Source organism: Mobula hypostoma, chromosome 8, assembly GCF_963921235.1.
Source record: "Mobula hypostoma chromosome 8, sMobHyp1.1, whole genome shotgun sequence".
Classification (NCBI taxonomy): domain Eukaryota; kingdom Metazoa; phylum Chordata; class Chondrichthyes; order Myliobatiformes; family Myliobatidae; genus Mobula; species Mobula hypostoma.
The window spans coordinates 37183700-37327878 of NC_086104.1; the positions used below are offsets into that span (position 1 = coordinate 37183700).

Genomic DNA, 144179 nt, shown 5'->3' on the forward strand with positions numbered 1-144179 from the left:
TCCTCTGCACCCTTTCTATAGTTTTCACATCCTTCCTGTAGTGAGGTGACTAGAACTGAGCACAGTACTCCAAGTGGGGTCTGACGAGGGTTCTATATAGCTGTAACATTACCTCTCGGCTCTTAAACTCAATCCCATGGATAATGAAGTCCAATGCACCGTATGCCTTCTTAACCATAGAGTCAACCTGCGCAACAGCATTGAGTGTCCTATGGACTTGGACCCTAAGATCCCTCTGATCTTCCACACGGAAGATCAGAGGGATCATTAATACTATATTCATTAATCATGAATACTATATTTATCATTAATACTATATTCTGCCATCATATTTGACCTACCAAAATGAACCACCGCACACTTATCTGGGTTGAACTCAATCTGTCACTTCTCAGCCCAGTTTTGTCCCGCTGTAACCTCTGACAGCTCTCCACACTATCCACAAACACTCCCAACTTCATCAGCAAATTTACTAACCCATCCCTCCACTTCTTCATCCAGGTCCTTTATAAAAATCACAAACAGAAGGGGTCCCAGAACAGATCCCTGAGGCACACCACTGGTCATCGACCTCCATGCAAAATATGACCCGTCTACAAACACTCTTTGTCTTCTGTGAGCAAGCCAATTCCGGATCCACAAAGCAAGGACCCTTTGAATCCCATGCCTCCTTACATTCTAAATAAGCCTTACATGGGGTACCTTATCAAATACCTTGCTGAAATCCATATGCATTACATCTACTGCTATACCTTCAATGTGTTTAGCCACATTCTCAAAAAATTCAATCAGGCTCGTAAGGCATGACCTGCCTTTGACAAAGCCATGCTGACTATTCCTAATCATATTATGCCTCTCCAAATGTTCATAAATCCTGACTTTCAGGATCTTTTCCATCAACTTACCAACCACTGAAGTAAGATTCACTTGTCTATAATTTCCTGGGCTATCTCTACTCCCTTTCTTGAATAAGGGAACAACATCTGCAACCCTCCAATCCTCCGGAACCTCTCCCGTCCCCATTGATGATGTAAAGATCATTGCCGGAGGCTCAGCATTCTCCTCCCTCGCCTCCCACTGTAGCCTGGGGTACACCTTGTCCGGTCTCGTAGACTTATCCAACTTGATGCTTTCCAGAAGTTCCAGCACAACCTCTTTCTTAATGTTTATGTGCTCAAGCTTTTCAATCCACTGTAAGTCATCCCTACAATCACCAAGATCCTTTTCCATAGTGAGTACTGAAGCAAAATATCCATTAAGTATCTCTGCTATCTCCTCTGGTTCCATACACACTTTTCCACTGTCACAGTTGATTGGTCCTATTCTCTCACGTCTTATCCTATTGCTCTTCACATACTTGTAGAATGCCTTAGGGTTCCAAATTCCTGGCTAATAGCTTCATATTTCCCCTTACTCCAATTAAACACTTTCCTAACTTGTCTGTTTCTATCCCTCTCCAATGTTATGGTAAAGGAGATAGAATTATGATCACTATCTCCAAAATGCTCCCCACTGAGAGACGTGACTTCTGACCAGGTTCATTTCCCAATACCAGATCAAATATAGCCTCTCTTCTTGTAGGGTTATTTACATATTGTGTCAGGTAACCTTCCTGAACACACCTGACAAACTCTACCCCATCTAAACCCCTTGCTCTAGGGAGATGTCAATCAGTATTTGTTAAATTAAATCTCCCACCATGGCAACCCTGCTATTATTATACCTTTCCAGAATCTGTCTCCCTATCTGCTTCTCGATGTCCCTGTTACTGTAGTGTGTTTCTAACTTCCACCCACAGAGACTCAGTAGACAATCCCTCCATGACTTCTTCCTTCTCTGCAGCCATGACACTATCTCTGATCAGCAGTGCCACGCCCCCACCTCTTATACTTCCCTCCCTGTCTTTTCTGAAACATCTATAGCCTGGCACTCTAAGTAACCATTCCTGGCCCTGAGCCATCCAAGTCTCTGTAATGGCCACAACATCATAGCTCTAAGTACTGATCCACGCTCGAAGCTCATCCGCTTTGTTAATGACGCTTCTTGCATTGAAATGGACACATCTCAAACCATCGGTCTGAGTGCATCCCTTCTCTATCACCTGCCTATCCTCCCTCTCACACTGTCTCCAAGCTTTCTATATTTGTGAGCCAACAGCTCCTTCCACCGTCTCTTCAGCAATCAATCACGTCGCTCTGTTCAACAGCTTGTTGCAGGAACAGGAAGTGGCGAGCTTGACTTTTGTTTGCCTGTTGGTAAAGAGAAGCCAGTCTTTCTTGTGGGCGAATCTAGAACAAGAGTCATTACAAAATTGGAGCTCTGCCTCTCCGAGGGATGTTGGAAGAGAGTTTACACACAAAGGGCGATGGAAATTGTTAACTGAGGCTAGGTCAGTGAAGCAAGATTGATAAACTTTTATTAAGAAAGATTAATCATGATTATGGAACAAAGGCGTGGTGTCTGCAGGTTCTTTGTACCAGTACTTCATAGAGCAAATAACAGAGACAGGGCTACCATCAAGCATCATCTACTGAGGGCAATCGACTCCCATTAATGTGGGCATGTACAACAAAGTATCAGAAGTAATGCTAAACAGTGCTCATAGTTGATACTTCTAATGATACACTAGTTTTAAACTACAGTGAAATTTTACCATCTGTGCAATTATATCATCAACCAATCATTTATAGGTATATAATATGTGTGATATAAACACAGTTATTAATTTAAACAAACATACATTCATTGAGTCTTTTTAAATGCAATACTCTTCACTATGAGCTGTACTTCAAATGACTGAAGTATTCAGTCCAAGCACTAGGATTTCAATGGACCACTTCTCCAGGTAGGTTTGTTAATCACCCAAACTCACGTTGTTACCTGAACCCAATTGCCCCCATATCTATGTGTATTATACATGCAATTTATTATATGTTCTAAGCATCAACTGTAAAATTTAAATTTAATACAGGTTGATAGCACCTATCAACAATTATGGGAATTAATTATACTGTGTGTAATTTGGTACTAGATGTTGTAAACTCAATCACAGTCATTTCTAACTTGTTTCACCAAGTCTCCAGTGTTGTGGCTCTGCTTTTAATTTGTTTCACACCTGAGTGTTGGTCTCAGTCCTTGTATTTTCTTCTGTCTTTTATAGTATCAGAAATATATCTTAATTTCCCTCTCAGAATTTTCTATAACGTTCGCAATTCTGCTACTGCTATACCTGCTGCTCTTGTGATAGCATGCCGAACAGTTTTGAGTTAAATGCATGCCTACTTATCAGATCTTTCTGATTTCTAAGCAGCCTCCACATTGCAAAGCTGTCCCTTATCGGTGCATCCTAGGCAGCCTATGCTTGATTTGGGGTATTCAATAAAACCCCAGAAGACCCAGAGCTCTTTTCCAAAGCCCGTGGAGTCTCCCATTCGCAGCAACAGGTTCATTGTCAGATGTACTCTATTGTCTCACTGCAGCTCTCATGCCGAGCTTTGTCTCCAGCCACATCTGTGAATTCTTCCTCACTGATCACCACTTTCCATATCACAGGGCAGTTCCATCAAACTGCAAAAGAAAACAATAGGTTCCATTGCCACCTGAAGGCCAAGGTGCAACAGAAAAAAATGGCCTGTACAACAGCTTCTGAATGAAAAAACCATAAGACCATAAGACATAGGAGCAGAATTAGACCACTTGGCCCATTGAATCTGCTCTGCTATTCAATCATGGTTGATCCTTTTCTCCCCTCCTCAGCCCCACTCCGGGGCCTTGTCTCCATAACCTTTGATGCTGTGTCCAGTCAAGAAACTATCAAGTTCTGCCTTAAATACACCCAATAACCTGGCCTCCACAGCTGCCTGTGGTAACAAATTCCACAAATTCACCACTCTATGGCTAAAGAAATTTCTCTGCATCTCTGTTTTAAATGGATGGATGCCCCTCCATCCTGAGGCTGGACCTTCTTGTCCTAGACTTCTCCACCATTGGAAACATTCTTTCCACGTCTACTCTGTTTAGGCTTTTCATCATTTGAAAGGTTTCAATAAAATCCCCCCTCATCCTTCTAAATTCCAGTGAGTACAGATCCAGAGCCATAAAATGTTCCTCTTATGATAACCTTTCATTCCCAGAATCATTCTCACGAACCTCCTCTTTTCTTAGATGAGGAGCCCGAAGCTATTCACAATACTCAAGGTGAGGCCTCACCAGTGCCTTATAAAGCCCCAGCATCACATCCCTGCTCTTATATTCTAGACCTCTTGAAATGAATTCTAACATTGCATTTGTCTTCCTCATCACCGACTCTTACCAGCAAGTTAACCTTTAGGGTGTTCTGCTCAAGGACTCCCAAGTCCTTTTGCATTTCAGAGTTTTGGATTTCCCCCATTTAGAAAACAGTCTGCAGATGTATTTCTTCTGCCAAAGTGCATTTTCCAACATTATATTTCATCTGCCACTTTCTTACCTATTCTGCAAATCTGTCTAAGTCCTGCAGCCTATCTGTTTCCTCAACACTACCTGCCCCTCCATCGATCTTCATATCATCTGCAAATTTGGCAACAAAGCCATCTAATTCATCATCTAAATCATTGATACGCTGCATAAAAAGAAGTGATCCCAACACTGTCTCCTATGGAACACCACTAGTCACTGGCAGTCAACCAGAAAACCTTTTATTCCCACTTGCTGCCTCCTACCAATCAGGCAATACTCTAAACTTGTCACTAACTTTCCTATAATACCATGGGCTTTTAACTTGGTGAGCAGCCTCATGTGTGGCACTTTGTCAAAGGCCTTCTGAAAGTCCGAATGTACAACATCCACTGTATCCCCTTTATCTATCCAGAATCAGAATCTGGTTTATTATTACCGGCATGTGACGTGAAATCTGTTATCTTAGTAGCGGCAGTTCAATGCAATACAAAATATAGAAGAAAAAGGTAAAATAATGATAGTAATAATAATAAATACATAAATCTTATTTAGTATACTTTATACAGCATACATATATTGAATAGATTAAAAATCGTGCAAAAACAGAAATACTATATATTTTTAAAGAAGTGAGGTAGAGTCCAAGGGTTCAATGTCCATTTAGAAATAAGATGGCCGAGGGGAAGAAACTGTTCCTGAATCGCTGAGTGTACTTGTAGTCTAATCAAAGAATTCCAACAGGTTTGTCTGGCCGAAGCCTGACACGAGTACTCTCACTTCTGGCCTACTCCCAACAATGGCCGCCCTAACAATGGCCACCTGCTTGTCCCTTCTGTACTTTTAAACAAGTGTCACTGACCTGTGAGAAACCTCGTCTCTGTTATCTGTTCTTGCCGCTGATTAGGCCCTTGGAATGAGCCCGAATGCCCACAAAGGTTTTAAACAAGCGTCATGGGTTTGTGGTCAGTATCTCGCTAATAACTAAAAGGTCAGTATCTTGGTAATAACTATGAAATGCGCAGATTCTTCAGTGTTGTCTGAGGCATCAACACCACAGCCTTAGGACCCACACCCCCATGTATTTATTATTATTACTATCATTATTTTCCAGGTTTATGTATTTATTACTATTACTATCATTATTTTCCAGGTTCCGGAACAGTTACTACCCCTCAACCATTAGACTTTTGAACCAGAGGAGCTAACTTCATTCAACTTCATTTGCCCCATCACTGCACTGTTCCCACAAACTACAGACTCACTTTCAAGGACTCTCATCTCCTGTTCACAATATTTATTGCTTATTTATTTATTTGCACGGTTTATTGTCTTTTGTACACTTGTTGTTTGTTGGTCCTGTTGGGTGTGGCCTTTCATTGATTCTATTGCGTTTCTTAGATTTATCGTGCCTGCCCACAAGAAAACAAATGCTAGTGTTGTAGATTATGACTTTGATAAAAAATATTTACTTTGTACTTGGAACTTTGAACAAACCACCAGGCTCATGGTCAGCTTCTAATCTGCTGTTATAAAACTATTGAATTGTTCCCAGGTACGAGATGGGCTTTTGACCTCACAATCTACCTTGCCATAATCTGGCAAGTACACTCTTGAACTAGCATGAATAGTTTCACTCATCAAAACTCTGAACTGATTCTACAACCTACAGATCCATTTTCAAGGACTCTTTACAACTCAACTTCTTTGTATTTTTTATTTGCACTATTTGTCTTCTTTTGTCAGTCTTTGTTTATGTATAGCTTCCCATAAATTATATTATATTTCTTTATTTTCCTGTAATCTGCCTGCAAGGAAATAAATCGCAAGATAGTATATGGTAATATACATGTACTTTTGACAAGAAATTTTACTTTGACTTTGCACTGAACTTTCTCTGTAGCTGTTACACTTTATAGATACTGTTTTGATATACCTCAGTGCACTGTGTAATGAACTGATCTGTATGAATAGCATCAAATTCCCTGTATCTCGGTCCATGTTACAACAATAAACAATTCCATTTCCAAGTAGACAAAGCCCTACAATGTCCTGTTGAGGAGAAGAGTTTGATAAAGCATAAATCTTCTCTGTGCAGAGGTTTGAGACACTCATATCTCCTTTACAAACTACAACTGCATTTTCATCCAGTTTTATGCTGTGCTATCTCTCCAAAGACCTTCATCCCTTGCCGATCTAGTGTTTCAATTATTTCCTTTTTACAGCTCACTTCATTTGATGCTGAAACCTCTACATTCTGTTATGTCAATGTTATGTCAGTGTTAGAGTCAATACTAAAAAGCAGACTACAATTATGGATGAATCACATGAGGTCAGAACTACTTTCATAACACGGGGAAATCTGCAGATTCTGGAATTTCAAGCAACACACATAAAAAATGCTGGTGAATGAAGCAGGCCAGGCAGCATCTATAGGAAGAGGTACAGTCGACGTTTTGGGCTGAGACCCTTCGTCAGGACTAACTGAAAGAAGAGATAGTAAGAGATTTGATATCCCTCTCATAACCCTTTTGCCAATCTCCTCTCGTATCCCTTTTGCCAATCACCTGTCCAGCTCTTGGCTCCATCACTCCCCCTCCTGTCTTCTCCTATCATTTCCGATCTCCCCCTCCCCCTCCCACTTTCAAATCTCTTACTATCTCTTCTTTCAGTTGGTCCTGACGAAGGGTCTCAGCCCAAAACGTCGACTATACCTCTTCCTAGAGATGCTGCCTGGCCTGCTGTGTTCACCAGCATTTTTTATGTGTGTTGCTTTCACAACACACCTTCTGTGGCAAAGACTGCCTCAGTGGGAAATATAGTTTCCTGCTATTGAACAGATCTTGTACTCATCCTTGCTATTATTACTCGACATACATTATTATACAGTTCAAAGAAATAAATATTTTCATGCATTTGAAAAGGACAGAAGTGAAACTATCCCAGCTTACTTTCATGCTTGGCCATTTAGTTTCCATACACAATCATTTTGTAAATCTATTGCAGCTTTGGTGTAAAGGAAGATGGTGTACAACTTGGGACATTGTTCCTTGAATGTCGTCATAACAAAACAAAATACGCTGCCAATATCTGGAGACATTTGACCTTTCTAATTATGTTTCTCTGACAAGGTCGAAACTAAACTTTTTTCGGCAATGGGTAATCACCACTGCTGTTTAGAACATCTGACAATGGGAGGGGACATTTGAGATGTTCAGAAACTGCTGCAGGCTGACAATCCAATGCTCACACCATTTATTGCTGCAGGCATCTCCATTCTTCATTCTTTCAAGGCCTTTTTTTGAGCAGGTTGGAATTCCTGTAAGTTTATATTTACTCAATGGTGAAATGCAAAGCGCAGCACAAGATCCTTATCCTGCTTAGCATTCTGATCTTATCTCATCTTCAGACACTTCTTGACCTTTCTTCCCCATCAATAGCAGTTAAATGAATAGCAGTTTACAATATTCAAACAGAACACTATATTTCATTTATGAAATATTGGGTACCTGATGGAAAGCGTGCCCCAAAGCCATATTTTCATAATTGCATAGAAATAAATAATCAGGCAGCACAAATGAAATTAATTGTATTGCTTCTTCCATTAAAAATATTATTAATGTAATCTTGTGCAGCTTTGTTCCAAATAGATTTATTACTGAAGTAAAAATTAATAGTGATTTAATTAAGTTCTCCTGCTGTAGGTAACTTGATCAAAAGTCAGCAAAACAGCCGTTGAGACAAAAAGATATCGAAGAAGTACTTTGGTATTAGCTGTTCAGCATTTCAGTAAATTCAGCAGGTTTTAGGTACGAAATTACTACCAACAGGTCTCCACAAGTGCTCTGTTGCCCAAGGAAATGAACACAATTTGAAGAATCAATGGAATCTTGAAGTTTGTTCTGAGGGTGCGGTAGGTGGGATCTGAACTAAATCATTTAAAGAGAAAATGAGTTTGAAAGATAATCACAAACAATAATACAACTGATTTTGGATAGAATTCACTTCTGCCTGAAGTTCAGCAGACTCTGTCTGTATTATGTGATATTACTGGCATAAATCCTGGGAGCTCTGCCTCTATATTTCTATCTTGTGGATTGCCCAGCAATGACAACATTTTAAGAGGATTACTTGGTATTTGCAAAGCAGCATTAAATTAAAAAATAAATTTCTGATTAAAGTCTGAACTGAATTAGCAGCACAATTTTGTTAAATTGGATCCATCCTCACTATTATATTTTACCTTTCTCTCACTTTCCCTGCTCACCACACTATCTTCAGATATACTGTATACCACCCTGAAGTGAAAGAAGAGAAATGGGCTCTGTTTGCATTCCACTGGTATCTAACACAGATCACATTTTTTTGCGTATGGTAACTTAATGGTCATAGTAATAGAGTATATTTTGTTAAAACAAGTTGTGAATTTTGTAGGTTGCTAACCGGGAGCTGACCACAAAAAAATTGCATGTGCATTCATGAAATACGGCTTATTTTTCTTTCGCCCTTCAGGGCTGGCAACTTTCCACATCTACATGGTCTGTCTTATGCATATGACTCCAGTCTATATCTGATTTTTGTTATCCACATTCCAAGGGGAAATACTGAACAGAGGTGAGCATATACTGTGAACATCAGCTGTCTTGAGAGCACTTGATCCCTTGAGAGGAGCTGACTTGACAGAATGACTTGGATAGCGTCTTTAACAACTTGAGGACCTGCCAGTATTTTACGGCCAATAAAATATATTTGAAGTGTGATCACCTTCATTATTTAGGAAATATGGCAACCAGTTTGCAACAGGATGCTCCCACAAACAACATGTTGAAAAGGACTAAAGATGAAAGGGTTGGCCTTGATACTAGCGATAATGCTTAACTCTTCAAATTAGTGCATCAAAATTTTTTTGAAGGTGCCTCATGAGAAACATGGCACAGCCAAAAGTGTAGTATAGCCTTTGTGCTGCCCTGGATTACTAGTTTAGATTTTCTTAATGCACAGCCCTGGAGTGCTAACGAAGCCCCAGATCTTTTGCCCTGAGGGCGACAGGGTTTCTAGTGAACTATATGCAACAATTTTGGCAACACTGCAATTACAATTAATCCCTGTAGTTAACGTATTTCTGGTGAATCTATCCATTCTGGATTCTAACAGGCCAGTGCTAATCTCAGTCTAGACCATGATTCTGATTTAGGGTGAAAGCCCATGCTTACTCATGGCAAGTACATTCTCATTCTCCATACCTTCAAACACCTGATAATATTAAGAGCCACTCCTTTTAAGAGTTGGGACTGACCCAGAACTTTCCAGGGTAAGCAATCAGAATCAAGTTTAATATCACCCACATAGGTCATCAAGTTTGTTGTTAAGTATATGGCATTAGTATGTTAGGGTGTACTCTGGAGTTAGGTTATATATGAAAATATTGCCTTCAACATCCAATCTTTAGATCTGAACATGGATTGTAGATTAAATTTAAAATGCAGCCCTGGACAATAGTTTCCCTGAGCTGTGGAAACCAGTTAATTGCAAGTTAGACAATGGTGATTAAAATTCATTTTTGGTATCAGGTGTGTGGGTGTGAAGAAGCAGCTGTGAAAATTATACATAATTCAAAGGAAGTATTGTAGATACATCGTAACTAGAGAATTGTCCTTTGATCTTTAGCATATAAAATGTCATGTAGTATTGGGTTGAGCAGGCCTTTTCCTCAGAGAGTGTCTCATTTTGCTGAGTAAAACACTTCTGTATCCAGTAGCTTCAGTGTCTCTCTGGTGACTTTGATTATGTTACAATCAGAATCAGAATCAGAGTCAGATTTAATATTACTGACATACGTCATGAAATTTGTTAACTTTACAGTAGCAGTTCAATGAACTACATGATAAATAAATATAGAGAAAAGAACAGAGTTTCATTAAGTGTATATATGTCTATTAATTAGTTATTAAAATAAGTATTGCAAAATAACAGAAATAAAAAAAGTAATGAGGTAGTGTTCATGGGTTCAATGTCCATTTAGAAAGTGGATGGCAGAGGGGAATAAGCTGTTCCTGAATTACTGATTTCCCTTAGGCTTCTGTTCATCCTTCCCAATGGTAACAGTGTTGAAGAGGGAATGTCCTGGGTTGTGGGGATCCTTAAGGATGGACACCATTTTCCTAAGGCACTGCTCCCTGAAGATGTCTTGGATACTATGGAGGCTAATACCCATCATAGAGCTGACTAATCTTATAAGTTTCTGCAACTTTCTTCAATCTTGTGCAGTAGCCCCCCACCTGCACCCCAATACCAGATGGTGATGTAGCCCATCAGAATACTGCCTACGGTACATTTGTAGAAGTTTTCGAGTGTGTTTGTTGACAAACCAAATCACCTCAAACTCCTAATGAAGTACAGTCGCTGTCTTGCCTTCTTTATAGCTGCATCAATATGTTATATCTAGATTAGGTCCTCAGAGATATTGCCATCCAGGAACTTGAAATTGTTCATTCTCTCCACTTCTGATCCCTCTGTGAGGATTGGTTTGTGATCCCTCACCTTACCGTTCCTGAAGTCCACAATCAGCTCTTTGGTCTTCCTGACGTTGAGTGCAAGGATGTTGCTGTGACACCACTCAATTAACTGGTATATCTTACTCCCGTCCACCCTTACGTCACCATCTGAAATTCTGCAAACAATGGTTGTATCATCAGCAAATTTATAATTCTCATTTGAGCTGTGCCTAGCCAAACAGTCATGGGTATAGAGAGAGTAGAGCAGTGGGCTAAGCACACATTCATGTGAAGCACCAACGTTAATTGTCAGTGAGGTGGAGATGTTATTTCTAATCCACAGAGATTGTGGTCTTCTGATTAGGAAGTCGTGGATCTAATTGCAGAAAGGGGTATGGAGGCCTAGGTTCTGTAGCTTTTCAATCAGGACTGTAGATGTGACGGTGTTAAATGCTGAGCTACAGTCAATGAACAACATCCTGACATAGGTATTTTCGTTGCCCAGCTGATCCAGGCTGCATGGAGAGCCAATGAGATTGCGTCTGCTGTGGACCATAGTAGCATGCCTGAACAATTGGCGCCCTGTCGCACTCACCTCAATAATAATCAAATGCTTTGTGAGGCCAGTCAAGGAGCTTGCTACCATCCAAACCGGAGCCCCAAGGATTCACCTACCGACACAACTGATCGACAGACAACGATACAGCCACTGCTCTACATACCGTCCTTACACATCTGGAGAAGAAGGATGCTTATGTGAGAATGCTGTTCTTGGACCACAGTTCAGCATTCAACACGATAATTCCATCCAGGCTCAACAGGAAGTTCAGAGAATTTGGCCTTGATCCTGCCTTGTGCAGCTGGATCCCGGACTTACTGTCAGATTGCCAACTGGTGGTAAGAGTGGGCTCCCTCACCTCCACCCCTCTGACTCTCAACACAGAAGCCCCTCAGGACTGTGTACTAAGTCCCCTCCTTTACTCCCTGTATACCCATGACTGTGTCACCACCCACAGCTCTAATCTGCTAATTAAATTTGCCGACGACACCACATTGATTGGCCTAATCTCAAACAATAACGAGGTGGCCTACAGGGAAGAAGTATCTCTCTAACACAGTGGTGTCAAGAAAACAACCTCTCCCTCAGTGTCGCAAAAACAAAGGAGCTGGTTGTGGACTACAGGAGGAATGGAGACGGTCTAACCCCTATTGACATTAATGGATCTGGGGTTGCGAAGGTAAACAGCTTTAAATTCCTTGGCATCCACATCACCGAGGACCTCATGTACTCATGTACACAACAGTGCCTCTTTCACCTCAGATGGTTGAGGAAGTTTGTTATGGGCCCCCAAATCCTAATAACTTTCTACAGGGGCACAATTGAGAGCATGCTGATTGGCTGCATCACCGCCTGGATTCTGCAAAGAGTGGTGCCAACAGCCCAGCGCATCGGTAGTCGTGAACTTCCCGTGATTCAGGACATTTACAAAGACAGGTATGTAAAAAGGGCCCGAAGGATCATTGTGGACCAGAATACCCCAACCACAAACTGTTCCAGCTGCTACCACTGGAAAACAGTACTGCAGCATAAAAGCCAGGACCAACAGGTTTCAGGACAGCTTCTTCCACCAGGCCATCAGACTGATTAACTCATGCTGATTTGAGTGTATTTCTATGTTACATTGACTGTTCTATTTAATTGGTATAATTCTTGCCCTTTTGAAGCAGGTGGAAACTTTCCACTGTAACTTTGAGAGATTGAAAATGATTGATAACACAGTACATTGCAATATATATTAATAACAACTGAATTGCAGTAAGAAATATATATTTCCATAAATATTAAAAAAGTTAAATTTAATAAGTAGTGCAAAAAGGTAGCCAGGCAGTGTTCAAAGGTAGAATATCCATTAAGAAATTTGATGGCAGAGAAGAAGATGCTGTTCCTGAATCACTGAGTGTGTGCCTTCAAGTTCCTGTACCTCCTTCCTGATGGTAGCAATGAGAAGAGGGCATGCCCTGAGAAATGGGGTACTTAATGACAGGCGCTGCCTTTTTGAGGCTTTTCTTCTCGAAGATGTCCTGGATCTAGGGAGGCTAGTGCCTATGATGGAGCTGACTAAGTTTACAAATCTCTGCAGCTTACTTTTATCCTGTGCAGTAGTCCCCTCCCCATACCAGACAGTGAATCAGCCAGTTAGAATGCTCTCCACGATACTTCTGTAGAAATTTGTGAGTCTCTTCGGTGACATACCAAATCTCCTCAAACTTCTAATGTAATACCGCTACTATCGTGCCTTTTTTGTAGCTGCATCGATATGTTTGATCCAGGATAGATCCTCAGACATGATGGCATCCAGGAACCTGAAACTGCTCATTCTTTCTACTTCTAATCCCTCTATAAGGATTGGTGCTTTTCCTTCATCCCACCCTTCCTGAAGTCCACAATCAATCCTTTGGTCTTACTGCTGTAATGTGCAAGGTTGTTGTTGCGAAGCAACTCAGCTAACTAATCACCTCGCTCCTGTATGCCTTTCCATCACCATCTGAAACTCTGCCAACAATAGTTGTATCTGCCTCAGGTTTATATACAGACGTGTGTATAGAGAGAGTAGAGCAGTGTGCTAAGCACGCATCCTCAAGATGGGCTAGTGTTGATTATCAGCAAGGTGGAGATGTTACTTTGGACCAGCACAGACTGTGGTCTTCCAATGAGGAAGTCAAAGATCCAGTTGTAGAGAGAGATACAGAGGCCCAGGTTTTGGAGCTTTTTGATCAGACCTCCAGGAATGATAGTATTATACGCTGAGCTGTGTGATAGCAGCCTGACATAAATATTAATCAACCATAATACTGGGGTAGTTAGCATACCTGAACTCCAATTTGATTTTACTTTTTTGAGAAACCACTACTAAGGGTATTTCAGCACCTAATTTGTGAATCATTGGGGTAACTGATGTATTGGCATTCTGGTGTGGAGCATCCAACCACGGCCTTTTAATTCTCAGATATTAATCCTAGAACTGAACCATGATGATAAGAGAAGTTCTTTGAGATGTATTTTCCTGTGAATTCTCCCACTCCTCAACAGTCATTGCCGGGAGTGTGCTGTCTTAACAATGGAATCCTTGCAAGAAAGATGAGATTGAGAACTTGCAAAGATTCTCTATCAAAAACATGAATCTCTTCGCAGCCTTTTAGCAGGTTTCCCTATGAGGAGGACAACTGACCGCTATCTACAGTGTCAATCAGTTCATTGTTTAAAACACTTCAGTCAGATCAACATTAGCCTCAAGCAACACACATAAAAGTTGCTGCTGAACGCAGCAGGCCAGGCAGCATCTCTTGGAAGAACATTAACCTCCTCCTCTCTCTAGCATGTATGACAACAATAACCTGAACTAACAGATATCAATAAGCTTTTGGATATGAAGAAAGTCGGTTGGCGCAGGGAAGTATCTCCAAAGTTAAAGATCAGCTATGATCTTATTGAATAGTAGGACAGGCATGAGGGACTGAATAACTTACTCTTGTTTTCTTCTTTTAGGTTGCAACATTATATTTTATTGCAATAAAAAAATCTAAAGATGCTTAACCAGAAGTTATTGAGGAACTTTACAGTAGAGCTTGCTGGAGCTAGAATCTTTGGTGATTTTTCTTTGTTAATCAGTACAGCAAAAATTGGGAAGTGTAACTAGTCAGAATTAGAATCAGGTTTAATATCACTGGCATATGTCATAAAATTTGTTAACTTTATGGCAGCAGTACAATGCAATACATGATAAATATAGAAAAAACTGAATTACAGTAAGTATATAAATGTATATTAAGTAGTTAAATTAAATAAGTAGTGCAAAAATGGAAATTTAAAAAATGTAGTGAGGTGGTGTTCATGGGTTCAATGTCCATTTAGAAATTGGATGGTAGAGGGGAAAGTGCTGTTCCTGAATCATTGAGTGTGTGCCTTCAGGCTTCAGTACCTCCTTGCTGATGGTGACAATGAGAAGAGGGCATGTCCTGGGTGGCGCGTGTCCTTTTTGTTGGATGCCACCTTTCTGAGGCACTGCTCTTGGATACTATGGAGGCTAGTACCCATGAAGGAGTTGACTAATTTTACAACTTTCCACAGCTTACTTCGATCCTGAGCCAGTTTGCTGCATCTAACCAACTCCACAGTTTTACTCGGTGCTTGCTCTATGCATAAGAAAAATTTCCACAACAACGCATCACATCATTCACCAAAAAGACAAATTGACTGAATACCAAGCACAAAGGCCACTCAAGACTGATGAAGTAGAAGTAACAGGAGCAGGCACTAAGTGTAGATAGACATGTTAAGTGCCAAGTAATTTTTAGTTCTAGTTTGACCTTACCATGGCCCAAGATAACCAATGAAGTATTGGAGTTGCACCGAAGTTATTAATAAACAGGGGCTTTATCAAGCAATCTACTTCAGATTCTAAAGTCAGTTATTTAAGTGCAAAATTTAGAAACCAAGGCAAAGATATGAAATTAATATACTTTCACATGCTTTGTAATTTGGAGTGTTTAGTAATTTGAGCTATGGTTGACTTCCGTGTGTTTTAAGACTAATGTTTGTGCAGCCTCAATATCATACGGGCAATCAAAGGCATGCCTGTTACAAGGTCTTATCAACATTTTGTACAAAGGTCAAAATGCTCATAAATCTTCATAAGATTCACTAGGAAAGAAAAATAGCTGTAGTGGGGGAAATAACTTTCATTAACCAGTTTGATGCCATCCTGAGTGTTTTAAATAGAAATGCCACACTGGAATTGAATAAGGAATTGAAGAAGAACAAAATGTGGACAAAAGTGTGGAACAGTCTTCATCTTCATTGACTTTTATTGCTAATGGAATGTGTCAGGGACATTTTCCCAGAAGGAAAAACTTTTTAATACTGTTGGTCTTTGTACAAGTCAACTGATAGGGAAATGTCTCCAGGGAATTGAATGTGGATGAATTATATATTTTTCTGTTGTCCTAATTCAGTGGCTTCATACTGTAGATAGTACAGCAATTCATGTTGTCTTCGTGCAACCTCTAGATCCAGATGTACCATTTTCCTCCCACAGTCCAAAGATGTACTGGTTGGTGGGTTAGTTGGTCATTGTAAATTGTCCCGTGAGTGGGCTAGAGTTAAATCTGGGTTTGCAGGGTGATGCAGCTCGAAGGGCCGGAAGGGCATATTCCACACTGTAGCTCAATAAATAAATAAATAAACAAACAAACAATTACAGATGAGAAAAGCGTTCTTCGTTAGCTGAATGAAACAAATCTAACTAAGCTAGAACCAAATTTAACGTACTCTACCCATAAAGTGTCTGTCCTCAGCAATCTCCACTGCCTCCTGAATAATAATATATCAAGTAATAATTTTTATCTTCATATCTCTCTATAGCCACATTGTATGAATAACTTTCTCCAGTCATATATTCCTCCAGCTCCAAATTTTTACATGTTATTCTGAATTGCAATTAAAAAAACAGCAAGTACCTGTCATTCAGACAAAGATTTTCACAGCCTCAGGATATCCCAAATCACTTCATATCTAATTAAGTAATTTCCAATTATAAAAACAGCTGTAATGTAGAGTAATATAATAATCAGCTCATGCACATCAAAGCTGCACAAATAGCAATGAAATGGATAATAATCAGATAAGAAAAATACACAAAATGGCTGGAAATTCAGTGATAAAGGCCATTAACTGGTAAAGATCAGGTAATTTGTTGCTGTAATGAATGCTATTGGATGATCTCTGGTGAAGGCCATTGGCAAAGGCACATGCTGTTTGTAGTATAATGACATTTCATCACAATCCTTCAAAAATTAGTAGAGTCATGAAAAATGGCAGATGAAATTTAATGGGCCTTTTCCTGTGCTGTACTTTTCGATGACTATTCGATAACTTTTCATTTGACAAGATAGCACTCCTTCGGGGATACACTGATGTTTCAGGCAAGTATGATTGCTTATCTCTGAATGAAGGAATGTGGGAGCTGGACTTGCAATTTTCCAATAAAGGTGAAGGGGTATTAACTGTGAGCCAAGCATGAAATGAAATTTGCTGTTTGTTTCAATTCTTTCCATTTCTTCTGGATTTCTCTTTCAAAAAATTACTCCAGTCTATTTTTCCCTTTCAAATCTAATTTCTTCCATTCAGCCTTTCTACTCCTCCTAAAGACCCTTATTTTTCCTGTCACAGTCTTACCTTCCCAGAGCCCAGAGTGCCTGGTGAAATATGGTAGGAGGCTTTTCATTGGGATGTCAGATTATAGAAACATAGAAAACCTACAGCACAATACAGGCCCTTCAGCTCCACAATGCTGTGCCAAACATGTCCTTACCTTAGAAATACCCTAGGATTACCCATAGCCCTCTATTTTTCTAAGCTTCATGTACCTATCCAGGAGTCTCTTAAAAGACCCTATCGTATCTGCCTCCACCACTGTTGCTGGCAACCCATTCCATGCACTCATCACTTTCTACATAAAGAAACTTACCCCTGACATCTCCTCTGTACCTACTCCCATGCACCTTAAAACTGTGCTCTCTCATGTTAGCCAATTCAGCCTTGGGGAAAAAGCCTCTGACTATCCATTTGATCAATGTCTCTTATACACCTCTATCAAATCACCTCTCATCTTCCATCGATCCAAGGAGAAAAGGCTGAGTTCACTCAACCTATTCTCATAAGGCATGCTCCCAAACCAGGCAACATCCTTGTAAATCTCCTCTGCACCTTTTCTATGGTTTCCACATCCTTCCTGTAGTAAAGCAACCAGAAATGAGCACAGTACTCCAAGTGTTACAAGGAGGCGGTTGGAGCGACTGGAGGTGGACTCAAGTGCACGACACAGGCACCGAGACAGACTTGGACTTGACTTGGGACCCAGAACCAGGACCTGGACTTGACTTGGAACTTGGAGCCTGGTCTTGGACTTGACTTGGAACTCAGAGCCTGGACTTGGACTTGACTTGGAACTCGGAACCAGGACCTGGACTTGACTTGGAACTTAGAGCCTGGACTTGGACTTGACTTGGAACTCAGAACCAGGACTTGACTCGGATTCAGAACTTGGAACTTGACTCGGGACTCGGAGCCTTGACTTGGACTGGACCGGATTGGAACACAGAGCCTAGACGTAGACTTGGACTTGGACTAAGGAACTGGGACTCCGACTTGGACTCGGACAAGGAGCCGGGACTTGGATTTGGACTCGGACACGGAACGACAAAACAACGACAGTCCATTCGAGTAACGGCAAACGGCCTGCCTACTCAGTTGGATACGAGACCATGAAATCCAAACCACGACAGTCCATTCGAATCTCAGCCCGGAGTAACGGCAATGGCCAGCAAATCTCAGCTGGCCATGGATACGGCAGAATTCGTACCTTTGGCTCGGAGTGGCGGCAAATGGCCGGCAACTCAGCTGGACATGAAAACGACCGAATCCACAAAGCACCCTGGGCATCGAAGCCACTTAGAGTCCACAATGAACAGGGACCCGACTCGGGCACAACTGCACTTGCTCAGCTCGCGGTCCAGCATTGAGTAGCTGCAAGCTGGAGCTTTTTGCTGCTGGCTCAGATGGGAAACATGTGTCTTAATCAAGGCACCCGATGGACCGGGCGAGAAGGAAATAACCGGAATGAGGAGTCAACGGACCGGACCATGACACCAAGTTGGGTGTGACCAGGGTCCTATATAGCTGCAACATTACCTCTCAGCTCCTAAACTCAGTCTCATGGTTGATGAAGGCCAATGCACTGTATGCCTTCTTAACCACAGAGTCAACCTGCGTAGCAGCTTTGAGTATCCTATGGACTCGGAACCAAGATCCCTCTGATCCTCCACACTGTCAAGAGTCTTACTATTAATGCTATATTTTGCCATCGTATTTGACCTACCAAAATGAACCTCTTCACACTTACCGGGTTGAACTTCATCTGCCACTTCTTAGCCCAGTTTTGCATCCTATCAATGTCCCACTGTAACCTTTGACAACCCTCCACACTATCCACAACACCCCCAAGCTTTGTGTCATCAGCAAATTTACCAACCCATCCCTCCATTTCCAGATCCAGGTCATTTATAAAATTTACAAAGAGAAGGGGTTCAAGGACAGATCCCTGAGGCACACCACTGGTCACCGACCTCCATGTAGAATATGACCAGTCTGCAACCACTGTTTACCTTCTGTGGGCAAGCTAATTCTTAATTCACGAAGCAATGTACCCTTGGATCCCATGCTTTTGTACTTTCTCAATAAGCCTTGCATGGGGTACCTTCTCAAATGCCTTGCTGAAATCCATATACACTACATCTACTGCTCTACCTTCAGTCACACCCTCAAAGAATTCAATCAGGCTCGTAGGGCATGACCTGCCTTTGACAAAGCTATGCTAACTATTCCTAACTATATTATGTCTCTCCAAATGTTCATAAATCCTGCCTCTCAGGATCTTTTCCACAAACTTACTAACCACTGAAGTAAGACTCATTGGTCTATAATTTCCTGGGCTATCTCTATTTCTATTCCCTTTCTTGAATAAGGGAACAACATCTGCAACCCTCCAATCCTCTGGAACCTCTCCCGTCCCCATTAAAGATGCAAAGATCAGCTCCAGAGGCTTAGCAATCTCCTCCCTCACCTCACACAGTAGCCTGGGGTACATCTCATTTAGTCCTGGTGACTTATCCAATTTGATACTTTCCAAAAGCTCCAGCACATCCTCTTTCTTAATATCTATATGCTTAAGTTTTTCAGTCTGTTGGAAGTCATCCCTACAATTGGCAAGATCCTTTTCTGCAGTGAATACTGAAGCAAAGTACTCATTAAGTACCTTTGCTATCTCCTCTGGTTCCATACATGCTTTTCCACTATCACACTTGATTGGTCCTATTCTCTCATCTCTTACCCTCTTGCTCTTCACATACTAGTAGAATGTCCTTAATCATGTCTGCCAAGGCCTTCTCGTGGCTCCTTCTGGCTCTCCTAATTTCATTCTTAAGCTCCTTCCTGCTGGCCTTATAACCTTCTAGATCGCTATCATCACCTAGTTTTTTGAACCTTTCGTAAGCTTGAAATTATGCATGAAATTTCCCTGAAGAAAACAGAATAGGAAAATAGAATTCATCTAAGACAGAGCAGAATCGAGCCTCAGCTAGGTTAGCTCAGGAAAAATTCCTGATGTGATTTTAGGCAAAGTTGGTTCTAGATAAGTTTGCAGAATTCACAGATTTCCCAGTTACGCAATCTTCCATCTCACCGATGACATTTACAAAATGTAGCTGAGACATTACAGGGTTGCAGTTGAAGCATAGCTTAGGACAATTTCTAATTTTAAATTTGTGCGCCTTTTGGTTAAAAGAAGAGTATAGTGCTTAATTCATCTCTCTATCAGCCCTTGTGAATTCCTGGAGCTGCTTAATACTGACATTTGAAGACATTTTCAATTTTCACTTTGGAATGCAGATTCAAGTGAACACTCATTGCAATTACATTTGACGTCTGGGAGAATTCACATGAAAATTCATCCCATTTTGACTTATCTTAATTTTGAATATTGAACCATCAATACAATTTTACCCCTCCGCAGTCTTATCTTGGCTCAAGGAAATGGATAAGACCAGCAGGTTAAAATGCCTCCCTTGTGACTATGCAAACCAAGTAAACATTCCACCTCCATCATCACACTACTCTGGGCTGTGACTTAAAATTACTGCTCACATGTTGGTATTGGGTCCCTGCAACATAGATGCAAGTCTATGGGAAATGATTTTGCATGCACACTATGCAAGCAGTAGCTGACCCCACTAAGGAGCACCAGGCCATTGTCTCCCACACCATCACCGACTTTATCTGCTCAGGGGATCTCCCATCCACTGCTACCAACCTTATAGTTCCCACACCTCGCACTTCCCGTTTCTACCTCCTACCCAAGATCCACAAACCTGCCTGTCCTGGCCGACCTATTGTCTCAGCTTGCTCCTGCCCCACCGAACTCGTTTCTGCATACCTCGACACTGTTTTATCACCCCTTGTTCAATCCCTTCCGACCTATGTTCGTGACACTTCTCACGCTCTTAAACTTTTCGATGATTTTAAGTTCCCTGGCCCCCACCGCTTTATTTTCACCTTGGATGTCCAGTCCCTATATACTTCCATCCCCCATCAGGAAGGTCTCAAAGCTCTACGCTTCTTTTTGGATTCCAGACCTAATCAGTTCCCCTCTACCACCACTCTGCTCCGTCTAGCGGAATTAGTCCTTACTCTTAATAATTTCTCCTTTTGCTCCTCCCATTTCCTCCAAACTAAAGGTGTAGCTATGGGCACCCGTATGGGTCCTAGCTATGCCTGCCTTTTTGTTGGCTTTGTGGAACAATCTATGTTCCGTGCCTGTTCTGGTATCTGTCCCCCACTTTTCCTTCGCTACATCGACGACTGCATTGGCGCTGCTTCCTGCACGCATGCAGAACTCGTTGACTTTATTAACTTTGCCTCCAACTTTCACCCTGCCCTCAAGTTTACCTGGTCCATTTCCAACACCTCCCTCCCCTTTCTAAATCTTTCTGTCTCTGTCTCTGGAGACAGCTTATCCACTGTTGTCTACTATAAGCCTACTGACTCTCACAGCTATCTGGACTATTCCTCTTCTTACCCTGTCTCTTGCAAAAATGCCATCCCCTTTTCGCAATTCCTCCATCTCCGCCGCATCTGCTCTCAGGATGAAGCTTTTCATTCCAGGACGAGGGAGATATCCTCGCTTTTTAAAGAAAGGGGCTTCCCTTCCTCCACTATCAACTCTGCTCTAAAACGCATCACCCCCATTTCACGTACTCTATCCTCCCGCCACCCCACTAGGAATAGGGTTCGCCTGGTCCTCACCTACCACCCCACCAGCCTCCGGGTCCAACATATTATTCTCCGTAACTTCCGCCACCTCCAACAGGATCCCATCACTAAGCACATCTTTCCCTACCCCCCGCTCTTTGCTTTCCACAGGGATCGCTCCCTACGCGACTCCTTTGTCCATTCGTCCCCACCATCCCTCCCCACTGATCTCCCTCCTGGCACTTATCCTTGTAAGCAGAACAAGTGCTACACATGCCCTTACACTTCCTCCCTTACCACCATTCAGGGCCCCAAACAGTCCTTCCAGGTGAGGCGACACTTCACCTGTGAGTCTGCTGGGGTGATATACTGCGTCCAGTGCTCCCGATGTGGCGTTCTATATATTGGCGAGACCCGACGCAGATTGGGAGACCGCTTTGCTGAACACCTACGCTCTGTCCGCCAGAGAAAGCAGGATCTCCCAGTGGCCACACATTTTAATTCCACATCCCATTCCCATTCTGACATGTCTATCCACGGCCTCCTGAACTGTAAGGATGAAACCACACTCAGGTTGGAGGAACAACACCTTATATTCCGTCTGGGTAGCCTCCAACCTGATGGCATGAACATCGACTTCTCTAACTTCCGCTAATGCCCCACCTCCCCCTCGTACCCCATCCGTTATTTATTTTTATACACACATTCTTTCTTTCACTCTCCTTTTTCTCCCTCTGTCCCTCTGACTATACCCCTTGCCCATCCTCTGGGTTCCCCCCCTCCTTGTCTTTCTCCCCGGACTTCCTGTCCCATGATCCTCTCATATCCCTTTTGCCAATCACCTGTTCAGCTCTTGGCTCCATCCCTCCCCCTCCTGTCTTCTCCTATCATTTTGGATCTCCCCCTCCCTCTCCCACTTTCAAATCTCTTACTAGCTCTTCCTTCAGTTAGTCCTGACGAAGGGTCTCGGCCTGAAATGTCGACTGCACCTCTTCCTAGAGATGCTGCCTGGCCTGCTGCGTTCACCAGCAACTTTGGTGTGTGTTGCTTGAATTTCCAGCATCTGCAGAATTCCTCTTGTTTGCTTATTACATTTGACAGGCTGTCCCCATTAATCATTATGCAAAGCATTTGCATGTTATACATTAACACGTCCATTCATATGTCGTTTAGTAATAATTGCCATGCAAGTGTTAAGACATTCAATGCAGCTCGAGATGAAAATCAAGAATGATGAGCTTTCTCATTCTTATAATTATTATTTGACTCTTTACACCACATCAAAAAAATACTTTGAAGACGTTGGATTCCTCACTTTAACAGGCTTTCACCTGAACATTTTCACAGATTTACTCTTACATATAAAATATCATCAATAATTTATTTTATAATTAAATACTGTAGTTTGGCCAATAGCAATTAAGTTGAATGTAGATGGAGTGCAGATTTAGGAAGGATTTAAGGTTCATTGTCCCTCAGGAGACATTTAATTAATATTTTCAGACGTTATATTTTAGCCTCTTTGGATGCATATGTAAAGTCAAGAGTCATTTTTTTTGTACAAAGCTGTTAAAACTAGAGTGGAAACTTTCAAAGGGAAGTTGAAGAAACACATGAAGGGCAGAGTTTTGAAAGACTCTAAAGGGAAAGTAAGGGCTAGATGGATAGTTCTTTCTAAAAGTGAACAGAGGCACAATGGACCAGACAGCTTCCACCTGAGCCACATGATGCCATCAGAAGGGGCATTCCATTTCAACATAATACCCTAGGGGCAACTTTTTCACCCAGAGTTGATCCAAATGTTGAATAGGCTCCCGGAGGAAGTAGTTGAGGCAAGTGCATTGACATTTAAAAGCACTTCGACAGGTACATGAATAAGAAAGGTTTACAGGGATGGAAATTTAACATGTCTCTTTGGACCTCACTAGTTTTTATAGATGCACCATAGGAGGCATCCTATCCAGATGCAAAGTAATAGCACCTGCACTGTACTGCTGCCACAAAACAACAGATTTCATGCCTCACGGTATATCAATGACAAGAAACATAATTCTGAATGTGATTCTTAACTGTTCTGACCACAACCAGCCTGTCCTCCATGGACTGTCTACATTTCTTGTTGTATTGGGATATCATTCAGCATAATCATAAACCACTCCAATGCTGGAACATCTCCCTTCTACCCCATACTTCCATCGGGCAGAAGTTTTATATATCACAAGGTTCAAGCACAGCTCCTGTCCCATTGTTACAAGACTTTTGAATCGACCTTTTGTACAATAAGCTTGTACTCTTGATTTCTCAATCAACCTCATTATAGGCCTTGCATCCTATTTGTTTACCCACTCTGCATTTGCTCGGTTATGGTAACTAACACTGTATTCTGCTTCCTATCATTGCCTTTCCCTGTCTATTACTTTAACATTCTGTGCCAAAAATTTGGTCCATAACGACAGACAAGAAAAGCTTGTTTAACTCAGCAGCCGTTTTTAATCTTTTTATTATCAAAATAAACTTTATTTACAATAAACCATTCAATAACTCTAAATTCTTTACAGACATTATCATTACATTCCATACAGCTTAAAATATTTCAGCCGGTCACATGGCATTCTGATAGAGTAGAGCTGTAGTTGAGGGGTATATTCCTTGTCACCTAACTTCTCCCACTCCCGCGGGAGAAGAACCCTAAACCGTGGAGCTTTCCCACCAGGCCCTTGCGGTGGCTGAACCAGCTTTCAGTGCGTCCCTTAACAGGTAGTCCTGCAGCCAAGAATGTGCTAATAGGTAATATTCTGCCACGGACATCTGGATGTGCTGGTAAAACATCAAGTTTCAGGCCAACCAAAGAGCGTCTTTAACCGAATTGATGATCTACCAGCAGCACTTGATGTTCGTCTCCTTGTGCGTCCTCACGAACAACCCGCAGATGAGATTACACAGCTGCTGGGGATGAAATGTAACACCAGTCCTTTCATCCTCCTCCACAACTTATCCGCGAACCCACAGTGTGAAAAGAGATGGGTTACTGATTTGTCCTCACTGCGGTCCTCCCGTGGGCTGCAGGCAGTTTTTATTGCAACGATCACAAAAATAGACCAGGTGTTATGACCTGGAGAGAGAACCCACTCAGTCAAGTACAGACAGGGGGGGTGATTATTACACACCCTGGTTATAGTGAGGGTGATCCACAAACACACATGCGAATACTGTAACTGCATAACCTGAGCTAAAATGTAACAATAAGTGAATTTGAACCAGCCCCCCCCCCACTCCCAGAGTGTCAGACTGCCCCCACCTGAGGGGGCAGCCATCTCTGGCAACCCCATAGTCAATACAAAGTCCAAAATCCTGGTGGTGGTTGATGCTGCTGCCTGTCACACTGGGGGTTTCTGGAGCCCCCCCGCCCCCGGGGAAAACACTGTTTGGTGAGGTAAGAGGCAGAACACCCAGAGTGTCACATCCATTCTTCAGCCTTGCTGGGTTGATGGCGGCTGAGGGCCGATACGGTGCCAGCTGGTCCCGATGCAGCATGACTGCCTTCCACCACTCAGACAATCACACCCGGTATGTGTTCTGTTCGTCCATCGTCGATGTCGATGAGGATCTCGACACCATTGATGGTGTTGAGACTAGCGTGTGATTTGGAGTTAAGTGAGGGAGAGTTGCACAGTGCCAGCCTCACTCTCTCTTCCCAATTCCCATCTGGATCCAGTGGCAAGGCAGAGTCAAGATGGCTGGAGATGGGACTAGTGGATGATCAGGAAGTCTTCTGTGTCTTGTCCTGCCCTATGCATTCCATGACGCTTGCGGAGACCGCCTTCTTGACCGTTGGACCTTCCACTGGTCTCGTTCACTCAATTCGCCGGAGTTTGTCTTCACATGCTGGGATAGACATCTCCCTATCTCACCGAGGGTTTGAGACCCGTCGGCTACCCTCACCTGGTTTAGCCGGCTTGTTGAAGCTGCTGCCCGAGGTGTAGCCGCTGTCACATGCAAACAGCTACTGGGAGCCACAGGTGAGAGCCGAGTGCCAGGTGGGGATCAAAGGTGGACTAACCGCCTTGGAAAGGACGCGACATGTTCCCCCGCCAGAGGTGCTACCCTTCCCTGACACCCCGTACACCCAGTATACCACATCGGAGATGAGGCCAAGCACCTCCCCTGGCCCCTTCCTTAGGCTTTCCAGCTTGGGAGATAGTCCCAGAAAGAGCAGTAGACTCTTACTGGCTCCCTCACCCCGCCATAATTTACTGCTACAATGGCACCTCAGACTGGCGGCCCGGCCCCTTCCAGGATGTGCAAGCGTTGCAGAGCCCCTGGGGGAACAACCAGAACAACCAGCTGCAGGAATTGGCAGAAGATGGCGGCGCGACAGCAGCGTGCGCGGCCTCTCCGGTGATGAATATCTGTTATCTGTCAAGTAGGGGACTGTGCACAATTCTGATTTGATGGAGACAGACGTGAGTGCACAGCGGAACATCTGGAAAACTTCTGAAATGACTGCTTTGCTACTGCTGCTACTGTGTGGAAACCAGAATCTCTGGAGCTGTAGGTCTCGAAATCCTCAGCTTTGTGTGTTTCAGCGGCCGGGGAGAGGTCGAAGGCGCTCGGCAGAGGATGGCGCTCGGGAGGCTGCATTGGAGAGGCTGCTCGGAAGCTTGGAGTTTTTGGACGGATGGACTCAGGGTCGGCTGGGGTCGGCTGCTTCCAAGGCATCAGCAAGTTGACAGTGCCTGGAGGTTTATGGCAGGGAGTTTCTCCCTTTTGCTGCCTACTATCAGGGACTCGGGAGTTAATCGACTCGGGGACTATGAGACTTCTTTTTACTGTGCCCATGGTCTGTTCTTCATCAAATTATGGTATTGCTTGCACTGCTGTAACTATATGTTATAATTATGTGGTTCTGTCAGTGTTAGTCTTTGGTCTGTCTTGTTTTCTGTGATATCACACCGGAGAAACATTGTATCATTTCTTAATGCATGTATGCATTTCTAAATGACAATAAAAGAGGATTGAGTGTTCTCATAATCTAAAGAAAAGATGTCTGTTGCCATGGAAAACTGCCACTGCTGGAACAGCAACCCGTCACGCACCTCCAGCATGCCCCTCTGAGAGTATGGGGCTTTGGTCTCGGGATCCAGGGCGGAGATGTCTGCCCACTCCAGCCTTCGTCCCACGCTCAGCCACCCTCTCACCTGGGCCAGCATGGGATTGCTCACCTGCTGGTCAATAGTGGGGAGTTCTACCTTGCTGCTGGCTGCTTCCTGATCACTGCCACCGCTTGCCCCTGGTTACGCTGTGTTGCGTTGGGCCACTGCAACGGGCTGCTGTGGGACTGGTGGTGATTGTTGCTGTGCCCGCCATATCCGTTGCCTGGAACTGCCCTGCCGGAGAGCCACGGCTTCAGTGCCGAGGTAGAGTGCTGTCCCCAGCAGATCCACATGGTCCCCCATGAGACAGCAAGTCCAGCCCAGTGACGCAGGACTCCCAGATGTCGGCCAGCCACACCTCGTGCTCCGCTGTTTTTCCCCACCGCAGTGTGCAGTCACCTCTCTGCTCTCATCAGTGCTCATTTGCCGGTGACTATAGTCAGCTGGACTGATGTCGTTGTCCACCCAGATGGGGATGGCTGGTCCGTGTTGGGGAGAACACCGGGATGGATGGTAGTGATGGTTGGCCCCGTGCCCACCAATGCACGGCATCTGATGCCCTTCACCACACGTTCCACATATCAGCCTTGCTAATCACTCAAATGGTCCATCCAGAGGGGCGACAATGGAGGGATCCTGCCGGAGGACTCGGGCGACACTGCCCACTGGGTGTTTCTTGATGGCTGCGCTGGGCTGTGGCGTAGCACTGGTGCGGGGCAGACCCATGTCAACCGGCCTGTTTCGCCATACTGGTCGCAGAGATGCGGCGGGGCTGGTGCAGTGCTGGTCGGACCTCTCTCACGAGCTCCTCCTCGTCAGTTTCCTGCTCCGCCTCGGTGACACAAGCCTGGGATCGCGGCGTGCGGTTCAACGCTGAAATGCCTCGGGAGGCTAAAATTGCTTCCGCCACCTCCAACGGGATCCCACCACTAAGCATATCTTTCCCTCCCCCCCTCTCTCTGCATTCCGCAGGGATCGCTCCCTACACAACTCCCTTGTCCATTCGTACCCCCCATCCCTCCCCACTGATCTCCCTCCTGGCACTTATCCGTGTAAGCGGAACAAGTGCTACACATGCCCTTACACTTCCTCCCTTACCACCATTCAGGGCCCCAAACAGTCCTTCCAGGTGAGGCATCACTTCACCTGTGAGTCGACTGGGGTGATATACTGCGTCCGGTGCTCCCGATGTGGCCTTTTATATATTGGTGAGACCCGACGCAGACTGGGAGACCGCTTTGCTGAACATCTACGCTCTGTCCGCCAGAGAAAGCAGGATCTCCCAGTGGCCACACATTTTAATTCCACATCCCATTCCCATTCTGACATGTCTATCCACGGCCTCCTCTACTGTAAAGATGAAGCCACACTCAGGTTGGAGGAACAACACCTTATATTCCGTATGGGTAGCCTCCAACCTGATGGCATGAACATTGACTTCTCTAACTTCCGCTAGGCCCCACCTCCCCCTCGTACCCCATCTGTTACTCTTTTTTTGCACACATTCTTTCTCTCACTCTCCTTTTTCTCCCTCTGTCCCTCTGAATATACCTCTTGCCCATCCTCTGGGTCACCCCGCCCCCCCGTCTTTCTTCCCTGACCTCCTGTCCCATGATCCTCTCGTATCCCCTTCTGCCTATCACCTGTCCAGCTCTCGGCTCCATCCCTCCCCCTCCTGTCTTCTCCTATCATTTTGGATCTCCACCTCCCCCTCCAGCTTTCAAATCCCTTACTCACTCTTCCTTCAGTTAGTCCTGACGAAGGGTCTCGGCCTGAAACGTCGACTGCGCCTCTTCCTATAGATGCTGCCTGGCCTGCTGCGTTCACCAGCAACTTTGATGTGTGTTGCTTGAATTTCCAGCATCTGCAGAATTCCTGTTGTTTGCTTCTGCTCTGACTTGTTATCATGATGGAAAGCTCCTGAGGACCAACTACCTGGCAACTATCTCTCAAGGAAAGAAGCCAAGTTAGCCACTTTCTTCCCAGACAGCCCAAGAATAGTTTCAAGTTCTCATTCTCATTCACAACAGTTTTTACCTAGTCTTCACTCTACCACAGATAACTATAAATTGTACAACACAAAGCAAGCCAAACTTACAAATTAATCATTCCATACACTATATAATAGTTAACAAGCATTCTACATCCTGTGCAATGATATGCCAGTGATAATTTACAAGGATATTTTCAGGCCTGGAGGATCTGAATGATAGGGAAAGGTTGAATCGGTTAGGACTTTATTCCGTGGAGAATGAGGGGAGATCTTAGGTATACAAAATTATGAAGGTTATAGATACGTTAAATACATGCTTTTTCACCTGACATAGGTTTCAGGTGAAAGGTGAAATGTTTGAGAAGAACTTGTGGGGAAGTTCTTCACTCAGAGGATGGTGCGAGTGTGAACGAGCTGCCATCAGAAGTGGTTAATCCGGATTCCGTCGTAACATTTGTTTGGATACGTACATAGATGAGAGCAATATGGAGGGCATTGTTCTGGGTGTGGGTAGATGGGCCTACACAAAAAATCAAGTTGGCACACTATCTCTAAACTGCTCAAGAATACAGGGTTGAACTAGCTTCTTGAATTGCTGAGGTCCTTCTGCCAAAGGTACCCCATAGTAAGGTAAGGCGTTCTTGGATTTAGACCTGGTAGTTAAGCTGGTGTGTAACTTGGAGGCGAAATGCAAGTGGCAGCTTCACCACATGCCTGATGTACAATAAGTACAATAGTCCAAAAAGATGGATTCTTAGTCTCTGAATCTACCTTGCTATGATCTTCTACCTTATTGTCTATCTGCACTGCACTTTCTCTGTAGCCATTATACTTTATTCTGCATTGTTATTTCTTTACTTTGTAGAACCTTGATGTGTTATGTAATGAATTCATCTGTATGAATCCAGTGCAAGGCAGTGCCCATCTCTGCTTTGTATCACCTAGAACCCAGGATCCTGGAACACCAGAGAGTCATGGACACAGCTCAGCATATCACAAAAACCAGCCTCCCCTCCATAGCCTCTAGCTACACTACTTGGAGCCGACATAATTAAAGATCCCTCCCACTCTGAACATTTTCTCTTTCTCTTCCCATTAGGCAGCCTGAAAGCATGCCTATCACTTCCCAGCTTCTCACATTTCCACTTCTTCCAGATCCACCATCTTATGCTCCTCTCACCCTGCCCTCTTTCCTTCCAATCCCGATGAAAGGTCTCGGCCCGAAGTGTCAGCTCTAGATATCCCCTCAAAGATGCTGTCTGATCTGCTGAGTTCCTCCAGCATATTTATGTTTTCTCACCAATGTCTTTTCTGCTGTTATAAGACTCTTGAACTTTTGCATGATAAGATCTGTAGACTCCTGACCTCACAGTCATCTTTGTCATGATCTTGCATTTTACTGTCTACCTGCACTTCACTGTAACTGCAACACTATATTCAGTATGCTATTACTGCTTTTCCTTTGTACTACCTTGATGTATTGATGTTGTGAAACAATCTGCCGTGATGGCGTGTGACAATAATAAACCAATTATCAAATGCCAATTACATTGGCCAGGAGAAAAAAGAAACAATATATACAGTAGAACAGTATTTATTCTAATCCCACACAAATGCCCTCCCTTTTATTGCATCACCATTCAGAGACAATTTGAAAGGTTTGATAGAGGATTATCTTTCATTGAAATGGCAGCATCTCCAGCCTGACCACCCCTCAATACTAACTGAAACCGTCCACAGAGATTTTGTGCTTAAGCTTCTGGAGACAACTCGCTTCTGATTCAAGGTGACAGTTTTGGTAGAGTTTTGGTCTTGTTACTTGAGATAATAGAGAAAGAACAGTAAAGATTCACTGAACCATTTGCAAGGATGGTGGATTTGCGATATGAGATGAGTTTAACTGGACTGCCAGGTTCTACTTAAAGGATTTGACAGGATAGACAATAGTGAAGAGAATCACCCTGACTGGAGAGCCTAAACCTTGCGGCACCATTTTAGAACAAGCATAGGCCATTTAGGACCGAAACAAGAAACAATATTTCTTGATACAGAAGCTGGTGGATCTTTGGAGTTCTCTGCTCTAGAGCATTGTGAAGGCTCAGTCAGGTCTACTCAAAACAGTAGTTGATAGATTTCTAGACATTAGGAGAATCATGGCATTTTTCGATAGTGCTAAGGTAAAAGATTAGTCATGATCAGGATAAGTGATAAAGCAGGTTCAAAAGGCTGATGGCAACTCTTATTTATTTCTATCCTTACCATATACTTACCTTGCCCACACCTCTCTAATGCCATTCTGAATTACCACAACATGCTTAGTGTGGCTTGGCAAACTTTGATACATTGCACTTGATCTCCCATCACCAAATTATTACACTGGTTGTGAAAAACTGAGTCATCCAGCTCGGAAACATTCAATTCCCCACTGCTCACAAATCAATAAAGACTCATTTGTTCCTACTCTCTGTCACTGTCTGTTGATGGAGGTAAAATTTTTTATCTGGTAACACATAATTTCATAAGAAGAATTCTGCAGATGTTGGAAATATGTTTAAGAATGGATTCAGTCAGAGAAAAGTCTTTCTTATAATTCCCATTGATTTCAATTTTATTTGATTCCCTACTGGGTCAGAAGCTGCCAAGATGTCAAGGACATTTACCCCTGCCCTGCCTCTTCAATTCAGTTCTTTTATCCATGCTTTGGACAAAGATTACAATGAGTTGAATAGTCCTGCTGGAACTCAAACTGAGCATCGCTTATCAAGTCATGAATTCATCATCCCCCTTTAATTTTTAGCCAATGAACATTTATGATCTGGTCCAAAAATTCAAAAATAACTGCCGAGTTGCAGCTGTGGTAAAATATTAAATCTCATTGCCAGAATAAAAGATGCCTTGTGTCGTGTGTTTTAACGGAATTTTCCTTTATTCGTTCGCAGGATGTTTGTGTAGCTGACAAATCTGCATACGTTATACAGTATACCCTAAATGCTCTTGATCTGAGTGACTAGTTAGTCGAGAGTCTACCACATTCTTCCTACGCTGATGTCAATATTAACCTCATCAGGTAAGGACAGCAGGTTTCTTTCTCTAAATGACATTAGTGAACCAGATGTGTTTGTAGCACAATTGAGCATTGTTAATTTGTTACCATGACCTTCTAATTGGAAGCAGCTGTTTGGAAGGTTTCGTTGACAATGATCTACTTGTTATTGGAGAAGAGGGTGGAGGGAGAATGTGGCTGACTGTGCGATGCAACCATCAAAACTGGAAGTGAAAGTTCCATGGCAACTTTTGACTTTGTTGTCATAGTGTTAGCCGATTTCCGCATGGAGTCTCAAGCGGCTACAGATGCTGGAGGAAAGGCAATGTTGACATTTTGGCTCTAAACTCTGTATCAGGACTCTGGGTGAAGATGTGATTCAGAGTTACAACTGGGAAAGGATTTGATTGCCTGAAGCAGCAAATCATTTCTTTGAGTCCATGGACATCTTAGCAAAATGACCTGGTTGGTACCAGTCTCAACCTGAACCACAAGAGAACGATTTCTGGGTCTTACTTCCGAAACTTGAGCACAAAATCAAGGCTGACAGTATTGAGGGAGTGTTACTGTCCTGGAAATGTGGACTTTTAATGAGACTTAAAATGAATCCCTCATCTGGGTCCTTCAAGTGAACACTGAACTGTTTGAAGTAGTGGGGTGAAACCTTACATGCCTTGACCCATGTCATGAATAAAATGATTATTTTTCCATAATCAGATAATTGTTTGTTGGATATTTTACATATTCACAGATGACTTATGTTTTATTACAGTCACTACACTTCAAAAAAGTTTCTGCACAGTTTTCAAGGTCTCCTGAATTTTGTGAACCTTTCTTTCTTTCCTTAGGTGAAGACAGTTTTTGCTTGACTGTGATGCCATCTGTGAACAAATGTGTAGCACTTGGAGGGGACTGCTGCAAGCATTTCCGGGATTTAGCTAGTAGGGTGAAACAAAGGGAAGAAATTGGATAAATGGAAGAAAAATTGCTGCTTGTCAAAATTCATGAGGCTGGAATTCAATTCAACAATTGTGCTGGGGCACTGGTACAACCCTATGATTGTATTACATTCTTTGACTCGCCCTCAGCTAGTTATTACTCTGAAATAGAAACCATGGAGTCTATTTTAAATAATTGGTAGTATGTTTTGCTTTTCATACAATGTGTGATTACACAGTGGAGACAGCATAAGTGAATGAGCATGAGGTGATATTAAAATAAGAGAAGTTCGCTATTCAGCACGTTCTATATATATATATATATCAACCCCAATTGTCACTCAGTTTCTCCAGTATGGGGAAAAAATACTTTAGTTTGAAGTAGGCTACTAAACTAACTGTGAAAGAGAGAGAGAGAGAGAGAGAGAGAGAGAGAGAGAGGGAGAGATTATGGGTGAAAGGTTTAAGGGGAACACGAGGGGAAACTTCTTCACTCAAAGGGCTGTGAGAGTGTTGAATGAGCTGCCAGTACAAGTTGTGCATGCGAGCCTGATTTCCACATTTAAGAGAAGTTTGGATATGTGCATAGATAGTAGTGGAATGGTGGGCTATGGTCCTGGTGGAGGTCGGTGGGAGTAGGCAGTTTAGAAGGTTTCAGAATGGACTAGATGTGCTGTACTTCTCTATGACTCTGTAGCACAGAATAAACCCTTCTGGCCCAAGGAGCGGCGCTCGCTAGCAACCCACCAGTTTAACATTAGTCTAATCACAGGATAATTTACAATGCTGAAATATCCTATTAACTGGGACATCTTTAGACTGTGGGAGGAAACCAAAGCACCCGGAGGAAATCCATGTGGTCACGAGGGTGGGAGGGGGGTGGTGGTGGGAAATGTACAAACTCCTTAGAGACTGCGTGGGAATTGAACTCCAAACTCCGAAGTCTTTCACTATGAAAGTGTAGCACTGTTGTGATCTCACAGTGACTGCATGGGTTTTTCTGGGTGCTCTGGTTTCCTCCCCATGCCAAAGACATACAAGTTAGGGTTAGTGAGTTGTGGGCATGATACGTAGGTGCTGGAAGCTTGGTAACTCTTATGGGCTGCCCTTAACACCTATTTGGACTGTGTTCGTCATTGACCCAAATGACACGTTTCACTATATGTTTCAATGTAGATGTCACAAATAAAGTTAGTCTTTAATCTTTAAATTTGCAAGGTTATTGGGAAAAACCTGTATGTTAAATTAAACAGTTCCTCCAAGGAGCTAGCACAGATATGATGGGCTGATGGCCTCCTCTGATTTGCAAGGTTACAGAATTCGCTGAGGCTCCTACTGAAGTCATGTTTGGCATGGAAGGTGATACTCTGGTACCCGTTAAGCAGATTCCAAATTTGGGTGTGAGACTGATCAGACTAACCATTCTCCAACCAGAGCAATTATTAGCTTCCAATAAAATTTACAGAGGAAAACCAATATGCAGAAAAACAAAAACTAAATTAACATTACCCTGATAGCAATTGTCCAAAAATATAATCTCCCATAATGGAATTTCAGCAAAAAAAACAGAATTTTAACCAAGTGTAGGCGGTATATTTATATCAAATGCATCACACAGGGAGTTAAAGAAGGCCTGCTTTGTTCACAATGATTCAACAGTGGTCTTGACTATTTCTGGCAAACTTTCAAAATATTTTGTGACTATCAGGAAATCCTTTTACTAATCCATCAGAGAAAGTTGAATAAAATTTTTGCTTTCCGAAGAAAAGTTAAAGTGATCAGCCTATCAGCTTTCTTACCCTAATAATACCTTTAGAATGGCACAATTCAGAGTTCAGTCAAGTAATATTACGTGGCAAGAAGCAATTGAAAAATCTTTGCAGTCACATGTTTCGATAGCTGTGGAACCAGTAATTGAATAGACTCCACTTCTAGCTGTAAATTTGTTTAACTAGAAGATGAGATTATGTTGTCTGTTCATGCTGTAAATCCCATGATTTCAGTTAAGCTTTTAAGAAATGAAACCTCTCTTGGGTATTTTTGGAATAAGTTTGGTTGTCAGTCAATAAAATTCATGGCAAACAACATCTGTTCTTTTACCCACTCCGACTTTATTTCTTTCCCACCATTTTGTTTCAGTTGTCTCCTTCATCCCTTTCCCTTCATTTCCTCAAAGATAGTGTACACTCCAGTTTGGGCATTTAATTTATCCAGCCATTTTGAATGTCTTTAAATATTTAATTGCTGCCCACCCAACAAATTAAGTTCACTAAATTCTGCATGTACTGCATGCATATACTAACACCAGATGGAAACAGAAATAAGAACATGGTTAATCTTTTGCTTATTGTTCCAAGCTTTCATGTCTTTGAAACTATCTTGCTGTAGGTGGCAGAGCAACCAACCATCACTTGCATCGTCTCGAAAACACAAGGGGCAAATTTTTCCGGAGGTTCTCCTGAACAGCTGACACAGCCTTGGAAAAGTGGCATAAATGCTTCTGATCCAGGATTGGTAGTCATCTTCAGCTGGGGTGACAGCTTCTCTGGAGGCAAATGTTCAAAGAAGGAAATATGGAGGAAACTGAAAACAAGAGGCACAATCAATTTAGAGAATCAATTTCTGGGTAATTGTAATGATCATTAAAATATTTTTAACCTTAATATTTTATTCAATCACAGGTGTAGGTGTTGCTGCCAGAAATTATTGTCTCTACAATAGCCTCTAGCCTCTCTCATTGGCTTGCTAAAGCATTCAGAGGATAGTCAAGGGTCAACAACATTAGGCCTAGAGTCGCATATAAACCAGATAATGGTAGGATGGAAAATTTCTTTCTCTAATGACTGGTAACAAATGTGTTGGGTTGTTAATGACAGCACAATCATTTAATTGATATTAGTTATTTACCTTCCTATTGTCTTCGTTGCTTCAAAGATTTGGCCTTCAGATTACGTGTCCAGTAATTAACCATAAAGATCCTCTATCTCCAACCAGTTGTCCAGACTGATGCAATTCCAGACAATATCTGGTGATAACACCCAAGTAAATCTTTCCTCCCACTAGTTGATGTATACTGAGGTTAGTTGTTGCAAATATTGCCTTGGTGACCTAGCACAAAAGAGATATTGAATTACGTATGACTTTGGCTCTGCTGTTTTGATATGCTATCAATGAGCTACCGAGTAGACTTTAAGGGTTGGTTATCTCCATGTAACGGTGAGATAAGTTGTGTCCCTTGGGAAGTGAATGTAGCACCCTGATAACTAAAGAAATAATTCTGTCACTGGATTTGGGGTCTAAATGATACTGTTAACCAAGATGCACACATATAGGCTGAGACTTGTTAGGGAAATGGAAGGAGGGTTGCCAGCATAGAAGGTTATCTTCTTACAGAAAAGAAGTCAAAGTCTGTCCCAAGCCTTACGGCCCATCAGGCTGGTGTTTATGCTGGTTTCTGTGGCGTGAAGCGACTGAGAGTACGAGACTCCCCGCCGGATAGGACGCCAGTCTATCGCGAGGTTAACCCCCAGCATTTGCCGGTACCCACTTTCAGCTGGGTAGACTGGAGCAGTGTGTGGTTAAGTGCCTTGCTCAAAGGAGCAACACGCTGCTTGGCCGAGGCTCGAACCCATGACCTTCAGATCATGAGCCCAACGCCCTAACCACTTGGCCAAGTGCCACTTCTCACAGAAAAGGAAGGATGTAATGCTGAGGCTTTATAAGACGCTGGTCAAACTGCACATGGAGTATTGTAAGCAGTTTTGGGCCCCTTATCTAAGAAAATATGTGCTGGTATTGGAGAGGGTCCAGAGGACATTCATGAGAATGATTCCTGGAATGAAATGGTTGAAGTATGAAGAGCGTTTGTTAGCTCTGGGCTGTGCTCGCTGGGGTTTAGAAGATTGAGGGAGGATCTCATTAAATCCTAGCGAATAGTGAATGGCCTAGATAGCGTGGATATAAAGCGAATGTTTCCTGTAGTGGGGAAGTCTAGGAACAGAGGGCACAGCCTCAGAATAGAGGAACATTCAGTTAGAACAGAGACGAGGAGGTATTTCTTTAGCCAGTGGGTAGTGAATCTGTGGAATTCATTATCACAGACAGCTCTGAAGGCCAAGTAATTGGCAATACTTAAAGCGGAGTTTGATAGGTTCTTGCTTAGTCAGGGTGTCAAAGATTATGAGGAGAAAGCAGGAGAAAGGGGTAATAAATCAGTCATATTGGAATGGTGGAGCAAACTCAATGGGCCAAATGCCCTAATTCTGCTCCTATGCCTAATGGACTGATGGTCAATATTTCGATAATATGCCTTTACATACTAGAAGATCTCTAAGCTGTTGCATTTGCCAATCTGGAACTAGACTTTCTAGGATTAAGTAAATGAAGCATGTCCCTGTGGAGGCCCAAGCTGTGTGCTCCTTATTGTACAAACAGAAATCTGTGTGAATTTCTCACCAGTTTGGTTTGAATCCCTTGAATGTAGTGATGGGAGCTTTTCACATGTGTCCAGCTGACCAGAAGAAATATTGGCTGGAATTGACTGCATTCCATTTCTATTTAGTTTGGGTTTTAATTACACCCCGGTGTTGCATCCAGTTTGCAGTACAAAGTAGTTCTATCATTAATTTGGAACGTTCAGCTTTCACACAGATTAGAGTACTCTCACCATCATGTGGGATCCTTATCCCAATAACAGGAAAAATAAGGCCGCAGCCAAGAAACATGCTTAGTTGATATTTTCTCATCTTCTCCAGTTGCAATAATATGGTAGCTTCACAAGTGCATTCAATGAAATGCCTGTTTGAGGAAACTTGGTGGGCAAAGGCACTTTCCACCTGTGCACACACACATTTTACATGTTGCAACAATCTTGAACTTATATTCCTCCAGTATCTTTCATACAGTTGGAGAAAAAAACGTCACTTTGCAAACTCCAATTGCATCTGCTGCACTGGGAATGCAAAGACAATGGAAGGACTTTACCCGGTTCAACCAGCCCCGTTTTCTCAGTTGTGATTTCCTTTGTTCTAGTACTACTGAGGAGTAAATGAAGTCATAGAGTCTCAGAATACTACAGTACATAAACAGGCCTTTCAGCCCATCAAGTCAATGCAAAATTATTGTTTTGCCTAGTCCCATCGACATGCACCTGGACCGTAGTCCTCAATACTCCTCCCATCCATATACCTATCTTAAATGTTGAAATAGAACCCACATCCGCCACTCAGGTGCCAGTTCTTTCCACACTCTCACTACTCTCTGAGCTCACCCTTAACCCATGACCTCTAGTTCTAGTTGCACCCATCCTCTGCGAAAAAAGGCCTGCTTGCATTTACCCTATCTATACCTCTCATAATTTTGTATATCTCTTTAAATCTCCCCTCATTCTCCTGTATTCCAGGGAATAAAGTCCTCACCTATCCAATCTTTTCCTACAGCTCAGGTCCTCAAGTCCCACAACACCCTTGTAAATTTTCTCTGCACCCTTTCAATCTTATTGACATCTTTCCTGCAGATAAGTGAACAGAACTGCACACGTTAGGCCTCACCAGCATCTTCTACAATTTCAACATAGCATCCCAATTCCAGTACTAAATACTTTGATTTATGAAAGTCAATGTGCTAATCTTGCAAGTTAAATTGGCTCCTTGACATTTGGATGCTGACTAAAGAGACGTAGGCCTGAATTTTATCTCTGGATCAACTTAGTTGATGTGGGTGAAATACCAAGCGACAATCTGGTTCAGATTTTATTTTTACCAATGTAAATATATCAAGTGACCTTGCACTCTCGTCTAGACAACAGATTATTTATAAATATTTTACAGGTCACTTAAATAACATTTGCAGATTGTGAAGGTACTTTAAAACAATAGAAACCAAAATAGCATGTGTCTACAACTACTGTGAGATAGCAGTCAGAGGGTTTTTCAATGTGTTATTATTAATTATCTTTGAGAACTACTACTAATGCTCTAACATTTTGATCCAAGACAGAGAGAAGACAACATCAAGAGATGACATGACATTATTATTCTTAAGTCCTGAGTTCAATTAGATAACCACCTGCAGTAATCACCAATGCATTTTACCTGAATTTTAACCTTAGTTTTAGCTTCACAGTTCCCTTTTCTTATTTTCAAATTTTCAGGTAATAACGTTGAATCTGAATGATCCCATTAATAGTTAGAAAATAGTGACTTTTCATTAGAATGTAATACATACAAAATGCTGGAGGGACTCAGCAGGCCAGGCCAAGCAGCATCTATGGAAAGGAGTGAACAGTCAATGTTTCAGGCTGAGACACTTCATCAGGACTGGAAAGTACTTCATCAGGAATCTCGGCCCAAAATGTTGACTGTTTACTCTTTTCCATGGATGCTGTCTGGCCTGCTGAGTTCCTCCAGCATTTTGTATGTATTACTGACGATTTTCTCTTTTTTGTGTTACAATGGAATGTTACTTTATTTAACTTCTTCAAGCCAAAAATGTTGATTCACCATAACCGTCACAAAGTCACGTTCAAGCTGAATTAACAGATTTCAATTGTAACAACTGGGAGGGAATCACAAAGATGCCTTTCCATCACACCCAGCTCTTACGAGATCAATATAACTTGGCCATCTGCTCAATGTTTAGTTTTGCAACAGGCAGCCAGTCCTCCTGGAGACCAGCTGTAGTGTAAGGCTTAACACTGCATACAATTGTAGACAGACATTGATTAGATTATGGCAGTTCACGGATACATTTATGTCTTGACATAGATGCGTCAAACATTAAATATTGAGCAAAAAATATGATCATTAAATACTGACCAAAATAAGATCAGTTTTATTTTGTGGGCACAGTATATCCCCTAGGAATCATTTTGTTATGAGTATGTGTGCAATATTAACTCGACATGGGAAATGAGAAATCATGACCAAGGCTGCTTTAGCTGAGAAAAACCCAGTGGAAAATGACTACCTCATGTTCCCAATCGAACAATTCCTGGCAGGAACATGATAGACCTTACCACCAGCTGCAGAAAGCGTCCAGAGTGAGGAAGTCTGCAGTCAAATAATTAGAAACAGCTTCAACTGGACTCAGCCAGCCAGGGTTAGAGAGGAGGAATGGAGCAGCCAGAATTCCTGCTCTTGATTGCTATCAATGACCTTGTTATATGGCAAGCTATGAAAGGATTGAGTTGAGCTGCAATGTTCTCTGTTAGCCGGCCGGTGGTGTAGTGGCATCCACACCAGACTTTAAGGCCAGTGGTCCCAGTTTCACATCTGGCCTGCCTCTTGCACACTTCCCAACTGTGCTGGGTTGAGCTTGGAGCTAGCAACTCGGCCGCGTAAAAAACAGACAAACGCTAAAGAAACGGCAAGGTCACAGCCCGATGTGCCACAAGGTGCAGAGAGGAACCACTAAAACAACAATTCTCTGTGGTTGAATAGCCTTCTGTCACCTTTGGCCAACCTCAGATCTGAAGTCTTACCACCTGGTCAAATCATGAATTTAGTAATAATAGTGATACCAGGAAAGGAAAAAAAAGCAAATAAGGTACACATATTCACTCTAGATATATCGGATAGAAGTTGGCCACTTTTAATGTCTCAAAGATAAAGGAACAAGTCTTTCTCTTACCAGCCTTGAAAATAAACCATCATAAAACCATAAGAAATAGGAGCAGAATTGAGCCATTCAGCCCATCAAGTCTGCTCCACCATTACCTTACTTTACTTTATTGTTGCCAAACAATTGATACTAGAGCGTAAAATCATCACAGCAATATTTGATTCTGCGCTTCACGCTCCCTGGAGTACAAATCGATAGTAAATATTAAAAATTTAAATTATAAATTATAAATAGAAAATAGAAAAGGGAAAGTAAGGTAGTGCAAAAAAAGTCGAGAGGCAGGTCCGGATATTTGGAGGGTACGGCCCAGATCGGGGTCAGGATCCGTTCAGCAGTCTTATCACAGATGGAAAGAAGCTGTTCCCAAATCTGGCTGTACAAATCTTCAAGCTCCTGAGCCTTCTCCCGGAGGGAGGAGGGACGAAAAGTGTGTTGGCTGGGTGGGTCGTGCCCTTGATTATCCTGGCAGCACTGCTCCAACAGCATGCAGTGTAAAGTGAGTCCAAGGACGGAAGATTGGTTTGTGTGGTGTGCTGCGCTGTGTTCACAATCTTCTGCAACTTCTTCCGGTCTTGGACAGGACAACTTCCATACCAGGTTGTGATGCACCCTAGAAGAATGCTTTCTATGGTGCATCTATAAAAATTAGTGAGGGTTTTAGGGAACAGGCCAAATTTCTTTAGCTTTCTCAGGAAGTAAAGTTGCTGGAGGGCCTTCTTGGCAGTGGACTCTGCTTGGTTGGACCAAGTCAGGTCATTTGTGATATTGACCCCGAGAAACTTAAAGCTTTTGACCTGTTCCACTTGCGCACCACCAATGTAAATGGGGTCGTGCATTATGGCTGATTTACTATCCCATTCAACTCTATTCTCCTGCCTTCTCCCTGTAACTTCTCAAGACACATCAAGAGCGATGGGATAAAAGGACGATATGATTATAACAGTTTTTATACACATTCCATCTATTTAAGGACATAAACTAGGGGCAGTCCAAATAGGTGTGTGAAGCTCCCTATGAGATTTACTTTATGGCAATACTAATTATCATTGCGCAAGATGAGGAAGATCTGTCTCATAGGCCACTTGCTAGGAGTTCATGGACACCAGTAGACTGCAATATGTTTCTCAAAACAAAAAAAAAACCTCAATCAAACAGAAAATACTGGAAATGCTCAGCAAGTTAGACAGCATCTACATAAAGATGAACAGTTAATGTTCCAGATCTGGGAATATGTTTTCAGGTAGGCAACACTGTGAAACTTATCAATCAGGTGATTTTACAAATTATGTACCATCACCAATATAATGATATCCCCTGCCTTCTTTCCAGTTGGTATCAATGGGCGACAATCATGAAATGAAACCTTAGCAATATTCGTGTATATAATATCTCCACCAAACGGAAAAATGAAGCACATGAGAATTGTGGGCTTACTTCTCAATCATCAACACAAGCCTTATCTGACAAAAGAAGGCTCACTTGGTAATTCCATTGCCTCAATTTCCACTGCAGAAACTTAAGCACAAACATCTAATACTGAAGAAGTATTGCAATCTGTCATCTTTCTGATATGGCATTAAATGTTGACTCTATCTGATTTCTTGGGTACAGATAAAAGATTTTGAAGAAGAGCCATCCCCAGTAACTGGGCCATATTTATTCCATAGTCAACATTAATAAAAACAACCCAATTATTCGGTCCACATCACATTGTTGTTCCTGCTGTGTATAAATTAGTTCTATTGAATCATAGAGTAATGTAGTATAGAAACAGGCTCTTTGACCCAACTGGTCCATGCTGACCACAGCATCCTCCCTGCCAGTACCAATTACCCACATTCGGCCCATAACAGTCGAAGACTCGCCCCTCCAAATGCCTCTCAACTGTTGCAATTTTACCATCACAATCACAACAGTCCTACCACTTCCATTGGTAGGACTCGCTGCCCTCTGTGTAAAGAAGTTAATTCCCAGGTCTCTTTTAAATCTCTCCCCTCTTATCTTGTAGCTGTGCAATCTAGTTTTCGACACACCCCCCCGCCACAAAACCTGAGGAAAAGAAAATGACCTTCTACCTTACCCATACCCTTCATGATATTATAAACTTCTGTAATGTCACCCCTCATTCTCCTACACTCCAAGGAATAAAAATTTAGAGTGGTCAACCTCTTCCTATAATTCAGGCCCTCTAGTCTAGGCAGCATCCTTGAAAACATCTCCAGCTTGACAATTTCTTTCAATAAAGGTGTGACCAAAGCTGTACCCAATACTCTAAATACAGCCTCACCAATGATATGTATAACTGTATCAAACTTCTGAACTGGGTGCCCTGAATGAGGTCAGCAGCCTAAACTGCCCTGTCTACTTGTGCGGCTCTGTGTGTGTACTCTCAGGCCCTATGGTTCCATGACACTCAACAGAACCCTGCCATTTACTGTGTAAGTCCTCCTCTGGTTTGACTGCTCAAAATGCATCACCTTATACTTAATCTAAGCTGTAAACCATTTGCCATTTCGGAATCAGAATCAGGTTTAATATCACTAGCAGATGTTGTGAAATTTGTTAACTTTGCGGCAGCAGTACAAGGCAATACATGATAAATATAGGGAAAAAACAAAATTACAGTAAGTATATAAATGCATATTTAACAGTTAAGTTACAATAAATAGTGCAAAAACAAATTTAAAAATGTAGTGAGGTAGTGTTCATGGGTTCAATGTCCATTTAGAAATAAGATGGCAGAGGGGAAGAAGCTGTTTCTGAATCACTGAGTGTGTAGCTTCAGGCTTCTGTACCTCCTTCCTGACTGTAACAATCAGAAGAGGGCATGTCCTGGGTGGTGGCAATCAACCATTTTGCTAATTGATCAAGATCCCTTTGCAATTCACTATAATCTACTTCACTATCAATAAGTCCTTTGAATTGAGGATCATCAGCAAACTTTCTAGTCATGCCATATACATTCATATCCAAGTCAGTGCATGCAGAATAAATAACAGAGGGCCCAGCACTGACCCCTAGTAGCAAGACTTCTGTCCAAGAGTTAAACTTCAACTATTACATATCACTGAGCCAAATCTGAATTCACTTTTCTAGCTTCCTCCAAATTCCAAAGAACCTAACCTTCCAGATCAGCCTGCCAAGCAGGACTCAGTCAAAGGCCTTACTAAAAATCCATAAAGTCAACATCCACTGCCTGTATTAACTTATTCCCTTAGTTACTCCTTCAAAGGGGTCCAAAAACTTGTGAGATATGAACTCCCACACAGAACCTGATTATGTCAATTTCTCCTCAGTACACATTGAGGAGATATTGACATTAAAAGTGTTAGGCATCTCCTACAGCTCCACACACAAGTGGTCCTGATAGTCTTCAAGAGATCCCAGTCTCTCCCTTGCCTCCCTTTTACTGTTAGTTTAGCTGAAGTAACTCTTGGGATTATTTTTAACCCAGCCTGCCAAATCTATTTCATGCCCTCTTTTTGCCTTTCTGATTTCCCTCTTAAGTCTGATCCCAAACACTTTATATTCATTGAAGGATCTAGCTTCCTAAATGTAATCTACAATACCTTCTTTTTCCTTACCAGAGCCTTAATATCTCTCATTAGCCATGGTTCCCTGAACTTTGTATAGTATGTCTACCCTCCACCCTGTCAAGAATATACTGGCCCTGGACACTAGATATGACACATTTAAAAGCCTTCCACTTGCCAATTGCTCCTTTGCATTTAAATATTCTCCATATCAACCCCAGCTAGATCCTGCCTAATGCCTTCAAAGCTGATCCTGCTCCAGTTCAGGACTTTAAACTTACACACAAGACATCCTGCAGATTCTGTAATTCTTGAGCATTACACATAAAATGCTGGAGGATCTCCAGAAACTCAGAGAGCTTAGAATGGTTTCAGCCTGAGACATTGACTGTTTATTTCCTCTATAGATGCTGCCTGACTTGCAGAGTTCCTCCTCTGTTTTATGTGTGTTGCTCAGGACATTAACCATTGGACCTATTCTATCTTTTTTGGTAAGTATTTTTAAATTAATAGAACGCTTTCACTGTGTCTTCACCATCAAAAATGTGACTACACATCAAAAGTATTTCACTTGCTGTAATGATCCACAGATCATCATGAAAGAGCTATGATTGTAAACACAGAAATATCCTTTCTTCTAGCATGGTTAAAGAATGATGATGCTTTACATGATTTACTGTATGATTCTTTAAAGATGTGTACTGCTAATCATGACAAGCACTATGAAATAAAAATTCATACAAAAAGAAGTTACATTCAAAAATCACATTCCCATTGAAACCAATTGTAATCTGCCACCTTTGCCAACCCAGCAAAGATAAAGGAACTGGTTCCATACCAAAATCATCCTTTAAAGTCTGTGCAACACAGTGAAGGCTGCACTACAATTCTATTCAGAAAAGACATGGAATGCTTTGAGACTCCCAAAAGCAATGACACAGCCTTTCCTTGAAATAAAATCTTCAGCATGCAACTCAAGATGGGATTTGCTTGTTCATTCAGTTGAGGACTAAATATTTCATGTTGGGCTTATTTCAAGTTTTGTCTATTACTCTCTGGATCACAGTCCTGGAGCAAGCACAGATGGTAGGAATTACTATTTCCTGTCTAAAGACTGTTAAATATCATATGCGAAATGGACTCAAGCTGACTCCCTCCACAAAGCAAAATTCCCAACACATTTGGAAAATTGAACAATTGCAGTGACTAAAGGAGGGTAGGTTTCAGGCCATTAGAATATTTTTCTTTCTCTGTGTGAAGGATTAAAGTAGCTTTGATAAATCTTGAGCTTTGAAAGTACAGATACTCTTTAGTGTCCCCAACAGCTTTTGGTTCAATTTCATGGACAGCAGCATTGTTTTCAGCTTTTGTAATATGATAATTACCTATGTGAAAATATTAGACAAAATATTCAATCTGCTTAAATATTTATGCTTTGATCCTGTCTTAAATAGGGTCTGGATGGACCCAACTGACACCTTGGGTTCAGAAAAGGAAATGATTCACATTACTAAATTGTGGTATTTGTCTGCATGCAGAGCTTGTACAATGATATTACTGGGTCATTTAACCTGCCAAGATTTACACCTCAGTAATAGGTTCTTGGAGAAGTAACCAGAGGATGACCAGTTTCTGAGGAACTGTACCTCAGCATGGAGCTAAAGGAAGTAACTAACAAGGTCTTTGGAAAGAGGTAATCAAAAATTAAAGCTAAAAATAAGATGATTTTTTTCTTTTATTTAATAATTACTATTACTAGTGAATAACCCAGGTGCACTAATACTGGAAGGATGAGAACAAACATTCTTATTGAATTTGCTGCTTCCCTCCTTCTCACAAAACAATGCCCATCTTCCCATCCTAACCTTGAATCCTGTGTCTCTCTAGTTTCTTCTTGTCTGTTCCCTCAACTTGAAGGATCTGTAAGCTCCTCATCTTAAATTCCCTTTCCTCCTGAATGTCTTGAACATATGTTATCCCTGGATTAATTCCCATTTTTATGCAACATTGTGTAAATTCTTCCTTTCCTTTGGCCCTCTAACCAATGATACAAACGTTTTGTCATTTCTTCCTGCACCATTTGAAATGGATCCCCATCAATAGACCTCTGTCTGCTGTCTAGATTAGTAACATTTGCTGTCTTTATTTCTTCCTTTCCTATCCAACTAAAACTAGAGCACCTTGAGCATTGGCTTCCGGCAGATGCTACACCTGGTTCCAAGTGGCTGCACTTGAAGGACTATAGAGATTTCATCACTGTTACCATAAAACACCTTGTCACTATATATCTCCCCTGTAAATCACCTGCAGTCAGTGCATAGAATTACAAGAAACAACAAAGTGGGAAGTTAAGAGGGGAATGCTTCACTATTCACCTGAAGTTAACTCTTAACATATTTTAACAAAACATGAAAATATTTTACACAAACTTTTGTTAAAATGAAGGAAAGTATCATACAATGCAAAGATGTATTTATAAGTATCCTATAATGCATCTTTAGGAACTTTGTACTTGCTCCATATAAAGCTTTTTTTTGGAGTTTCTTCAACTCAGCCCTTGCTAGTCCTGCTTAACTTTTCCTTTCCTTTTCACTCCCAGAGGCTGCTCTCTGAGACTAGACTATAATTGTAAGACTACTGACAGCCCACCATAAGCAGTCCCACTATCAATGCTTCATGTGAGAATTTGGGCAGCAGGTGCAGACAGAAATCAATTGAAACATTCAGCATGCATGAACTCAGTCTCATCTTCACTTAACGCCTGTCTGCACAGGAAGAAACTGAGCTGTTTTTAAAAAATTCTATCCAGTTAAGTGGCATTGAGATTAATTGTACTGTTTTGGTGAAGACAGGCCAAAGGAATATGGGTTTATTTTGTTTATTTTTCTTCACAATTTTCTCTTTTTTCTCTTCTGGCAGAGACTGATTCTTTGCTGGAGTTCTGTAGGAACCAGCCACCATCTGCTACCTCCCTCAAATAGCAGCGTTCTCCGTGCAAGACATAACATTCAGTGTTAGCAAGCGTTTTTAGCTGCAGGACAATTATAGGAAGTCCACACCACTTGTTACCAAACATTCATGTTCACAGACTGTGAGATTGAGACCTTGTTCTGAGAAACAGGGACCAATTTTAGCAGCTTCTCTGGTGCTCCATCGGAGAGTAGCTAATTGATTAAAGATTAGAACCAGAATCGGGACTTTGCCGGATGGTTTACTGGCGCCATAGTAGCATAGCGGTCGGCGCAATGCTATTACGAAGTTTGGAGTTTAGTTCTGACATTCTCTGTAGGAAGGTTGCACGTTCCTCCCATGTGTGTGTCGGTTTCCTCTGGGTGCTCCGGGTTCCCACCACAGTCCAAAGATGTACTGGTTAGTAGGTTAATTGGTCATGGTAAATAATCGTGTGACTAGGCTAGGGGTTAAATTGGTGGGTTGCTGGGCAGTGTTGCTTGGTGGGCCTGAGGGGCCTCTTCCACACTACATCTCTAAATAAAATATAATAGATAAATCTCCAAAATATCCTGAGGTAGTTTGAAAACCAACAACTGAAAACATTAATGCAGGCAGTTAATTAGAGTTCTTTTAATTTAAGTTCTCATCACAACATCCTCATACCGTATTTGTCTTCAAAAAGTAAGGATCTGCAGACTGATGGGAAAATTATCTTGTGTATACATTACCACACATACCATCTCCTGACGTTGACATTGATTCTTAAAAAGTGACTCTTTTGCACTTGATTTAGAGAGATTCCATTACCAATAAACTTCCATTTATAGCTGGAGTGGAACTGGAGAAACATTTCCAAAATAGGCAGACAGGTTGGAAAGTCAATCAAGTTTGCCACTCAGACTCTTAAACCAACAGAGAACTTAACCATCTCCTCCATTTATTGAAAATAAAAGGAAAATGAATCAGAATCAGGCTTATCGTCTCCGGCATGTACCATGAAATTTGTTAACAGCAACAGTACAATGCAATACATGATAAGACAGAAAGAAAAGTATAAATAAGTAAATCAATTACACTAAGTACGCATATGTATATCAAATAGTTAGATTAAAAATAGTGCAAAACAGAAATAATGCATATTAAAAAAAAAGTGAGGTAGTGTTCATGGGTTCAATGCCCATTTAGGAATCCTCTGGCAGAGGAGAAGAAGCTGTTCCTGAATCACTGAGTGTGTGTCTTCAGGCTTCTGTACCTCCTTCCTGATGGTAAAAATAGAAGAGGGCATGTCCTGGGTGATGGAGGTCCTTATTATTCGTCTCTGCTTTTCTGAGGCACTGCTCCTTGAAGATGCCTTGGATACTGCAGAGGCTTGTACCCAAGATGGAGCTGGCTAATTGTACAATTATCTGTAGCTTTTTTTGGTCCTATGAAGTAGCCCCTCCCCAAATGAGACAGTGATGCAGCGTGTCAGAATGCTCTCCATGGGTATATCTACAGATGTTTTCAAGTGTTTTTGGTGACAAACCAAAGCTCTTCAAACTTCTAATGAAATAAAGTTGCTGTCTTGCCTTCTTTATAGCTGCATCGAAATGTTGGGACCAGGTTAGATCTTTAGAGATCTTGACACTCAGGATCTTGAAATTGCTCACTCTCTCCAGTTCTGATCCCTCTGTGAGGATAGGTTCATCTTCCTTTGTCTTACCCTTCCTTAAGTCCACAATCAGCTCTTTCATTTTATTGACATTGAGTGCAAGGTTGCTGCTGCGACACCACTTAAGTAGCTGGTATATCTAGCTCCTGTACACCCTCTCATCTCTATTTGAGATTCTACTAACAGTGGTTATGTCAACAGTAAATTTATAAATGGCATTTGAGCTATACCTAGCCACACAGTCATGGGTATAGAGGGAGTAGAACAGTGAGCTAAACACACGCCACTGAGGTCCTCCAGTGTTGATCATCAGTGAGGAGGAGTTATTATCACCAATCTGCACAGATAGTGGTCTTCCGGTTACTAAGTTGAGGACCCAATTGCAGATGGAGGTACAGAGGCTCAAGTTCTGGAGCTTATCGATCAGGACTGTGCGAATGAGCCATAGTCAACAAACAGCTTCCTGACATACTCTTACTCTTAAAGCATGACAATTAGCATGTAGGTTTGTGAACAATGATGTTGTATAAGACATTGGTGAGGCCTAATTTGGAGTATTTTGTGCAGTTTTGGTCACCTACCTTCAGGAAAGATGTACAACGAGGTAGAAATAGTACAGAGTAAATTTACAAGGATGTTGCCAGGTCTGAAGGACCAGAATTATGTGGAAGGACTGAACAGGTACGGACTTTATTCCTTGGAATGTAGAAAATAGAGAGGAGTTTTGATAGAGATATACAAAAATGTGAGGATTTAAATAGGGTAAATGCAAGCAGGCATTTTCCGCTAAGGTTGGGTGGGACTATAACTAGAGGTCATGGGTTAAGGGTGAAAGGTGAAAAGTTTAAGGGGAACATGAGAGGTGACCTGACTGAGGTGTATAAGATGATGAGAAGCATTAATCGTGGATAGTCAGCGGCTTTTTCCCAGGGCTGAAATGGCTAGCACGAGAGGGCACAGATTTAAGGTGCTTGGAAGTAGGTACAGAGGAGATGTCAGGGGTAAGTTTTTTACACAGAGAGTGGTGAGTGCATGGAATGGGTTGCTGGCGACGGTGGTGAAGGCAGATACGATAGGGCCTTTTAAGAGACTCCTGGATAGGTACATGGAGCTTAGAAAAATAGAGGGCTATGTGTAACCCTAGGTAATTTCTAAAGTAAATACATGTTTGGCACAGCTTTGTGGGCCAAAGGGCCTGTACTGTGCTGTAAGTTTTCTATATTTCTATGTTTCTATGAGGGAAAACTTCTTCACTCAGAGAGTCATGACTGAGTGGAACAAGCTGCCAGCGTAAGTGGTGTATGCAAGCTCAATTTCAATGTTTAAGAGAAGTTTAGATAGGTACATAGATGGTAGGGGTATGGTGGGCTATGGTCCTGGTGCTGGTTTAAATGGCTCGGAATAGACTGTTTGGGTCGAACAGCCTGATTCTGTGCTGTTCTTCTCTATGACTCTATAACTTTGTGACTCTAATGTTAACACGTGAACTTATCCGATGAGAATAAAATGTTGGATGACAAGACTGTACTTCTTTCACAGTTTGAGTTTTATTGTGGTGTGGTTGAAGTAACCTAAAGCAGACTGGTCCGAGTTCTCATGTCCTTACTGAAAGAAGTACAATTCTTTTGTTTTGTCATAATATGGCTTGGAACATATCTGTACCACTCCATGAAATATCTGCTTCGTTATTTGAAAGTCCTTGCAAGTTTTGAGCACAAGATGTGACAAGTGCTGCTAAGAGCCAAAGAGGTGGGGAGAAGGATTGGTGGTGCTATGGAGGGGCTTGTGGGAAAGATGGTAATGGAACTTATATGCCTCCCTGTGTATGCAACCAGAATCATATTGTTTTAGAGGAAGATCTCAATATTACTGTTCTAATAACTCAATGTATTGTTATCAGAAGAACCTGTGTGCAATTGCAATTCAGTGTTCAATAATTATAGACCATGGTGGTCCATCTGGTATCTACATTAACCCTTTTAATATAACAGGAAATGTCCCAGGCTAGCAAGAAAACAAAACACTGTTTGAAAACTCTTGGACATATATCAGACTGTGGCAGACTGTGGCAGATGGTGGACATTCTTGGCAACATTAAACTTGGCTCAAAATTATGTTGTTCTTGAACGAAATTCTAACATAAAGTGGAGAAAGTGCAATAAGGCTTTTTTCCTCTGCCGGTTATGTCCAAAAAATGTCAGTCCTGTTGAAGCAAATTATATATAATCATGTGTACCTTTCAGAATGCCAGCTGGCTGAAGTATATCCTCCATTTTAGAAAGACCTTGTAAGAAGCTCATGAGAAGCGCAAGGCCAATTTTATTTTAGAGTAAACATCCTTTGATTTAAATAGGTGATAAATTTAAAAAAAAACGAAGCACTAGATAAAGGTGAGATTGCTGTTGTGGTATATATAAATATTGTACATGGAAAGACACTACAAGACAAATTTGACCATGTGACCACGTGGTATCACTGTGCACATGTATACAGACTTGGGGAATACCTTGTTTAACCAGACACAACTACATTTCTTATTTTTTTCCATGTAATTCTATGCACGTTACAACACAACAAGGATAAGGAACACTAGAGCAAAGGGGTTGAAACATCGGCACAACTTCAAGGGCTGAAGTGCCTGTCCCTGTACTGTACTGCTCTATATTCTGAAAATATTTTGATAGAGCCTGTAGTATCAAGTCTTTGAAAACTGAGTAATTACATATTCAGATTGGCAAGATGAATCTGAAAACTTGCATCTCATTGCAGTAACTTCAAAGTGCAGACTTGAAAATCAAAAAGAAACTGCAGATACTGGAAACCTAAAATTAAAAATTAAAAGAAGGAAATCTACGAATACAGGTAATCCTTATATTACAGACCGGTTCCTAGAAATGGTTTATATCATTATTTTACATAACCCAAAGCCACACCGGCTGTCCACGTGTCAAGATATACAAGTTGAAAAAATACATTTTGTGTTTAATTATTTACCTCTTTCACCTAAATTCTGTGAAACCAAATGTTATTCCATATCTCAAATTTTTGGGCAGTAATTTGTGAATTCCATTGGGAAGGATTTCCAATAGCCGCAAAGCTGTAACGCAGGGGTTGACTGTAATCAGCAAGTCATGCCTTATCTTCGATCAGAAATATGGACTCTGTTTTCTTTACCCACAGGTGCAGCTGGACAGGCTGATTTTTTTCCAGTATTTCCTGTTTTAAAAAAAAAATTTATGTTTACTTGAAGACACAGGACTGGAGTTCAGCTAGTGATGGAACAAAATGGCTGTGCATAGTAACTGTTGGGTATTGGCCTTGTAACTGCTGAAGCAGGAACAGTACATGATCACAGCTCATATGATCACGGGCTAAATTACCAATTTTGGTTTTAATAACAGAGCCCGCAAGCCTCAGTGTTCTTACTTGGAACAGATGACGATGTTTATCAGCTTAATCAACACTAAGGATGAGGCAAAAGAGTATCTGGTCAAAGTGAAACCACACAAGACACAGGTAGCAATTTTACAACCAGAAAGCTCAGGATATATTGGCCATGTTATCAGAACCCCTGAAGCCGCACGAGGGAAAATATATTTAATTCAATGATATGATAGAGAAATTCAAGGATTTTTTTAACCAGGCACCAGCGAGCTGCAAATTCAGTATCAGTAACCAAAGGTCAAGCAAGATTATAGATTGTTGATGAAGACTCTACCTCAATGCTACCATTTTGCCATCTCCCAGAACTGAGATACATGGGATGGGTTCATGTACAGTGTCACAGATGAGCAAATATAATAGAAATAATTAACTGCACAGACTTAATGCAAGAAGATAGACGCGAAATTGCCACCTCGTTGGAGATATTTCTGAAAATGCAAAAGAATTTTGCTTATGTCATTATGTCAATGTTAATATCGTTTACAAGCAAACTGCAGCAACAAAAGCCAAAGCTCAAATACTAAGTCAGAGTTACATGAGTGAGTTTGGAATGAAAGGCAAGACTAGTGGGAAAAGCTGCTATTGATGTAATGAGGCTCACCCATCAAAGGTATGCCATTAGAGAGCTGCGAAATGGTACACTGGAATGCAAGCCTGTATAATGAGAGCTAAGTCAGTTCTCAATGCAAGGACAACACTTAAAACAGAAAACCATAAAGAGAGGCTTGAACAGTGCTGAAGGAGATGAAGTACAATCCTTAAATAGCACAGCTGAAGCTAGATACTATAATGAAAAAATCCTGAGCAGTTTAAAATTAAGTGAAAATTAATGGTCAGTACATCAATGTAGCTGCTGGATGCTCAGCTATGGGCACTGATAAGAGTATCAAGGAATTCAACAGAGAACAAAATCACACTATTTTATAATGTGTTGTTATGATGTACAGTTTCTCACAATACTCAAAATATGAAGCCACCCATCATTTCAGTCTATTGCACAAACTGATAAATTCTGCCGGAATGTTTGGTTCAAAGAATTAGATGTCAGTCAGAATTTTTTTTTAGTATTAATGCTTCCCACGACATCTGGATTAGCTTCCAGAACAATATATGAACTGTTCAAGTTCACACGGAGTATGCTTTTGATAAACAAGGTGACACTCGTTGTGATGTCCAAAGCAAACAAATTTTTCTTAATGAGGACTATTAAGTGACACTCAGCGCTCAGCAGATGGTACCCTTTTTATTCTGTGAGGTCATGTCTCTCATTTTTCCGGAGCCAGCACCTGTACCAGATTTGCTATGTGATGATAAGCCCAACCTTGACTTTTTCCTTCAGATATGCACAATTGGGCGCCACAGTAGCGTAGTGGTTAGCGGGACAGACTTCTAGAAAACTTGAGATTACAGCTCTGGGTGTCAGAGTTCAAAGTTCAATTCTGATGTCACCTGTAAGAAGTCTGTACATCCTCCCCACAGAATATCTGGGTTTTCTACGGATGCTCAAGTTTCCTCCCACAGTCTAAAGATTTACCAGTTGGCGAGTCAGTTAGTCATTGTAAATTGTCCTGTGGGATTAGATTAGAGGTTGCTGGGCAGTACGTCTCAAAGGGCCAGAAGGGCCTGTTCTGTGCTGTATCCCAGTAAATAAATAAATTGATTAACTCTAGACACAGAAGGCCAACATTACTCAACAATCCACACCAATGTTAGCTTTTATTCATGTAGTAAGCTGCCAAAGACATTTCAACATTGACATGATATTAATGCAAGTCTAACAATTTCTATGAAGTCATTGTGAAGTTTTGATCAGAAGTGTAACAGAGGAGAGAAATGTCCAAATGTCTGAAAGGTTTTCAGGATACTTTGTAAGAAAACGTTAAACTCCAGCTTTGAGTAGGAGGAAGTGCTTTCTTTAGCTCGTAGGGTAGAAACAAACAATATATAGCTAATCAAGCAAAGAGCTAAAGACACCGCTACAGCTAGAAATCTTGAGATTGCCACAAAACTTTGAACTTTCTCTGGTACACTCCTACCTAATGTCACATTTGAGCCAGATCAGAAGCATATCCATGGCTGAAGGGGGATGAACTGTGGCCTACCACATCAGCCTTAGTCGACTACCAAACCATTCACCCAAATGGTCTTCTATGATGTCTCCAGTTATAAGATATAGTATGGGTAATCATGTGGAAAGGCTGATTTTCTTTGTGGATCATACTAACAAAGGATGAGAGTAACATCATGTCTCAATCATATCTGGGTCATGTGATTCCACCAAGGTTTGTGTGATAGGCCAGTCATATTGGCCACTGAATACAAAGCATTTATTTGCTTTCCAAACTTTGGCTTTGCAATTTCCAAAATGGCATCTGATGATTGCAGTGGTGTGTCCTCCTGCCTAATGATTATGATTTAGAACAGTAGTTCCAAAAGTGGGCAATATCTCTCCTCTCCCCCCGGAGTGGTGGGATAAAGGTAAGAGCAATGTGGATTGGTAGCAAGGAGGGCAGCTGAGGGATTAATGGCTTAATTTAAGAAATAAATTACTTATTATAATCATTTGATCCTCAGCGAGTCATAATTGATTACAATGATCACATAGTCACATCTTCTCTTGCTAACCCACCATTCCCTTAGACTTTCCACAAAATGGATTATAGTAGTTGAAGAGCAATGTGACACTTCTGTTTTTGAGATATCAGGAGCAATTTGAACTGAAGAAATCATGTTTTTCTGGGCTCGACCTTGCATTATTGCCACTAACTACTGTAGTACAGTGTTAGCTAGTACAATTCCCAGACTCTAATCACTGAGTGATGCAATTCTTGTGAATTAGGGTATATCATTCATTTGGGGTAAAGTTCAGAATCTGCCCATTCAAATGGTCTTGACCACATTTCTGTAGCCCATGGCCCAACCAAGATATTGCTGCCCCTTTTTATGTACCTTCAGGTAGAGAGTCAGGTTTTGCCTGAGCTATGACAATATCATAACTTTCCTATTTATTGATTGCAGTGCTAGAGGTTGAACTTAAACAACAGGCATTTACCATGGTCATTAATGAATAGTGAAAACGGCAGAGGCAGACCAAATGAAAAAGAAGTGTAGACAGTATAGTGTGGAGTATCTGAAATAATGGATTTATACCAGCACCAAGCTATCAACAGCAGCCAATGTGTCTGTTGTATAAAAAAGTTTTTCATATGAGGTAATGAATCTGTTTGGTCTCCTTGAACATTTGAAGAGAATACCTCTGATAAAGCAAACAGGAACTTGGCTTATTTTTGTACACTTTGTGAAAATTTTCAGAAATAGAAAACACTTCAAAACATGTTTGCCAGCACTTCACAGGAAAACAGTGATGGTTTGCACGCTTCATACATTTCATTGCTCCTTACTAAGTCTGGTAAGTCCCATACCGTTGGAGAAGAACTGATTTTGCCAACATTAAGGGAAATTCTGAGTACAGTTTTGACCATATATTAAAGTGATTCCACTCAGCAACATCTCTGTTCAAAGATGAATAGATGAAATACAGAGAATGTGAAAGACACATTGTGCAACATTCTTAGGACAACAGAATTTGCTGTACTGTTGGATGAGTCAAATTTGCCAGGCAATGACTCTTTGCTGTTTGGTCATGCTCACTTCAGAAAAGATGAAAACATGGTTCAAGAGTTGTTATTTGCAAGCGGCCTAGAAACAAATACAAAGGACAAATCAATATTTTGAGTTGTTAAGCAATTTTTCAAAGAGAAGGTCATTCTGCTCACCAACATTCTTGGTTGTGAAACAGAAGGGGCACCATCAATGATAGAATGCCTGGGGTATCCTGTCAGGGGTTATTACTCTTTTGAAAAAACAACTGTACTTAAAGTATTTACCATTCACTGTGTAAGACAGAATTTTGTGGCAAAAAATCTAAGTGATTGGCTGTACAAATCATTTAATGTTGTTGTTATTCGTCCATCGTTGACATCGATGAGGACATCGACACCATAATGATGGTGTCGAGACTAGCGTGTGATTTGGATTTAAGTGAGGGAGAGTTGCGCAGCGTCAGCCTCACTCTCTCTTCCCAATTCCCATCTGGGTCCAGTGGCAAGACAGAGTCTAGACGGCTGGAGATGGGACTAGGCGCAGTGGATGACCAGGACATCTTCTGTGTCTTGTCCTGCTCTACACGTTCCACGACGCTTGCAGAGACCGCCTTCTTGACCGATGGACCTTCCATTGGTCTCGTCCGCTCAATGCACCAGAGTCTGTCTTCACATGCTGGGATAGACAACTCCCTATCTCACCGAGGGTTTGAGACCCATCGGCTACCCTCACCTGGTTTAGCCGGCTTGTCGAAGCCGTTGCCCGGGGTGTGGCTGCTGTCGCATTCAAACAGCTACGGGAAGCCACAGGTGAGAGCTGAGTGCCAGGTGGGGACCAAAGGTGGACTAACCGCCCTGAAAAGGACGCGACATGTTCCCCCACCAGAGGTGCTACCCCTCCCTGACACCCCATATACCCCAAATCATTTAATACTGTTATCACAGTGGTAAATAAAATCTAGTCCCATGCTTTCAATTCTCGACTATTTCTAGAGCTTTGTATAAAGAATGATGAACAGTTTTGAACACTTGTTGTTGCACATAGAAGTCAGATGGCTCTCAAAAGGAACAGCCTGATACTTTAATGTGCCTTTTGAAATTTTGATAGAATTCTTTAAAGATGCGAATGCTTCATTTAGTAATCAATTCAAGAATATTAGGCATGACATTACTTAATTGTCATAATTGTTCACAAAGTTTAATAAAGTCAATCTTCAATTGCAAGGAAATCATGTTAATCATACCAAAGTCAATATCTTTCCGCAACCAAAAGACTTCACATTATTTTTTGAACCTCGGCTTCAGCTCAATAATTTTGTAATGCGAACAGTTCTTCCTCCATCTCATAAGCCTGCTCTGCCATTCAATAAGATCATGAATAATCTGACCATGGACTCATCTCCACCTACCTGCCTTTTCTCCATAACCCTTAATTCCCCTACTGTAGAAAAATCTATCCAATCTTGTCTTAAATATATTTACTGAGGTAGCTTCCACTGCTTCATTGGGCAGAGAATTCCACAGATTCACCACCCACTGGGAAAAGCAGTTCCTCCTCATCTCCATCCTAAATCTACTCCCCTGAATCTTGAGGCTATGTCCCCTAGTAGGTAGGTTTCACTTACCAGTGGAGACAACATTCCACATCTATCTTATCTATCCCTTTCATAATTTTATGTATTTCTATAAGATCACCTCTCATCCTTCTGAATTCTAGTGAGTACAGTCCCAGGTGACTCAATCTTTCTCATAGTCTAATCCCCTCATCTCTGGAATCAACCTAGTGAACCTCCTCTGCACTGCCTCCAAAGCCAGAATATCCTTTCTCATACAACAGGAATTCTGCAGATGCTGGAAATTCAAGCAACACACATCAAAGTTGCTGGTGAACGCAGCAGGCCAGGCAGCATCTGTAGGAAGAGGTGCAGTCGATGTTTCAGGCCGAGGCCCTTCGTCAGGACTAACTTAAGGAAGAGTGAGTAAGGGATTTGAAAGTTGGAGGGGGAGGGGGAGATCCAAAATGATAGGAGAAGACAGGAGGGGGAGGGATAGAGCCAGAGAAAGCAGGATCTCCCAGTGGCCACACATTTTAATTCCACATCCCATTCCCATTCTGACATGTCTATCCACGGCCTCCTCTACTGTAAAGATGAAGCCACACTCAGGTTGAAAGAACAACACCTTATATTCCGTCTGGGTAGCCTCCAACCTGATGGCATGAACATCGACTTCTCTAACTTCCGCTAAGGCCCCACCTCCCCCTCGTACCCCATCCATTACTTATTTTTATGCACACATTCTTTCTCTCACTCTCCTTTTTCTCCCTCTGTCCCTCTGAATATACCTCTTGCCCATCCTCTGGGTCCCCCCTCCTTGTCTTTCTTCCCGGACCTCCTGTCCCATGATCCTCTCGTATCCCCTTATGCCTATCACCTGTCCAGCTCTTGGCTCTATCCCTCCCCCTCCTGTCTTCTCCTATCATTTTGCATCTCCCCCTCCCCCTCCAGCTTTCAAATCCCTTACTCACTCTTCCTTCAGTTAGTCCTGACGAAGGGTCTCGGCCTGAAATGTCGACTGCACCTCTTCCTACAGATGCTGCCTGGCCTGCTGCGTTCACCAGCAACTTTGATATCCTTTCTCATGTAAGAAGACCAGAATTGCATGCAGTCTTCCAAGTGTGGCTTCAACAGTACCCTGTACAGTTGCAGCATAACCTCTCTGTTCTTAAATTCAATCCCTCGAACAATGAAGGCCAACATTCCATTTGCCTTCTTGATAACCTGCTGCACCTGCAAACCAACCTTTTTGTATTTCATGCACAAGCACTCCCAAGTCCCTCTGCACAGCAGCATGCTGTAATTTTTTACCATTTAAATAATAATCTGGTCTTCCATTTTTCCTTCCAAAGTGGATGCCCTCGCATTTACCAATATTGTATTCCATCTGTCAAACCCTTGCCCACTCACTTCACCTATCTATATCCCTCTGCAGACGCTCCGTATCTTCTGCACAATTTGATTTTCCACTCAATTTAGTATCATCAGCAAACTTAGATACACTACTCTCGGTCCCCTCTTCTAGATCATTAATGTATATTGTGAACAGTTGCGGGCCCAGCACCGACCCCTGTGGCACATCGCTCACCACTAATTGCCAACCAGAGGAACACCCACGTATTCCAAATCTCTGCTTTCTATTAGTTAACCAATCCTCAATCCATACTAATACATCACCCCCAACTCTATGTATCCTTACCTTATGGCATCTTATCGAACGCCTTCTGGAAGTCCAAGTAAATAACGTCAATCTGTTCCCTTCTTGCCACTATGCTCATTATATCCTCAAAAAACTGCATTAAGTTTGTCAAATAAGACCTGCTGTTGCTGAACCCATATAGCGTCTGCCTGATAGATCCATTTCTTTCCAGATGCCTCGTTATTTCTTCTTTAATGATAGCTTCAAGCATTTTCCCAACGACAGATGTTAAACTAACTGACCTATCGCGCTTTTTGCCTGCATCCTTTTTTGAAAGGTGGCATGACATTCACCGTTTTCCAATCCGCTGGGATCTTTCCTGTTCATTCCTCATTCCCAGTGTTCAGGAATATAACTTATTACCTAATCTGGAATTTGGATCAAGAGAAGATCCTGAAATCTCCTTGGCATCTCTTTATGCAGTTCACCCAGAGGGGGGCACAGTATATTTGAAGATCAATATCAGGTATTCTTTCTTTCTCTTCCAACTCAGAGAGGCTCGGAAATTTGAAAAGCTTGCTTTGGCCGATGCAAAGCTTAAATTGGTTTAACTTGAACAACAATGCAGAGGCGACTCATTTGACTTTGATAAGATTCATATCATGTCCTGGCAATTGGAGGGCTTAAAATAATTCGGCATGGGGATGCGAACCAGAGTTCTCGGGCTGAGGATGGGGAGGTTGGTATACAACTAGATGAGTGTGTGGTGAGTCTGTAAGGAAGGACATGCAGATAACAGGACAAAATTGTCAGAGGGATGAGCTAAAGTTTAATGAGGGTCCAAAATCAAAAAAGGTGATGAAAACAGGAGTGAAGATGTTGTATTTGGTTGCATGCAGTATACAAAATAACATAGATGATCTCATTGTTTAGTTAAAGATTGGCAGATATAATTTTATGGGCATCACTGTGTCGTTGGGAGCTTAATATCCAAGGATACATGTTATATGGTAAGGATAGGCAGGTGAGTAGAGGCAGTGGGGTGGCTCTGTTGGTAAAAAATGAAATCAAATCCTTAGAAAGAGGTGACATAGGATTGGAAGATGAATCAGTGTGGATAGAGTTAAGAAACTGCAAGGGTAAAAAGACACCAATGGGAGTTATATACAGGCCTATGTACAGTAGACAGGCTGTGGGCTACAAATTACAATGGGACATAGAAAAGGCTTATAAGAAGGGGTATGTTGCAATAATTATGGGGGATTCCAATATGCAGGAGAGGCACGTAGTGTTGAGGAAGTTGAGAGTGTGCAGAAAGATTTGGGCAAATTGGGAGAAAGGGCAAAGAAGTGGCAGATGGAATATAGAACAGGGAAGTGTATGGTCATGCACTTTAATTGAAGGAATAAAGACATAGACTATTTTACAAATGGGGAGAAAATTCAAAAATCTGAGGTACAAAGGTTATTTGGGATTCCCTGAAGATTAACTTGCAGGTTGAGTTGGTGGTAAGGAGGGCAAATGCAGTGTTAGCATTCATTTCGAGAGGACTGGAATACAAGAGCAAGAACGTGAGGCTGAGGCTTTATATGGCATTGGTCACATCACACTTGGAGTCGAGTGAGCTGTTTTGGGCCCCTTATCTAAGAAAAGATGTGCTGGCATTGGAGAGAGTCCAGAGGAAGTTCTCGAGAATGATTCTGTGAATTAATGAGTTAATGTATGAGGAGCGATTGATGGCTCTGGGCCATTCTCACTGGAGTTTAAAAGAATGAAGGATAATCTCACTGAACCCGATCAATTATTGAAAAGTCTAGATAGAGTGGATGTGGTGAGGATGTTTTCTATAGTGGATGAGTCTAAAACCAGAGGGCACAGCCTCAGAATAGAGGGATGACCATTTAAAACAGAGATGAGAAGGAATTTCTTTAGCCAGAGATTGATTAATCTGTGGAATTCTTTGCCACGGATGGCTGTCGAGATCAAGTCATTAAGTATATTTTAGTGGAGGTTGATAGGTTTTTGGTTAGTCAGGGCATCAAAGGTTACAGGGAGAAGGCAGGAAAATGGGGTTGAGAAGGGAAGGAAATCAGCCATGATGGAATGGCAAAGCGGACATGATAGGCCACGTGGCTTAATTCTGCTCCGATATCTTATGTTATCTTGCACTGAGCATATGTTGTCTCCACCACACACCTCTCAGAATCCTTTATATACTCTGATGTGATCAATCTTCAAACTGTAAATCTGATGTCATATGTTCTCATCCCCTACCCCACTAACGATGTCTGCACCCAAACATTATCATGTTATCGGAAGATCTTCCCTTTAGAGTAGATGTGTGATATTTGTTTTGCTTCAAATTGCTTTCTTCCACTTTAGCTCCAGATTCAATTGTATCAGACACAGAGGTGTCCTGACACTTCTGTGCATCAGCATTTCTGCAAAAGTGTATCCTTTCAAGGAGTATGGCCTTGATCTCTAAGTACAAAATCTGTGAGTCAGTACATCAGCGTAAGTCTGACCTCCCTCGTATGACTTGTTCTTCTAATCACTGTTTATCTGGATCAATCAGCTTTTCATTTGAGGCTGAATGATGAGATGTAGACAGAAGTTTAATTTCTGGTCAAACTATAATACTGATACTGCAGAATGTCATCTGAAGGAATGTCCTTGTGAAAACAGATCTAAGTTCTTCCATAGCGCATGGTGGTGCCTGACCGTACGTGGATTAAATCAAACGATTTTAAGACAGTAAGGTATAGGAGAAGAATTAAGCAATTCAGCCTATTGAATCTACTCTACCATTTTGTCATGGCTGACTTATTTTCCCTCTCAACTGCATTCTCCTGCCTTCTCTCAGTGACCTTAGATGACCCCACAAATCAAGAACCTATCAATCTCCACTTTAAAGATATACAATCATTTTGCATCCACAGACATCTGTGGCAATAAATTCCATAAGACATAGCAGCAGAATTAGGCCATTTGGCCCATTGAGTCTGCTCCTCCATTCTATTATGGCTAATTTACTATCCCTCTCAACACCATCCTCTTGCCTTCTCCCCATAACATTTGATGCCCATTTTAATCAAGAACCTATCAATCTCCACATTAAATATACCCAGTGACTGGCCTGCACAGCAGTCTGTGGCAATGAACTCCACAGGTACAGCACCCCCTGGTTAAAGCAATTCCTTCTTGTCTCTGTTTTAAATGGATGTTCCTTTATTCTGAGGCCATGCCCTTGGGTCCGATGCTCACCATTACTGGAAATGCCCTCTGCACATAGAGATAGTAAGGTTCGACATTGTGGGCTGAAAGACGATCATAGTTGGGAGCCACCTTCATTACATATTGTCTGAGACCTGAGAATCACTCAATTGTAATGTAAGACAATACTGGTGATCAGCAATAATTATTATTAAAACTTGAATACACCAATGTTTCCCACTTCTTTGTTGTTATGACTGTTTCTGCTAGTAGTAGAGAGTGATTAATATTCATTTTAATCTTTCATCGACTATAGCTCAGCATTTAATGTCATCATTCCCATAATCCTGATTGAGAAGTTCCAGAACCTTGGCCTCTCCACCTCCCTCTGCGATCGGATCCTTGACTTCCTAACCGGAAGACCACAATCTTTGCAGATTGGTGATAACATATCCAACTAGTAGAGTGGTGCTACAGCAACAACCTGGCACTCAACATCAGTCAGACGAAAGAGCTGATTGTAGACTTCTGGAAGGGTAAGACGAAGGAACACATACCAATCCTCTAGAGGGATCAGAAGTGGAGAGAGTGAGCAGTTTCTGGGTGTCAAGATCTCTGAGGATTTAGCCTGGTCCCAAAATATCGATGTAGTTTTAAAGAAGGCAAGACAGCGGTTATTCTTCATTAAGAGTTTGAAGGGATTTGGCATGTCAACAAGTACACTCAAAAACTTATATAGATGTACTGTGGAGAGTATTCTGACAGGCTGCATCACTGTCTGGTACGGGGGCGGGTGGGGTGGCTACTGCAGAGGATGGACAGAAGCTGCAGAAGGTTGTAAATCTAGTCAGCTCCATCTTGGGCACTAGCTTACAAAGTACCCAGGACATCTTTAGGGATTGGTGTCTCAGAAAGGCAGCATCCATTATTAAAGTCCTCCAGCACCCAGGGCATGCCCTTTTCTCACTGTTACCATCAGGTAGGAGATACAGAAGCCTGAAGGCACACACTCAGCAATTCAGGAACAGCTTCTTCTCCTCTGCCATCCGATTCCTGAATGGACTTTGAAGCTTTGGACACTACCTCACTTTTTTAATATACCTTTCCAGCTGAAGCCAGTGAAGAAACAGGGAAGAAACAGAATTTTATATTCTACTCCTTCCTAACCTGGTGAAGCTAAATTAGTATAACTTGGTGTAGAATGAAAAATAAATTTGACATCAGTAGCTTCTGCTAGTGCCTTTATTTGTTATATTATTGGGAATTCACCCTGATGGAGGAATTCCATGAAATAAGATTAAAGTCACATGCCAGATCATTACCAAGCGAAGAATGGATGCAAATCTCAAGATATTGTTATTGTCATGGGAGATCTAAATGCTAAAGTAGGACAAGGTGCTGATGGAAATATCATAGGAACATTTGGACTAGGGGAAAGAAATGAAAGAGGTGAGAAATGGGTAGAATGGTGCAAGATGAATAATCAGGTCATTATGAATACCTACTTTAAAAACCATCCAGGACACTTGTGGGCCTGGAAAATTCCAGGTGATAACACCAAAAATCAAATTGACTTTGTTACTATAAACCAAAGATTTAGAAACTCAGTGACTCAATGCAAAACATATCCAGGTGCAGACTGTAATAGTGACCATAACCCAGTAATATGTCACGTAAAAGTAAAACTTAAAAAACTAAAGAAGCAAAAACCTGAACAATCCCTTGACTACTCGCAATTAATTAAAGAAGAAAATTTAAGACAAAAATTTACAATTGAATTAAGGAATAGATTTCAAAGTCTAGAAATAGAATCTGTTGAAGGTGTAGAAATGAAGTTTAACTCTCTGAAGGATGCCTTGGTAGAATCAGCAAAGTCAGTGATCCCTAAAAAAGAAAAAAGCACAAAGAATAAATGGATGACAGATGAAATCAAAAGTCTAATGGAAGAAAGGAGACTGAAGAAAGCAAATCCTACGAAAATATGTTCTTAGAAGCTTATGTCAAAAAGCCAAAGAAGAATGGTTAAACCAGGAATATGAACAACTAGAAAGAATCTCTATTATTGATCCAAAAAGAGTACATCAACAAAGCAAGAATATCATTGGTAAAAAGCCCCTCTGTTCTTCAGCTGGAGGTTTGAAAGCAAAGGACAGTACCATTATCATGGAAAAGGATGAGATTATGAACAGATGGACTGAGTATATTCAGGAATTGTTTGAAGACGATCGAGGTGAAAAACCAGAAATTAAGAAGAATATTGAAGGTCCAAGTATTTTAAAATCTGAAGTTCGCAATGCAATAAGTAAGATAAAGAAAGGAAAGGCAGCAGGTCCTGATGAATTAGTAACAGAACAAATTATCGCCCTTAAAGATTATGGAATTGAAAAACTTACTGATTTAATCAATGACATTTATGAGACTTGAATAATACCAGAAGAGATGAAAAAATCAGTATTTATCACTCTTCCTAAGAAACCTGGAGCAATAGAATGTGAGTTACATAGGACCATAAGTTTAATGAGTCGTATGACTAAGATACTTCTAAGAATTTTGATGACAAGAGCTAAAGGTAAGATATAAACTGAAATAGGTAAAGAAAAATGTGGTTTTGTGAAAGACAAAGGTACAAGAAACGCGATATTAATGTTAAGGATACTATCAGAACGAGCTATTCAAGTGCAAAAAGATTTGTTTGTTTGTTTTATCGACTACACAAAAGCATTTGATAAAGTGAAGCACAATAAGTTATTTGAAATATTACAGGAAACTCTAGATCTAGATTCGAAAGACCTCCACCTAATCAGAAATCTGTACTGGGAACAAACTGCCGCTGTAAGAATAGATGGAGAAGTGAGTCAGTTTACGAAAATCAAGAGAGGCATTAGTCAAGGGTGTGTTTTCTCTCCTGATTTGTTTAATGTGTACAGTGAAAGAATATTACAAAAAATAAGAGACATCTTGGGAATCAAAGTTGGCGGTGAAACATCAATAATTTCAGATATGTGGATCACACTATGTTAATTGCAAGTACGGAGGAAGAACTACAAAACTTAATGGATATAATTGCCGAAGAAAGTGCAAAAATGGGTCTATCTATTAATTGCAAAAAGACAGAATGTATGGTGATATCCAAAAAGAAGGAGAATCCTATCTGCAGACTGAGAATAAATGGGGAAGACTTAAAACAAGTACAGAACTTTTGCTACTTAGGAAGCTGGGTGACATCAGATGGCAGGTGCGACATGGACATCAGAAGAAGAATAGGGATGGCAAAAGACACCTGTACAAGAATGTAGAGTACACTGACCAACACTAAACAAGACATGACAACCTGTCTCAGATTACTGAAATGTTACGTTTATCCAGTTATGTTATATGGATCAGAATGTTGGACAATATCTAGTAACATGAGGAAAAGAATTGAAGCAGCAGAGATGCGTTTTTTGAGGAGGATGCAAAGAATATCATGGACAAAACAAATATCTATTGAGGATGTCATGAACAGAGCAAACACAAAAAGAGAAATAATGTACGAGATCATGAAAAGGCAACGTAACTTCATTGGACATGTGATTAGGAAAGAGGAGTTAGAATGCACAGTAATTATGGGAAATATTGAAGGGAAGAAAGCAAAAGGAAGGCAAAGACAAATGATGATGGAGACAGCAGCTAGAGAACTGGAAATGAATACCAATAAATTGATCCACCGGACCCGAAACAGGAGTGTGTGGGCCATGGCAGTGAAAGCTCAAACTGGGCACGGCACCTGATGATGATGATGATAAAATACTCCCAGTAGAGTTATTGACCCATTCCTATCCTAACTTCCACCCACAGAGACTCCGTTGACAACTCCTCCATAACTTCCTCCTTTTCTGCAGTCGTGGCACTATCTCTGATCAATAGTGCCACACCCCACCTCTTTTGCTTCCCTCCCTGTCCTTTCTGAAATATCTAAAGCCTGGCATGAAACAGCCATTCCTGCCCCTGCACCATCCAAATCTCTGTAATGGCCACAACATCATAGCTCCGAGAGCTTATCCACGATCTAAGCTCATCCACTTTGTTCATAATACTCCTTGCATTAAAATAGACACATCTCAAACCATCAGTTTGAGCGCATCCCTTCTCTATCACCTGCCTATCCTCCCTCTTGCACTATCTCCAGTCTTTCTCTATTTGTGAGCCAACTGTCCCTTCCTCCGTCACTTCAGTTCAGTTCCCACCCCCCAGCAATTATAGTTCAATCTCTCCCCAGTAGCCTTTGCAAACCTCCCCGCCAGGATATTGGTCCCCCTGAGTTTCAAGTGCAATCCGTCTTTTTTATACAGGCCCCACCTGCCCCAAAAGAGGTCTCAATGATCCAGAATTCTGAATCCCTGCCCCCTGCTCCAATCCCTCAGCCATGCATTTATCCTCCACCTCACTCTATTCCTGTACTCACTGTCACGTGGCACAGGCAGTAATCCCGAGATTACTACCTTTGAGGTCCTGCTTCTCAACTTCCTTCCTAACTCTCTGTAGCCTGCTTTCAGGACCTACTCCCTTTTCCTACCTATGTTGTTGTACACCCAATATGTACCACGACCTCTGGCTGTTCTTCTTCCCACTTCAGGATATTGTGGACACAATCAGAAACATCCCGGACCCTAGCACCTGGGCGACAAACCACCATCCGCGTTTCTTTCCTGCATCCACAGAATCAGCTGTCTGAACCCCTGACTATAGAGTCCCCTATCATTACTGCCTTCCTCTTCCTTTCCCTACCCTTCAGAGCCACAGGGCCAGACTCTGTGTCAGAGGCACAGCCACTGTTGCTTCCCCCAGGTATGCTGTCCCCCCCCCCACAACAGTCCTCAAACAGGAGTACTTATTGTTAAGGGGGACAGCTACTAGGATACAATCTAGCATCTCCCTCTTGCCCTTCCCTCTCCTGACTGTTGCCCACCTATCTGTCTTCTGAGTCCCCAGTGTGACTACTTGCCTATAGCTCCTCTCTATCACAGGCTGTTAGGTTGTTTAATCTCTCCTTTCATAGCAGACTCTTGCTCTACAGCACAGTGAACTTCGTTCTCATAAAGCGCTGTCCCTCTTGAACAATTTTCCTCCAGGTTTTTCTATCGAGTACAATATAGACCTTTAGATGTAATATTGAATTTCAGGACTTTTCTTGGCCCTGTTGTGACACGCACCCTTAATTGATGACACCCTTTCATTTTAATTGCATTCTGTTTTACAGCATGTTACTGTCATCAAAAGGCTCACTGTACCAGTTCAAAATCAATGCTGGCACTTCTACTGTTCACTGTACTCAAAACTGTTAATTCACACTGCTCACCTCTGTTGGAATATGCCAAAAACCATTGGAAAAGATCTCCGTCATTCATGAAAACCCAGCTGATCAAGGGACAAAAAGGGATTTTATTGTTCAAGGCACCAAAGAGTACCCCTCAGCATCTTCAAGTAAGAAAAATAAAGCATTTTCAATATTTACTCTCCAGGAATGGATTTAGAACTGAATGCAACACCAGTTGAGAAAATTTCCACTGCATCTACAAGAAGAAAATATGATATAAAGTGCAGTGACTTATACCTGTTTGAGGTTACAGTCTTGAGCGAAAATTGACAAAACAAACTTAGACGACTGAAGGAAGTCAGAGAAGCAGAGAATTAAAATTCCTCCCACAGCTGTCCGGTTTACCAAGTCCCCTCCTCCACTTCAGTCACCGTCAATGATCCTTTTCACCCAGTGTCTGAAACCCGGATATGTACTTGACAAGTAAATGGCATTTGCAAACCACTGGTTTGCAACTGAAAGCCCAAGGTTGCTTGTCCTCCTGTCAAAGGGCATCTGTTTTCCTAGTGGAATTCAAGGAGCTTTTTCTAGCAGTTGGCTCCAATTACTTGTTTGTGAGGAAAAGAAAATATTCTTTCATGCAACAGAAATGCATTTATGGTAGAAGATGGCAAAGGACCAAACCTGTTATTAGATGACATATTTTCTCTTCACTGTTACAGATTATTAAAGGATATTAGAAATGTATGATCACAAAAGTGATTCAGCTAGTTATTACATAAACATTAGGAAAGCCTTGTTAGAGATCCGAAAATAAACTATTGTGCTCTTTACGCAATCCAATGTAGGTCACTGGGAGTATAAATGACTTTCTGAAATGCATTGTTTTGTATTTGGGCCTCCCTGTAGCTGTGAAAGCAAATTCACTGTTCAGGCAATTATAAAAGGCAAGGCCATACTGATAGCAAGCAATTCAGAATAGAAAACTATTTTTACACTGTGATACATTCACTGAGACATGTGGAAGGGGGAAGGATTTGAATTTGATTGACAATGGATAGGAGGTAAAAATTCTTGATTCTCCAGTCAAGATTGCTTTCTCAAAACTTCATCTTTAAGAAAATGGTGATGTGAGAAATTGTCTTTCAGAGGCCTTTCTAATTCTTCTAAAAACACCCCTGTTTTTCCATTTCCAAAAGAAGGAGCTGCAGATTGCCTTTTATTTCCAAGGTGTTTCCCTCTGCATCTGTGAGCAGTACTACCTGTGCCAGTCCACCTTTTCATATCTCTCTTCATCTACAAGAGGCCTGTGAGCAAGCAATGGGTCTAAAATTCAGTCAAAAAATGCACTGCATTAAAGAAGAGCTACTGTTATATTGTTTAAGGAATGCATGTTTAAATGGGAAATGCATGAAATGGAGACTGAATGCTGCTGAGAGGTACATTGGAATGAAGAGTGATATGATGGGGAAACACCTAGCAAGATTAAATGAAAAGAGGAGGAAGAGATAAAAGCACAGACTCTTCTTAAGTCACCAAATAAATGTACCTTTGTTGACCTGGTAGACTGGTAATACTTCCATGTCACATCTACCTTGCGATACCTGCTACTCACTTTGTCAAAGCCCTTCAATTTTCCTTCACAATGAGAGCAGCACACTTTTTCCATTTCTCAGGAAAACAATTCTTCTTCTTCCGGAGGCAATTCTGGCTGCTGAGTTAGTTCAATGCACACCGTCTATTATGAAGACCTACAATCTACATGTAGACTTTGCCTTTAAGTACAGCTGTGTCACATGAGAGCACATTGTGTTCCTTCACAACCTGGAGATGTGAAAACAGATGGAAAACTAGAAATTTAAAAAAAACTGCTGATGATGGAAAACTGAATCAAAACATAAAATGCTGGGAAAACTCAGGAGATCAGGCAACATCTGTGGAAGAAGAAACAGTCGTTATTTCAGAGATGAACACCATCAAGGAAATTCAGTTGGTTTAATTCAGTTTCAACTGCAGATTTTGATCTACTCAATTGACTTCCAGAAACTTGTTACTTAGTTCCTTACCCCAATATATTTAAAACCCCATATTGCATCAGCATCATCATCTCACTGTATGAAATCTGGCTGCTGATTATTATTTGGAACAAAATTATTTTCAAGTATTAGTATGGAAATTGTAAACCCAAGATATTTTAATTATTACAGAAATGTTTTTTTTAAATCTGATTTTACTGTACATATTACATCTAAACAATTACAATATTAAAAATAATTTACTCTGATAATTACAGCTTTTACATCATGTTTATTTGGCTGTTGTCATTAAGAAAATCAGGTTTGGGACAATTAAAAGAAATCATGAAACTCAGCCACACAATTCTGCCTTCTAATTTATTGTGGCCAACACAATCTATTCATTATCAGTATTTCCAGATCATGTAATTAGTAATGGCACAGTTCTGTGAATGGAAATTTGAGAAATGTTGTATTGTTGGTTTTTAAATATGTGATGAAATAACTTAAAACTACTATTGTGTCAATTATGTCAAACATTATTGTGATAAAAATAACAACTGGCTAATCTCCTTTCCAAAGAAAATAAATTTGCCGTGTAGCTTCATTAAGACAATGGGAATAATTTTAATCCGGCTCTCAAGGCAGGGTACTGACGACACTGAGTACAATGCTGGCACTTCACTCCTCTCTGTTTTGGGGTGTATGGGGTGTCAGGGAGGGGTAGCACCTCTGGTGGGGGAACATGTCGCGTCCTTTTCAAGGCGGTTAGTCCACCTTTGGTCCCCACCTGGCACTCAGCTCTCACCTGTGGCTCCCCGTAGCTGTTTGCACGTGACGGTGGCCACACCCTGGGCAACAGCTTCAACAAGCCGGCTAAACCAGGTGAGGGTAGCCGACAGGTCTCAAACCCTCGGTGAGATAGGGAGTTGTCTATCCCAGCATGTGAAGACAGACTCCGGCGGATTGAGCAGATGAGACCAATGGAAGGTCCAAAGGTCAAGAAGGCGGTCTCTGCAAGTGACGTGCAATGTGTAGAGCAGGACAAGACACAGAAGACGTCCTGGTCATCCACTGCGCCTAGTCCCATCTCCAGCCGTCTCGACTCTGTCTTGCCACTGGATCCAGATGGGAATTGGGAAGAGGGAGTGAGGTTGACGCTGCGCAACTCTCCCTCACTTAAATCCAAATCACGCGCTAGTCTCGACACCATCATAACGGTGTCGAGGTCCTCATCGACATCGACGATGGACGAACACCACACCTCTCTGTTTCACTTCTTAGAATCAGAATTAGGTGTATTATCACTGATGTCTGTCATGAAATTTGTTGTTTTGCTTTTATTTACAGTGCAATGCATAAAAACTATGTGACAGTAAGAAATTTAAAAATAATTAAGTAGTGCAAACAGAGAGCAGAATAGTGAGGTAGTATTCAGGGGTTCATAGACGATTCAGAAATCTCATAGCAGAAGTGAAGAAGCTTTTTCTAAGATATTGAGTGTATGTCTTCAGGCTTATGCCTTCCTGAGGCACTACCTTTCAGAGATGTTCTCAATGCTAGGGCGGCTAGTGCCCATGGTGGAGCTGGCAGAGTCTACAACCCTCAGTAGCTTTTCTCACTTCTGTGCTTTGGAGTCTCCACACCAGATAGTGATGCAACCAATCAGAATGTTCTCCACGGTACATTTGCAGAAATTTACCGGAGTCTTTTGTAACATACCAAATTTCCTCAAACTCCTAATGATATATTGCCTTCTTCATAATTGCATCAATATGGTGGGCCCAGGATAGATCCTCTGAGATATTGATACCCAGGAACTTGAAGCTGCTCACCTTTCTCACTGCTGACCTCTCGCTAAGGTCTAATGTGTGTTCTCTTGACTTCCCCTTACTGAAATCCACAATCAATTCACTCAACCAGCTCATCCACCTCACTATTGCATGCCTCCTCATCAGCATCTGAGAATCTGGTAACAACAGTCACTGGAGAATAAAGCCAGGAGGATTTGATCTTGATCCATGCTAAGTTTCTCCATGTTTTCTTTACTGGCCACCCTTGACTGTTGAGGGAAAGAGCTGCTTGGGTATTCTTGATGCTCACCAGTGACTCCATTTGCAGTACATACAATTGGGCATAGGAATGAGTTTGCACAATAGTCTAAGGTGAATCCATACATAGGGTACTGAGGGTTGTTTGCTGCCCTTGGAATCACATTTTGACATGAGTCAATAACTCCAGGAATGGAAGATGAATACTGGGGAACTAAATCAAAGTAAGCCAGCTAACTTATGAGCCGTAATGTTACTGACAATGCAAAGGGGGATATTGACACTCAATATGTTTTGCCTGCATTATACAGTGCCAGAAAATTTATTGTATCAGGATTATACTCAAATATTTACAGTATAACTTAACTGAACACTAAGAACATTGAGGGTAACTGAGGATGGAATGTGGTTAATAGCCATGCAAGCGATTTTTCTGATCCCAGTGAAGACAAATTCTCTGGGATCTATGCCAGCAGTGCAGGCACTGACTAGTAAAACATCTGACTAGTGAGCTCTGCAACGCCCTGCTTCTGACCTTTTGACTACATGTTTATGGTTATTCTTTTTCAACCATCCCAGCTGATTAATGAGGTCGCATGAGGAGTGGAAGGAAGCCTCGTGGTGCTGTTTATACAAAACTGTTCCGAGAGACTTTGCAGTAATTGACGGAGGGAAAGGAAAAGACAAAAAAAAAGCATCTATAAACACACTCAAACACTTCATAAGCTTCTTAATTTGCAAAGTAAAGGCAGTATTGGACAGGTTTTCATCACTCTTCATCTTATGCGTTTTTCACTTTTTCAGTGAAGATCCTAAAATAAAGTGAGAGGCCAAAGACATTAACCTAGAAATTCAGCAAAACATCTGTAATGTCTGTGGGTTTCTTTAGTGTTGTTGTATGTACTATCATACAGATTAGACTGAACTAACATCAAAACATCCTTTATTGAAGTAATTCTCAAAGTCGTACAACAGTGCTCAGAACAATAGTATATCAAGGTCATACCACTCGATATATTAAGTTCTTAAAGGCACATCCACACACATTGCATTTGCACATACTACAGCATTGTGCAAATGGAAACATAGTTTATGAGTTTATCTTCACATAATGATGGAAAAGGAGACTATTCTGTCCATCAGGTAATTTACAATTGCTGTTCTTAATAACAACAATTTGGGATGTTGCTTCAGAAAAAGTGGGTGCCACAATAGTGTCATAGTTGGTAAGACATCGGAATTTCAAATTCAATTCTGGCACCATCTGTAAGGAGTTTGTACGTTCTCCTTGTACGATATGGGTTTTCTCCAGGTGCTCCAGTTTCCTCCCACTGTGCCGGTGAAAAGATTAATTGGTCATTGGAAATGGTCCTGTGATTAGGCTAGAGTTAAATGGATGCATTGCTGGGCTGCGTAGATTGCTTGGCCGAAAGGGCCTGTTTCACGCCGTATCTCTAAATAAATAGACAGAGGTGCATAATGGATCATCTTTTTTATTTACTCTTTAGATGATACCTTTCTTAATTGGTGGAAGAACCCAAGACCTCAAACCATCTCTGTGAGTAGCCATCTCGAACATCCTGATCTCCAAGCCATCAATGGGAAAATGCAATCCTGAATCTTAGCACTAAGTAACGCAGTAAGTTACAAAAATGTAACACTACATTAAGGGGTCAGGGTACAATGACAAACTAAGCAGGTTCCTTCACACTCATGCATGTGACTCTTGGAAATATCATGTAACTGTGCACACTCTTGGGAAAATTCCTTTGTCACACTGCTTTCACTTCAGAGACCTTGTAGAATGAAAATCTAGTAGTATTGGAACACTTGGCAAGGCTTTCCAAGTCCAGTGACCTTCTATCAGATAGCTTCAAGCCAAAAATAACTTACAGGTCATCACCTTTGCTGCAAAGATTATACCAAGGCCTCAACAAAATTCTCTGCCTTTTTAAGATTCACATCCTCCTCTCATTGAAGCAGATTGGACTTTGATTGCTCACAAGCTGATTTTCTGACTCTGTTATCGCTCCATCACCAGTAAACATCAAGTTAACTTCTATAACATTGTTTGATTCCAAGGATACAGCAGTACAGCTAACTGAGCTTCTGTGACCTGGATTCAATCCTGACCTTTTTTATTGTTTGTGTGGAGTTTGCACATTCTCTCTGTGACTGGGCAGATTCTTCTGCATGCTCAAGGTTCCTTACACATCTCAAAGACCTGTGACTTGGTATGTTAATAGACCAATGTAATTTACCACTATGTTTATGATAGAATCCAGGAACGACGATGGGAACATTGATGTGGCACAGTAATGCAGTGTTTAACACAATGCTTTACAGTAATGGTGACCCAGGTTCATTTCCCGCCACTGTCTGTAAGAAGTTTGTACCTTCTCCCTGTGACTACCAGGGTTTCTGCTGGGTGCTCTGGTTTCCTCCCACAGTCCAAAGATGTACTGGTTGGTAAGTTAATTCGCCATTGTAAATGGTCCTGAGATTAGGCTAGGATAAATTGGAGGATTGCTGGGCAGTTTGGCTCAAAGGGCCAGAAGGCCCAAATCCGCACTGGATCTCAATAAATAAACAAATGAATATGGGGAGAACAAAATAGGAATAGTGTAAGTGGATGCTTAATGGTTATCATAAACTTGGGTGGCCAAAGGGCCTTTTTAGCTGTTTGCGATTTTATAATTTCTATGAGAATAGAGGATTGTAGGCCTGGAGAAGGGTACTGATTTTGTATGAGTCAGGCGACAGGATTTGAAAACTTTTAAATCAAAACATTATCAAGACAGGAGTTAATGTGGGTCAACACAAGAAAATCTGCAGATGCTGGAATAAAAGTTGCTGGTGAACACAGCAGGCCAGGCAGCATCTCTAGGAAGAGGTACATTTGACGCTTCAGGCTGAGATGCTTCGTCAGGACGTGAGTCAACAGCAGAATGATGCAAGTCAATACATAAGGATATCGGCGGGAGGATTTTTCTGGATGACCATGGACACTCTGGTGTATTGGATACATCTGTGGTTCTACAATTGTTCATTGGAGGACATTTAATATAATATAGAGATGGGTTATAGATGGGTTATGGAATATCAACACACTTCTTCACACCTATCCTGAAAGAAGATGGCCAGGGATGCTGTTATCCATTGTTGTTCCTTTTGCCGCATCAGGCAACACTTTTGTCGTATCTGTAGCATTTTGACTTTACGAGGCCGAGTTGCTAGCTTGACACTCAACCCAGCACAGACGGAAAACATGCAAGGAGCTGGCTGGATTTGAACTCGGGACCATTCGCCTTGAAGTCTGATTCCACTACACCACCAGCCAGCACAATTAGTTATCCCTGTCCACTCATATAGTTTATGCATTACTCCCCAACACATCATCTCCCCACTGCCCCAACTTGTTAACAATCATAGTTTAGCAATCTGACAAAGAGAAATATAGTATCTTGCTCTGATTTTGGAAGGGTTTTGTGGGAGCCAAAATGGATATTGTCAACCATGATGCAATTAAACTGGAAAGGTTACTTATTTGATAGCTTTCCAGCTGAAGCCAGTGAAGAACCAGGGAAAAAACAGAATTTTATATTCTACTCCTTCCTAACCTGCTGAAGCTAAGTTAGTATAACTTAATGTAGAATGAAAAATAAATCTGACGTCAGTAGCTTCTGCTAGTGCCTTTATTTGTTATATTATTGGGAATTCACCCTGATGGAGGAATTCCATGAAATAAGACTAAAGTCACATGCCAGATCATTACCCAGCAACACACTTTAATAAACTGGATACATATCACCATAGCTTAGTTGTCACTTTGTCACTTTCCTGGAATTCATTATTCATTGCTGTATGGATAAACCTTCATCAGAAGAAATTCAATAGTTAAGGAAGGAGGCTCATCATGACCTTAAAGTTGGTTAGAGGTTGATTTTGCCATTGACACCTACATTGCTTAAATCTTAGATAATCTAGTCAATTTGCTCTGGAATAACTGCCAGCCATTGAGTTAGCAGTCAAAGGTCTTGGATTTACTCTGAACCCAATACGATGAAATCTATACCCATACATTGTAGGCAGCAGGGTTATTGGATAGTGCTCAAGAGCTGATTTAACCCACTCCCTAGCCTAAAGGTGCTACAGTGCTAGGTGTCATCCCAATTGTCATTGGTAGTAGTCATTTAGTTTGGGGCAGTTAGGGAACATCTGCTTTGCAACTTTGCTAATGTAATGATAATGAAGGTTTATCCTTCAAAATGACATGGCAAAAATAAGGACACCATTTTTCAATTTGTTATCAAGGGTTCACCTTTGATCCAGAAATGGGAAGAAGTGTTTTCTAAAACTCCTTGACATTTAATCAATCATGTTAGATACCAATAGTTTTATAAAGGATCTGATCAAAACTATTGAAAGTCTCAGATGGGTTTTGAAGTTCGCCTTTGTTGAGTGGCTACACCTGCACTTGAATCAAAATGTGTCATTTTTAACCTGACCCCACGTCTGTTTTGTTTACTATCATGTCAGAGACTGCTTCACTGATATGAAAGAATGCGCTTAATGTAGCGTTAACATGCAGGTCAGCAGGGCAGCTCACCATATACTTTCCCACAATCTTTGCTCATTAACATTGAGCTTTCCATTGTGCAAATGTTGGAACCTTTCCATAAATGTGGGTAAAGGAACGATTACAAAATACAGACGGCAGACAACAGTTTTGAAATGATAGTCTTTTGAACAGAGGAAATTGAATTAAAGGTTAATATTTGCTCCCAGTTCAGAAACACCTGTCCCGATCAGCATACTTTCTTGCATAAATTTGGACTTCAGTAAAGTTTTTACAGATGGTAAGAAATGCATTGCATTGCAATCATCTGTAGTTGGGATAAGGGGTGAGGGAGAAGGACAGTAATACAGCAACTATGTAGACAGCTCAGTCAAATATCCATAAGTTTGGTTAAGCACTGACAGGCTGTCGAAATGTAGAACTGGATGTAAAAGACCTCAGAACTTTATTCACAATAGCCAGTGCTATCGCTCAACAAACATGCTGTACATCAAGAGGAACAGATGGCCCTATCATTTATTTGGTTCCTGATCATGGGAGCCCGCTAATGTCATTCTCAATGTACTACATTAACTGCAAATAAATCTGAGTTTACTTAGCCTCCTAACTTATATAAATCTATGAATTCCTTGATTCTCCAAGAAGTCATAGCACTTTAGTGCCTCTCAGCCTCATGTATATATCTCAGAACTGAGGATGACAAACGAGTGTCAAGTAGAAGGGAAGTGGCCATTAGAAAGGGGACAGGGAAGTGCATTGATCAGGTGTTCAAAAGAAGTATCATTGGGGTGGGGATACTTTAACAAAATCATGGCTGATTATTTACTTTGGTTTTACTTTCCTGCTCAAACTCTGTTGACCTTGATTCCATTAGCAGCTAAAGTCAGTCAACTTTCATCTTGAATTAAAACTGAAAATCCCGGGAACACTCAGCAGGTCATGCAGCATCTGTGAAAAGAAAAACACTTCAACATTTCAGGTTGAACAGCCTTCATCTTGAATATAAACAGTGACAAAGCCTCTACAGTTCTGTTGGGTGGAGAATTCCAAAAATTCACTGACACTTGGGCGATATGATCTCTTCTTTGGCTAACCTCTTGTTTTGAGAGTGTGGTTCTAGACACCCCAGCCAGGGGAAACATAATTCCACATCCACTCTTTCAATCCCAGTTAAGACATTTTTAACTTCAATCATTTCTACTAAACATAAGAAAGTTTTGGCTCACTCTGCTTGAAATAAACCAACTATCCCAGGAATCGTCTGATGACTGTGCACTACCTTTCATCTATCACACATTTACCCTTCCTTGTGTGAGGATACAAGATTTTTGCAATAAAACCAGGTTTATTGCTTTAGCTTTCCAAATTGCTGCAACTGCATATTAACTTCTAGTCATTCATGTACAAGGATACCCACCTCCCTCTGAACTCCAAATCTTTCAATCCCTCACCATTAAAAAAAAAACACCTTTTTACATTTTCTGACAATGTGAATGAACTCAGATATTTTTCTAGACCGCTCTACTTATCATGTCTTTACCCCTTCACTTAAAGTCTAGCTATGTATGGCATCCTGAAGCCACACTACATGCCTTCATAACCCACCCTGCCACCCAGTTTAGTACCATCAGCACACTTGGGTATATTGATCTCCTGATCCAAAATACTGATATGGATTGTTAACTTCTGGGGCTCCAGCACCCATCTTTTAGGCAACACAAGCGTACTCTCTCTTTTTGTCATTAGCCAATCGTTAACTGACACCAAGATAGTATCACTAATAACATGCACTTTATTCTGCTTAATTTTGAAGTACTTTATTAAAAGCTTTCTGAAAGTCCAAATGGTTCCACCCCTGTTAACGTTTGTTAGTTATATTTTCAAAATAAGCTAACAGATTTGTCAAACATGATTTTCCTTTCATAAATCCTGTTGACTTTGTTCAGTTGTATTATTGTTTACTAACTGCTCTGTTACCACTTCCTTAAAGCTAGCAATACCGAGGGAATGAAAATTTTGCCAGAAGCTAAACTCCCCCAAACTGTGGGTGGCTAGTGCAAATGTCAGTTCCTATTGGCTGGCTGTCCATTACATTCCAAAAATAGCCTGAGTTTGAAATGTTACACCACAAACACTCATCCATCCTATGTGCCAAAACATCTCACATTCGATATTCTAGGTCTTCTATTTAGGGATGTAAAAGGAAAGAGGAGGCATTCGTTTAGCAACAATCAAGGTAATGCCAAAAGATTTCAAAGGAATGAGTTACTTTCGATGTATGAAGTGACCAGCGGTGTTGTTGATTACAGAATGTTCACCACTACACACATCTTTGAAAAGTGTCAATAGTCTATCAAATGGTGAAAGGCCTTGAAAGAGTGGATGTGGAGAAGATCTTTCCTATGGTGGGAGAGTCTAAGACCAGAGGACAGAGCCTCAAATTAAAGGGGCATTCTTTTAGAATGGAGATGAGGAAGAATTTATTTAGTGGTAAATCTGTGGAACTCGCTGCCACAGGCAACTGTGGAGGCCAAGTCTTTATGTATATTTAAGGTAGAGATTGATAGATTCTTCATTGGTCAGGGCATGAAGGGATACAGGGGGAAGGCAGGAGACTGGGGCTGAGAGGAAAATAGGATCGGCCATGATGAAATGGCAGAGCAGACTCAATGGGCCAAATGGCCTATTTCTGCTCCTATATCTTAAGCTCTTATGGGATGGTAGGGTGGATGTCTTTAACAAGCAATTTAGGGGATACAAATAGGCAGTCTCCAGCTGCTGAACATTTGAACTGAGTAGCAACTAACTTCATGAACTACAAGAGTGGCAGCAGGAAGATTGCTGAGTCATTCACTGAGATACATAACTCTAAGCAATTCAAGAACAAGGCCACACTCACCAATTTTCACCTCAGCATTACTAACAGACTCTGGTCTGACTGAAGGCAAGATGGCTGCAAAGATTTGCAATGAAACTTACTTCAAGGATCTTCTGCAGACTCTTTTAACAAAGCTTTGAGCCCTGCTGAAAATGTCTGATGCTGTTGTGGGAAGTGAACACAGAACTATGATGCTTAGCTTCTGCATGTAGATCAGGCCTGTGTCAAAGAAAATGTAGCATTTGTAACTTATGACCTTTGACAAAGTAGGCAATCTGAAGGGTAAAAACAAGGGGGGGGTAATTTTTATGCATTTATTTGCAGATAAGATTTTATAGTTTTTCATATGAAGAAAGGTGACCCTTATGATCACTGTTCTGAAGATATTTTATTTGGTTTGCAGGAGAGATTGGTATCAGTAATGAATGTGTTGTGTACTTGTGGTGGTGAACTCCCTCACCTCTCTGCTCCTAAATTGCTCCAATCATAAGCCCAAGGACAAGAGCAAGAGCCAAGTGCCATAAATACTAAGTACACACATTCTGCTTTGCTGATAGCAGCTCCCGCTGCAAACAAAGTTACTTCTCACAATAAATGATGTGAGAAATGTACTTTCCCAAGTAAGATTATCTCAGCCCCTATCCACTTCTAATCAGTAGCCCTTTCATATTTCTAATGGTATATAGATACATTCCATTGAAAAATCAATACTATTTGCATGGTAGGGTACAATTCTACAAGAACTCACAAGCTGCACATTCAGTAGTAAATCTATTCAGTTTTGATGTATGTAGTTTTGTTACTGGTCAGCCAAACAGAGATGAAATACAAAACGAGAGAGAGAAAAAAAAACAAGCTGCTGGAAGAACTCTGTGGAGGCAAAAGGAGTCGATTTTTTTTGGGTCGAGATCCAGCACAGTTCACCGTGAAATGTCAGCGTTCTTGGTGCAGTCATGGTCCAAAAGTGCACATAAGGTCCTGATATGCCAAGCAAGCATAGCTATGGCTCCCAGCAAAATAAAGCGAGAGGATGGTACTCTTAAAGCAGGGGGAATGTTGTGCTGCTGTCTCTCTGCTTGTGAGAGCTAACATTCGCATTCTGAGATCCATCAGATGTTTGTAGTGCATGCGATTACGTTCAGGAGCCTAAGGCTCAATCCACACCCAATGTTCTTGAAGCTTTTTAGAGTGATTGTGAAACATTAAGCTTTTTCAGGGCCTGTTCAAAAATGGTTTGCCTTATTGGCTTCAAACTTGCTTCATTGATCTTCATGAAGTCAGTGGTGTGTCTGAGAACTAGGATAGGCACTCAACATTTAACAAAAAAAGAGCAATTTGTATCTATATAGTGTCTTTAATGTTGCAAAACCACCCAAATAGCTTTAAAATTGTGATTTATTTCCAAAATACATTTCAGTGAAGGACTTTGTGAAAACGTTTCATCAGGGAGTCACTCTCCATCCAGAAATACCTTCCAACTTTCAAAGTTGTTGGGATTTCTGGTACATTCTAGGTCCACGTAGCTTTGTGAATAATGTCCTGTTTTTGTTTTACGTGAATGTCTTCTTGGGAGTAAAATTTGTTGTTTAAACTGAGTTGACCTCTCATAGACATAGTTACCTTGTTTTTTGAGCCTCTTGTGTCAGACACTAAGATCATGGCTGATCTGTAACCTAACAATATACCATATAACCTTTTCCCCATATTACTGAATTTTTTTATTTAGTAGATATCAACCATTTTTACTTTTAACACTTCATCCAGCAACAACTCCTATTTGCAGGAGTGAATTCCAAACCTTACAATTCATATTCTCCTTGACCACATTTTAAGTTTTGTTCTGGATACGATGAACAGCTGCAAATAGTCTCTCCCCATCTATCCTACAAGGACAACTCCATATCTTGAATATGTAGATCACATTGGCACTTAATCTTTTAAATTTTAAACCATAGTTTGTGTACTCCTTCATTTTAATTTAACCATTGTTATTTTGGTATGTTTGTGCTACTTCAGCACATGTATATTTTCCAAAGTGAGGAGTGCAGACTAAACACAATATTCCAGTTGTGGATGAACAATTCACTTTTTGACATATGGAATATGACTTCTAACTGAGGTTAAGCTCATCAATATTGTTTGTCGTTTTTATTTAATTAGCCTTTGGAAATTTTATTCTAATCCTATCCAAAGAGTCCAAAACTCTTCCAAGACTTGTTGCTTCTAACCCTTTCATTATTTGGAAAATACTTCTTAACATCAAGGTATCAAGGTGGATGATCTCATAGTTGACTTTATTGAAATCCATTTGCTTTAGTTTTGTCCATTCTTTTAATAGCATAGTGATTTTTGTGTTTTCAGCTATACTGCTTATAGGGACATCTATTTGTGTCAGTGACAAATCTGAGTATGTGGTTCTCGATCCCATCGTTGGATTTATTAGTATATGCATTGCAAACCTCATAATCAGGTCAATAATCTGCCCTCATTTCCATTCTTTTCAACAGATTTTGCATGGGATTTCATTGTCACTTTAAGCCCACTATATAACTGGAACAATGCTCCAGATTTACCAGCGCTGCCTTCAATTTTACAGATATTTCCAACAATAATTGCTTCAAGTATCTCAACATTCATAAGGCTGATTGTCAATTGTTTGTTAGTGATTATGCAACAGCATGGTAATTGCAAATAACACCTGATATTTTAGAAGAAATGCGTTTTTGCTTATTGTGACAAAACCTGTAATTACCAATCCTTCAGGCAAGTCACATATGACTTCCTATCACTGCACCCTCTACATGCTTTGTTCCTCACTATCACCGTAGTTATTCTGAAAATGCCAGAGGACAACTATGGATAAACAATATGTGCCAGAAATTTTCTACCTGCACTGTACTTTCTCTCCAACAGCAGCACTATGTGCTCTATAACAACAGGAATTCTGCAGATGCTGGAAATTCAAGCAACACACATAAAAGTTGCTGGTGAACGCAGAAGGCCAGGCAGCATCTCTAGGAAGAGGTACAGTCGAGGTTTCAGGCCGAGACCCTTCGTCAGGACTAACTGAAGGAAGAGTGAGTAAGGGATTTGAAAGTGGGAGGGGGAGGGGGAGATCCAAAATGATAGGAGAAGACAGGAGGGGGAGGGATGGAGCCGAGAGCTGGACAGGTGATTGGCAAAAGGGATACGAGAGGATCATGGGACAGGAGGCCCAGGGAGAAAGACAAGGGGGGGGGGACCCAGAGGATGGGCAAGGGGTATATTCAGAGGGACAGAGGAAGAAAAAGGAGAGTGAGAGAAAGAATGTGTGTATAAAAATAAGTAACAGATGGGGTACGAGGGGGAGGTGGGGCATTAGCAGAAGTTAGAGAAGTTGATGTTCATGCCATCAGGTTGGAGGCTACCCAGACGGAATATAAGGTGTTGTTCGTCCAACCTGAGTGTGGCTTCATCCTTACAGTAGCGGAGGCCGTAGATAGACATGTCAGAATGGGAATGGGATGTGGATTTAAAATGTGTGGCCACTGGGAGATCCCAATGTGGCCTTTTATATATTGGCGAGACCCGACGCAGACTGGGAGACCGCTTTGCTCAACACCTACGCTCTGTCTGCCAGAGAAAGCAGGATCTCCCAGTGGCCACACATTTTAATTCCACATCCCATTCCCATTCTGACATGTCTATCCACGGCCTCCTCTACTGTAAAGATGAAGCCACACTCAGGTTGGAGGAACAACACCTTATATTCCGTCTGGGTAGCCTCCAACCTGATGGCATGAACATCGACTTCTCTAACTTCTGCTAATGCCCCACCTCCCCCTTGTACCCCATCTGTTACTTATTTTTATACACACATTCTTTCTCTCACTCTCCTTTTTCTCCCTCTGTCCCTCTGAATATACCTCTTGCCCATCCTCTGGGTCTCCCCCCCCCATCTTTCTTCCCGAACCTCCTGTCCCATGATCCTCTCGTATCCCTTTTGCCTATCACCTGTCCAGCTCTTGGCTCCATCCCTCCCCCTCCTGTCTTCTCCTATCATTTTGGATCTCCCCCTCACAAATCTCTTACTAGCTCTTCCTTCAGTTAGTCCTGACGAAGGGTCTTGGCCCGAAACGTCGACTGTACCCCTTCCTAGAGATGCTGCCTGGCCTGCTGCGTTCACCAGCAACTTTTATGTGTGTTACTATGTGCTCTATTATGTTTTCTTTTGAGTTCCTCAATGTAACTGTGTATGACATGATCTGTCTGGATGGCAAGCTAAACAAAAACTTTCCACTGTATCTTGTTACATATGACAATAAAAAAAACATACAAATACTCATTGAAATAGCACTTAAATAATGCTGCATTGACTTCTGCATCTGCTTGCCCAGGTGTTACATGTGAATATTTTGTTTTAATATATACTTTTCTTGTGGATTTGATGATACTTTGTGAATTACATACTGTTGTGAATCGCATTCATTTCCCCACGTTCAACACGTAGCACACATCAACTGAAACTACTGGCACTAACTAATTTCATGCTTTCACTTCTAAAGAAGTCAACATGTTGTTTGTCAGCAGTTGCTCAGAAGAATGGCAGCTAGTCAACAGAAATGTTCCCCATGATTCTTCAATGATGCCTGGCTGAAGAGGAGAATAATTCAATGAGTGAATTGACATTTTATTAATTTGACACAGAAAATGCAGAAGGGGAACTTGAGAGGTCAGCAACAAAGGAAAGATATAAAGGGTTTGAGTCAGTGTAGGGAATTTTACTTCCTTATATTCCTTTGCCCTGCAGAGCTTTGGCATGTCATGTGAGGGGAATGCAATTTTGCCATTTACCAGATTCAAAGATTCAAAAATACATTTATTATCAAAGTATGTATGCAGTATACAACCCTGAGATTTTTCTTCCCCACAGACAGCCACAAAGCAAAGAAAACCATGGAATTCCTCAATGGAAAACACCAACCACCGTCCCACGCACAAACAAAAAACCAATTGTGAATCTGTAGCTTTACTTGTGCTGTTGAACATTGCATATTGATGTGAAATGGCAACTTCCAACAAAAGAAATAAGCAAACAAACAGGAAGTAACTATGTTTTCCTAAGTGTGGAATTTGTAGACTTGGAGTCCTCAATGTTAGCGCACAAGAACACGATCTTATCTTTTGCACAGGCTGTCGGGATTGCAGATGACTGGCTTCCATTCCAGTTCTTTGCATTCTGAGGTGGCAGGTGAAGCCATTGTGGGACTGACAGTCATAATCACAGAGATTTCAGAGAAAACCTTTATTAAGATAGATTTTTTTTCTTTCATGACTTTTATCCAGATGCTCTCCACTGATTAAAAACTGGAGCTAGGCCAAGAGGCACGAAGGAGTACAATTCAACATTGACCACTAGGGCTGAAATACTGACTGAGTTGAATTGAATTGAATTGACTGTATTACTTACATCCTTCATATACCTGAGGAGTAAAAATCTTTATGTTATGTCTCTGTCTAAATGTGCAATGCACAATTTATAGTAATTTATAATAAATAGCTTGTACTACAATATAACATAGAAATACAGTTGTGATGGCATGAATTAGTCAGTCTGATGGCCTGGTGGCAGAAGCTGTCCTGGAGCCTGTTGGTCCTGGCTTTTATGCTGCAGTACTGCTTCCCAGATGGGTAGCAGCTGGAACAGTTTATGGTTGGGGTGGCTTGGGTCCCCAATGATTCTTTGGGCCTTTTTTTTACTTGTCTTTGTAAATGTCTTGAATAATGGGAAGTTCACATCTACAGATGCGCTGGGCTATCCACACCACTCTCTGCAGAGTCCTGCGATTAAGGGAGGTACACTTTGCATACCAGGCGGTGATGCAGCCAGTCAGAATGCTCTCAATTGTGCCCCAGTAGAAAGTTCTTTGAATTTGGGGGCCCATACCAAACTTCTTCAAATGTCTGAGGTGAAAGAGATGCTGTTGTGCTTTTTTCACCGCAGAGCCAGTATGTACAAACCACATGAGATCCTTGGTGATGTGTATGCCAAGGAACTTAAAGCTGTTCACCCTCTCAACCCCAGATCCATTGATGTCAATAGAGGTTAGCCTGTCTCCACCAGCTCCCTTGTTTTTGCGACATTGAGAGAGAGGATTTTTTTTACACCACTGTGTCCGGGTGATGACTTCTTCTCTGTAGGCTGTCTTGTTATTGTTTGAGATTAGGCCAATCAGTGTAGTGTCATCAGCAAATTTAGTTAACAAATTGGAGCTGTGGGTGGCAATAAAATGGTGAGTACACAGACAGTAAAAGAGGGGGCTTAGGACACAGCCCTGAAGGGCACCTGTGTTGAGGGTCAGAGGGACGAAGGTGAGAGAGCCCATACTTACCACCTGCTGGCGATCTGACAGGAAGTCCAGGATCCAGCTACTCAAGGCAGGGTGAAGGCCGAGGTCTCTGAGCTTCTTGTTGAGCCTGGAGGGAATTATGTTGAATGCTGAACTGTAGTCCAAGAACAGCATTCTCACATAAGCATCCCTCTTCTCCAGATGTGCAAGGACAGTGTGAAGAGCTGTGGCTATTGCATTATCCATTGATCGGTTGTGTCAGTAGGTGAGTTGAAGGGGGTTCAGTGTGGGTAGTAGCATGCTGCAGAACATTTCTTGCAGAACCGGTATGACTGAGTAACTGTATAAACTATAATAGTTAACAAGAAAAGATATTACAGGTTTAGTACCCCTTATCTGAAGTGCTTCGGGCCACCAGCGTTTTGGAATTTTTTTTGGATTTTGGAACATATAATGAGAGGCCATGGAAGAAAGAAAAGGGGGAAGAGCAACAGAGGGAGGCAATGGGCAGGCAAAGGGATAAGGTGAGAGAGGAAGAAGGGTATGGGGACTAGTGGAAGAGAGGGTGGGGGGACCATTGCTGGAAGTTTGAGAAATCAATGATCATACCATCAGATTGGAGGAGACCCAGATGGAATACAAAGTATTGTTCCTCCAATCTGAGCATGGCCTCTTTGTGACAGTAGACAAGGCCATGGATAGACATAATCAGAATTGGAACGGGAAGTGGAATTAAAATGGGTGGTTACTGGGAGATCCTGCTTTTCTGGCAGACAGAGCGTAGGTGCTTAGCAAAGTGGTCTCCCAATCTACGTCGGATCTCACCGTTTTACATGAGGCCACAGCAAGAGCACCAGACATTGTATATGACCCCAACAGATTCAAAGGCGAAGTGTCATCTCACCTGGAAGGATTGTTTGGGGCCCTGAATGGTAGTGAGGGAGGAGGTGTCGGGGTGGATGCAGCACTTGTTCCATTTCCTGCACTCATGCGGAGCTTGTCAACTTTTTCCACTCTGCCTCCATCTTCCATCTTGCCCTCAAATTTACCTGGTCCATTTCCAACACCTCTCTCCCCTTTCTTGATCTCTGTATATCTCTGGAGACAGCTTATCTAATGATGTCTATTATAAACCCACAGACCCTTGCAGCTCTCTGGACTACCTTGGTATTTCTTCCCACTCTGTTACTTGTAAAAACAACATCTCCTTCTCTCAACTCCTCCATCTCTGCTGCATCTGCTCTCAGAATGAGGCTTTTCATTCCAGAATAAAGGAGGTGTCCCCCTTCTTCAAAGAAAGCGGCTTCCACCATCAACACTGCCCTCAATTGCATCTCTTCCATTTCACATACATCTGCTCTCACCCCATCCTCCTGCCACCCTACCAAGGATAGAGTTCCTCTTGTCCTCACCTACCACCCCACCAGCCTCTGCATCCAGGACATAATTCTCCCCCACTTCTGCCACCTCCAATGGGATCCCATCACCAAGCACATCATCCCCCCATTGACTTTGTTTTCTGCAGGGATCGCTCCCAAAATGACTCCATTGTCCATTCATCACTCCCCACTGCCTCCTGGCACGTATCCTTGCAAGTGGAAGATGTGCTACACTGCGAACTTCTGGCAGTGCTCCACCCACCCCTCTCTTTCATCAGTCCCCATACCCTTTTCCCTCTCTCACCTTACCTCCTTGACTGACCATTGCCTCATTTGGTGTTCTTCCCCCTTTTCTTTCTTCCATGACCTTCTGTTCTCTCCTATTGGATTCCCTCTTCTCCAGCCCTGTATCTCCTTCACCAATCAACTTCTCAGCTCTTTACTTCACCCCCTTCCCCTCCCAGTTTCCCCAATCACCTTGTGTTTCTCCATCTTCTCTCCTCATCTTTCAACTCTACTCCTCGTCTTTTTTTCAGTTCTACTGAAGGGTTACGGCCTAAAATATTGATGTACTCTTTTACCTAGATTCTGCCTGGCCTGCTGAGTCCCTCCAGAATTGTGTGTGTGTCGCTTGGATTTCTGGCACCTGCAGATTTTCTCTTGCTCGTGCCTTTCTACAAAATTATTTTGGTTTTTGCTTAAAAAGTAAAAAGAGTTTGAATGGTAAGAAAGAGTAAACTTCAATAACAGGCAAGCTGCTGCAATCATGATCGAGCCATTTGAGTGACTGCAGTAACCATATTAGTGTATATACATTCATTTCATAATTGCTAAAGTCTCAGTTATGTCAATTCCTTCCTTTGCAATGTATAAAACAGAATCATGGTCATCAAGTCAGACACAGAAGGCCTAAAGCACTGAGGTATATATCAACAATCACAGACATTACTGGGAAAAATCTATCTAAATTAGTAGGTCTGCAGACAGGCTGATTTGTTAAGATGCATGTAAGGCCCAGCGTTGGTCAGTCTTACTAACTGCCGATCTTCACGATAACTTTGACCTTAACCATTTGAATTAAGCAGCCGGTCCATCTAGCTGCATGAAAAGTTCTACTTTGGAAAACTCCTCCACTTTGACACAAACTGCTGGTAATGCAGGATCAAAATACGGAGACAATATTGCGATCACAACTGTCTATAAAATCAATTTAATAGATGTGGTCAAGAATATGCCCAAAAGAGGAAAAACAGATATATTCGTCCCCAGGAATAAAAGTTACATTGATGAGTAACCTCTTGCTGACAATCACTTTTCCTTTCATTTGTTAACAATCAACAGATTTCATTTCCACCAACGATGCACAAACAGATTGTAACAGACATCCTTTTATCTTTTTGATGGCATTGACCTCATAAAGAAACACTTATTTGGAAACTAGAACTTTTTCTTCTTCAAACAGTGTCCTGAGATTGCTGAAATTCAGGAAGCTGACAGCTTAATTTCTCATCTCAAGAATAGCAACAGTGACCCGTACAACACTTTTTCCAGTACTGTAATAACCTGTGAACCAAGAATGTCGCTCAAGTCTGGAGCAGAACCTGAATGCCCAGCATCTTAGAACAAACTGGCACCAAACCTTTTCGCTATTCATTGTAATTCACACCACTGTGATTTTTTTCCAAGGTATATAGACATACCGATGGACCTGTCAAGCAAGCTAATAAATAAAATAGTTTTGAAGTAAAATAAATTTAAGATATAAAATAATTAAATAATTAAACAGATTTGCAAAGACACTCCGATCCTCTCTACTCCAACTTCTCAACGCCTGAATAACATTACTACATCCTTCTGATGAGTTTTTACTTATTAATTGGTGAATGACTTGTTGCATGCCATGTCATATTATTAACACTCCAATGTACCTCATTCTACTCCCACAAATATAAGACTCATTTCTGTTTCACATCCTTTTTTTAAGATTGACCCCTCAGTAGGTCACCCATCCCGCTGAGAGGCCAGCAAGTTCACATTGGTCAAAATCATTTATCTACTCCATGTGTGGAAGGGAAATTGCTTGGTCATGCACCCTCAGAGGCACCAGCCATACCTTTCAACAACCTATGGCCCTCAAAGAAATCTGTTCTCCTCCAATTCTACCCTTCTTCAGATTTACTCACTCTGTCATTGACAACTGTGTCATATTGTTCTGGAGTTCCTCCCCAAACACTCTCACCTATCCTTCCAACTTGCTCTTTTAAATTGTATTATTTCCCCAAGCTCAAGATAAAACCTGTATCTGTGAGTCAGTGTTTTTTTATTATTTGTTGCCACTGCCATGAGGTATCTTAAAAAGACTTTTGCCTCATTAAAAGAGCTACAATAATGGAGTTTGTTATTGCTGTGTTTTGGTTTTAGGCCATATGCTTGGCCTGATGCCATGGTCTGAGTCTGCTTGGGAAATACAGTTGTATTACTCATTATTGGTAGGAAATGAATGGTGCAACTGTGAAAGATTCTGCATAATGCAAATCTTTGGGTACATCAAAACCACAGTGCCATTGTCAGAGACAACCTTAGTCCTGCTAATATTGAGGAAGAGATTATTTGCTTGTTGCCAGGCCTCGAGCTCTTCCAGCTCCTCGCTGTATTGGTGGTGATGAGCCCCACCACTTTCTTGACATCGGCGAACTTGACAATGTGATTGCTTGGGTGTTTGGCCATGAACTCATGGCTGAGCAGAGTGTGCAGCAACGGGCTCAGGACACAGCCCCTGGGGAGCACCTGTGTTGAGAATGATGGGGTGTGAGGGGCAGTTGTGCATCCTGACTATCTGAGGTCTAATAGTTAGGAAGTCCAACACCCAGTTGTACAGTGGAGTACTTAGGCCCCAAGCAAAAGGTTGCTCAATGCCTTCACCCACTAAGCCAGCCCTCCACACCCCCATTACTTTATCATTTCCTGTCAGAGCCACCTTATGTACAGACACACCTGTATCTCCTGCCACTTCATGTACAAAAAATCAAATCTATGTCTATAAGCTGTCTTATGTATTTATATTTATTGTGTTTTTATTACTGTGTTCTTTATTTTATTGTGTTTTGTTTTGGGCTACATCTGATCCAGAGTAAAAATTATTTAGTTCTCCTTTACACTTGTGTACTGGAAATGACATTAAACAATCTTGATCTTTTTAGAAATTAGCAATGTAACCATAGATTAATGATTGAATTTGAAATTTTCTTGGACATTAGGATAAAAATTATGAGCAAGCTTTTGTACTTCCAGTCAAGATAGCGCCAGGGAACAACGATGCATTGGGCGACATCTTCTATTATTGAAATTATTTCACTTTTTCTGTGCATTTTACTTATTTTTATCATAATTGTGTTTCAGAAACTGTTGATGACTGGTTTACAGTTTGGAGTTCAATTGAGTGATTTAGTGCTCTGTTATCTCTGAGAAAATTCCAGGAGAGGACCATGAGCATGAGCTGCCTTGAGCAGAAGACTGGAGACAGGGCACAGTGCCATGATCGATTCCAAATTTCTCACTGATCGAAGTGCCAAGTAAGATTGAAACATTGAGGCAAATATGGAGGAGGCCGGGTCGGGGGTAGCTTCCAACGAAGGCCGCCTTGAGCCAGTGGTTGCTCCCCACAGAAGGACTGAGCTTATGCATTCACTCTCCTCAAAGCTGACAGAGGATGTTTTCGAGATTTTGATACTTATATGATTATTGGTGTGGACTGTAGTTTACATGGTCTCCTTCAGTGTCTGTATTTTCTTTTCTTTCTTGTTGCCATTTTCCAAGTGGGCGATACGTTAGTTTTTGTGTGAGGGAAGGGTTGGGGATTTGGGATCTGATGTTCTTGTCAGTGTTTTCCATGTGGACGATCTGTTAATTTTTTGTGCAACAGAGTGGGGGTTTTGGGGGTTTGATGTTATTGTCGCTGTTACTTTTGAGGTGGGAGGAGCTTGTGGGTTAGGGGTTTGATGTTCTAGCTACTGTCTTCCGGGTGGGCTATCTGTTTTTGTGCGAGGGAGGGGTTGGGGTGGGAAGGTTGGGACATACGAGTTTCCGTTTCTTTTTTTTTTAAATGCGGGGTGGTGGTGTTGATGTCTTTTTCTCTCAAACTTTCATGGTTGTCTGGAGAAGATGAATCTCAGCTGTATTCTGTGTACATACTTTGGTAATAAAATGAACCTTTGAACAGTTCAGTTGGTGGAAACTTGCTGAGATTTTGGCCAAGCAAAATAGTCCTTTACTCTGTTCCCCTAGAGAACACTGCTCCTGCCAGATCTGATGCCTTCCTATCACCCTCTGGGGACATTACCTCACCAAGTTACTTGTCAGAGCTGTTTGATCCATTTCTCCACCCAAGGATTGCCAAATAACAGCCCCCAGTCACACTTACCCATGACACTCTAATTCGCCCAGCTCCAAGACCGAGTTGAAATTAAGACTATAACGTTATTACTAACATTTCATGGAAATTGAGTGACTGTTACAGGCCAGAAAATTATGAAGGGGCTGGAAAGATAAAAGAACAGAGAGACCATCACCAGTTGTTGCAAATTTATGGGTTTGTGTTGCTGACATAGAACCCAAAATGCAGGAGGAAAATACAACTTAGGAAGTGACTGCAGATCAAAGCAAGTTTCGTCATGCTTCAATCAAATGGATCTTTATACTTACATGAGGGGAAATGAAAGAAAAGTGCACCTGTTTATTTTGCATGTGGAGTAAGAACATAGGCCATAGTATCCTGGAACGTACACCACCTGCTCTGCGAATGTAGTCAATCATTTTATTACTTAAAGATGCACATTACAATTTACTTCAGATGGAGTTCATTTGCACAGCTTAGAGTTCACATACAGCCATCGTTTTGCAGAATATGGTTTTGCATCTTAATTACTGAGTCATTTAAAAGATTCAAATCATTGTTAATTGAAAATAATTTAAGTGCATTTTCACCATCTATGTTAGTCTTTTCTTCACTTTTAGTTCCACACAAAGCCTGTTGAAATTGCCATGTTACTCTGGCATGGTCTTATCCCACAAGCACAGAATTCATGGTATCAAATCTGAGAAACCTCATTGGGAAAAAACGATTTCCATCATCAAGAAGCACAAGCCTACTTTGTGCATGCGAATGTCAACCCACATACATTTCCAGCACTAGATTTCCCATCAATCACAGTATTTAAACTTCTTCATAGCAGGAGTACCTTAACCACCAAACAAGTTCACAGTCATCTTCTCAAAAACATCTCGGCTGAGGTTAAAAATTTAATAACAGCTCATTTTGGTAGCATGATCTAGAGAGAAGTTCTTAAAGAAACAAAAAAATTGTGGTTTGTCCTTTCCCTTCCCATATCATGCCTCTATTCTGTACTTTATCTAGTGTGAAAGATGTGTCTATGTTCTCTATGTGTCCAGCTCATTTTCAGAAAGCAACTCCTTGGCAATAATTTTGAAGGATCTCTGAAAATGTTATCACCTCTAAATTTTTGGTGAATATATTTCTCTTCATGGCATGCTTCAGATATGTCTGTTAATTTACAAAGTTTCTTCAGCTACTTCTCCTTTGCTGCCTGCTTGATATTAGAATATTTAAATATGAAATGTTTAAATTAATATTCAATTAAGATTTTTTTCTGTCAGCCCACTCAATTTAATAAGTGCAGATGTATGCTAGTAAAGCTGTATAACATCTGCCCATTTCTACTCTGGAACCATTCAACCCCATACATGGATGGTAATATGTTATAACAGTTTCATCTTTAAAATTTCAGTTCTCTTTTTTACACCACCTATAGCACCATTGATCTAAAAATGCCTTTTCCAAATAGAATTAAAAAGACTATTGTCTCAATAAGCATCTCCTTCAGAAGGCAACAATCTGTTGACTCTCTTCTACATGAAGTTATATCAAAAGTCTTTTTTTTTTAAATATTACATGGAGTGACCATTTGTAAAATTCCTCTGTTTGCTTGTCTGAGGAAGAAATGCTCTGGTGTCATTTCAGATATCAGGGTGATAGACAATTGTTGTCATATGCTAAAACAAGTTTATTGCCACATGTAAAAACATCGGGGGTCCTGGCCTAGCACCAAATAAAATCCTCTGGTTGGATATTTGTGGCATAGATTGATACATCTTCTGTTTTATTACACTAGAGTACATTTTCCCCTTCTAAAATAATTAAATAGTCATATTCTCTGTTGCTACTGAATATTTTATGGGTAGTCAAACTAAGGAACTCCTGAGCATGTGACATCCATATTTCACGTCAACACTGTCCTTGCGGAATATAGTGAAAAGTCTTGTCAGAATATGAAACTATTAGGAACTGAGGGAAAATATAATTCTTAGCAGACTATTTGATACTTGTTCAAATGATTTCATTTCAATATGCTGCGTATGAAGAAAGAGTAATTTATGGTGCCTTCTTACCATATACTGGGAGGAAGAAAAAATAGAAATTTTATGCATTTTCCAGCACACAATTTATTGGAATTGAATTAACCCAGGTGGGAGATATTATCAGACAACCTAGTCCATCAGACAGAATGTAAATGTTTAATATGGCTTTCTTATATTCACAACCTTTCTCTGTTACTATAATCATTTACTAATCCAGCTGCCATTATTATTATTTGATTTTCTGTTCAAGCCAATAATTCCATGATTCCACCTACTCTCCAATACCTAGGAAGCTATTCTCTTTCCTCTTCTGTGGCCCTTCCTATAACTTGTGACTTTGCCCAGGCTTTTGAACAACACACTGTAGGTCTTCCTATGTCTGTCATTTCTTACAATTCTAAGGAACAATATGGGACAATATTCTACACGTGCTTTGACATTATCGTCAAACAGTGAATTTTGGTAATATGCTTGATAGAGGAAGGTGGCATGCTTAAGTATGATAATATCTACTCACAACAATGTACAGGACTACTATGTATTGAAAAGTTAAGAATTCTAGCTCTTATTCCCTGCTAACCAGTCTGTACTGCTCCGGCCATTGAGTCTACCGACTTAACTCAGCACAGAACACAGATCAAGTTGGGAACTTGCTGCCTTTTATAACACAGATCCACTCAGTGTATCAGTCACATTGGTAGTGATTTAAAGACAATGTCCACATTTCTGTAGTGGATTTATGATAGAGTTTGTATTTTGAGACTTTTCTTAAGAGAAGAGTAATGATAGATTTTCCCCCCCAAAATTACAGCAAATTAATTAGTAAGGATATAGTGCACGCTACCTTGTCAAAAATGCCTTGTCCTTTCATCACTTTGATTCCAAACAGGGATTTAGAGAGATTGCCAGTCTGAAGTGGTCTTTGTACTTGGACTGATGTCCACAGGGAACAAAGAATGCCAGCAAATCATTTCACATGTACTGAAAGAATCATTTCTGTTTATACTGGAAACAAAAATAGATGTTTCATGGGATGGTGCCAACCCTCTGGAAGTTATTATGCATAGCCTGTAACAGCAACTTAGTCGCACTGGAAGAGCAGGCACATATAATTACTTAAATTACTCCTTGATAATGTTTACATGGGCATTTCTGCTTCAGTCATTGCCCATGTAAACACGCCTTCTTGACCCCCATCCAAAATGCAATACTTCCATTTAAATATTAAGCACTTGTACATTTTACTCAAACTATATTTCTTAGCAAAAGAAAGCAAACACTGTCAGTGTGCTGCTTACCTTTGAACTTCGCTTACTGACGTGGTTAGAAACGTGCTACTCCAGAGTCAGACACACTGTGGCTTGATGTTGCATTGTTATTTATAAGGGTGTTCAGTCAGTACCAACTGTGCAATGAAGTTTCGGTGGCTTTGGTAATCAATAGAAGGGCAAAGTATGACATTTTGGCTTTTCAGGTCCTTGCATCCCTCTGGGTGCTGTTCTCCAGAGGCTGGAGAGACGTGGCTGGCCAGGACTAAACAGACTTGCTAGTTATTTCCACTCATTTATGTTTTGATTTCAGATGTTCAGCAGCTGCTTTTCAATTGGTTTGAGGAAGACTGTGTTTTTAAAATGTTGAACATTTTTAACTGCCGACAACTGATCATTTTTATTCTTCGATCCAAATCCTTCCATTTTGAGCAGATTAAAATCTCAACCAAAGAGACTTAATCATAAGATAGTTTTATTCTCCAGGGCCATTCATAATCATAAAATGTTAACTCTATTTTTAAGTAGTAATCAGACCTTCTGCAAATACTTCAGTTTATGAGAAGAGGGCACGCAAATAGAATGACAGTTGCCTTCCAGAGCAATTCCATTAATCCCATTTCTCCACAAATTTCTCTGTAACATGTTCTCTCTCATCTGCCCACTAGCTCCTCCATGATTCTCCTACCACTGACTCCCACCAAGAGTATCTTACAGCAGCCAAATAAATGACCAACTGCATTCCTTTGGGTGTGGGGAAGAATCAGAACACTTAGTGGAAACCCAAAAATTCACAGGGAGAACATGCAGACTCTATACAGACAGCAGGAGTGGTTAGCATTGAATTTGAGTTGCACAAGCTGGGAAGATGGACCTGGTATGATTACAGGAACACCGTCTGAAGTCTAATGGGCAGTAAGGAGCTGATTTAGTTTATTTCACCCAGGTTGTGGTGTTTATCCAACAATTAGCTTCAATATTCTGCCCCTAGGTGAAGAAGGGATGGATGCCTAGTCCAAATCACTGCTTCTGAATGGTTGAAAGAAAGTGTACAGATGCAGCAAGGGGATTTTATTTCTCCACCTTAGTAATCCATTTTATCTCCTTTTTATTTTCAGGATGCATGCAGAAGTAAAGAAAGCTATTGGATCTTTCTTGGTTTATTGTCTTAGGATAAGATGGCCTGCTTTATAAGGATATTGGAACTTGTGAAATGGTGTTTCACCTCAGTAAAGCAGAAGTCTTGAATGCAAGGATAGTCATGTAAGAGTCAGTAACTCAACCAAATATTCAAAATGGAATGAGAAGTATATATGCACTACTGGGGTAGAGTACTTAAGCCATTCAAATGTGTACGTGTGCCCAAAATTAGACCAAGTAGAAATCACACAACAAGATGCTAATAATCACGTAGTTAGTTTTCATCATCTTTTCCCTGCTTGAGACTGCAGGGAAATAATGGAATAGCTTAACAGATTTTAGTGAAGTGGAGGTTACATAATATGTCAGAAATTGAAAAATGGGAGTCTGTTCTTGCTTTCATTTTCAAATCCTTCCTTTAGCTACGTTCTCTTATGCTTGCGACCACTCACAATCCTCAGCTTCTCCGATACTGATTTCCAGTACATCTCAGAGGGTCAGGCAGCTGTGCCTTTAGCGCCAGGGCACCAAACTCTGGATCTCCCTTGACAAGCTTGTCTACTTCCTCCAAGATGATATTTCTTTAAGTCAAACTTTTAAGCAAAGTTTTCTTTAATGATACTTTTCAATATCTTTCCATTTGAATGTAGAAACTTTGAATGCGAATTATCCTATAATAGGTGGGAAAAATTATGTTAAAAATTCAGTTCAAACAGGTACAAGTTAAGATCAACAATCACACGAGCAATAATCCAAATTTGCAGCCCTGTTCTCATACGCCTTCACATTCATTCATTTAAAGTTTATTCTTAAATGGTTTTGCAGTGTTCCATCTTCACTCCCAGAATTCACCATTTGGGACTATGCTGAAGTGATCTGGGTGAAGGACAGGTTTCTGTTCAGCACCTATTCTTGCTCTGGTTGTTTCAATTGATTGGTTAGATCTGTTAGATAAACTACTGCTGAAGCCTATTATAAAATCGCAGTCCTGCTAAGATGATATCACTTGAGCCCATCTTGCAAATTTGGAAAACTTACTAGTTTAGGACAAGCATCTTTGCTGTCTGCAAATTTAAAATGTCATTAAGATGATCATGGTCAATAGAAATGGATACATTCCCCAATGTATTAAGATTTTCATTATGTACAGAAAGTTAAAATTAACCTTGTTTTCTCTGGTAGTGTTTCCTCAGCCTTACTACCCTCCATATAAAGATGTTTTCCAGTATCTTGTATAAAGTGTAAATTTTCCTTTTAATTCTCATTTACAGTTGCAATCATAAGGAAAATGCACCAGTTTCTTTACTTCCTTTGGAGGTTAGGAGTGTTAGGTTTGTCACTGCACAACTCTTCTACAGATGTACTGTTGAAAGTATAGTGACTGATTGTATCAAGGTCTGAAAAGATGATCAAAATGTGCAGGAATGTGAGAAGATACATTGAATAATGGACTCTTTCCAATCTATCCTGGGCACATCCATCTCCACTATTGGTAGTATCTATAGGACTGACTCCCGCAAGAAGGTACCAACCATCAAAGTTTTCCATCATTCAACTCATGCCCTCTTTTCACAGCTACCATTCAGCAGGAGATACAGAAGTCTAATGTCCCACACCACCGGGTTCAAGAACAGCTACCTCCCTCCAATCATCTAGTTCTTGAACCCACTGGCAAAACTCTAACGCCAACTCAGATTACTTTGTACTAAAATGGAATTTGTGGGTTTTTGCACTCTAATTGTGTATTGTTTCTTGTAAAAATTGTGTACATGTTTTTTGTTGTGATTGTACATGCCTGTGATGCAGCAGCAAATAAGTTTCATTGCACCTGTGCATCCGTACACCATATTCATGTAAGTTAATCAATAGTTATATTGAAATATACTAATTTATCATAAAAAAACAAATCTAACCCCTACCAAGACTGAAGCTGTTTATTAAGGAGAAAAAAGGTAAAATAAATGCTCATATAATAAAAAATAGCCAACATCTGAATTTAAACAACGAATTGAAGGTTTTCAAAATAATTCAGAAAACGTTCCCACAATGTTTGAAAGCCTTGACGAGATTTAGAAATTGAACAGCAAATCTTCTCTAAATCTAAGCATGACATAATGTCGTATAACCATTGAGCATGAGTAGGAGGAAAAACATCTTTCCATTTAAACAAAAGTGCCCTCCTAGCTATAAGAGAGCCGGAGGCAAAAAATATGTAAATCAGATGTCTTCAGTTTGATATCTTGTCCAGCAATAATACCAAATAGGGCCGACAGAGGATTAGGAGTAAAATTGACTTTGAAAAGTAAAGAAAAAGTTTGAAAAACTTCCTTCCAATATTTTTCAAGGCTCAGACAAGTCCAAAACATATGAATTAATTAAGCTTCTCCATTATTACATCTGTCACAGTAGGGAGATATATCCAAATAAAAACAAATAAATCCCTTATCCTTAGTCGTATGAGCTCTATGTACCACCTTAGATTGTATGAGGGAATGGCGAGCACATAACAATGAAGTATTAACCAGTTTAAAAATTTCATTCCAAGTTTCCTCAGATAGAACATAAATTCTACCTAAATTTATATATCTTTCTCAGGTTTTACCCATTTTTATTCCTAAATCCTTTAACTCTTGATTCTATTTTGTCCTCTTGTATATGAAAAAATAAACGTCCTCAATTAAATAAAGTTCATCTTCAAAAATCTAAAAAAATCTGGAGGTTTAGCCTTACTAATTTTAGGTTTTATTACCAGGAAGTTAATATACGATATCTTATGTTTTGGCTATATTATATTAATTGTGTAGACTGTCCAGCATGGGTTTCTTTAGAAGCTAACTCTTAATAAATTTTCTATTATTTCTCTTCATGGATCCTCCCTTCCCTTATCTGTAAGTAAACTAATCGATATTCTAATAGTTAAACATACTCTGAGGATCTGGATACAATTTAGAAAACACTTTGGTTTATTGAGATTTTCCCTTTCAAGTCCCACTTATTCTAACTTTCTTTTTAAACCCTCCATGACTGATTTCGTTTTTAAAAGAATGGGACAGGTTGGGTATTAAATGTTTTTGGGATCTGTTTGTTGGAGGAAATCTTTTTTTCATTTGAGCAATTGTCAGCTAAATATAGCTTACCCAAAACTCACTTTTTTTTAAAAAAAAGATACTTACAAATCAGAGACTTTCTAAGATCTCAATTATGCACATTTCCTATAAGCTCAGGTAAGAACTTACTTGATGTAATTTTCAATTTGACACCTTTTCATAATGGTTCAATATCTAATATTTATGGTATGTTACTGGAGACGAGGAATGGTCCTTTAGACAAAATTAAGAATCTCCAGGAACAAGATTTACAGACCTCAATGTCAGAGGTGACAATAACTCAAATAACTATGTATTACGATAGTGGTGTGCAGAACATCTCTAAATGCACACTTCAAACCTTAATGGATGGAGTACAGCAGCAGAAAACCACGAACATGCACTTAGTGCTCACTTTATTAGGTGTAGGAAGTACCTAATAAAGTGGCCACCGAGTGCAATGCTATTTAAACGGAACAGAGGAATTTATTCAAAGTTATGGTCAATCATAATTGCATAGCTTGATGATGTCATTGCATCCATTTCTTTGGAAAGGAAACCCTACAGAAGCACTGGTCACCTAAAAAATGTTGGCTTTTCTTTGTCTGTTGATATGATGAGGCAACCTTCATTTCATTATTCATTCATATAATGTTAGCACTTGTTGCTCAATCTTAATCACCATGGGAACAAGGTGGTGAGTCACCTCCTGCAGCTAATGGTAAAGATATGCATCTGTGATACACAACCATGCCAAGATGCCACATCACTTGTTAGATGGTAACTTTCCTATGCACTACTTCCCTTGTCCTTCATAGTACTAGAGGCAACAAGCTTATTTATTTAAGTTTATTTATTTAGTGATACAGTGTAGTGTGGTTTCTTGATTAGCCAGGGCATCAAAGGGTATGGGGGAGAAGGCAAGGGAATGGGGATAACTGGAAGAATTGGATCAGCCTATGATTGAATGGTTGAACAGGCTCAATGGGCCAAATGGCCTGCTTCTACTCCTATATCCTACGGTCTTAACCTTTCCTCATAAGACAAACTTCCATCCTTGGAGTCAATCACTGAATCTTTGCTGTATTACTCCCTTTCCAGCATGTATAACTTTTCTAATTCATCAGAATCAGGTTCATTATCACCGGCATGTGATGTGAAATTCGTTAACTTAGCAGCAGCAGTTCAATGTAATACATAATATAGAAGAAAAAAATATTAATAAGTAAATCAATTAGAGTGCTAAAACAGAAATAATGTTTAAAAAAGTGAAGTAGTGTTCAAGGGTTCAATGTCCGTTTATGGCAGATGGCAGAGGGGAAGAAGCTGTTCCTGAATCACTGAGTGTGTGCCTTCAGGCTTCTGTACCTCCTACCTATTGGTAACAGTAGAAAAGGGCATGCCCCGGGTGCTGGAGATCCTTAATAACGGAAGCTGCCTTCCTGAGCACTGGTTACTGTGCTGGCTACTTTGTGGGATTGTGCCCAAAATGGAGCCGGCTAAATTTACGCCTTCTTTTGGTCCTGTGCAGTGGCCACACCCCCGCCCCCCACCACCACAATACCAGACAGTGATGCAGCCTATAAAAGTTTGAGTATATTTGTTTGCATGCCAAATCTCTTCAAACTCTTAATGAAGGCCTAATGAACTCCTAATGAAGACTGGAACTTGAAACAATTGAATAGAAGCTGTTAACAGGTTAAAAAAATGTCTGGCAAGGGAGAGGCTTTTACTCTTTCTTCTACTCTATTGGCACATATCCAAAGAACTCTAGCAGAGATGTCAAGTTAGATAGGTCTCTCATAAATCTATGAGTGATTCTGCTGAGTCCCATGGTTCTTCTCAAGGTTTTCTGTTATTGCATCATTATTTCTCCAGATATCCCACCACAGACAGGTCAATTTTTGCCTGTTAGTTCTCTCCCTCCTTTAAATAGCAGGGCCACATTAGCTACCTCCATCGACAAGAACAGCTCTAGAATCTATGGCACACCAGGAAGTGATAACCAGGACTTGAAGGCCATCACTTTCAAAACTGAGGGGTACAATAGATCAAGGTGCTTGGGATGTATCAGCTTCTAATTTCATCAACTGGTCGGGTACTACTTTTGACTAAAACCAAATTTCTTGAATAACACAAGAAATTCTGCAGATACAGGAAATCCCAATGAAATTTGTCAGTCCAAAATGTCTACTGCTCTTTCCTCTCCATAGAAGTTGCCTGACCAGCTGAGTTCCTCGAGCATTTTGTGTGTTGTCTGTATTTCTTCAATTCCTTGTTCTCATTAGATTCAGGATACTAATCTATCAGGTAAGGTTTTGCGTGTCTTCTTTCATTCAGACAAAAGCGAACTTCCTCCCACTGAGTTCTTCCAACAGCTTGTTTTTTTGTGCCAAAGCAAAGTAATTGTTAAATTCATCTTCTCTTTCCTTACTCCCCACTGAAAATTCCCATGTCTATCACTTGCTAAGGAATTGTGAATGCAATTGAACATTGTGCAATCATCTGTAAACATCCCAGCTTCTGACTTTACAAAAGAATAAAGAGCTATCGCATCTGAGGTAATGCAAATGACACTGAATGAAGCAATCATCAATGGAAATTCCACTTTCTGAATTTACAGTTGATGGAAGGTGTGCCAGCTACTGAACTGTGGATTAAATCAGGACTTCTGCAGAAGAAAAGAATGGAAGGTTCAGAAGCCTTCCATTTCTGAAATTTCAATTATAGTGCTCAGAAAAAGTTGCTGTTGTTCTGACATTATTTCTTCTCCTATCTGACTATTTCCAATCTGATTCTTCAGCTGAATTTGGTATCAGTCAACAGTCTCAAAGCAAATACATTCAGACTTGGAGACTCAAAGGAATGCATTGAATACAACTCAGACTTCAGTTGTCTCCCACATCACTCTTTTAAAAGGTAGAAACTTTCCAAATTGTTTGAGACATACGTAAATTATAACATAGAATATAGAAAAATACAGCACAGGAATAAGCCATTTGTTGTGCCAAACCAGCTAAAAAACAAATCAAAAACTAATCCCTCCTACCTATACTTACCTATGTCCTTATCCCTCCATCTTCCTTATATCCCTGTGCCTATCCAAACGTTTCTTAAAAGCCTGTAATGTATTTGCCTCTACCAACATGCCAGGCAGCACATTCCAGTCATCAACAGATTAAAAAACTTGCTCCTCACATCTACCTTGAATCTACCCCCTTCACCTTCAATGCATGCTCACCGATATTAGACATTTCAAACTTGGGAAATAGATACTCTGTCCACTCTATCTATGCCTCTCAATATTGCCTGCCTCTTTCAGACGTCTCTCAGGCTCCAACACTCCAGAGAAAGGAATCCAAGTTTATCCAGCCCCTCGTGATAGCACACACCCTCTAAACCCGGCAGCACCCTGGCAAATCTCTTCTGCACCTTCTCCAAACCATCAACATCATTCCAATAGTGAGGTGACCAGAACTGTATACAATACTCCAGATGTGGCCTAACCAGAGTTTTATAAAGTTGCAACATAATCCCCTGACTTTTGAACTCAGTGCCTCAACTGATAAAATCATGCATTCCCTAAGCCTTCTTAACCACCTTATCAACCCATATAGCCACTTTCAAGGAGGAATGAACTTGGATCCCAAGATCTCATTGCCCATCAACACTGTCAAGGATCTTTCCCATCTCCTTGTATTTGCCCTATCAAGGTGCAATGCCTCACATTTACTTGGGTTAAACTCTATCTGCTATTTCTCAGCCCATATCTGCAACTGATCTATATTGTGCCGTATTCTTTGCCAGCCTTCTACACTATCCACAGCTCCACCAATCTTAGTATCATTTGCAAATTTATCAACCCACCCATCTACATTTTCAACCAGATCATTTATACATGTTACATACAGCAGAGGACCCTGCACAGATCCCTGCAGCACTAATTACAGACTTCCAGCTCAAATAATTCTATTCAACCACTGCCCTCCATCTTCTATGCCCAAGCCAGTTCAAAATCCATACAGCCAATTCGCCACAGACCCCATGTATCTTAAATTTCTGGATTAGTCTCACATGATGGACTTTGTCAGATGCCTTACTAAAATCCATGTAGACAACATCCACTGCCTTAACCTCATCAATCTCCCTTGTCACTTTGTCAAAAAAATCAATCAAGTTAGTAAGGCCCAACCTGCCATGCACATAGCCATGCTGGTTCACCTTAATTAGGCCATGGGTTTCCAAGTGCTCATATATACTCACACCAAGAATTAAGTGTGTTCCTTGGTAATTTGTTGCCATGCCTACTTTGTATAGTGAGGATAATCTGCAACAGCATTTTTTTTGCACTAGGTAAGAAATGAATTGGATTAGTGTTTAGTTTTGTATCAGACTCCAGCACTCAGTGAAGTTGAGTTCAGTCATATCACGATTGACGACACTCAAACTACAGAGATCTTCATTTCAGGCAATTAACAAATCTAAGTATCTGAGCAAATTATATTGAAATCACTTTGGAATTATCAGTTCCATTACAGGGCTAGGAAACAGCAGAATATCTCTGCAATAATTTTAATCTAATCAATTTCTCAGCCAATTCAGCCCTTCTGTACCAATGACCTATGATCGGTCCACAATTGCAGAGGCTAAGTACCATGTACAGTGAAGTTAAACTCTGTCACCTCAGGCAGACTCAGAGGAGGTAGAGCCCTGATTTGTGTAAGCAAGCTGGACAAGCAGACAGGGGTTCTGAAATACTGAGGTTTATTTAAGATATCAATGAGAGATTTAGAGAGTTAAGACACCATTGCATATAATTGAAACAATACAAGTTTTGCAATGATACAGTTCATGATATTGTCATTACTCATGAACACATGGGGTACATTCTCAGTTCCCTTGTGTTCCCATTGCCATTGCCCACTTTTGTAAATATCATCTGATTTTTAGTCCATTAATTAATTTATTGAGAGAGTGCAGAATAGACCCTCCTGCTCCTTCAAGCCACACTGCCCAACAATCCCCAATTTTTAATCCTATAGCCTAATCGTGGGACAATTTACAATGACCCATTAACCTCCCAACTGGCATGTCTTTTGACTGTGGGAGGAAACCAGAGAACCCAAAGGAAATTCACGTGGTCACAGGGAGAACTAGCAGACTCCTTACAGGCAGCAGTGGGAATTGAAACCAGCTTTGTGCTAACCATGTCACCCAAGTAAGACCCTTGCAATGAAGACTTTGTTATACAGAAGGTAGGAGATCCTTTTTTCCCCAAGTTAATGTGTAGAATCACAGTGTTGAGAAAGATCAAATACACATTCAAGATCCATATAACTGAGGAAAATTGCTCTAAAGTGGAGAGAGTGGTCAACACAACAACATAATTAAGCAGGTTTCCAGCTCACAGCTTCTTATTCATTTTTATTTCTGACATATAAAGCTTGAGAAAATACTGTGGCCACAAGAGCAAGTCAAAGATTTTGTCTCTTGCACTGAAATACTAACCTGCAAGCTCCCCAATGCCCTTTCCAACACTTCAAGGCACAAGTCAGCAGCTTGATGGAGCGCTATCATTTTTCTCGGATGAGTGAAGTGCAAAACAATTCGGGACAAAGCAAACTACTTCACTGGTACAGAGCCCTTTAATATGAACATTTATTCTTGTTATCAGCAGAGCACTGGAACTGCAATGAAACCCCTTTACAAAATGCACTGCAGCAGCTCATCAAATCTTCAACAGCAGCTCTTAACCTCTGCAGGAATAGAGCAACAGGTGAATATTGGGGATACCTTCAGGTCCCTCCATTAATACAGGCTCCTGCCTTGGAAATTAAATCTGATACAGCATTAGTGACTCTACATACGCAAGTTAGTATTTATAACATTCATTCCGCGCACTTTTGCTGCAGCGCCATTGACTCTTTCAAAATATTTATTTTCCAAGAATGTATAAATTATAGAACCTTTAGATTTGTCTGCTTACAGGCAGACAGAAAGGAAGGAACCTGACCAATGAATAAAAAAAACACCCAACATGCAGAGAAAGAGGAAGAAACAAAACCATGCAAACAATAAAAGCAAGCAATAGCATTCAGAAACAAATTGAGTCTATAGACCAGGAGCCCAGGGCAGCCTCAGTAGGCCCATAGCCTCAGCTCAATAATCACTGCGAAGCTCACAGTCATGAAGATCATAGCAACCGGACCAGTCTCACAGACTCAGTGCCCCAGAGAAGAGTGAACATTGCAGAAGAGCGAGTAGAATCGGCCCACTGCCGCCTTCAGTCTCAACACCCTGCTCTTTCCGTCTGGGCCAGCGTTTAAATCGTCCAAATATCAGATCATGCCACACACTAGGACCTGAGCCCCACATACAGCGATACACTCTGATCCTTGACCTCAGTGCCCAGCTCAAGACCATTCTTGACCTTTCCAAACCGGCTCAGCACTTCCATCGCACCAAATTCGCTCCTGGTTCACGTGGACAGGCTCTGAACCTCTTCCCCACTGACCCCTCTCTAGTTAGCTCACTCCTACTCCAACACTGTCTCAGTGCCGTGACCTCACTTCTCCTCGAATATGCCATGCTCCGACTTTGCAGCGCACCCGCACGGCTTGACCCTCAAGTCAGCTTCGCCTTTGCTGGCCTCTTCATTGTTTGCAGTGACAGTTTCCCCACAATTTACCACGGAAAAGGAGTTACTAATAAAATAATCAATCATATTTCTTGCCTTTTGAACTGTCAGTAAGCTGTCATCTGACTTCATTAGCACCATCTTAAATGGGGTTTGAGGTATGCGTCTTTAATTTAAGTAATTTCATCAAAACAAGCAACTCATCTCTCCACCCAAAAGAATGTATTGTACCAAAGTGCCCACTTAGCGTAACCTGAAGAGGAATGCTTTCATTGGATCTCTCTCCCCAAAAAATGTTGTGGGAATACTGTTAATGCACAGACTCACCACCACTTTCAGTACAGTTGGTCTATATGAAGCTAACATAACCAGTCTTCTAATAAGTAAAAATGCAACATCAAAATCTGCATTACAATTTCAGTCATCTTTAGACAGTATTGTATAAAACCAGAAACACTACTGCTTTATTTCACAGTTTTTTTTAAAATATAAAGTCATCAGAAAAACTCCTTATCAAAGAGCTGTTTGACCGCACTGAAAAAATACCGTTGAGATCTTTTCATCCAGGAAGAGGGTTGAGGTTGCCATGGTAAAGAGATAAAGTCTACTTATCCAATCAGCCTGGTTAGGATTCAGACTTGGGTCCCATGGAAAAAAAATACACAATGTATAATAAAAACTTCCATGAAGATGATATTGAAGCTACAACTTTAGCTTTTGAAATAAGACACTACAGAATCTCCTCTAGTGCTCTTTTAACTCCCTTCCTCTAGCTATCATTGGAACACCCTCACAAGTACAAAAGAAGGAAAACTACATAGATGGATCAACCAGGCACCTTTAATATTTTATATCGCAAGTTTAAAGCCCAGATTGGAACTCAACATGCTGCAAAATTTAAAGTTTGCCTTGCGTTTCAGCCTTTTTCCCCTCTTTATTCGAAAACCCTCCCATCGATGGCATTAGCTGCTTTTACTAACAGCGAGGCAATGACTGCCGCTTGTTTGCCCAAAGGAAACCCACCCACTCTGCACGGAGCAAATATTTTGTTTGGCTTTCTCTCCCCCCCCCCCCCCCCCGCAGAGCAATAGCTTCCTGTATTGGAAATCCACATTAGAAATTTTGGTGCAAGCTGCTTCCTTTTGATCCAGTTATTTTAATGGGCAAAAATATGCCATCAACTATGCCTAATTCTCTAAAATGCACCTTAAATTTAACAAAGACTTACACAGGAAGTACCAAAGGTGAAAATTTACCATGTGGTATTTGGCCATCACTGGATTTGTCCTGGCTTGCCACAGAGGACACAGACTGGAAGTTGGTCCTAAAATCTCTTAAAATCCAGTTACATAAATCTGAAACGTGCTGTATAAAGGAGCCATACATTCTTTTTATTTCAATGGGGTTAAAAGATACATTTAAAAAATATCAAATGTCTTGGTCTATAAATTTTATTTACAAATATTCTCTGGTCATTACATCTCTACTGCTAACTGCCCCTACCCTTTATGTAGCAGATGCCTGTCTATTCATGTTTATTCACACTTTTAGGAACATGTTGCACAGGCTACCATAAACACACTGAAGGCTTCAAAGAACAGAGGCATTTACATTAATTCGGTAGCCAATTATGGATGACAGGGCCATCATCTGAAGGTAGCAGCATGTTCCATTTATTCTTCCACGGTGATGGGTCTCTCAAGTGCCTGAAGCCAGAGGTCACATGAAACCACATCTGCAGGGAATAAAACAAGCAGGCAATTTGGAATACAAAACACCATCTGATTCATCTGCTAACTTCTAGGGTATGGATCTTGTGATTCAGGTTTACGAATTTCACATCTTCATTTTACAGTATTTAACAGAGGGCAAGGTTTTTACTAATGGTTTCAAGTCCCACTCTAGGGATTTGCACATGTAATCCAACTGCCTGCTTCAAGGCGGCACAATTACTGTGGTATGTTTCAATGAGACATTAATAGATAAAAACCTTAACATATTTTTTCCTTTTCTGTTTTGCTTTCTCTCAACATGATTTCAGTTCAATTCTTTCAAAGTGATAGGATAATCAGGGAGAATATCCCCATAAAATGTTGCCATTGAGAAAGTGACATGAAGAATAGTCATGATGAAAGTGCATTTAGATTCTTCAATGATGGAACAATGAAAGTTCACGAAGGAAGGAATTTGTTTGTACTTAATCTGAAAATATAGAACAGTCTAATCAGTTTTGAAATATGCTTATGATTAGTACTTTGGAGGCCTTTTGCACTTGGTAAAGCCTGCAAACAACAAAGCTATGTGAAATCTGTTAACAATAACCTCGTAACCGAGTGTTCTGTCTATGTCACACTCTCCTTACCAACATGCCTTGCTTTTCCTCTTCCCAGCCCCAAAAAATACAAACAATTACAATTTCAAAATGTCTACTGTCTAGACTTTAACCTTCCATTTGTCACACTTCCTGAATTTACTGTTCTGGTCAGCTGCACCTTTCAACCAAATGATTTGAATTGGTTTATTATTGCCTCATGTATTGAGACACAGTGAAAAGCTTGTCTTGCAAACTGTTCATACAGATCAAGTCATTACACAACACATTGAGGTAGAACAAGGTGTAACAACAGCAATGTAGAATAAAGAGCAACAGCTACAGAGATAATACAGTGCAGGCAAGGACAAGATCATAATGAGGTAAATTGTGAGGACAACAATCCATTACAATCATACAAGGGAATGTTTTAACAGTCTTATAATTTCAGGGTAGCAGCTGTCCTGGAGCCTGGTGCATTCAGGCTTTTGTATCTTCTGCCCAATGGATGAGTGAAGAGGAAATGAGATTTAAAACTAATACTTTTCTTGTCCTGACCATTCCCTCCCTTCCTCATCTTCATTTCCTTAAGTATAAGCAGCACAAACTTGAATAGAAAAGGCTAACACATGGCTTAGCTATTGACCAGAATATTTGGGCATGGTACATAAAATAATACAATGCCTCATCATGTCTCAAAGTACTGCACACCACCTAATAGTAGCTGTGGCCATGAAAGATTCTTTGTTGTACTGTATTTCATTATAACCTTCAAATAATAAAAGCAAAAGTATGTTTTTTTGAATTTCATTCCAAATATTTATTATATGCACATCACAAAAAGTGCACACAGTTTTCAGGCACATAAATTTCCTGCTCAGAGAAATGGTTGGTCCACACAGCTGTTAAAAAAAATGATTAGAGGGAACATTGCACGCTTCTACCTTTCCTGTAATACCATGGGCTTATATTTTGTTTACCAGCCTCATGCGGCACCCTGTCAAAGGACTTCTGAAAATTTAAGTAAATTACATCCACTGACTCTTCTTTGTCTGTCCTGCCAGTTATTTCCTTAAAGAGTTTAAACAGATTTGTCAGGTAAGATTTCCCCTTAAAGAAGCCATGCTGACTTTGGCCTATTTTATCATGCGCCTCCAAGTATCCCGAAACCTCATCCTTAATAATGGACTCCAATGCCTTCCCAACTATTGAAGTCAGGCTAACAGGCCTATAAACTCTCCCCACTGCTTTCCTCCCTTCTTAAAGATTGGAGTGATATTTGCAATTTTCATGTCCTTCACAACCGTTCCAGAACCTAGTGATTCTGGAAAGATTATTACTAATGTCTCCACAATCACATGTGTTACCTCTTTCAGAACTCTAGAGTGTAGTCCATCTGCTCCAGGTGACATCGGCCTTCAGACCTTTCAACTAACATCATCTACACTCACTTATGCCCCTCCTGAAACTCCTGAATTTCTGACACACTGCTAGCATCCTCCATAATTAAGAATGATGCAAAATACTTTTCATCCACCATTTCTTACTACCTCTCCAGCAGTACAATATACACTCTTGCCTCTTATTCTTTATATATCTGAAAACACTTTTGGTATCCTCTTTGATATTATTGGCTTTCTTACCTTCATATTTCATCGTTTTTCTCCTTTCTTTTAAAAAAAATTGTCACAAACCTGAAATGTTGACTGTCACCAACCTGATTTTCTCAATTTACCTGCATATTGAAATTCTCCATTACTATCATAACACTGTCCTTTTTACATATCTTTCCTATCTCCCATTGTAGTTTGTACCCCACATCGCTACTGTTCAGAGGTCTGTATACAATTCCCTTCTTGGACTTTTTACCCTTGCAATTTCTTAACTCTACCCACAAGAATTCTACACCTTCCAACCCTATGTCACTTCTTTCTAAAGGTGTTAACCGGCAGAGCCACCCCTCCCCCTCTGCTTACCCAGCTGACCTTTCAATACAATGTGTATCCTTGGATGTTAAGTTTACAGCTGTGACCTCCTTTCACTCATGGCTCAGTGATGACCACAACAACATACCTGCCAATTTCTAACTGTGCTGCGAGGTCATCTACCTTATTCCATATAATATGTGCATTTAAATATAACCTTTGGTCTTGCATTCATCAACCCTTTTGATTTTGCTCCATGTTACACTTCAACTCATCCCACTGACAGGAATTTTGCCCAATCATCTACCTGTCCTTTCTCAGTTTCCCTACTCAATACATCTACTTATATACTGACTGCCCCATCCTCAGCCCTATCACTCCCTATAATAGTCCTCTGCCAAATTAGTTTAACCACCCCCCTCCCCCAATAGCTCCAGCTAACCTGCCCAAAAATATATTGGTTCCCCTTGGGTTGAGATGTAACCCAACCTTTTTGTACAGGTCACATCTTCCCCAGAAGAGATCTCAATGATCCAGAAATCTGAAACGCTGGCCCCTGCACCAATTCCTGATCCATTCATTCATCTGCCAAATCATCCTATTCCTAGCCTCAATGGCTAGTAGAATAGGCAGAAATCTAGAGATTACTAGGTTGGAGGTCCTACATTTCAGCTTTCTACTCTGTTAGGACCTCCTCCCTTTTCCTATATATGCCATTGATACCAATATGTATCACAACCTCCAGCTGCTTATCTTCCCCCATTAGAAAGCTGTAGACCTAATCTGAGACATCCCTGAACCTAGCCCTGAGAGGCAATATGCATCTCTTTCACATCCACAGGATCTCCTGTCAGAAGCTCTAACTATGGAATCCCCTGTCACTACTGGACTCCTCTTCTCTCCCCTCTCCATCTGAGCCACAGAGCCAGACAGTGGCAAAGACCTAACCTTTGTGGCTCTCCTCTGCTAGTTTATTCCCCCAACAGTATCCAAAGTGGTCTGCTTGTTGTTGAGGTGTTCAACTTCCCTCTCCTGAAAGTCACCCAGTTACTTGAGTCCTGTACTTCAGGTATAACTATCATCCTGTATGTCTTGTTGATCAATCCCTCAGCCTCTCAAATTATCTAAATGATCCAAAGTTCACCCAGTTCTAGCTCCAGTTCCTTAACACAATCTGAAAGAAGCTGCAGCTGGATGCACATTGTGCAGGCATAGTCATCAGGGACACTGGAGGTCTCACTGCATTCCCACATCTTACAAGAGGAGTATTCTACTATTCTGCCTGGTATCTCTACTGCTCTAACTATGTCATAACAAGGAAAGAAAAATTAAATGAGAAAATCTACTTACAGCATTTGCCTCTTCTCACCAAAGGCTCTCAGAGTCAAAGCCCAAGCTTCCCTCTATAAGACTGGCCCATTCACATAAGAGCCACTACATTTAAACCTAACATCTTTTTATTGGCCCTTGCCAAGTACCCAATTATGCACATCACTCCTGTGCTCATTGACCTACATTAGTTCCTATTTAAAAAGGATTCCATCAGCTTGGGATTTCCAACAGCCTTATAACCCTTGCAGATGTTTGTGTTCTTCCATAATAAAGACAGAAAATGTTAGGAATACTCAACAGGCCAGGCCACCTCTGTGAGAAGAGAAACAGTAAACATTTCTGGTCTTAGATCCTTGAAGCTGATAAAGAGACAAAAGAAGCTCATGAACTGCAGGAAGGATAGGGGACGGGGAGTAAAAATTAGGGTGACCATTGGGTTCAAAGATTCAAAGGAGATTTATTATCAAAGCAGAAAATAAATTGTACAACTTTGAGATTTGTCTGCTTACAGGCAGCCACAAAGCAAGAAACCCAAAAGAACCCAATTTAAAAAAAAGAACAACACCCAACACACAGAGAAAGAGAAAAACTACAAATCATGCAAACAATAGAAGCGAGCATTCTGAACCTTATATCTGAATCCCTGGAGCAGCCAAAAGTAGGCTCAAAGCCTCGTCTCAGTTTATCATATTATTGGGACAAATGGCCACAAAGCTCAGCAGATGGGGCAGTCTCACAGTCTCAGCGCCGCAGAGAGAGGAGTGAACATCACGGGAGAGAGGGAAATTGGTCTGACCTTTGCCTCCAGCCCCTTCACCCTGGCTTTCCAGTCTACCTGGGCCAGAGTTTAAATTGTCTAAGCCTCACATTAGACACAGGCCCCACCACAGTGATACGCTCTGGGCCTAGACCTCACTGCCCAGCCCGAAGCCATTCTTGACATCTCCAAATCGGCTCGGCGCTGACTTCATACCAAAACTCCTTCGCCCCGACTCCTCCTCTCTGTATCGCTCACTTCATCTCCATCTGCAACCCTGTCTCAAAAGCTTAAAGCTTTGACTTTGTAATGCACCAGCACGACTCATCCCTCCAATCAGCTTCATCTTCACTTAGCTCTTCATTGTTGGGGGTAATAGTTTACCACAATTTACTTCAGAAAGATGCTATTAGTAATGTTTTTAGTCAAATTCCTTGCCTTTCAAATGACCAGTAAGCTGTTGCTTGCCTTCAGTAGCACCACCTTAAACCAGAAGTTTTAACTTCAAGCTGTCAGGTATTATGATCAATAAATGAATGGGAGCAGTTAGAGAGTGAAGGTATAGACAAAAGGCAATCAACAGAAAGATGTAGGAGTTGTGCAATTCAGAGCAGGAAGACAAGCCTGGCAGGCCAAACTGGGCATGTCCTCCACTTCCAGAGAGAAATTAAAAGCGAAAATCATGAAAAGCGGGGGGGGGGGGGGGAACAATAGCTAACCAACTGAGCCAATATCATGGATGGATGATTGAGAAATTGTTACCTGAAGCTACAGAATTGAATATTAAGTGCAAAAGGCTGCAACATGTTCAGATGGAAGATGAGGGTCTGTTCCTTTGGCTTCCATTGCATCTCATTGTAACTGTACAGGAGGTCACAGACCAATGGGCCATAGGAAGAGTGGGATGGAGGTAAAAAGTGATAGGCAATGGGAAGCTCAGGATTGCCTCTGAGAACTGAACACGGGTTCTCTGCAAAGTGATCACCCAGTCTGGAGACCACATTGTAAACGTCGAATGCAGTACACCAGATTGGATGAAATGCTGCTTCACCTGGAAAGACATTTGCGTCCCTCAAATCTCAGAAGGGAAGAGGTGAAAGGACAAGTGTTGCATTGCCTGTGGCAGCAAGGTTTAAGAGCCATAAGCAGAGAGGTTGATAGTGGAATTGGAAGAGTGTACCAGGTATCCAAGAAATTAATGATTCCCTTTAAAACACCCAAAGTGCAGGAGAGGGAAGACAAGCCTGATGGAGGAAGCTTTCCGAAGGTGATGGAAATTGCAGAGAATGAATTGCTGAGAAGAAACTGATAGAATGGAAGATGAGGACCAAAGGAACTTCATCCTTGGTCCATCCCAGAGAGGAAAGGTGCTGACAGCAAGTGTTCAGGAAATGGACGAGACACAGTCAAGGGCTTTGTTAACAATGGTAGAGTGGAAGCCAAAGCTCAGGAAAAAGGAAGGCATTTCAAATACTGTTACAGAAAGTCTCATCATAGGAGCAAATATGACAGAGACAGAGGGACATTGTATGGAATAGAATTAGTAATTAACCTAGCTCCTTAGATGGCGACAGGGAAATGCCAAAAAGGAAGGGAAGAGTCAGAAATTGTCCATGTGAATGGTGGTATTTGGCAGTAAAAGTAATAGAATTGTCAAGTTCTGCTTGAGTGCAGGAAGCAGGACCAATACATTCAGTGGCGTATTAGAAAAGGAGTTGAGGGAATGGGCCCTTGGGTTGGACTGTAATATGCTAGACGATAAGAGGCATAGATCAAGTGAATAGCCAGATAATTTTTTTTCTAAGGTGGCAATAGCTAATACAAGGGAGCATCATTTTAAAGTAATTGGAGGAAAGTACAGAGGTGACTGTCAAATGTAAGTTTTTTTTATACAGAGTGGTGCATGCGTAGAACACCAGAAGTGATGCTACAGGCAGGTACATTAGGGATGTATAGTAAAATTTTAGACGGGTACGTGGATGATAGAAAATTGGAGGACTTTGTAGGGAGGAGGGGTTAGATTGGCCAATTTGGCCTCTTAATCAGTAGACAACCGTTAGTCACACCTTTAGCTTCTGAGGTCTCAAAATTCCCTCCCTAAACCTGTTTGCTTCATTCTTCAGCTCTATTTTATTTTTCAAATTGATGTTTAAAATCTATTTATTTAGCTAGGCTTTGGTTAATATTTCCTTGTTTCTATGTCAATGGTTATTTGATACTGATCCACAAGGGTGGCTTGTGATATTTTTCTACTTTAAAAGCACATTGTCCGGTTGACATTACTTAAATAATAAATATTGGCTTTGTGCCTAAGATAAACTCACATAATCTCCACAACTTGTCCATGTGATCATTGAAATCCATTAGAGAACACAAATGGGTCCTTGGTTCAGCAACTCCTTTAAAGAACTGCATCATTGGACTCCAGTGCTTGGGGTTATAGAATCATATAACACAGAAGTAGGCTGTACAGTCAACTGGTCCATGCTGACCAGTATTTCCTTCTAAAGAAATCCCATTTACCCACATTTGCCCATTTGTTTAGGAACACTTGAATGTGCCAAAGAAATGCCTTGGTCTACCTTACTTTAGTCATCCAGAGAGACCCTGGAGTTCCCTACCAGACCTCCAACATGCCCACTGAGTTTGCTGACAAGGCAATTCCTGTTGCCACCGTGTTACCTATGGAAGCAAAATATAGGTACATGGGTGGATGTGATGGATCTGTAGGAAAAACTAAAGCTGAAAGCAGGCAGACAAGTGGATATTGAGCTCAACTAACTTTAGATTAGAGCGTAAATGTATGTTGCTACCTGCTGGCATTGCCTGTTGCTTGCTTTATTGCTGGTTACTCTGATAGGTGCAAAGGAGAACCCTGGGGATGACAATAGAGCCCAAAACAGAGAAAATTATTAAAGTTCAAAATTAAAATATGCATTTAATATTCAACGATAATGATTGCATTGAAGATTCTGGCTAATATTCATTTTACCATGGAATATAGTGTCAAATAAATACCATTTTTTTAAAATTTCCCTCAAGACAAATCTTCTTTTTCTTTCTTAAGGAACTGAGAACACTTTTTCCAGTATTTCTTTTCTCTGAATAACTGTCTTTTGTGACCAAAGGCAAAGGGTGCAGATTAAATCTAGCCCACCTTTTTCTCTGCAGCTGCTATATACACAGACTCTGTGTGAGCGGGATGCACCTTTGTAACTCAATCCCCCTCTCCTGCCTGCAGTGCTGAAAAAGTGTGATTCAAAGCTCAGTTTCAGGAGACAACTGGGCTGGCTCAAATGATAGCCTGTACTAGAGAATGGGCTCATTGTGGTTATCTGTGCTTCATCAGGTCCAATATTTTTACAGCCCTGATATTCAGGTCAGCTGAATAATTACTGCCTCAGAGGATAAAAATATGATTAGGTGAAACAAAAGCTGCTTCGTGCTTAACCCCTTGAAGAACTGGCTGTGTTTATTCACAGAGGAACACACCTTCCATAATGGGGTGTAGAGAATATGATCTAGAGGGAGCAGGGGGTGGGGATGGCAGGAGGTTTGTTGTTGAATTATTTTTGCCATTGATTTGAACAGCTTGGTGTAAGGTTTCCTTGACAGGACACAGGAGGTTAAGTATCACTTGCTTCAGTTTGTTTAAAAACATAAAACAAATGTTAGTGTTCTGGGATGTGGCCTACTTCAATCCATACTCTGCTGTGCAAAGACAAAGCAGGTTATATATTAGACTTGCCAGCATCACCTCAACGTTCTCTTTGCACAAGCCCTATGCCCTCCTTTCAAATTTGTACACATCAGGTTCCTTGCTTTAAGAGTTCAGTGCTACCAATTCCAGCAAACTCAGTCATTGAGTTAAAAGAGCCAAGTGTATGAAGAATAAACTTAGAATATGTATAAACTTAATTGAAGATTTTTTCTTCTTAGTAATACAGGATGTGTCGCAGATTCTCAATTTTAAAATTTTCTTGAAGAATTTATCTTTTCTACTTTAAGGAACAGGACATGTTTTGGTACCTCTAAATATCCTCTTCACCATTCTGGATTGGCTGCGAGGGATGATCTGGGTACTTGCTACTTGTTGCTTATTTACTGAACCAAACCATAAGAAAAAGAAACTAAGAACAGAAAATGGAAGGGTATTCACCATGTGTAGCTGTCATACTAAGACTAAGCATCTAACCTGCACTCAGTGCCGTCTGTATTCATACAGCTGAGATTAGAAACTCAGCAGATGGTGAACTCACACAAGTAGCACAATTCAGCAAGATGAGTGACTTAGCCATACACAAATGTCCATTTTTAATTTTATCATATGGACTGTATTATCATCAGTTTAGACCTTTAGCACTTTGCATTCAGGACATTTTGAAGCCCATTAGAGTCAATAAAATAATTCAGAAGTGGCAGTGCTACTGTAATAGAAAAGCCCAACAAACAATGTTTACACAATCTTTTCTACAAATACTCATGTGATAGTGTTCAAACAACCGTTTTTAGTGTTATTAGTCGAGTGAGAACTATTGGGCAAGACACCAGAGTCATCTGCTCTTTGCAAAAACACTCAACAGGTTCAAGTTAACATTTTATTTTGAAAATATCACCCCCAAGAGTTCAACATTTTCTCAGTACTGCCTGTGCAGGTTTTGTGCTCAAGTCTCTAGATAGATAGATACTTCATTGATCCCAACAGAAATTACAGTGGAACAGTAGTATTACAAGTGCACAGATATACGAATATTAGAAGGGAAGTAAGCAAGAATAAAAAGTAAGTTACCTCAAACAGTCTAACAGGAGGGGTCTTCACTTCCCTGGCTATAGGTTAGCTCATTATAGAGCTTTTTGGCCAAGGGTAAGAATGACATCATATAGTGCTCTTTGGAGCAGTGCAGTTGTCTTAGTCTATTACTGAAAGTGCTCCTCTGTTTAGCCATGGTGGCATGCAGAGGGTGAGAAACATTGTCCAGAATTGCCAGGAGTTTCCATAGGGTCCTTTATAGTACCACAGCCTCCAATGTGTTCAGTTTGACTCCTATAACAGAGCCAGCCTTTCTAATCAGTTTTTTGAACCTGTTGGCATCAATGTGTTGATGCCATTGCTCCAGCACACCACCTCATAGAAGATTGTACTGGCAACAACAGAATGGTAGAACATGTAAAGGAGAGGCCTGCACATTCCAAAGGACCCCATATATATATAGGCATCCGTTAGTCTTGTGAGACCATGGATTTGCTCCTTGGAAGGTTTCCAGGGTGCAGGCCTGGGAAAGGTTGTATGGAAGACCAGCAGTTGCCCATGCTGCAAGTCTTCCCTCTCCACGCCACCGATGTTGTCCAAGGGAAGGGCACTAGGACCCATACAGCTTGGTACCAGTGTTGGCGCAGAGCAATGTGTGGTTAAGGGCCTTGCTCAAGGACACAATACGCTGCTTCAGCCAAGGCTCAAACTAGCAACCTTCAGATCACTAGACGAACACCTTAACCACTTGGCCACGCACAAAGGACCCCAATCACCTCAGGAAATAGAGGCAATTCTGGCCCTTCTTGTTTACAGCCTCTGTGTTGGTGCTCCATTCACGTCTGTCATCGAGGTGCACCCTCAGGTACTTGTAGGTCCTCACCACATCCACATCTTCACCATCAATAGTAACAGGGAGCAGTGCAGTCTAAGACTTCCTAAAGTCCATCATCATCTCCTTTGTTTGACTGATGTTGAGGTGCAGATGTTTCAGCTTGCACCATTTGACAAAGTCTACCACCAGGGCCCTGTACTCATCCTCCTTTCCTCCCTTTATACAGCAAACTATTGCTGAGTCATCGGAGAATATCTGGTATTGAACGCACTTGAGAAATCAAAAAGCATGATCTTCACAATGCTGTCCTGCTTGTCCAAATTGGAGTAGGCTTTGTTCAGCAGGCAGATAACAGCATTAATGTGCAACTGCAGTAGGCAAACTGCAGGGGATTGAGGGCTGATCTGACCAGTGGTCAGAGGTGAGCCAAGACCAGTCTCCCTCAGTCTTCATGATGTGTGAGGTCAGGGCCACTGGACAGGGGTCATTCAAAACTTGTGATTGGTACTTCTTGGGTACTGGGACCACACATGATGTTCCCACATAGTCAGGACCCTTTCCAGGCTGAGACTTGGACAAAAAATGCGCAGGAGAACTCCACACAGCTGCTCAGCACACTCCTTCAGGATACTAATATCTATAAACTGCTCTGTTTGAAAAGGGGTCTTGCCACATACTCAGTGCTCTATTCCATCAGCAGCCTCCTCAAACACAAAGGATGGGCAATAGAGGGGAAATCTTTCACAAATCCCGAGGACCAGTCAAAAATGCCCAGTCGTGCAACAGAAGAGCTTTCATGCTGTACCTTATATTATTTCCTCATTGGCTTTCATTCTTGTTCATGACCAGCTCCCCATTCTTTCAGAAAACATTCCGGCATCGTAGGAAGACCGAAAAAGCAAAACAGCAGTGATATTACTCAACATAGCCAGAGAAAATGGTATTCAGTCAAAATAAAAATCTGAATTATTCATGATTTAAACGACCAGTATGAATATATGGAATCAAATAGGCTAATCTTATCTTCGAGTTAAAATGAATAATTCATAGTCATTATTTGAATTCTGAAATTAGATTACACTCTGAAAATCATTTCCCTCTATCTATTACAATAATTTGCAACAGATGCTGGTCACATTTGATGTTAGTTTGTTTTACCATTTTTGGTCAAACTCCTGCATGGGATGGGAGCAAGAGACAAGTCTAAGTTTTTTCTAGTATGTTGTAATTCTGTTGCTGATGGCTCTGACTTCAACCATAGCAGAGTGTGATAAAATGAGAGATACAAGCAACGCTCAATATTTTTTTTGTAACTAGTCAAATACTGTCTAAGGTCATACCTTATTTTGGAGCATGAGAACACAGGATATTCACAAATGGGTAGAGACATGTTAATTGAGAGGGAGAGATGCTGGCTGACAGAATTTGTACACTTATTGTCTTTGGTAAGGAAAATAGAAAGAAGAAATATTTTAATCAGCAATGAAGGTAAAATAATGTTCAAGGAGAAATAGAATCAGAATGTGTTTAGGTCAGGCAGCATCAGTGGAGAGGGAAGCAGATTCAATTTTTCAGTCCATCCCTTGATTCAGTTTCACTGACTTGGAACATTGTATTTTTTCTCTCTACACTACTGCCTGACTTTCTGAATATTCCCAGTACTTTCTGGTCCTTATTTCAGATTTAGGGCATTTGTAGATTTTGGTTTTCATTTAGGTGTTCACAGTTTCCCAAAATAGTCAAGCGTCACAGAAACAGGGCCTTCGGACCAGCGTTGTCAAACTATCTATGCTAATACAACTCTGCCAGGTTTGCTCATAGCCCACTATGCTTTGGCGATTCGAGTATTTATTCAGATGCTTCTTAAAAGTTGCGAGGGGGCCCATCTTCACCACCCGCTCAGGTAATGTGTTCCAGACTTTAACCAGCCTCTGGGTGGAAAAAAATAACTCAGGTCCACTTTTAACCTTTTACTTTTAATCTTAAACCTAGACCTTGGACCTTGGGTGGTGTAATGGCATCAGCACCGGACTTTGAGGTGAGTGGTTCTGGGTTTGACCCTGGCTGGTTCCTTGCACACTTTCCAGCCATGCTGGGTTGAGCATTGAGCTAGCAACTTGGCCTTGTAAAAAAAAAACAGGCAAAATGCTAAAGAAACTGAAAGGCGTAGAGAGGAATAACTAATTAAACCAGGATCTGTTCATTTTATACAACTTACTATCTACCCTATTTATACCTCAAATAATTGAATATACCTCAGTCTGGTGCCCCTCAAATTCTCGGCTCCGGGGGGAAAGAAACAGCTGATTCAGTTTCTCCTCATTACTAAAGCATTCCTTCTTAGATAACACCCTGGTGAATCTCCTCTCCACTCTTCCAAAGCAACCACATCTTTCCAATAATGTGGGAACAAGAACTGCACACAATATTCTAGCTGTGACCATATCCTAGCCTAAGACTATCACCAGAATGCAGAAAATATGTACACAAATTCAGGATAGCAATTAGGAAGGCAAATGGAATGCTGGCATTTTGGAGTCTGTGGAAAGGAATTCTTGTTGCAATTACAGGGAAGAATGTCTCAGCCTATCCAGCCTCTTATAAATCAAAATCTCCCGGCTCAGTAACATCCTCATGACCATTGCTTCACCTTTTCTAGCTTAGCCACAACTTTCCTATAACATAGTGACCAAAACTGCATACATATCTTTTATTGACAGAAAGAAGAAAATTTTAAAAATAGTGTAAGTGCCAGAATACTAATATGATGCCCATTACAGATTGATATCATGGTTCTTCTCATGTCCCAGGATTAGTGGAAAATAAATTCCTCCCTCAGGAGGCTTGTAATTCTATCAGTGGTCCATCTTCAATGAGTCCTTTGTAAAGAATTGTTAGCTGATCTTTTTCTCTGTAGCGATAGCTTCCAGCTCCAGCATTTTGAAGGACTAATGAGATGAGAAGGAGGTTTAGATGAGATATATAAGGTATATTTGCATCATTCAAAATGTATACCGCCTCATTACTGACAAAAGGGTGACAACATTACCCCAGACTTACAGGCTAAATCTCACTGCTATATCCTCTGAAACCCATTTTTTGTGCCTGTACACAGAATGACGACATGTTTGCAGAAGTTACCTGTATTAAAGGATAATTCAAGTTGCCTGAAATGGTCATGATTGAGAAGCTACTGTGTGAGAAGCACAGCAGGGACTAAAACTGCTGACAAATACAAACTGCTCATAATTTAAAAAGTTCCAAGTTCAAAGTAAAATTTATTATCAGAGTACATACATGAAATCATATACAACCCTGAGGTTCTTTTTCTTGCAAGCATACTTAGCAAATCTATAGAACAGTAACTGTAAACAGGATAAACAAACAAAAAAACTGTGCAAATGCAAATATAAATAAATAGCAATAGTAATGAGTATGAAATAACCCGATAAAGAGTCCTTAAAGGGAGATCATTGGTTGTAGGAACACCAGAAGTAGAATAAATGTATTTACCCACTTTTGTTCAAGAGCTTGATGGTTGAGGGGTAATAATTGTACTTGAACCTGATGGTGTGAACCCTGAGGTCCCTGTACTTTCTACCTGATGGCAAGAGCAAAAAAAGGGCATAGCCTGGGAGGTCAGGATCTTTGAAGATGGATGTTGCTTTTCTACGGTAACATTTCAGGCAGATGTGCTCAGTGGTAGGGAAGGCTTTATCTGTGTTGTGCTGGGCAAAATCCTCTATCTTTTGTGGGATTTCCTGCTTAAAGCCATTGGTGTACCCATACTAGGCCGTAATGCAGCCAGTCAGCACACTTTCTAACACACACCTATAGAAGTCTGCCAAGGTTTTTGATGACATGCTGAATCTCCACAGACTCCTGAGGAAGTAGATGTGCTGTTATGCTTTCTTTACAACTATATTTGTATGATGAGTCTGAGATCTGAGATGGTGACACCCAGGAATTTAAAGTTCCTGATGCTCTCCAACTCTGATCCTCCAATGATACTGACTTATGGACCTTTGCTTTCCCTTTCCTGAAGTTTGTAATCAATTTCTTGTGCTTATTGACATTAACTGAGAGGTTGTTGTTATTACACCACTCAGCCAAATTTTCAACCAGTCAAGATGGGGATGTATTGACGCCCATAACTAGTATATTGTAATATAATTGCTTTGGCAGGCCCTTGTTTGTGTGTCCTATTTATCTCTTTAGATTCAGTTCAGTGGATGAATAGGAATGTATCATTTGTGAATGTTTACTTCTGTGTAGCACAGTGGAAATGCTATCCATTAAATGAATGAATGAAATCAGTGATGCCTTAATCTTATTGCTTCAGTACATCAGAAGCCTGTTTTAATTTGCTGTATTTAGAGATAATAGAATGGAAAATTCTACAAAAATTGGTATATACTGTCCTGTCCATTACAGTCAGAGCCCTCCCTTCCGTTGAGCACATTTACATGGAGGGCTGTCACAAAAAAGTATCTTCCATCATCAAAGACTCCCGCCATCTAGGCCACGTCCTCTTCTCACTATCCCAGCTTTAGATCCCACACCGCCAGGTTCAGGAACAGTTTTTACCCCTCAATCTTCAGATTTCTGAACCAGTGTGGATAACCTCACTCACCCCAACTCTGAACGGACTCCAGAACTTTCAGTCCCACTTTCAAGGACTTTCCATCTCATATTCTCAGTATTATTTATTTCATTTTGAACAGTTTGTCTTACTTTGCACATTAATTGTTTGCTACTCTTCGCTTATGGTATATTTTCCATAAATTCGATTGTATTTTTTATTTAACTCTAAATGTCTGCAAGAAAATGAATCTCAACATAGTACAGTGGATTCAGGTTAATTGGGACACATCGGGACCAGCACATTTTGGGTCACATAGGCAGCTGCCCCAATTAGCTGAAGTTTCATGGAAATAGTTTAAAAGGAATAAAAAAAACTACCATTTAACTAAGTAACAAATTATGCATTTAAATGAGATACGGAACAAATTAGAGCACTACCAAAACTACTACAGTACTATAAAACTGTGTGTTAGTTCCTAATAGTTATTGACAGAGGAATTAGTCCAGTATACACTCAACACACATCAAAGTTGCTGGTGAACGCAGCAGGCCAGGCAGCATCTCTAGGAAGAGGTACAGTTGACGTTTCGGGCCGAGACCCTTCATCAGGACTAACTGAAGGAAGAGCTAGTAAGAGATTTGAAAGTGGGGGGGGGGAAGATCCAAAATGATAGGAGAAGACAGGAGGGGGAGGGATGGAGCCAGGAGCTGGACAGTTTACTGGCAAAAGAGATATGAGAGGATCATGGGATAGGAGGCTCAGGGAGAAAGAAAAGGGGAAGGAGGGGAAAACCCAGAGGATGGGCAAGGGGTATAGTCAGAGGGACAGAGGGAGAAAAAGGAGAGAGAGAGAAAGAATGTGTGTATATAAATAAATAACGGATGGGGCACGAGGGGGAGGTGGGGCATTAGCAGAAGTTTGAGAAGTTAATGTTCATGCCATCAAGTTGGAGGCTACCCAGACGGAATATAAGGCGTTGTTTCTCCAACCTGAGTGTGGCTTCATCTTTACAGTAGGGGAGGACATATAGACATATCAGAATGGGAATGGGATGTGGAATTAAAATGTGTGGCCACTGGGAGATCCTGCTTTCTCTGGCGGACAGAGCGTAGGTGTTCAGCGAAACGATCTCCCAGTCTACGTCGGGTCTCGCCAATATATAGAAGGCCACATCGGGAGCACCGGCACAGTATATCACCCCAGCCGACTCACAACTGGGTTCTTTCGATTGAACAAATTCAGTGCAGACCCCTAATGCAGGAAATAGACTGCCTTCATACAATGCTTTCAATGATTGCATCCTCCAAGCTTAACATACATAACATCCTCCAATTGTAACATACAGGAAGATTGTCAATACCTTCAAGTTCTTCATAGTTTCTAACTTGCTGACGAAGTGAAATACTTTCATTTTCACTCCCGGCCATTTCTGACATCTCCAAGCCGGAATGCTTGAAACTGCAGTGAGCAAAACAGTTCTGAATTAGACCATTAGACCATAAGACATAGGAGCAGAATTAGGCCATTCAGCCCATCGAGTCTGCTTCGCCAACCCATCATGGCTGATTCCGGATCCTACTCAACCCCATATACCTGCCTTCTCACCATATCCTTTGATGCCCTGACTGATCAGGAAACAATCAACTTCCACCTTAAATGTATGCACAGACTTGGCCTCCACCGCAGTCTGTGGTCGAGCATTCCACAGATTCACTACTCTCTAGCTAAAGAAAATCCTTCTTACCTCTGTTCTAAAGGGTCACCCCTCAATTTTCAGGCTGTGTCGATAGGAAAAATCCTCTCGACATCCACCCTATTTAGTAGTTTCAACATTTGGTAGGTTTCAATGAAATCTCCCTGTGCTCTTCTAAATTCCTGAGTACAGGCCCAAAGCTGCCAAACTCTCCTCATATATTAACCCCTTCATTCCTGGAATCATCCTCGTGAACCTCCTCTGGCCTCAGTCCAATGACAACACATCCTTTCTGAGATATGGGGTCCAAAACTGTTTACAATACTCTTAAGTGCAGCCCAACCAGTGTCTTATAAATATCTCCTTGCTTTTATATTCTATTCCCCAGGAAATAAATACCAACATTGCCTTTACCTTCTTTAACATAGACTTAACCTGTAAATTAAACTTTTGGGAGTCTAAGTCCCTCTGCACCTCTGATGTTTGAACCTTTTACCCATTTAGTTAATAGTCTGCACTATTGTTCCTTTTACCAAAATGGGTTATCATACAGTTCCAACAGTGTATTCCATTTTCTTACCATTGTCTTACTGCTTATTACTTGCCAAGTGGGCACGTGGCCAAGTGGTTAAGGCATTGGACTAGCGACCTGAAGGTCATGAGTTCGAGCCCCAGCCGAGGGAACGTGTTATGTCCTTAAGCAAGGCACTTAATCACACATTGCCCTGCAACGACACTGGTGCCAGGCTGTATGGGTCCTAATGCACTTCCTGTCGTGGAGAGGGGAGACTTGCAGCATGGGCAAGTCTGGTCTTCCATATAACCTTGCCCAGGCCTGCACCCTGGAGAGTGAAGACTTTCCAGGTGCAGATCCATGGTTTCGCAAGACTAACAGATGCCTTTACTTACTATTACTTGCCAGCTATCAGTGACAAAAATCTCTGCTTTTTTAACACAAACATGCAAGATTTGTCCCGAGTAAGTGGCTGCCCTGGTAAAACAATGGACGAATTAACCGGGATTTGCTGTATATGGTAACATACAGGTGCTTTGATAATAAATTTACTTTGACTTTGACTTTTGAGAGGAGTCTCAAGTGCCAAGGATTTCAGAAAGTTGCTTAGATATGATTGTAAAAGTGCACCAACCAGCATGAAACCCACTTTCAGGGAGTTCTGCAGCAATGTGCTAATGTCAAGATTGCTCTTACAGCATCCTGTATCTGGTTACCTACTGTAAGTTTTCCAAAGCATGAGTCTAAGTAGCCATTTGAGTTAAGTATATTGTGCATATGAAAAGCCACATCACTGCAGCTCAAAAGCAAGCTTGCTGCATTTCAGGCTTTTTCAACTTTGCCCTAGTAAATAAAGTTATTTGAGATGCTGGGCACAGGCTCTTTCAGCACAACCAGACCTCACTGTGCAATGTTTCTCAGAAAATAAAGGATGTTAACACGCTCATGTCTTTCCTGCATTCTCTGCTCAAGGCTGTTGCTAAGAGGCTGTCTTCACCCCATGATTTATTATACAGTCATAGTGTTGTTGAGCACAGAAATAGACCCCTTTGCCCATCACATCCTTGCTAACTGTCTTATCTCCTCACAACACCAATTGCATTTGCCCATGTTAGTTCCATGTCCTTCTCTGCCTTGCCTGTTCCAAGTGCCTGTCTAAATGATGGTGGTGGAAGATCCAAAGTAGTTCTAAACCTTAGGGAAAAACCTCTCTGGTGAAAATCGATCATCAATCATTTTCGTTCCTTCAAATCTTGCAAATGTTTGTTTTTCAATATTCATTGTGGTTCTACGATATGACATAAATGCTGAATTAAATCATTCTGAGACCTAGACTCATTATCTGGAGAAAAAGTTACAATAACTTCAAAGGCCTTTGGAATTAAAATTCAATCAATTGTGACGTAGCGCGCCAAGGTTTAAAAAGAGGAATTTTCAACGGTTCTTGTTTCAGTCGAAGGAAGCAGCTGAGAAGAAGGGTGTGAAGAAATCGGGTAGAAAAAGTCTTTTTTTTTAAACACTGCTCAGGGAGAAGGGTCTGCAGGCGCGTGACGTGGTGCGCCAAGGTTTAAAAACAGACCACCATATACAGCGGTCATCGTTGTCGCAGCCATTGTCAGAGTGGACTGAGTCAGAGTGGGACGGCTTTGGCTCAGCAGGCTTTGGCGAGAACAGGCAGAGGTCAGGGTAGGTTCCGGTAAGTTTTTTTATCCAGATTGTTTAGAGTAGAGAGAATGCCAGGCAGGATGTTGGAATGCTCCTCTTGCAGGATGTGGGAAGTCAGGGAGCCCTCCTGTGTCCCTGCAGGAAGTGCATCCAGCTGCAACTCCTAACAAACCGCATTAGGGAACTGGAGCAGGAGCTGGATGACCTCTGGATCATTCGGGAGAATGAGGAGATCATAGATAGTAGCTACAGGGAGGTAGTTACGCCAAAGGAGCAGAGGACAGGAAATTGGGTCACTGTCAGGCGAGGGAAGAGGAAAGGGCAGGCAGAGCAGGGTTCCCCTGTGGCCATTCCCCTCAACAAGTATACCGTATTGGATACTGTTGCGGGGGATGACTTACCTGGGACAAGCTGCAGCAGAAGGGAGGGTGGAAAAAGAGGAGAGCGGTAGTGATAGGGGACTCGATAGTTAGAGGTACAGATAGGAGGTTCTGTGGTCATGATGGAGAATCCAGGATGGTTTGTTGCCTCCCGGGTGCCAGGGTCAAGGATGTCTCTGATCGCTTGCATGACATTCCGAAGTGGGAGGGTGATCAGCCAGATGTCGTGGTGCACATCGGTACCAATGACATAGCAAGGAAGAGTGAGGAGGTCCTGGAAAGTGAGGATAGAGAGCTTGGTAGGAAGTTGAAAAGCAGGACCTCGAGGGTGATAATCTCAGGATTGCTACCTGTGCTACGTGCTAGTGAGGGTAAGAATAGGATGCTCTGGAGGATGAACAAGTGGCTGAGGAACTGGTGTAGAGGGCAGGGTTTCAGATTTCAGGATCATTGGGGCCTCTTCTGGGGCAGGTAGGACCTGTACAAGAGAGACGGGTTACACTTGAACTGCAAGGGGACCAATATCCTTTCAGGGAGGTTTGTCAGTGCTATTGGGGAGGCTTTAAACTAGATTTGCAGGGGGATGGGAACAAGGGTGCCACAGTTGACGGTGTGGCTGGGGTGAAAATAAATGATGTTAAAAGTTCAAGCAAAGCCGCAAATAGAAAGATTGTGAGTGGTGGTAAAAATCTTCTGAGGTGTATATATTTCAATGCTAGGAGTATTGCGGGGAAGGCGGACGAGATGAGGGCGTGGATTGACACGTGGAATTATGACATTATAGCAATTAATGAAACTTGGCTACAGGAGGGGCAGGACTGGCAGCTTAATATTCCAGGGTTCCAATGTTTCAGATGTGATAGAGGCAGAGAAGTGAATGGTGGGGGGGGGGGGTGTAGCATTACTTGTTAGGGAAAATATTACAGCAGTGCTCAGGCCAGACAGATTAGAGGGCTTGTCTACTGAGTCCTTATGGGTGGAGCTGAGAAACAAGACAGGTATGGCCACACTAGTGGGGTTGTATTATAGACCACCCAATAGTCAGCGAGAATTGGAGGAGCAAATCTGCAGAGAGATAGCAGGCAACTGCAGGAAACATAAACGAGGTGGTAGGGGATTTTAATTTTCCATATATTGATTGGGACTCCCATACTGTTAGGGGTCTAGATGGTTTAGACTTTGTAAAATGTGTTCAGGAAAGTTTTCTAAATCAATATATAGAGGTACCAACTAGAGGGGATGCAATATTGGATCTCCTGTTAGGAAACGAGTTAGGACAAGTGACGGAAGTATGTGTAGGAGAGCACTTTGGTTCCAGTGATCATTAACACCATTAGTTTCAACTTGATCATGGACAAGGATAGATCTGGTCCTAGGGTTGAGGTTCTGAACTGGAAGAAGACCAAATTTGAAGAAATGAGAAAGGATCTAAAAAGCGTGGATTGGGACAGGTTGTTCTCTGGCAAGGATGTGATCGGTAAGTGGGAAGACTTCAAAGGAGAAATTTTGAGAGTGCAGAGCTTGCATGTTCCTGTCAGGATTAAAAGCAAATTGAATAGGAATAAGGAACCTTGGTTCTCAAGGGATATTGCAACTCTGATAAAGAAGAAGAGAGAGTTGTATGACATGTATAGGAAACAGGGAGTAAATAAGGTGCTTGAGGAGTATAAGAAGTGCGAGAAAATACTTAAGAAAGTAATCAGAAGGGCTAAAAGAAGACATGAGGTTGCCTTGGTAGTCAAAGTGAAGGATAATCCAAAGAGCTTTTACAGGTATATTAAGAGTAAAAGGATTGTAAGGGATAAAATTGGTCCTCTTGAAGATCAGAGTGGTCGGCTTTGTGCGGAACCAAAAGAAATGGGGGAGACCTTAAATGGGTTTTTTTGCATCTGTATTTACTAAGGAAACAGGCATGAAGTCTATGGAATTAAGGGAAACAAGTAGTGAGATCATGGAAACTGTACAGATTGAAAAGGAGGAGGTGCTTGCTATCTTGAGGCAAATTAAAGTGGATAAATCTCCAGGACCTGACTGGGTGTTCCCTTGGACCTTGAAGGAGACTAGTGTTGAAATTGCAGGGGCCCTGGCAGATTTATTTAAAATGTTGGTGTCTATGGGTGAGGTGCCGGAGGATTGGAGAGTGGCTCATGTTGTTCCGTTGTTTAAAAAAGGATCGAAAAGTAATCCGGGAAATTATAGGCTGGTAAATTTGAGGTCGGTAGTGGGTAAATTATTGGAGGGAGTACGAAGAGACAGAATCTACAAGCATTTGGATAGACAGGGACTTATTAGGGAGAGTCAACATGGCTTTGTGCATGGTAGGTCATGTTTGACCAATCTGTTGGAGTTTTTCGAGGAGGTTACCAGGAAAGTGGATGAAGGGAAGGCAGTGGATGTTGTCTACATGGACTTCAGGAAGGCCTTTGACAAGGTCACGCATGGGAGGTTAGTTAGGAAATTTCAGTCGCTAGGTATACATGGAAAGGTAGTAAATTGGATTAGACATTGGCTCAGTGGAAGAAGCCAAAGAGTGGTAGTAGAGAATTGCTTCTCAGAGTGGAGGCCTGTGACTAGTGGTGTGGCACAGGGATCAGTGCTGGGTCCATTGTTATTTGTCATCTATATCAATGATCTGGATGATAATGTGGTAAATTGGATCAGCAAATTTGCTGATAATACAAAGATTGGAGGTGTAGTGGACAGTGAGGAAGGTTTTCAGAGCCCGCAGAGGGACTTGGACCAGCTGGAAAAATGGGCTGAAAAATGGCAGATGGAGTTTAATACAGACAAGTGTGAGGTATTGCACTTTGGAAGGACAAACCAAGGTAGAACATACAGGGTAAATGGTAAGGCACTGAGGAGCGCAGTATAACAGAGGGATCTGGGAATACAGATACAAAATTCCTTAAAAGTGGCATCACAGGTAGATAGGGTCGTAAAGAGAGCTTTTGGTACATTGGCCTCTATTAATCAAAGTATTGAGTATAAGAGCTGGAATGTTATGATGAAGTTGTATAAGGCATCGGTGAGGCCGAATCTGGAGTATTGTGTTCAGTCTTGGTCACCAAATTACAGGAAGGAGACTGTATTAATAAGGTTGAAAGAGTGCAGAGAAGGTTTACAAGGATGTTGCTGGACTTGAGAAACTCAGTTACAGAGAAAAGTTGAATAGGTTAGGACTTTATTCCCTGGAACGTAGAAGAATGAGGGGAGATTTGTTAGAAGTGTATAAAATTATGATGGGTATAGATACAGTGAATGCAAGGGGGCTTTTTCCACTGAGGCAAGGGGAGAAAAAAACCAGAGGTCAAGGGTGAGGGGGGAAAAGTTTAAAGGGAACATTAGGGGGGCTTCTTCACACAGAGAGTGGTGGGATTATGGAATGAGCTGCCAGACGAGGTGGTAAATGCGGGGTTTTTTTTAACATTTAAGAATAAATTGGACAGATACGTGGATGGGAGGCGTATGGAGGGATATGGTCCATGTGCAGGTCAGTGGGACTAGGCAGAAAATAGTTTGGCACAGCCAAGAAGGGCCAAAAGGCCTGTTTCTGTGCTGTAGTTTTTCTATGGTTTCTATGGTTTCTAATTCCTCAAAGTTTCATTTTATAAATATTCAAACAGTAATGGTGGCCATAAAAGTACTGAATATATTTTTTTTTAATCCTCTGGTTCTATAATATCTTTTAAAGAGAGAAATCTGCTGTCCTTATGCAGTTTAGGGTTTATAGGACTCGAGCCTGACTGCAATATGCTTCACTTTAAGATGCCCTTTGATTACACACTCAGTTCAGGGATGCACAGTAAATGTTGACCTCGCCAGTGGTGCTCAAATTGTGATCGTAAATAATAATTTAAAGCTCCTTAGTCAAGATGACCTTCCTTTTCTTGAAAACATTACAAATTCAGACAGAAGGTTACTGTCAGGGAGCTTTCCCCTTTTATGGTTGAGAGATGGAAGGCCCCTTAACAGTGCTGTGTGCAATTCGTTTAATGTTGCTGCGAATTATTTATAACAGTCATTTCGAAAGTATGAAATCAAAACTAACATTGGAATTGATGATTTTATGGATTACGACTAATACCGTGTGCCATTATATTGATCATGCTAAAACACATTAGATTAAATATGGAAGAAATTTCCCATCAATAATATGGAAAAATGAGATTAATATTACTTTAGTGTGGCTGGCATAGTGACAAAGCTGGTGAAGCAATTGCCTCACGGTGTCCGAGATCTCGGGTGCCTTCTGCATGGAATTCTGCGCATTTCCCCCAAGTGCTCTGATTCCCTCTCGCACCTGAAGATGTGCAGGTTGGGAGGTTAACGTGACATTTCAAATTGCCTCTGGAGCGTAGGCATGTGGAAGAATCTGAGGGGAGTTGCTGAGAATGTGGGAGAATATTAATGGATTTAGTGTGAAATAAATGGTTGACGGTTGATGTGGACTTGGTGGACCAAGTTTCTGAGCTATATTTCTGTATGACTCCATGAAAAGCTCGGTTCACATAAAATGAAGGAGAAATTGTGAGCATATTGTTCCATGGAATAACTTTCTGCAACAGGATAACCTAAAGTAAAATAAAATTCTAAAATTCATATTTGGAATCAAGGTAAAATAACAAAATATTTTTCCTCAAGGAGTAATCCAAAAAAAGCAAGCAAAGGACAAACTGGTGTGTGTTTGCAGCATTTTCTACTTTATGTCAGACATTCCCATACCTCGACTAATTTGGTTTTGTATTTTATATGAAGGATGAGCTGAAAATTTGTCAAAGCAGGGCTGCTGGAATCTCGTCCACTGGAACCTATACCCAGTAGAAAGTTGATTTTCAAGTTGTAGACCATTTGTACAAATTTCACACAAATGTTCTCTCCTACTATACTTCCTACATGGATGTACATACCTATGCATCTACACACAAAGGTATTCTCATGTAACCAGAAAGACACAAAAATCACACAAAATACGTAAGCACAAATATACACACATAGTGTATCTGATCTTACAGAGGAAAGACAGAACATTAACAGAAATATGCTGAAAGCTTTTGCTTCCACTTCAAACTGTTTTGAATATTATGAGTTAGAACACCATTTAGAACTTGAATGGAAAAGTTTTATTTTATTCAAGTATACACCATAAGAATTGAATTAAACTGAGCAGCTCACTGTTTGAAATACAGTATTTTGCTTACATTGGAGTGCATTAATGTAAATGAGGTGTTACCATTGTCCAATGTAGCGCAGAATATCATTTCAATGGGTCTTTTGTTCCCACACGACAGGGGCCACAAATATAGGCAGCTGCATAAACATTAGAAATAATTGCATATAAAAGAGCAAGGCAGTTTTCACATTGATGGAATGTAGGATCTTGTCCACACATAGTACCCATCCAGAATTATAATAATGAGAGTCACAAACTTCGCTTTCATAAAGCAGGGCATGAGAAGTCATTAGTTGCTCTCCAACCTTCCATCTCTCCCCTTCTTCTCTGAAGGAAATTATAGAATGTGTTGAACAAAGTGCAGGAATAGACCAAGGACTGGTCAGTATAATTTAACACAGTCAAATGAAGAATGCTGCTTTTACTTTGGAAAATGGGGGACTTAACAAAATCCATGTATAATGTTGAAATAACTGAGGATAAGATTGAAAGAGTGCCAGAAAGACATGAGGGACATTATATGAAGTTCTTTTTTTTAAGCAAATTAATTTCTCCTTCACGTTTTGCTCATATGTTAGGGATTTTTTTTGCATGTGCCCTACTCTGCCAGAGCCTCGGTGACCACATTTTCAAGTGGTTGACTTGGAGGAAAGATTCTGTGAGGGGTCCCCCACGTCCTTCTCACAGCGCAGTTTTTTTTACGAGGTCGAGTTGTGAGCTCGACACTCAACCCGGCATGGATGGACAGTGTGCCTGGGAGCGGCCCGACTGGATTCGAACTCGGGAACCTTTGCTCCAAGGTCTGGCGCTGATGAAACTGCGCCACCAGCCAGCTAAATGAACTTCCCCTATTTATTGGGAAATCTCAAGCACTGAGAAGTAGCATCTTAATATAGGTGTTCATGTATTTTTAAAATCTGTCATTTATAATAACAAATAAATTATTATAGTCTTGACAGAAAGCAGCTTTAACTCAAAACTTGCACAGATTCTAAACCTACCAATGTAGTTCTTTTGCTATTTTTCTGCTGTGGATTGCCTATTGTTGATCTCTAGTAATCTTGATTATACCAAGACACAAGGAATTCTGCAGATGCTGGAAATTCAAGCAACACACATCAAAGTTGCTGGTGAATGCAGCAGGCCAGGCAGCATCTCTAGGAAGAGGTACAGTCGACGTTTCAGGCCGAGACCCATCATCAGGACTAACTGAAGGAAGAGCTAGTAAGAGATTTGAAAGTGGGAGGGGGAGGGGGAGATCCAAAATGATAGGAGAAGACAGGAGGGGGAGGGATGGAGCCAAGAGCTGGACAGGTAATTGGCAAAAGGGATATGAGAGGATCATGGGACAGGAGGCCTAGGGAGAAAGAAAAGGGAGAGGGGAGGAGGAACCCCAGAGGATGGGCAAGGGGTATATCCAGAGGGACAGAGGGAGAAAAAGGAGAGAGAGAGAAATAATGTGTGTATATAAATAAATAACGGATGGGATACGAGAGGAAGGTGGGGCATTAGCAGAGGTTAGAGAAGTCAATGTTCATGCCATCAGGTTGGAGGCTACTCAGACAGAATATAAGGTGTTGTTCCTCCAACTTGAGTGTGGCTTCATCTTCACAGTAGAGGAGGCCGTGGATAGACATATCAGAATGGGAATGGGATGTGGAATTAAAATGTGTGGCCATTCCCATTCCCATTCTGATATATCTATCCACCAATCTTCAAAAGTCCAGTGAGTACAGATCCATAGACATCGAGCACTCATCATGCTTTAACCCTTTCATTCCTGGAATCATTCTTATGAACTTCCTCTGGACTATCTCTAATGCCAGCAGATCTTTTCTTCAATAAAGAGCCCACAACAGCTTACAATACTCCAAATGCGCTCTGACCAGCGCCTTATAAAACCTCAGAATTACATCATTGTGTTTATATTCTAGTCCTCTCAAAATTAATGCTAACATTGCATTTGTCTTCCTTTCCATGGACTCAACCTACAAGTTATGTGATGGATATTCATTTCCTGAAACAGTGGTCTCATGTTTTGCCAAACTCACTTTCTAAATAAAGCAGCCACCACTTGTAAAGATCACAAAAAGTTGTAAGTAATCTTCCAACGAACAGTTTAGCTTTAGGTCGTAAAATGGCAGTCAGTCTTCAGTTCTTAAAATGTGAATGGAAAACAGTAAACAGCTTGAAGTTAAAATAAGTACTGTCTATACAGCAGCTATATGGAGAGGCACTTGCAATTTTCTGGTCCACTGGAACCATTCCAGAATCTAGTGATTCTTGAAAGATCATTACTAATGCCTCCACAATCTCTTCAGCCATCTCTTTCGTTCATCTGCTTCACTTCTATGTCTTTTTAGTTTATAGGAATTGCAGCTGTGTTTTAGAAATCCTTTCTGTTTTGGAAATAGTTGTGTTTTAGAAATGGTTTGGAATTTAGAAATTTCTAGCATAGAAATCTGTGAATTTTAAATGTGCTTTAAGAATGTTCTTTGGATTTAAAAATGTGTATCACTGAAAATAAATGAACTGTGTTTTAAACTACTTTGTTAGCTGGAAGTATCTTCTCCTTGATAGGAAGAGGGGACCAACCATTCAAATAGTGGCTAATGTAAAAAGAAGCAGTCTCAACTTAGAATCCTGTGGAACACCACTTTTAATCAGCAGCCAAAAAGAAAAGGGTCTTTATTCCAACTCGTTGCCTCCTGCCAATTCACCAGTGGTATATCCATGCTAGTATTTTTCCTGTAAAACCATGGGTTCTTAACTTGTTAAGCAGCCTTATGTGCGATACCTTTCAAAGGCCTTCTGAAAATCCAAGTACAAAACATCCACTGATTCTCCTTTGTCTACCTTGCTTGTAATTTCTTCAAAGAACTCCAACAGATTTGTCAGGCAAGATTTTCCCGTGAGGAAATCATGTTGCCTATGGCCTATTTTATCATGTGCCTCCAAGTACCCAGACACCTCATCCTTAATATTCGACTCCAACACCTTCCCAACCACTGAGGTCAGACGAACTGGCCTATAGTTTCCTTTCTTCTGCCTCTCTCCTTTCTTGAAGAATGGAGTGACATTTGCAATCTTCTAGTCTACTGGAACCATTTCAGAATCTAGAGATTCTTGAAAGATCATTACTAATGCCCCCACAATCTCTTCAGCCACCTCTTTCAGAACTTGAGAGTGTACACTATTTGGTCCAGGTGACCTATCTACCTTCAGATCTTTCAGTTTCCCAAGAACCTTCTCTCTATTTATGGTAATTTCATATACTTCATGACCCCTGACACCCGGAGCTTTCAGCATACTGCTGGTGTCTTCCACAGTGAAGATCGATGCAAAATACTTATTCAATTCATCCATCATTTCGTTGTCCCCCATTACTACCTCTCCAGCATTGTTTTCCAATGGTCCAATTACCACGCTCACCTTTCTTTTACTCTTTATGTATCTGAAGAAACTTTTGACATCCTCTTTAATATTATTGGCTAATTTACTTTCGTATCCATCTTTGCCTTCTTAATGACTTTTTACTTGCCTTCTGTTGGTTTTTAAAAGCTTCTCAATCCTCTAACTTCCCACTAATTTTTGCTTTATTTTATGCCATCTCTTTGGATTTATGTTGGCTTTGACTTCTCTTGATACCCAGAGTTGTGTCATCTTTCATTTAGAATACTTCTTCCTCTTAGTTATGTATCTACTTGTATATTCTAGACTCCCCGAAATTCTGGTCATTGCTGTCTGCCATCATCCGTTCTTGTGTCTCCTTCCAATCCACTTTGGCCAGCTCCTCTCTCATGCCTCTGTAATTCCCGTTACTCTACTGTAAAGGGAGTACTGATACATCTGAATTTAGCTTCACCCTCTCAAACTGCAGGGTGAATTCTAACTTTTTATGATCACTGTCTCCTAAGGTTTCCTTTACCTTAAGCTTCCTAGCTGGTCATCATAGGTCTTCCAGATCATGACTGCTGCTGTTATGACTGGTCTCTATTCAACCCAGTGAGAAAACATAATTGTCCTTCCAGCCAGTGAGTGATGGTGCTATGACTAATTTCAATCTAATTCAGCATTGAAACTATCTTATATTTTGGACAAACTAAGTCCCTCAGAACATGGAAAAAATTGAGCTTTCAAATTTATCTGTCCTTATTAAGAGCCACAACCTAATAACTGGCCCTTTTGACCCAACAAGCCTGTGCTACCCAATTACATCCATGTAACCAATTAACCTTATGTCTTTTGAACATGGGATAAAACCGTAGAAAGCACACATGGTCACAGGGAAAATGTACAAACTCCTTACCTACAGCAGTGGAATTGAAACCAGATTGCTGGTGCTTTAGTAGCATTAATCTAACCACTGATCTACTGTGCCTCCACAAGTTATGAATTTATATATGAATCTTCAGCAGATCCTTGATAAATATCATTACCTGTAGCCCAGGTGGGTTCGAGAGAGATCAGTGCCATGGCAGCCGAACTTCGTTTTATTGTTTTACCCCTGAATCAGTTTTAGGTGTTAAACATCCCTTGAAAGGGTTAATTCCATTGTTTCTTGCTTCCCCAACACCCGCCTCCTCCCTCTCAATCACACTCAGCTCACAGTTGATTACAAATATTTAGATTTGACGATTACTTATGCTTATAGGATTTAAGGGCGCCAGAAACACATTCCAGTCCACTGATAAAAAATGTCTCTTATCTTTACAGAGATTTAATCATTGTCAATAAGAAGTTATTAAGGGTAAAAATAAAACTGCTGAATTACTGCCTTGCACTGTTTCTTGTTGCTTGATGTCCACTGGCAGGAGAATGAGCTTCCATTCATGACATTTACAAGCTGCTTTTCAATATTGGCTCTTTCAGTTCATTTCTGGAGCACATATGAATTCAACTAAAACCAAAAAATATCACTTGCCCCATTTAGTTCAATTCTAGCACCTCGTATTATTTTAGTAGCAGCACACCAAGCAAATGAAAGCATTAACAAGTAGGTACATATAAATGGAAATTTGAAATATTCACATATAAAAGGATAAAATGCCCTGCACAAACCACTTCTAAAAAAATTTTCAGCCAACAAGCTGAAGATTTTATGAACAGTACAAACTTTGGGAGTATGTTTTACTCTCTAATTTTTTTAACTCTGCTACGCTGAGGATGGGCTGACTACAGACGAACCTCGTTTAGAGATTATTAGTCATCTGACTATTGACTGCCCAAGCAGTCATATTTTGAGTGTAAAGTGATGCAACTATTCAACTTGGCGAAAGATCTAGTCATTAGGTATTGATGTTAACCGATCGGCCAGTTGTGGTTCCTGGATAATATCCATTTCATCTGTTCCACTCAAAAACGACAATTTGAAAACCAATTGTAGAAAATGATCATTCAATATTTTATCAAAAAACAGTATATGTTAGAATGGGGTAATCCTGCACTCATGCTCTGAAGGGCGAGTAGACATTTATGCTTAAGACTGTGGAATAAAACTTCATGCATCAAACAACTTGCTGGGGTAACACAGTGAGTCGGGTAGCATCTGTGGGGATTAAAGAAATAGTTGACTGGATTGTGTTCTGATGAAGGGACTCAGCCCAAAACGTCGGCGCTTTATTCCTCTCCACAGGCGCTGCCTGACCTGCTGAGTTTCTCAAGCATTTTGTGTGCGTTAATATTATTGACCTGTACAGTGACAATTCCTTCCACCCCCCCCCCCCAAAATATTGTTGCTGTAGAGTTCAGTACCTGTAGTCACTTGTGTCTCGCAAACTTAATGGATGACCTGACCCAAAAGCAAGAGTGCTAGCTTGGAGAAGAAATAAATTACTGCATTCACCTCAGAATTAGGCTCAGGGGATTTTTTTTTTCTTTCTCGTTGTTCAGAAAGTTTATAAAGTCATTGCTGAGCTGAATGGCTTCACCATCAGAAAATATAAATGTTTTGGGGATTTACAGAAGTGATCCAAAGTTTTCTCAATCCTCACTTGTTACTTGAGATTGGGACTTAGAAAATGCATTATAATTTTTGAGTTTCTCTCATGTAAAATTATAGATTTGAGTGTTCTACATTTACACAGTAGCATTTAAACAAGGAAAAACTTATTGGTTGGCATTTGAGGAGAGTAGTTGAATTGTTCATCTGGCACTTGGTGCACTCTGTCAGCTTTTATAGCAGAGTCTGGTGAATAAGTGGGAACTGTCACTGGTGATGACGTCCAGAAGTTCAACTCAGATAGCTCCATCAATGGCACACGCCTTTGATCTACAAACACTTTACTCACGACATACGTAGAAAGGGTCTTTATCAAAAAAAAATGGTTCCACAGCAAGTCAGCTCTGCTCCAGACTACTGAAGTGATTTAACACTGGGAGATTTGCTGTGTTGGAAATGTTATCTTTCACTGTATTAGTAGCATGTTGTACCATTTTTTTTACCCATTTCACTGATGCCTCAGACTAAACCTTCAAAGCTGGAATTCCAGCATCTTCCAACTCAGGTTTCTATCAAACGCAGAAGTGAATGAATGACTGGTCTTGCAGTCCTGCAATAGTAACATGGACTCGAGTAGTACTTGCTGAATCCCAGTATGAAAAACGATGGTTGAAATAAAAACAGAAAGTGTAGAAACACTCAGCAGATCAGGCAGCATCTTTAGAAAGCGAGATAGAGTTAATGCTTCAGATCAATGACTTTTCAACAGATTCAGGAAATCACACAGGGTGTGATTTTCATCAAAGTCACCTTCAGCTGGCTCCCAGAAAGGTGATGAGTGAAGGACCTCTGTTTACCCTTGTCTCCAACTGGTGTAGAAATAGGCAATTCATTTCCAATTTCCTAAACAAAAACTTTGCAAAGGTCTTAAAGTAACCTTGTAGTCTTTTATAATATATAAAATCTCTTGAGAGTGGAGATGCACCCAAACAAGACACAAGGAGCTCAGGAAAATAACTGAACAGAAAGTGAGGCCACAATTCCCTGCCTTCCCATACCTGAGCATTACTCTTCATGGTAGTTTGACAGTAAAATTTCTGGCGGGGAATGTGTAGTGGGATATTTCCCCACAGCAAAGCAAAACTTAGTCTGTAAGTTTCATACATGTGCAAGGGTAAAATATCAGAGACAACACAGTGGCTGGGAACTGTACACCAACAATTGATAGCGCTGACAGGAATAGAGAAAAACAAAAACAAAATGTTTAAGACTTCGATTGTTTAGCTTTTGAATGGTACATTTGCGATTAAATGTTATTGTGCTGTGCTGTTTTACTGGTTTCCCTAGGTTTCAGCCGTGGTTATTTTTAGGTTATAGAAAGAAGACTGGCTTCCCATCTCTAGTCAGTCAGCCTAGGGTCTACCTTACTGTCATATTAGCAGCTTTGTTGTCGCAGTAGACAACTGGACCCAGAAACCCAATAATAACAAGAGAAATGGGGGGGAATAGGTGAAGAAGACAAAATTGGTAAAAACACAAGTTACTTTACATGAGGATGCAGGCATTTAGCAAGATTAGCACTGGAACTGAAAGGCATTATTTATATTTTAAATGCCCCCTTTTTACGGGCAGTCTCATAAACTGTGATAGCTTGTTTATGCTAGATCCTAATAGCCTGCTGTTGTGTTAAAGTCCGCAGGAGCTTTATTATTCATTCCAATGTGGCCAAATGCAGCTTGAGTGAAGCCTGTGAAATGTCACTTTGGTTGTGAAAATAAACACATTTCAAGTCTGTTAGCCTAATAAGAGCCTTTGGTGGGAAAAATAATGGAAGTCAGTTTGCCATCCAAGAATGGATATTACCAGTGGGGAATTCTGTAGACAATTCCCTGTTCCTGCTTATAGTCTTCTTTGGATTCTTGGCATTTAGAAAACCAATCAGGAATGCGGGCCAGTTGGATGCAGTACCAGAGTGATGTTAGTGATTCTCTCACAGTGAGCAAAGCAGACTTTGAATAAAATGAATATATACAGTATTTATATATAATGTTCAGATGTGTTTGCACATGAACCAGCTCTCACAGAAAAGGCACCCCAGTTGAAAATCTACGAGCCTGCATGAGTTATCACTGGAGAAAATTACTGAATAAAATAGAATACTCACATGTATTTTTTGAAACAGCATTAATATAGTGGTTCCTTATAATAGGTTAGCATGGACAAGAGGTTACCCTTGAGTGGCAGTAAGGTGAGAGAAAATCCATGATATGGAATGGAATAACTTAAATATGACTTTGCTAAAGGCAACACCTTGTGCAACATTACAGACACATCTCCAGCTCAAATGTAAACCTCCCTGATGGCTCACTTAATAGACAGACTGTGGTCTCAGTGGAGCTGAGCCCCACAACTTAGGAGGGCTGATATTTATGAGAAGAAATCAGAAACACAATTCTGCAGCAGAATTAGAGGGCTTGCAAGAGTCTGTTTGTGATTTTTTGCAAACCGCTTTTGCATAGCTTTTTTAGATCCTGAGTAGTTACTGGATCCACCCAGCATTAAAGCCACAACAACTGACTCACAAAAAGCAATCATTTATGGTATACATTAAAGTTTCCATCATCTTATTAATTGGGACCAGAAAGGTAAGGATAGGGTGCCTCTGTACACTGTTGTCCCCAACTTTTATAGCTAACGTTTGTCCATTTACCTGAAAGTGTAAATGCTATTTAAAAATGTCATGCCTTCCCCCTAATTACCCATGAGTTTTGGCAGACTCTAAAATTAAATCTGAAACATCCAGTAGTGGGATGGATGATGGCAAACACACAGAACTAGCCTGAGAACTGAAATGTGCACCCACATATCTTGTGACTTATAAATTAACGGACAGACAACTGGACCCATGGAAAAAGCAGCCTGCAATGCAAAAGGAACTACTGAATTGCAACCATCCCTAAGGACCCACACTATCTGGGGCAAGTTCTGTTCTCATTACTACCATCAGGGAGGAGGTACAGGAGCTTGGAGACACATATTCAACAATTTAGGAGCAGCTTCTTCCCCTCCACCATCAGATGTGTGAACAGACCATGAAATCATGAACTCTAGCTCACTATTGCTTTTTATTCAATTGCTATTTATTTATTTTATAATTTAAGCAAACTTATGTCTTTGCTCTGTCTTGCTGTTGCAAAACAACTAATTTCACGACATATGTCAGTGATAATAAACTTGATTCTGACTTTGATTCTGATGCTGCTTGCCGTTAATTTCTTTTTAATATTTTCCATGTGTGTTTGTGCCTTGTAAATGGAGAAAAAGCTTCAGGGAGTTTAGGGAAATGTTAGGGTACGGCAACCATAATCATACAATATAATGTGTCAAGTATAGTAGATGTTAACACAAACAAGAACTAGCCTTCAAACCTCACTCTAAATGTAACCTACAAGTAGAAATTGTTTTTGAAATTACAAGGACATTTGTATTAGAAAACTCTTTGAAGGGAAGAAAGTACTGGATCATAGTGGGAGGTCACTTAAGAAATATGCTTTGGAAATTGTCGTGATTAGGATGCATAGCTAAAAGTGGACTACATTGAAGCCTCAATCATAATAACTGTTTAATAGATGAAAGTCTAGGCATCAAGATAAGTCATTAGTTATCTTGAAGTGTCAAGTTATTTTGCACCATGGTGACAAAAATCAAGATAGATTCCAGGCAGGTATATTTTGACACATTTGGTGCATCAAGCATGGTCAAATTAGTTTTATCAATCAATACTTGAGGCATTCGTGAGTCCAAGGAGCCAGCTCTCACAGTACTGTGGAAACAGAAGGATGTTTTGTACATCTGGGTTTTGCCGTGAGAACCTTTGAAAATATCCTGTCAGTGTGAACTATCTTGTCTCAACAACGGTCCTTGAATCTTGTCAATCATGGATCTGTTATTCTGTGGAGCTGTTTGTCCACACCCAAAATATTGAAGTAATTATGCAATTATAATTATAGAAATTGCTTTTGATCTCCTACTATTATCTCTGAAACTAAAAGGTATATGAATTTGGATTGTGAGATGCTCCTCCTTCAGGTCTTTTCTGCAGGTCTGCTTACGTTGTTACTCCAGGCTCTGTGTGGCTTATTCAAAGTCATAACAAGAAAGTGAGTCACTCGCTACACAATGTAACTGTGCTGTTGAAAGCACAGTACTTATGTGGCTAGTCCAGTTGAATATCTGCCCAATGGGGACAATAGCAGGTGATCTGATGTTTAGGGGCAGTGATAATGAACTGTAGAGACAGATAGTAAGAGAAGAGCATGATTGTCGTCAAAGCTTCCCCTTTGAAAGAAAACACCCATAAGCAAAAACATTTACTACATATGTACTTAAGATTGTGATACTTCTACATGCATGAACTAGCAGTGTTTGCTGAACTTGGCTTCCTTTACTCCAGCAATACAACAATGTTTCCTAAGGAAACATGGCATAAATGTGTATTTGCTTTATAATCATAAGAAGGAAGGTATACTGATACCATCCTCACTTGATCCAGACTAGAGAAAAACAGATTGACTCTAGACCATCAGTTATGTCAAAGGAAGGCCATTAGTACTTACTTTGATCATTGAAATACTTGATAATCTCCATTTTTCTGCCACTTATTAATGGGTGAGAGTGTCATTAGCCAGGTTTATTGTGCACAGAAGGTCCAAAGAAGTTAATACCACTTTATGTAAAACCCCATTAAGATGAGGTTGTTTTGCTTATTCTTGTTGTTGTTTGGTCGTAATGCAACCCTTCCCACCCAGTGAGACACCAGCACACAAGGCACAGAGAGTCTCAATGTGGTGACAGCAGCATTATGAAAGGTGGGTTCAGTCAGGCTGGGATTCCTAAAGGGACCATAACCAGTCCTGTTGAAGGGTCTCAGCCCAAAACATTGACTGTTTATTTCCCTCCATTGATGCTGCCTGACCTGCTGAGTTCCTCCAGAATGTTGCATGCGTTACCCAACATTTCCAGAATCTACAGATTCTTTTGCGTCTCAGAACCATGTCTGAAATCTAAATTTCCTAGTTTCACTCTCTTGACATTCCTGAAAATACTTTCTGGTGTGTCATTTCTTTGTTTCAGTATCCTGGGCTGATTAAGATATCTAAAGCCTGATCCACGTAGATCTGTTAGAAGCACAAACAACAGGAATTCTGCAGATGCTGGAAATTCAAGCAACACACATCAAAGTTGCTGGTGAACGCAGCAGGCCAGGCAGCATCTCTAGGAAGAGGTGCAGTTGACATTTCAGGCCGAGACCCTTCGTCAGGACTAACTGAAGGAAGAGTGAGTAAGGGATTTGAAAGCTGGAGGGGGAGGGGGAGATGCAAAATGATAGGAGAAGACAGGAGGGGGAGGGATAGAGCCGAGAGCTGGACAGGTGATAGGCAAAAGGGATACGAGAGGATCACGGGACAGGAGGTCCGGGAAGAAAGACATGGGGGGGGGACCCAGAGGATGGGCAAGAGGTATAGTCAGAGGGACAGAGGGAGAAAAAGGAGAGTGAGAGAAAGAATGCATGTATAAAAATAAATAACAGATGGGGTACGAGGGGAAGGTGGGGCATTAGCGGAAGTTAGAGAAGTCGATGTTCATGATTGATTTTGTTCTCCACTGTGGAAAACACACGAGCTGCCAAGGAGTTATTAGAGTTACTGTGTGCGGTATTTCAGAGCATCTACAAAACAATATTGAGTAAATGTCAACGCCGTAGAATTTGTTTGGCATTGCCCTTCTCGCTTAGGTGTGAAATTGTCTCCTACCCAACAATCTGGAACCTTAAGCTCATTGTCAAACTTGTCCATTTCAGCAGGGCCACGTTTGCTTCTGCAGCAATTTTTAGTCAATCTTCTGGCCTCTTAGTTTATTTTATAGTCTGTAGGGTCACAAACATGTTGCTGGGACACAATGGGCCGAGCAGCATCTGTGGGTGGCAGGGTTTGGGGGAGGTGGGGTAAGTGAAATTATTGACATTTCAGATGAAAACCTTGCATCAGACTGACTACTAGGCTTTGCCTGCAGGACTGCACTAAGGAAAAATCCCAAGGACCAGCCTGTGGGTAAAACTTCTGGAGGTGAACTTACACAGGGTTTTTTCTCAAACATTGGCAAGAGAGCTGTGGAAACCGAAAAAAAACGACATTAAAGGTGTTACAGCGGAAGTCAAGTATATATACATCCTCAAAGCCTTCCTTTAACTTCCATCCGACATCTCAATTTTTCTTAGAAGTTGAGCCTCTGATTCAGTTCATTTTGTGATTTATTCTGTAACTGAAGCTAGATTGCATATATTAAACTTTGGTCTGTACTAAAACTTCTTAGATATAAATGTAAACAGGTGCCAGTTTTCAATACTGTTTTGAATGGTCTCATTGTGTTCTGTATTAAAAACATCAATAATTGGGGGAAATATGCCTGAGTGATGATTATGTGTTTAAGCACTGTATGCGGATCAGGAATTCTTTACAGTGGGATTGGAGATTAAATAACTTGGGACATTGAAATTCTAAGCTAGGTTTTGAAAGGATTTTGTTTGAAGCAGGTATGTGCTTGTCTGGAGCTGCCTGAGCTGTTTGTCTAGTGACTGTGATATGAAATAAAAGCCAAACTACAGATGTTTTAGTAAGTAGCAAAAGTGATTTCCCTTCCTCCCCTCTCTGCTATGATTCCGATTTGTACAACTATCTGAGACTTGATCTCTTAGCATTTTGCTTTGAAGTTCAGCACCTTCTTATTTTAGGTCACTCTTTGGGCAGATGGCCTGCTGGCCTGACTGATTTATGGCAGCAGGTGAAAATCTTCAGGACAAGATTTCTGACACAGCTCCTTGGCTCATGGCGCTCAGTCTCTGCTCAGACAGAGGACCTATAGATGTTCCACTGAAGCCAAATTTTGGTCTGGACTCTTTGAATCCATAAAGACTGTTTATAATGCAGCCATTAACATAAAGACCTCTTTCTGGCTTTGGAATATCAGGAAATAAACTTAGATTACAATTTAAAGATCAATTTTGGTTCTTATTCTTTTAATCTGTTCACGATACTTCTCC

The 144179-nt window shown here is 41.0% G+C and overlaps 1 long non-coding RNA gene across 2 annotated transcripts; it reads right to left on the bottom strand.

The window, feature by feature from the left end:
* Window positions 1-35023: 35023 nt before the first annotated feature.
* On the bottom strand, window positions 35024-94588 carry LOC134350090 (uncharacterized). 2 transcript variants are annotated; one of them, XR_010018808.1, is made up of 6 exons: window positions 94390-94588; window positions 93936-94096; window positions 79050-79167; window positions 76897-77018; window positions 35827-36027; window positions 35024-35502 (listed from the first exon to the last, which is right to left on the bottom strand). It is a non-coding gene; the product is annotated as an uncharacterized LOC134350090 (long non-coding RNA). The 2 variants fall into 2 exon arrangements; XR_010018807.1 differs by lacking the exons at window positions 35024-35502; window positions 35827-36027 and having other exon boundaries at window positions 72646-77018.
* Window positions 94589-144179: the final 49591 nt, after the last annotated feature.